Consider the following 142,082-nt stretch of genomic DNA (forward strand, 5'->3'; position numbering starts at 1 on the left):
TTAAAACAAAACTCCAAATCCTCTCATGTGCTCAGTGGTGTCTCTGTTCCCTGAGCTGACACCTGTGCTGTTTTAGAGTCTCTGTGTCCCAGAGCACTGGAGAAAGAGTCAGGAGACTCTTCTGTTGTTCCCAGAGTTGTTTATTTTATCTCATTTAAAGTTCTTTCCCTGCCCAGCCCAGGTCTGTTCAGCAGCTCAGCCCCAGGCACTGCCCACCCTGGGCTGGGATTATCTTTTTATACTATAAACTACATCAACATTATTTACAGTTATCTTCCAATGCCTATCACTGATATTGTACAGTCTGGTTCTGCTCTGAACCAATCCAAAAGTGCCAACATCACCCAGAAGATGGATGCAGGAAGGAGAAAGAAGGACAGAACACGCCCAGGTTCCTCCATCCTGACCCCAGACCCTCATTATAAACAATCTTAAAATCCTACTTTTTCACCTTATAATAATCTAACTTGCACTCTACTTATTTTTTGTGACTTGTAACTCTTCATGTAAGGCTGGTAATTTTTCCCAAGGGGTTGAAATCCAAGGCACAGGGGTTCTGGGATCTGTGCCAAGGCTCCTGAGCCCCTGCCAGGGTCTGGAACCATCCAGAGGGATCTGCTGGTTCCCACATTTCACTCCCAGTTCTGGGGCAGCAGAAGCAGGGTGGGCTCAGCAGCAGCAGCAGCCCCAGAGCAGAGCAGGCTCCCTCCACTCCCTCCACTCCCTCCTGGCCATTCCTGCCCCTCTGCAGCCCCCAGGGCTGGGCAGGGTTTGGGAACCCACAGGGATCAGTGATCCAAGCACACACACCCCAGCAATCCCCCAGCCAGACCCTTCCCCATCCTCTGGACACTCCCCAGGAGCTTTAGACCTGTTCCATGTGGAGGTGCCCAAAGCTCCAGGCAGTTCTGGGCACCAAACCCAGCTGGGATCTCTCTGGGGTGTCACAGCCCAAGCAAATCCAGAGTGGAAATTCTGTGTGATGCCCACCCAGCAAAGCCCCAGCTCCCCTCCCCTCCCCTCTCCCAGTGCCCCCATTCTTTTTCCCCAGACGAGCTGGTGGAGAGGAGAAAAAAAAAAAAAAATATTTTGGGCTAACAGTGCTGAGTCATTAACCATGTGATGGAAACAATTCTGCAGTTCTCTCCTCGCAGGAGCTGGGGGCTGCTGCAGTGCTGCTCCTCCTCCTCCTGCCAGCCCTTTGTGTTCCCAGAGCTCTGTCCAGGGGCAGGAATGGGAATGTGCTCCATGACTCATCCCCTGGGCACTGCAGCCACTCTGATAACGCTCAGACCTTTCACATCCAACTGGAATGAGGGTTTGGGGCAGGGGACAGAGATTAGCTCCCAATGGCTCCTCTTGAATACATTTCAATCTTTATATTAAAAATATAAAATACATATTGAAATGAGGAGCTGGAAAGTAACTTTGAAAGGGACCTCAGCTTGGCCTCCACAATTGCAAATCTGAATTTTTCCATCTCTGCCTGGCCTTGCACCATCCTGGGTGGAGGTGTGGACATCCTGCAGAGGTGCTTTGCATAGGGAAAAGCTGTTTGTGCACTTCAGGAGGTGCAGGAAGAGCTTTTGTGCATGCAAACCACCAGCTCCATTTGGCAAATGTGTCATTAAGTGGTGGTTTGTCACAGCTTTTCTGCCTTCCTCCCTTCCAAAAGCCTGTGTACACAGGATTGAAATGCTCTCTGAGCTGCTGGGTGGAACAGGATTTTCAGATTCTTCACTAATTTATATTTACTTCCATCCAACAATGAAAATTGCTTACACTGCACAACTTCCAGCCTACTATGGATTAAAATGCGTTTTGGAAATCTCCCCAGATTCCTGGCACATTTATTACAACAGCTCCAAAGTACAGAGCGTTTGGGATCTTTAATCTTCCCATTCCTGTGATAAGAAAAGTTGAATAATCCATCTCTGAAGGACAAATCCTTATGAAAATACTGTGAGTGTATCCTGAGAGCAGGATTTCTCCCTTTGAAACCTCTCATCCATATCCAGCCAGGAAAATCCTCTCATTTTCTCCCATTATCACATTTTCTGTTGGTTGAAAAACCCTCCTGGAACTCAGCAGCCTCTTCCAGTTCCATTTTCCCCTTCCACAGCTCCTTGTCCTTCCAGCAGCTGCTCTGGGGTGGGCAAAGATGTGGAGCCCACTGGGATGAGGAGCTGTGGCTGCCCCTGGATCCCTGGAATGTTCAGTTCCAGGTTGGACATTGGGACAGTGGGAGGTGTCCCTGCCATGGCTGGGGTGGGATGAAATCAACTTGTAGCTCTGGGATTCCATGATTCTATGGAAATGCCATGGAACTTTGGAAGTCTGGGATGGAAATGGCCCCTCTGGGCTCTGCCAGAGAAAGGTTCCTCCTTCCAGGACCACAGTAAGTTCAGCAAACAGGGAAGGGGAGGGAGCTCCATTCTCCAACCCTGCCTTTCCACCTTGGCCACCCCTGGGATTCAGCTCTCTGCCCTCTGCCCTGGCACAGCACAGAGCCCCAGAATGGTTTGGAAATGACCTCAAATCCCACCCAGAGCCACCCCTGCCATGGGGACACCTCCCACTGTCCCAATGTCCAACCTGGAACTGAACATTCCAGGGGTCCATGGACAGGATCTGCTCTGGCAATTCCATCCCAGGGAACAATTCCTAACTCCCAACATCCCATCAAACCCCGCTTTGGAGCCATTCCCTGTGTGCTGTCCCTCCCTCCCTTGTCCCCAGTCCCTCTCAGCTCTCCTGGAGCCCCTTCAGGCCCTGGCAGGGCTCTGAGCTCTCCCTGGAGCTTCTCCTGCCCAGGTGTCACCCCCAGGTGTCCCAGCTGGCTCCAGAGGGGCTCCAGCAGCTCCAGGCTCCCCTGGGCTCTCCCAGAAGCTCCCTGGATTCTCCCAGGTGAGATCTCCCAAAGCAAAATCCCCTCCTTGCCCTGACCCAGCCCAGGATCCCTTTGCCCTCCAGGGCTGTCAGATTTTTGGTGCCTCTTTTCCAGCTCATCCCCAAGAACCTGATCTCTGTAGATCCCACAAATAAAAGGAGGAAAATCCCACAGAACAAAGGGGGTTTGCTTTCCCTCCTTCCCAAACACCACTGTCAGAGGAGCTGCTGCCAAATTTCACAATTCTAGATATTGATCCTCCTTCTCCCATTCCTGGGTCCTGCACCAGAGGGATCTGTGGTGTGGAAGGGCAGCTGGAGAGCAAGAATCCCATGGATCATTCTCCAGGGAGGAGAACAGCTGGAGCTGGGCTGGGCACAAAGAGAAAACAGCATTTTCTGGGCAGGTGAGTTGTTCCAGGATCATCTGTGGAGGGATCTTTGGATAAAAAAAATAAACATAAAACATAAAAATGTCCAATTTGGATTCTCCCAAGTTTCAGCCATCACTAAATTTGAGAAATCAAAGCAGCTTCCCCTGGGTGAGGTGACATTATGGAAAGAAAAAAAAAAAAAAAAAAAAAAACACCAACTGGTATTGTTCCTCTCAGGACTTCAAAACTTGGAGTGCTCTTTGCTGTGTGATATTTGTGCTTATAATTTTATCTCGAGATAGAGTCAGAGCTGTTTCTTTCCCTGCCAAAGGAAACTATAGATATAAACCATCCACCAAAAAGTGAGGCCTGGGGCTGTTGTTTATGTGATATGAAACAATTTCATTATTGTTAATTATTTATTTTGGTAGGGCTACAAAGTGGTAAAAGCCTTTTTAAATTTTTTTTTTTTTTTTTAAGAGTGCCAGGAAAGAAAGCAAACTTCAAGCATTCCAGTTTCTTTGGCATTTTCACACTGGTCAGTGTTCAGATTTCATGTGACAAGGCCAGAAATGGAAATTAAAAAAGGCAAATTTTGCCTTCCCCCCCTGCTAAAGGGCATTTATTGCTTCCTGGGGATTTCTAAGGGCAATTCTCCTGCTGTTTGCAGTGTGACTGTCAGAACCCACCACCAAACAGGGCAGAGCTGCTGCTGCTCACAGGAAATGAAATTCTGATTTGCTTTTTGTTGCTGTTGTGTCGTGTGCTCATCCCCAGCCCACACTCACCTGCAGCTCCAGCCCACACCTTGCAGAAGGTGGAACATGGCCCCACCTCAGCTAAAGCCTCCAAAAAACAAAATCCCAGTGCTAGAGCTGCTGCACCTCAGTTAAAGCCTCCAAAAAACAAAATCCCAGTGGTGCTGCAGTCCCTCAGGTGATGCTGATGTTGCCCCCAGAGCTGTGCTGGCTCCTGGTCTGTGCTGCTCCTTCCATCTCTGCTTGCACTGATTGGTCCTGAAAATGAAATAAGGCCCAGAACTCCTCCATGAACACAGAATGATGGAATATCCTGAGCTGGAATAAACTCCCAGGGATCACCCAGACCCCCCAAAATCCCAGCCTGGGCATCCCTGGCAGCTCCTGGAGCTCTGTGCCCATTCCCTGGGGGAAGAACCTTGCCCTAAACCCACCCTAAATCCCTCCTGGCCCAGCTCCAGCCTCTCCCTGGGCCCAGCCCTGCTGTCCCAAGGAGATTGAGGACTTTGCTTTTTCCTCTTCCCCTCATTCCCACACCCTGCCTTGGGCAGTTTTTCAGACCAGGTGGGATGGCAGGAGCAGCACCTTCCTCCAGTTCCTGAGGGGTTTTTGGGGGAAACATCTCAAGCTCATTCACACACACAGAGATTCCTTCCTGCAAGGCTCTGCCTCGGAGCTCAGTGGAGATGGGGAAATAAATATTAATAAATAAATCAATAAACAAAGCAAAGAGGTGGAATTATCCCAAATCCCATCTCAGATGTGAACACAGCTTCAATCTTCACTGTGCTGGAGCCTGATGAGCATCCAGCAGTGCTGACCTTGGTGGGACTGAACCATGGAATGTCCTGAGCTGGAATAAACCCCCAGGGATCACCCAGTGCCAGCCCCCCCAAAATCCCAGCCTGGGCATCCCTGGCAGCTCCTGGAGCTCTGTGCCCATTCCCTGGGGGAAGAACCTTGCCCTAAAATCCATCTCAAATTCCCTCCAGCCTCTCCCTGGTGCTGTCCCTGTCAGAGCCACCCTTGGGATGAGCTGCAGCCCCATGGGTGTCCCCCAGCCCCCTGTGCCCCAGCTGGACAATCCAGGCTCCCTCAGCTCCTCCTGCCCTGCCTCTCCCAGGCCCTTCCCCATCCCTGTGATCTCCCAGAGCTCACACGTGTGCCCACACCTGCCTGGCAGTGACAGCACACATCCCTGCAGTGCTGCAGCCCCAGGTCACCCATCCACAGACTGTCTGGGCTTTGTCCCTTGCCCGTTCCCTGCTGCTGGCACGCACAGAGCTGCAGACAGACGCGGGCATTGCCATGGAAATGCTGCAGCCAGCCCCAGCATGGCTGGCACTGCATCTCCCGGCTCTCCTGCATCCTGTGCCAGGACCAAGGGGTGTGGGGATGTGTCACCAACACACGTGTGACAGTGGGCCTCGGCAGGGTGAGGGGATGGGGCTGCAAAGGTGGCAAATCCTGAGCAGGGACTGGCACTGCAGGGATGTCACCCTGTGCTGTCACTGTCCCCAGCCCAGGATGGGTTTGGTGTGGCTGCTCCTAAATCAGTGAGGAAATGCACAGTGTGGGATCTCTGTGCTGATTTTACCACCTGAGGGGTTGGGGCAGCAAAGGTGGCAAATCCTGAGCAGGGATTGTGCCAGCGGTGGCACTGAAGGGACATCACCCCATGCCTGTCACTGTCCCCAGCCCAGGATGGGTTTGGTGTGGCTGCTGCTGCTCCTAAATCAGTGAGGAAATGCACAGTGTGGGATCTCTGTGTTGATTTTATACCTGAGGGGCTGGAGCTGCAAAGGTGGCAAATCCTGAGCAGGGATTGTGCCAGTGGTGGCACTGCAGGGACATCACCCAGTGCCATTGCTGTCCCCAGCCCAGGATGGGTTTGGTGCTGCTCCTAAATGAGTGAGGAAATGCACAGTGTGGGATCTCTGTGCTGATTCACACCTGAGGGGCTGGGGCAGCAAAGACAATCCCTGAGGGAGTTTGTGCCAGCGGTGGCACTGCAGGGACATCACCCAGTGCCTGTCACTGTCCCCAGCCCAGGATGGGTTTGGTGTGGCTGCTCCTAAATGAGTGAGGAAAAGCCCAGTGTGGGATCTCTGTGCTTAATTTACTCCTGAGGGGCTGGGGCAGCAAAGGTGGCAAATCCTGAGCAGGGACTGTGCCAGTGGTGGCACTGAAGGGACATCACCCAGTGCCATTGCTGTCCCCAGCCTGGGATGGGTTTGGTGCTGCTGCTCCTAAATCAGTGAGGAAATGCACAGTGTGGGATCTCTGTGCTGATTTTACACCTGAGGGGCTGGAGCTGCAAAGGTGGCAAATCCTCAGCAGGGACTGTGCCAGTGGTGGCACTGCAGGGACATCACCCAGTGCTGTCACTGTCCCCAGCCCAGGATGGGTTTGGTGTGGCTGCTCCTAAATGAGTGAGGAAATGCACAGTGTGGGATCTCTGTTGCCCCAACCCCTCAGGTGTAAATCAGCACAAGGAAAATCCCTGAGCAGGGATTGTGCCAGTGGTGGCACTGCAGGGACATCACCCTGTGCCATTGCTGTCCCCAGGTTGGCATGGGCTTGGTGCTGCTGCTGCTCCTAAATCAGTGAGGAAATGCACAGTGTGGGATCTCTGCGCTGATTTTATACCTGAGGGGCTGGGGCAGCAAAGACAATCCCTGAGCAGGGATTGTGCCAGTGGTGGCACTGCAGGGACATCACCCTGTGCTTGTCACTGTCCCCAGGCTGGGATGGGTTTGGTGCTGCTGCTGCTCCTAAATCAGTGAGAAAATGCACAGTGTGGGATCTCTGTGCTGATTTTATACCTGAGGGGTTGGGGCAGCAAAGACAATCCCTGAGGGGGTTTGTGCCAGTGGTGGCACTGCAGGGACATCACCCAGTGCTGTCACTGTCCCCAGCCCAAGATGCATTTGGTGCTGCTGCTCCTAAATCAGTGAGGAAATGCACAGTGTGGGACCTCTGTGTTGATTTTATACCTGAGGGGTTGGGGCAGTAAAGATGGCAAATTCTCAGCAGAGATTGTGCCAGCACTGGCACTGCAGGGACATCACCCTGTGCCATTGCTGTCCCCAGCCCAGGATGGGTTTGGTGCTGCTCCTAAATCAGTGAGGAAAGGCCCAGTGTGGGATCTCTGCTGCCCCAACCCCTCAGGTGTAAATCAGCACAAAAACAATCCCTGAGCAGGGACTGTGCCAGTGGTGGCACTGCAGGGACATCACCCCATGCCTGTCACTGTCCCCAGCCCAGGATGGGTTTGGTGCTGCAGCTGCTCCTAAATCAGTGAGGAAATGTACAGTGTGGGATCTCTGCTGCCCCAACTCCTCAGGTGTAAATCAGCACAAGGAAAATCCCTGAGCAGGGATTGTGCCAGTGGTGGCACTGCAGGGACATCACCCTGTGCTTGTCACTGTCCCCAGGCTGGGATGGGTTTGGTGCTGCTGCTACTCCTAAATCAGTGAGGAAATGCACAGTGTGGGATCTCTGTGCTGATTTTGTACCTGAGGGGCTGGGGCAGCAAAGATGGCAAATTCTCAGCAGGGACTGTGCCAGTGGTGGCACTGCAGGGACATCACCCAGTGCCTGTCACTGTCCCCAGGCTGGGATGGGTTTGGTGCTGCTGCTGCTCCTAAATGAGTGAGGAAAAGCCCAGAGTGGGATCTCTGTGCTTAATTTACTCCTGAGGGGTTGGGGCAGCAAAGATGGCAAATTCTCAGCAGGGATTGTGCCAGCACTGGCACTGCAGGGACATCACCCTGTGCTGTCACTGTCCCCAGCCCAGGATGGGTTTGGTGCTGCTGCTGCTCCTAAATGAGTGAGAAAATGCACAGTGTGGGATCTCTGTGCTGATTTACACCTGAGGGGTTGGTGGTGCCAAGGGAAAGGTGCCAGCACTCTCAGCTGCTGGAGGGAAAGCTCAGGGGTAAATTCTGTGTTTTGCTGCCCCAAGAACGGGGTGGAGGCATTGGAGACCTTCTGTTTTATCTGGGATTGCCATGGGAGCTTGAGAATAGGGAGGCAGCAGCAAAAGAAGTGATCCCAGGAGTTGCTGACTGTGTGGGATCCTCCAGTTTGGACAAGGAGGGAACTGTGCAGACTCCACTGCCCCAAACCCTGTGAAGGAGTTGCTGTTACTCCCTGAGTTCTTCTGCTGAGAGAAGCACGAGTTGTTCTGCCTGGCAGCCTTGGAACTTCTCATTACACAACACAGGGGTTCCACATCCCATAAAGCAACGCCACAGGTCATTGTTTCACTTTTTGTATCTCATTTCAACGTGGGAATTACTAAAATAATCTCTTTTTTTTGGTGTATCAGCACTCACAACATCTCTGCAAGGGGCTCCTTGACTTCCTCCTTCCCTGCAACTGCTGCTGTGTTTTCCACAGGTTGTTTTGCATTGCTGCAGGAATCGTTCTGTGTTTTACCTAATCTAAAATTTGGGAGATAAATCCCCACATTTTGCTGATACAACACACAAAGCCCTGTTCTGCTTCACCTCACTTTTGGTATCATGGAGACCACGATTGCCCTGCACTCATTGCAAGTGCCAGTGTCAGGTGGATCAGCTTCCACTGAAAAAAGGTTTGGATGTTTTCCAGACATTGGAGCTGCTGAAACAAGCCAGGAAAAATCTGTATTTTGACAGGATGCAGTGCTGAGGATCACTGCGGTACCTCAGAAAGGGAATTACAGGAGCAAGGATATCCTGGATCCCCACAGGACCATCCTGCCATGCACCCAAAAATTCCAAACTGTGCCTGCTGAGGGACAGTCCCCTTCCATTGTCCCCTGAGTGGGAGTGCTGGGACACAGGGACAGCCTGGCAGAGCTGGGCTTTGCTCGGTAACTCAGGCTCAGCACCCCCTGCTCCTGCTGGGCTGGTAAATTGGGTGTTAAATGGCACAGCAGAGGCTGCAAATGGAGAGGGAATCCTCATTTTCTTGGGAGTTAAGAAGTGAGAGTTGGTGGCAATAAGAAATGATGCTGGCAATTGTTTTCATCTGTTGGAATTGTCCAACTGTGGAATGGTTTGGGTTGGAAATGACCTCAAATCCCACCCAGAGCCACCCCTGCCATGGCAGGGACACCTCCCACTGTCCCCAGTGTCCAACCTGGAACTGAACATTCCAGGGATCCTGTGCCAGCCCTGCCCACCCTGCCAGGGAACAATTCCTGCCCAAAATCCCACAAACCCCACTTTGGAGCCATTCCCTGTGTGCTGTCCCTCCCTCCCTTGTCCCCAGTCCCTCTCAGCTCTCCTGGAGCCCCTTCAGGCCCTGGCAGGGCTCTGAGCTCTCCCATATTAAACACAGAATTTTGGGAGGGTTTTTTCTTTTTTGAGGTTGAGATCCTGAAAGAGGTTTCTAAGTTTTTATTTGAAGTGTGGCAAAAAGAGCTGAAACTCTGGCCCTGGCACAGGGTGCCCAGAGCAGCTGTGGCTGCCCCTGGATCCCTGGAATGTTCAGTTCCAGGTTGGACACTGGGGCTGGAGCAGCCTGGGACAGTGGGAGGTGTCCCTGCCATGGATGGGTGGGATCTGAGATCCTCCCAACCCAAATTGTTCTGTCATTCCATGTTCTTGATTTTTATCCATTCAGATTTTCCTGCCTGCAGAATTTTCCTCCAAGGCCTTTCCTTTGTTACTTCCCATGGAATAAAAACTCCACACTGAGCTGGATCTCTCTCCCTCTTCCAAATGAGCCAGAGCTGTTTCCTGCAGTGCTCTGAGGAATCTTCTTGGAAAATCTCAGGTGCCATCAGGGCTCTGTTCCTGCTCCCAGAGATTGGTGATGCCCCTCTGGAGGAGCTCTGAGAACCTCAAACCCCCAAATCTTTCCCATCTGGGGGAGTTCAGCAAATTCTCCTCGGTTTGAAACCCTGGGTGGGTGTGGGGGTTGAAGCCCTCTCAAAAAGATTTTACTGCTGAATTCCCATCCAGGCATGAACACAAATTACCAGAAATTTCAGAATAGTTTGAGAAAAACTGTGATTGAATTCTTCAAGCCTCACAAATTCCCAGGTGATTTAATCCCCCAGGTGGATGATATCAGTGACATCCAACACCTGATCTGTGTAAAGCAGAGTAACTTTGCACAAATGCTAATTGGAGGAATTAACACCTGCATTAACCATCAGCACAAACTGAGTTTGAGGCTTATGATTGTGTTTTATAGTGAGTAAAAAAATAAAATTAATTAAAAAATTAACCAAAAGATTTGAAATTATTCACATGGCACCAAACAGTTTCCTTAATCTATTGTTGCAAGGATTAAATTCCTTTGGAGTGTGACTCCAGTGGCCTCTGACCACTGATTTGGGGAAAAACAGGGGATGCTGTTTGTCACTTTAAATGTTAAATTTTGAATTGTCAGCATGCAATCAAGAAGCCAAGACTAAGAGCAAGGACTTTTGTTGGCCCCAGGATGATTTTTTATCTCTGCCTGGCAGCAGCAAAGAAGGTGAATCCACTCTGTGCCATTCCAAGAGAGAATTCCTGAATCTTGTGGGATCTGTAACTCTTCTCCAGGTGGGCGGACTGGATGATCCTGAAGGTCTCTTCCAATTTTGTGTTTCCAGGATTTCTCATTTATGGAGAATTTCCAACATCTCTACAGTGACCTACAGAGATTTTTTTGGTTTTTTTCCTGGGGATTTCTTGGACAAAACCACTTGGGCATGTTCTGGCCCATGGAATTTTAAATGGAATTGATCTTCAAATGGAAATCCAAACATTTCCTGTTCCATCAGAAGTTCTGCACAGAGGATGAATTCTTGGCTTGCTGTGTCTGGGGCACAGAGGGACCTGCAGGTGGGCAAAGTCACAATTCCAGGTGGATTTTCTGAGACCTGAAAATGCTGAAGAAATGCCTGAAATCTGCATTTTCTGCCCAGACACACTTTTTGAATGGGAAAAGGATTTTTGAATGGAAAAAGAATGAATGTCCAGGAAAACCTGGAGCAGAAATTGTAAAAAAATAAGAGACAGAGCCTGGCTGAACATTCTCCACTTTATTAAAGTGGAATTTGGGAAGAGCCACCATGATCAGGGAAGCAGAAGACAGGTGGGCTCCACTGGAACATGGGAGAAATAATTTTCTTGATTCTTTTTTTTTGCTTTTCTCATGTATCTCCCAGATTCTGAGCATTCCTGCTGGATACCAGCACTATGAACAGCAACACAATTTCTGAGGGTGAAGGATCAAACCTCCTCACCCATCACTTGGTCCATGATATTCTATTTGCACAACACAATTTATCAGCAGCAAATTCCTGCCCAGAGGAGAGGACAAACAGCTGGAAAAGCAAAAGGAGGTTTTGTGGGGGAAGCATCCTTTTAATTGCAGGGAATTGCATTCTCACTCCCCCAGGATTGCTCAGCACAAGCTCAGACCCTCTGCAAGGAGCTCAAGTGGCAACTCAGCCAATTCCCCAGAATCTGAGAATCCCAAAATCCCTGAGCTTGGAAAAGATTTCCCAGCTGTGCCCATGGCCACCTTGTCACCCTGAGTGCCACCTCCAGGTGCCACCTGCAGGGATGGGCACTGCAAACCTCCCTGGGCCCCTTCCCCAGCTCCAGCCCTGCCCTTTCCTGCCCTGTCCCTGCTTTTATGGAAGCTCAAAATGATCCCCAGATCTTTCACCACTCATCTAAAGTGTCCACCTTGAATCTCACAAGCTTGGTTTTTCCTGCAAAAGCATCCAAAGACTGCAGGAAATGTAATATTTAATATTTAAAAGCATGAGATTAAAAAGGATGGTCTGAACAACAAGTGGTGGCCATGCCCTGAATAGTCAGTAAGGAAATAAAAACTCCTCTAACAGAGATTTTATTTACTTTATTGAAGTAAGAAGTGTCATGCAAAATGTCCCCTCAGGTTGGACACCAGGAGCAATTTCCTCATGGAAAAGGTGGGCAGGCCTTGGACTCCCTGATCTGGGAGGGTTTTTCCAACCTCAATAATTCTGGGATTCCATGAAAAAATGTCCTGCAGTATCTCAGAGGCTCCTGAAAAAGAAACTGGTTAAGGGAGGAAAATGAAAGACAAAAAAATGCATTTTCCCAGCTCCCTCAGCCCCTTCCCAGCTCTTTGTCTCTCTGCTGCTTCTCATTTTCTTGCCTTGGCTCTGGGGCTGTTGCCTCCTAAATGTTTGCAGAGGGATCCATCCCTCAGGTTCCTGACCAAACCTCTCATTGCCCTGGCAGAGCAGCAGTGCCAGGCCCTGCTTGTCTCCCAGGTGATGGGATTGCAGGCTCCTCTTGCCAGAAATGCACAGGATTCAGCCTGCAGTTGTTTATTTATTTATTTATTTCTCCATTTTTATTTATTTATTTTGCATAAGACACCAACAAAGCTTAACATCCCTTTTCTCACCTGTGGCAGGAAACCACTGAAGCCATTCTGGCACCATCTGTGTCTGTTTACAATCACTGAAGGCATAAAAAATGATCTGGGGCTCAGAAACCTTTCAATGTTTGCATCTCAGAGCTGATTTTTCTCTTTTTTTTCCTGCTTTGAGGTTGCTGGAAGGAATTTCCTGGGAGCTGAGATGCTTCACCCATGGACAGCACCCTCAGGATGTCCCCAGCTCCAGATGTCACCTGAGCCTCTCAAATCTATTTCTGCAGCTTTTTAGCTACATTTGCCTCAAAGCTTCTTCCCTCAGGGCTTTCCCAAATCACCAATAATCATTTCATGTCCTCAGTGCCCTCCAAGGCTTCCTTGATTCCCTAATGGGGAAGTTTTTCCTTAAATCCAGCACAAACTGCAATTCTGGATGTTGTTTAAGCTGGGGAAGTTTTTCCTTAAATCCAGCACAAACAGCAATTCTGGATGTTGTTTAAGCTGGGGAAGTTTTTCCTTAAATCCAGCAGAAACAACAATTCTGGATATTGTTTAAGCTGGGAAAGTTTTTCCTTAAATCCAGCACAAACAGCAATTCTGGATGTTGTTTAAGCTGGGGAAGTTTTTCCTTAAATCCAGCACAAACTGCAATTCTGGATGTTGTTTAAGCTCCCTGCTGCCCTCCAAGCATTGAGAGTTTCCTGCTGCCTTCTACCTGTTACATATTTGAAGACTCTTCTCATGTTTCTTCTCTGTCCTATTTTCTCTAGACTAAAACAACCAAACCCAGTTCTTGGGAGATTTTCCTCCAGGGTCAGCTTTTTTTTCAAGACTTTCAGCCCCTTTTTGAGCTCTCAGGACTTCCCCTAATTGGGCTGGTGAGGAAGTTGTGAGACCACGCTGGGGTTTCCTGAGTTCAGTGACCAAAGGGAATTGTTCATTTTTCACTTTCACACCTCCCCAGGGCTGAGTGGGAGTGCAGGAATTATTCCACACATCCCAGGCACAAAGCCTGGGCAAGGCATCTGCAAAAACACTTTCTAGAATTTTTCCACAACAACAACAAAGCCTCCTGGAGGGTTTTTGATGTTTCAAACAGCTGAGTCCACCTTACAATGGTTTCATTTTAGTTGCTCAGCGGAGGCTGTGCTGAAAGCCTCGCTCCAGTCAAGATATGCAATATCTATTGTCCATAAGAGCTGCTACTTGTCAGGGGAGGAAATGAGCCTGGCTGGCCAGGATTTGTTCCTGGCAAATCATTCTTGGCCTCCACTTATCTCTTCATTATTTCCCATGCACAAAAGAAAACTTTGTTTCGTGATTCGTTTCCAGAAATTTCCATGAATTCAAGTTGGGCTGTTTTCTCCTCTGATATTGTCCAAGCTGGTTTTTGACTCAGGTGACTGCAGCACCTGTCCCTGCTCTTCCCTCTTCCAGGGGTGGGAAGGGATTCCTTGTGGATTCCTCTAGGACTCAGCCTGTCCTCCACATCCTCTCAGCTGGTTTCTGCCAGGTCTGGCTGACTGGAAAAACCCCAACTCACTGAAATATTCTGCTCTGCTCTCTCTGTTCTTCGTGGTTACTCAATGGACCATTGTTCATTCTCCTTGCTGAGGAGTGAGGAGAAAAAGCCATCAATCATTTTGGCATTCCCTGTGTCACCTCTTCCATCCTGGAGGAAGAGCACATCAGTTTTTCACTATTTTCTTGCTCTAACTCCTAAAGGACAGCCACACCTTCCTGGAATTTTCTCTTTCCTTTGCTAATTACATTGATTTTATTTGTTTTCATTCTTACAGACTTCTGCTTTTATTGCTGTTCCCAGTTTGCTGGAGTGTGTGCTCACTCTGGAGGGTTAATGAGTCACTGATTGGGGTTTAATTGAGTTGAGGTCTGAAGATGGGACACAGGAACCAGAGGTGAGCCTGTGGTGGCTCTGCAGCTCCTGCCAGAGCCTCCCTCGTGCATTTAGAGCTGTTCCCTCATCAGGGAACAATGGAATGGTTTGGGTTGGAGGGAGCTTAAAGCTCATCCAGCCCAACCCCTGCAGGGACAGGGAACCTTCCATAAGATTCTCCAACCTGGCCTTGGGCACTGCCAGAGAACAATTCCTGCCCAAAATCCCATCTAATCTCATTTTGTATCTCTGATCTTACCTTGAATTCCACATAAAATAAAATCTGTTACAATTAGTTTTGGACTCTGCCACTAGCCTGCCTCTCTCCTTTTTCCCAGTTTAAAGCCTTTCTTAGTTCAGCCATTTCCACCACCACCCAGCTGTATTTCTCAGAATCCCAAATCCTGGGGCTGGAAAATCCCTCCCAGGTCATCCATTCCCAGCTGTCCCCATGGCCACCTTGTCACCCTGAGTGCCACCTCCAGGTGCCACCTGCAGGGATGGGCACTGCAAACCTCCCTGGGCAGTGCCAATCCCTGAGCTCCCTTTCCATGGGGAAATTGCTGCTGCTGTCCCCCCTGAGCCTGCCCTGGCCCAGCCTGAGGCCGTTCCCTCTCCTCCTGTCCCTGTTCCTGGAGCAGAGCCCTTCCCCTTGTCTGTGTCCTCCTGGCAGGAATTTTGGAGACTCCTGGCAGAGCCATTAACACTCAGGAGAAGGTTGAGAGGGCAGGGAAGTCACAACAACTTTCCTGACCATGCTGGGTTTGGATTATTTTGGGCAGGACACTTCTGGGCTATCAGGATAAACAGCAGGAAGATGCCCCTTGCACCCCTTTCCATGCAAACCATCAGCCATAACCAGTTTTTGTTTCCTCCTGGGTGTGCTGGGTTTGGGATGGGCTGGAATTACCTGCAAGTGAAAGTTCTTTAGATTCTGGTTCCTCAGTTTGAGACAGTGAGTATCTCAAGAAGTTGCTGCATTCCTCATTCAGAGCACTTCACATGTGTAGCACCAATTGAATTTATTCCATCTGGGATCATTCAGCACTTCTGCAAATGAGACCACAAAATGTCAATTCAGACACTCAGAAACTGGGAGGGTGAAATTCATGGCCACCTGCAAGAAGTGTGGTTTAACTGACTGGTGCAGCCTCACCCAAGCAGGGAAGGAGGGATTCAATCCCTTCCTAAGGCACATCCCAGCTGCTTCAAACCCAAGCTCATCCTTTTCCATGTGACCCCTGCAAATTCACTGCTCATCTTCAGTCTGCTGAAACAAATGTGGAAAAAACTTCTGGAGACAGCAGCCTCCTCCTCTATGTCATCCTGACACAGCTCCAGAGTGGCTCCACCCTGAAAAATAAATGTGGCACAGAGCCCATGGAAAAGAAAAGTAGGCAATTATCTGCTTTGCATATGCAGATGCAAAGGAGAGGAAGAAGAAATAACGCTCCTCATTATGTGGTATTGATTTTGCAACCTAGTCCTCATTTAAAGCAGATTGGATGTGTGCAATTATGCAGCTTTTTAAAAGTAAACAGAGAAAAGAATCCCAACTCCTTCCAAGCAGCACATTGTGGCAGATGGACACAGAGCTGCACAGAGCCCAGAGCAGTCCCAGCATGGGCAGAGGGATGGAGCAGCTCTGGCACAGCTGGGATTGCTCAGCCTGGGCAGGAGAAGCTTTGGGGTGAGCTCAGGGAAATGCCTGAAGGGAGGTGACAAGAAAGATCCCAAATCCATGGAATGGTTTGGGTTGGAGATGACCTCAAATCCCACCCAGTGCTACCCCAGCCATGGCAGGGACACCTCCCACTGTCCCAGTGTCCAACCTGGAACTGAACATTCCAGGGATCCAGGGGCAGCCACAGCTGCTCTGGCAATTCCATCCCAGCCCCTCCCAGGGAACAATTCCTGATTCCCAAGATCCCATCCAACCCCACAGTGAAGCCATTCCCTGTGTGCTGTCCCTGCAGCCCTTGGGAATTGTCTCTCTCCAGGTTTCCTGCAGCTCCTTCAGGCCCTGCAAGGCCACCCTGAGCTCAGCCCAAAGCTTCTCCTGTGCAGGCTGAACAATCCCAGCTGTGCCAGCCTTTCCTCCATCCCTCTGCCCATCCTGCTGCCTCCTCTGGACACACAAATCCTGATTCTTCCTGTTATTTTTCAGCTCATTCATCTTCCCACTACCCCACCTGTCTCTGTCCTAATCTCCCTCAAATCCAGCCTTTCTTCATCCCAGTCTTTTCCCATCTATTCTCCTCCCTTTCCTTCTTCCCTCTCTATTTCATCCTCTCATTAGCTCTTAATCCTAAATCCTAAACCCAGCTGAAATGTGTGGTGTTTATGGACAAACCTGCTGTGGAAGTGAGGAAATAGCAGGGAGAACAGGCCTGCACCTGTCCCACACCCCTGCCCACAGCCAGGCAAACAAAACCTCACTGCAGGGCAATTCCTCTTTCCACAGGCAACCCCTGCTTTCCACCAGCACCTCCAAATATTTCTGCTGATCTGGGGCTGGAGGTAACCAACATCCCAGTCCTAAACGTGAGATAAATTCTGATTTTATTTTGATATTGAGCAACACATCATGGAAATTAAAGTTTTTAATAAGAGGAGAGAATTGGCTTTCTGTGGTGCACAGAGGACCTGTGCAAAACGAGGTTTAGTCCAGCCTAATCAAGAGACTGCTAAAACCCAAAATAGCTGTGGTTAGAGAGGCTCTGACTGGTTATTTTGAGCTTCTAAAAGTGCCTCTTTTTTTGTCTTTCATTTTCCCCCCTCAACCCTGCCACACCCAGCCAGTTTCTTTTTCAGGAGCCTCTGAGATACTGCAGGACATTTTTTCATGGAATCCCAGAATTATTGAGGTTGGAAAAACCCTCCCAGATCAGGGAGTCCAAGGCCTGCCCACCTTTTCCATGAGGAAATTGCTCCTGGTGTCCAACCTGAGGGGACATTTTGCATGACACTTCTTACTTCAATAAAGTAAATAAAATCTCTGTTAGAGGAGTTTTTATTTCCTTACTGACTATTCAGGGCATGGCCACCACTTGTTGTTCAGACCATCCTTTTTAATCTCATGCTTTTAAATATTAAATATTACATTTCCTGCAGTCTTTGGATGCTTTTGCAGGAAAAACCAAACTTGTGAGATTCAAGGGAGCTCAGACCTGGTGGACACCTTGGATGAGTGGTGAAAGATCTGGGAATCATCCTGAGCTTCCATAAAAGCAGGGACAGGGCAGGAAAGGGCAGGGCTGGAGCTGGGGAAGGGGCCCAGGGAGCTGGGAAAGCTCAGCCTGGAGAAAAGGAGGCTCAGGGGGGACCTTGTGGCTCTGCACAAGTCCCTGCCAGGAGGGAACAGCAGGGAAAGGAGGAGAGGAAATGGCCTCAAATGGCACCAGGGCAGGCTCAGGGTGGAGATTGGGAAAGAAAATTTCCCTGTCAGAGTGGTGAGGGTTGGGATGAGCTGCCCAGGGAGGTTTGCAGTCACTGTCTGTGGCAGTGCTCAGGAGCAGGCTGGATGTGGCCCTTGGGGACAGGGGTTGGGGGATGCTGGAGGGCTCTTCCCACATTCCTGGTGACTCTGGGATGCTCCATGAGATGCCCACACACGTGTGACAGACAGGTGCAGTCACTACCTGCATTGCTGATGTGCACTAGAGACTCTCAGGCAGCCAGATCTCATTCCAGGGATATCAAACATCCACCTGGGAATGGTTTATGAGGTCTCAGGATCAAATGTTTCTGCTGGGAGCAAATCCCATCACGGACAAAAATGGACTCAGCCTCGAGCTGATGTTTGAGACAGCTTTAAATGCAGCTAGGGGGGATATTCTAAAAAAAGGGGGGAGTTGGCCACATGCAGATGTGTATTTAGATGTGTATTCCATGTGGAATGGAGTCAGAAGTGAGAATGAGCAGTGACTGTAAGTTTATACCCTGCTGGGAATCTGATATTGGCATTTGAAAGCAGCACTGGGAAGACAGGGACAGGGATTGAACGTTTCCTTTTCTCCTGCCAGAGGAGTGTTTGATGGAGATAGAGCATTGAAGAACTGGGAATCAGAGCTGTCCCCACTCCTTTCTGCCCCTGGCCAAAATGTGACAGCTCCAAATGTGACCAAGAGAACACCATGGGTCACAAGGAGCACCTGGAGGGTGGGAATGGCTGATGTGGGAATGGCAGGGACACCTGGGCATTCCCACCTCACCTGGATTTACTCCAGGCCCATGTTCAGAATGAGGAGGAAGCTCAGGCCAGACAAGACTGCATTAAAAACAAACAGGGAAACAAAGTAAAGGGAAGCAAAGCCAGGGAGGGTTTGCATTGTGAGCACCAACAGGCAGTAAATTCTCCCTGTCAGCTGCCTGGCAATTACTGCCTGAGCACAGAGGGGGTGGGAGCTTGGGAATACCTGTAAACACTTCTGCACAGGCAATTTGTCTTGTAGCAGTACCCAAAACAGCTCCCAGGACTCCCACAGCCCTGGTGCCTGCAGGGCACAGGATGTGTTGGGAACCAGGGGCAGCTCACACCTGCCTGAGACGAGGAGGGCCCACAGCAGTTCTGGGGCTGGCTGAGCTGCAAGTGCTGCTGAGAAGTGCTGGGAGAAGTTTTCCATTTCCATTCCTGCCCTGGCTACAGCAAGGGCATGGCTGGGGCTCCCAGGAAAGGTGTTGGGGCCTCTCTGTGATGGGATTCCAGTGAGATTTCATTGAAGTTTTTAAATCTTGAGATCTGCTGCTTTCTCTGCTTCCCCTTGGGCATGGTGGGGCTGCTTTTTCATCCCTGTTTCCTGAGGACAGGAGCAATGAGGGCTTCAACAGCTTGGGCAGAAACTTGTCCCTCCCCAAAGCCAGATGTGAGGGAAGGGAGGGACAAGTCTCAGCTGTGATGAGACAAAGATTGTTCAAACAAACCTCCCAAACACCTTCTGCAGTGGGAGCAAGCGGCTCAGCTTCCAGCAGAGCCTGGCTGGACGCTGGTGTCGGATGTGCTGCAGCTGCAGGGATCTGTGTCACTGACCTTGGTGGCTGCACGTGAGCACCAGGCCAGGGGCGTGTGCCAGCTGGGAAATGCTGTCCAGAACCTCCAACGCTGGGAGGATCTGGGCACCAAGGCCAGACGTGCGGCTTGACCTCCATCCTGCTGCCCCTCCATCCTGCTGCTCCTCACCCAGCACATCCACCCAGAGCTGTGACTGTGGGTGTCTGAGGATGGAGCAGTTGTGGTGATGCCCTGAGGATGGGGAAGGTGCAGGGTAGCACTGGGGTGCCCTGAGGATGAATTTTGGAGGTGCACTGAAGGACTCTGCAGATGGAGAAGGTCCTGGCTGTGCACAGAGGAGCTCTGAGGGGCACTGAGGTGTCCTGAGGATGAGGAAGGTTCTGGAAGGCACCAGGTTAGCTGGGGCTTCAATCAGCCGGGCCCAGTGGAAGGTGTCCATACCCACAGCAAGGGTGTTCCTGCCACATGAGTGAGGTGTCCCTCACGGGCAGAGTGTCCCACACCAGCAGGGTGTGTGTCCTAAACGAGCAGGGTGTCTGTCCCACACCAGCATGGTCTCTGTCCCTCAGTCCCGGGCTGTATGTCCCTCACCCCCTGGGTCTCTGTCCCTCACCCCCTGGGTCTCTGTCCCTCACCCCCTGGCTCTCTGTCCCTCACCAGCAGGGTGTCTATCCCTCACTCCCGAGCTCTCTGTCCCTCACCAGCATGGTCTCTGTCCCTCACCCCCTGGGTGTCTGTCTGTCCCTCACCCCATCTCTCCCCGCCACACGCCCGGCCTGCCCCAGCCGCCCCCGCCACGCGCGGGCCACACGCGGCCGCGAGCCCGTCCCCCCCCCGCCCGGCGCTCCGTGCGCGGCCCCGGCCGGGAGTGAGCGCGGCCGGGCGGGGGGAGCGAGGGGGCGGCGCAGTGGAAATTTCCACTCCCTGCAGCAGCCGGCAGCGGCGGCGGCTCGGGCGGCTCGGCGGGGCCGGGGGCGGCGCCGGCCGCGGGGGCAGCGCGGGGAGGGCCCGGCCGTGCCCGCGCGGGGGTCCCGGCCCTCAGGCCGCGCTGCGGGGCAGCCCCGGCCCGGCGGGGGCGGCGCTTGGCGCGGGCAGGGCCGGGCCCGGTCGAGCGTGCGCAGCTCCTGCGCCCTTTAAGCCGCGCCGCCCCTGCCCGTACGGGCGTCTGAGCCGCGGGAGCCGCGCGGGAAGGAGCCGCCACAGCGCCGGGACGCGCCTTCCTCATCTTCCTCCTCCTCCTCCTGTCCCCCCCTGCTCCTCCTCTCCGGCCTCGCCGCAGCCCCCTCCTCCCCTCCCCGCGCCCCGCTCCTCCCGCCACTGGCAGCTCTAAGATGCCCCGCTATGAACTGGCTTTGATCCTGAAAGCCATGCAGAGGGTGAGTGCGGGAGAGGAGACGGGAGGAAGGGAGGGAGGTGGGACTGGCACATTGCCCCCTCCGACCCGCGGTGTCCCCTCGGTGTCCCCTCGCTGTCCCCGCGCTGTCCCCGCCGCACCGCGTGGCCCGGCCGGCCCTGTCCGCCCGCAGTGCCGCAGCGTGTCCCGGGCTCCGCGGGGCTCCCTCCGCTCCTCGCCCGCCGCCCCTTCCCTTCCCTACCCTCGGACACTCGGCTGAGCCGCTGCCCCCGAGCCGCAGTCCCCTCTCCCCCTCCCCTGCGCTCCGCAGGTAAGCAGATCCCACGCTTGCCGAGATGCGGTTTTTCCCTCGCCCATCCCCTCCCTCCGTGCCTGGAGCAGGTGAAGCCGGCCCTTCCCCTTCCCATGCCCGTACCAGCGCATCCCCCTCCGGCTCTGCAGCACCAGCGCTTTCCATCCCCCTCCCCGCACCTGCGCTGGCATCACCGGGCACCTCCTCGGCTCCGAGGGAAAAGGGCGAGAAGCAAGAATTGGTCCCCCGTGTGCCAGGGCAGTGCCAGGGCAGTGCCAGGATGGGGTTTTGGCCGCAGCAGTTGAGCTGGGCCCTATCGCCCCCGGCAAGGGGCGCTGGGGGTGGCACAGCCGTTGCCGCTGTTTTTTGGCAGCGCGGTGATAACAGAGCTCGGTTAGATGATGCTCTTCCCATTCGGCAGGAGCTGAGTCAATACGTGGGGGAAGGGGAGGGGGGGGAGCGGGGATGTGTGTGCGTAAAAATAATAATAATAATAAAATAGGGCTCTCTCCGTGTGGATGGGAGGTTTATTTGGTAAATAACAGCTGGTGCTGGCTCTTCTCTAGTACCTTCTATAGCCTTTGTTTATCTGCTGCTTTCCAGCCTCGTATGCGGTGCTGGTGTTGGAATGTAGCAGCACTTGCACTGGATAGTCCGGGATTTCCCCTTCATTGCCCCCAGCACCGCTCCCCACCGAGCAGCAGCAGCTCAGCAGCGTGGTTTTGGATTTTTGGGAATTCCGGGAGCACGGCTGCTGTGCCGCATGCACTAGTACATTTCCATTCATTTTACATGGACCATCCACATGTCGGGGCTGGCTTTTTCTTTCTTTTTTTTTTTTTTTTTTATAATGTATTTTTCCCCGTGGTTTAGCTGCAGAAGCTGTAGTAGAGACATCTCACCTGGGTCCTCTAGTGGAGAAACACAGCAGCAGGGAGAAAGCCGGGTGACATTGCTGCATGGCTCATCCAGGCAAAAATACACTGCTTTTCCACTCAATATATAATCTTTGTCCGATTTTTTTTGTTCCTTTCCACGCCCCTCCCCGTGGGTCCAAGAGGCAGAGGTGCTTTTTGTAGCCGTACTGTTGATGTGGGAGATGCTTTAAGCTGGGCAGGACAGCAAGCATAGCAAATCTGCCATAATACTGAGGCAGGAATAAACTGACTTCTCTGAAAGGATGCCATGGAGTGCTCTCTGCTGGAAAGGCTCTCTGGTTTCTAGGATCTGACCACGGAGATGCAGGGATAAGCTTTTAGCTGTGAGATGCTTCTAAAGAGCATCAGTGCACTCAGGATTTAACATCTGCAACCTTTGCCTCTTTGAAGTTGGGCTCTCCAGCATGTTCTTTCCACATGGATGTATCTTTAAGGGTTTTTTTTTTTTTTTAACTCTGTGATGATGTCCAAACATTTTAGTTTGTGCTGGTGTTTTTAACCCACCCTTGTTGTAAGTCTAAAATTTGGAGTCTGTGTGTAGATGCTGCTATTTTTGTGCTATTTTCAGCGCACCAGATCTGGGTGCTTTTTTGTTCAGCAATATTTGGCTGCTCCTGCCTTTCTTGTGCCATGGGAACACTTGGAAGTGTTTCCTCGAGTGGTTTTATGCTCCGTGGTGCTGCTGGGGGGTTGCTCTAATGACCCCTGTAAGCTGTGCATAATCCTGCCTGTAATACTGAATTAAATGAGGCAAAATACGAGGCTAATAAGCCAGTCTGAAACAGTGGAATGATTCCATAACTCCCTCCTGTAGGAGAATAAATGACACTGCTTTCCCACACTGGTGCCAGCACCTGGGAAGGTGTTCCCTGTCAGTCCCTCTGTGGTGGGTGTGTGTCCTGGTGCTGACTCTTTTGGTGTCTGTGATGTCCCTCCTCACCTGTGGCAGCTCCCCTGTCCTCCAAAAAAAACCACCAAACCCTTGTCACTTGGCTTTGCTGTGCTTTAGGGCTTGTCCTGAACTTCTGGGAGCTCTCTGGCAGCTTGGTGCAAACCCCAGCCTGAAGACTTTGCTGCCTCTCTTCAGGAGCAAACTTGGTGTTTCTGTGGGGTCCTCCCCACCCACAACTTTCTTTTAATAGTTCCCTTGGCATTCTCAGGGATCCAGGCTGAACAAGTCTCTCCAGTTGGTTTTTGTTACTTTAAACCCTGTTGCTGCCTTGCCCTGGTGTCCAAACCAGGGATCCTTTCCTGTTCTTTTCCTGCTTGTGGCTCCTGTTTGGAGTTTGTTGGGAGGACCCCATCCATCCTGCCTGATGCTCTCCTCAGGCTTGGCAAGCTCCAGAGCCTCTCCAGCTCTCTTTTTGTGCCTTAAAAACACAACACCCAAGAGCTTTGAGGATGGTGGGGGCACGAGAGAAAACTTTCACTTGGCACTGGTTTCAATTTGTCACTGGTTGTCTGTGTGTACTTCCCACAGAAAGTCAGGATTTCATTCTGAAGTCAAAGCTGAGCAGCTCTTCTCTGTCCTGATTTGTGAGAGGTGATGGATTTGGATTAAAACCACTGTGTTTCTAAATACTACAACACAGGATATTTTATATACTCTGGATATATAGAGGGCTTTTCATCAGCAGAGCCCCCAGTTGGTGACTCTTAGGAAAACAATAATAAAAACCCTAAAAGCCACCCCAAATAAATAAATAAATACATAAATCTCCCTGCTCTGGTGTGTTTGGAGGGCGAGGGGTTTGTGTTGCTGTGTGTGAGTTGATGGATTTGGGCAGAGAAAGGTGTGGGCACTGGAGTGAAATGATTCATTTTGCCCATTTTGCTGCTTCCCACACTGCAGCATGGAAAGAAGAAATACTGAGGGGAGCTTGGTGGCAGATTTGTTCTCAGCATTGTCCAGGTGTTTGCAAACCAAGCCTGCCCACAGCAGCCCTGCAGCTGTGCTGGAGGGAAAGGGGCAGAATGAACACACAGCTGTCCATGGCCTGAATTCCCTGCTCATAACAAAAGTTTCTGAGGATTTCTGATTTTTCTCCCATCTTTGGGAGGATTGTGGGAGAGCAGCACCTTCTGAATCCCCAGGAGGGAACCTGCAGGAATTCTCACTGGTTGGGAGAGCAGGGAGCTCTGAAATTCCCTGGAAGGAAGAGCTGGAAATGGTTTGTGCAGTGACTGTGGGGTGGCAGTGCCAGCCCTCTGAGGGGACTGGGACACAGAGTGGGAATCCCACAGTCCCTGAGCTTGCAAAAGACCAGTTTATAATCTGTTATAATCTAAAACCTAACCACTTTTTTTTTTCAGCAAATACCTGTGCTAGGAGACCCATCCACCCATTTCTGGAATCCCAGAGCGGTTTGGGTTGGAAGGGGTCTCAAAAATCACCTTATTCCACATGGCAGGGACACCTCCCACTATCCCAGGTTGCTCCAAGCCCTGTCCAACCTCCAAATAACAATAATAATAATAATTCTGCAGTAAATGTGGGCTCTCATTCCTCCAGCCATATTCTCCCAACACAACTTGTCTTCAGCAGCTGTTTGTTGCTTTTGGAGTGGGTTGCCGTGTTTCCAAAATTCCCTACCTGCCCTGTGGAGATTGTTGGCTATTTTGGGAAAGCCAAAGTAAATGGGCAGTAGTGTTGCTTGACATCTTGACTATTCCATTTAATTGCTGTGTAGGCAGCTGCAGCAATTGGGCTTTTGATGTCTCAGTTGCCAGGAAGGAGGGGGAGAAAATGAAGCAGGAAGATACTGGGTTTGTTTTATTTTATTTTATTTCCTTTCCAGTGAGCCACCTGCTCTTCCAGTGCAGTTGTGCATCTTCCCCACCCCTCTTCCCAACTGAGCAGGTTAAAATTTCACAGAAGTTTTTTTTTCCTCTGTTCTCACTGGCATTTTTAGTAGGCTGGAGCAGGCTCTAGAGCCTGGCAGGGAGGGATCCTGGAGTCGGGGGTGGTGCTGGAAAAGAGACCAAAGCCTTGGAACTAAAAGACAGGATCAGAAAACAGCAAGATCCAGCACTGGCTCTGCTGGAGGAGTCACCTTTGTGTTTTCTGCCTTGAACATTCCATGAGAACTGGATTTTGGAGAGTGTGGTGCAGACAACATTTGGGAATGATACCCTCTTGCCTGATATTTGACATTTTCAGTCTTGGAAGAACTGGAGTTTTTCCAAGTGTGGGATACGTGCCTGGGTCTGAGGGGACACTGAGGATTATTCTGCAGAATAGTTGAAACCTAATTTCAGTTTCTTGCAGGTCCCTGGTGGGATTTCAGAGGGGTTAACCTTTGAGTTCAGACTTCTTTGGGCTGCCCCTGGTTCCTCCTCAGCAATGAGCTCTTTGCTGCTGCTTGGATTTTGTTCCTGCTGTGTTCTGGCTGTGAACAGGGAGGTGTTGGTAACTTCAGCATGGAGCAGATTCTGTCCCTAAACTCTTGGGAGAGAAGGCAGGAGCACCCTTTGTGCACTCTGGGGAATTCTCTGCATTGTTGGAAAGCCCTGGAACGTGACAGGCTCCTGGGAAAGTTGTCCGTTGTAACTCTGAGGAGGGGCTGCTCCTCCAGCTCATGTGTTTGTGTTTTCTGTCTCCTAATCTTCATCAATTCCATACTTTGGAATGATGGAAGCTCTGGTTTTCTCTGTGTGTTTTTTTCAGGAGCTGATTTCTCCAGTTCCCTTGTCCCACAACCATAACTGCCACACAAAAGATTGCTTTGGAAGTTAAGTTTTTGATCAAGTAATTTGTCTTCCCTTTTGTTTGTTTTTTTTTTTCTTTGCCCAGAGAAGCTGTGGCTGCCCCTGGATCCCTGGAAGTGTCCAAGGCCAGGTTGAAGCACCCTGGGACAGTGGGAGCTGTCCCTGCCATGGCAGGGGTGGCACTGGATGGGCTTTAGGGTCTTTCCAACCCAAACCATTCCATAATTCTGTGATTTGTCAGGCTCCATCCATGGCAGGCTGATAATTCCTGGGGCCACAGCCACCCACACCTCCCTGGCTGTAAATCTGGGATGAAGGAAGAGCTGCTCATGTGGAAGCAGTTGTTTGGTAGAGCTCTGTGTCCCACCCTCTGTGTCCCTTACCTGAGGGCACCAGGTTATTCCCTGGAAAAATTCCTGCCCTGTGGAGCAGCAGGAATATCCCCAAGTGTGCATTGAGGAGCTGATCAAAAGGTGAAAGCAGGGAAAAATCCCAAAAAGAGATGCAAAATATAACTAGTTATGGAGAAGTGGAACAGGAAAAATTGAAAGTAAGGCAAGATGTAAAGGACCAGTCCTGTGGAGCACTGCTGCAAATATTGGTGCTGAAAATGAAATTCTACACAAAGTTCATCAGCCCTGGTGAGGAGAAGGGCAGGAAGGAAGTGGATGGTGTAAAGGGAGGGTCATGAACCCAAGAAATAGGATTGAGGAACTGCAGCTCTGCTGGTTTTTAATCCTGGTTTGTCCACTTGCAAGCCAGTCCTTGTGTTCAGTCCTGCAAATATCTAAGGAATAATGAAAAGCCAGGTCCATGCAGAGGATGGATACAGGGAGGGAATGTGTTCAGTGGACTTGGTGTTTTAGAAAAAGAAATCAATGTCTGGTAGCTTTTAATACAGATACACTGCATCAGGCTTTGTAATTAGCATTAATTGTTTTATAACCAACAGAATTTTATTGAAATTTTAGTGTCTTGAATTCTCCAAGAAGGATGAGAAGTCTTGAAACAGCATCCAGCTGACTGGGAAGCTTGGAGAACCTCAAATTGTTGGATTATGTAGGATCCTGAACTCCTGTCTCACCTATCAATAATCCTGGGGATGCTTTACATTCTTACAAAGGTTGTGGGCAGCCAGAAATGTGATGGGAATTTGGGGAAGTCCTAAAGAAGCTTAATGAGTCTGGTTTGGTTTTTTTTTTTGTTCTTCCTAGAAATTTGAAGAAGAATTTCCTCCTGGTATCTTGCCCAGTTGCATGGGGACTGCCACTTCTTCTTTCTCATTTCTCAATTAATTTCTGCACTCTCCCAGCCAAAATCCTCCTCAGATGGGATGAACCAGCACATTTTTTAGGCTGGGACTATCCAGTCCCTGCTGGGTGGTGATCACCACCAGCTGCATCACATCTTTGAAGGAAAGGAACATCTTCAGCAGAGGCAGAAATTTTGCAGCATTTTTGCTATTTGCTTTTAAAAAGGTGATAACCTTGTCCAGAGAACTGAAGTGGTCAAATTAAATTCTTGCAGAAATCAAATTCTTGGCTCTTGAGGTTTGTTTGACCCATTCTGGTGCCCAAGTGTTTCATCTCCTGCCATGGCAGTGAAATGTTGGTGCTGCTGGATTTGGGGTTGCAAAAGGAGAGATTTGAGCTTCAGGACTCAGAGTCCTTCTGCAGGGAAATCTTGCCTGGTGCTGTGACATGCCAGAACCTTCCAGTTTTTGCCAGCCCCTTCCCACTTCCTTGAAAATGTTTGGCTTTTTGCCCTCTGCTGCCCTTGGTTTTGCTGTTGGCCACGTGGCTTCTGGGTTGTCTCTGCCCCTTTTGCTTTCAGTTCCTGTGGAAAAGAACTGTGTCCTGTGGAGGGGTGGATGTCACCTCTCTGTGGTTTCCTTGCTCTGAGGGTTGGGGTTTCTGCTGACAGGCTGAGCTCAGGAGGACTCTGCTGGAGCTGCAGCCCAGGCAGGAAAGGTTCTGCTGATCTCCTCCAGTTTCTGCTCCCTTCTCAGAATTCCAGAGCTTGGAAAAACCCTCCCAGCCCCATCCCCACCTTGTCCCCAGCCCAGAGCACTGAGTGCCACCTCCAGCCCTTCCTTGGGCACTCCAAACCTCCCTGGGCAGCCCCTTCCAGTTCTTTTCCATGAAGAAATTTCTCCAGATAACATTTGTCACCCCTGGAAACATAAATCAATTCTTTGGGCTGACAAGGGGAAAAGGAAGGTATTAACTCCTTATTTTCTTTAAATTGATAATTGATGGATTAATCTCCTGGGTGTGATGCTACATCATGTCTAGGTAAGCCTGGAGAAGACAGAAATTCTTTCTGGTATCTCTGTGTTTTAACAGATAAAAAGAGATTTTCTGTCTCCTTCCCTCTGTCCCCAGCTTACCCCCCTTGCCCTGTAGGTGTTTGGAGTTTTGGGAGGAACAGTGGATGCAAATCAGTTCCTTATTCCTGCTGGAGTGCTGGGGACTGGCTCTTGGCAAAGAGAACCAGCCAAGTGTGAATGTCACAGGCAGTGGCATGAAGTGGCTCGGGGAGGGTGAAGCAGATTCTGAAAAAATCCATTTTTTCTTGCTTTGCAAGGCTGGAGCTCCTCTTGTGTCACTGATTTCTGCTGTGTCCTTCTGTGCCTGCTCCCTCTGCTTCATTTGTGACTTGGTGGGACACTGGAGTAGGTGCATTTGCTTGGGATGAGGGAGGAAAATGGTTTAAAACCCCCAAAAATGACAACTAAAGTGATGTCCTGCTCTGGCAGTGCCCTTGAGCTCCAGTTGGCCTCACATCTCTCCAGCTTCTACTCTGTAATTGTCCCCTGTACATCCCATTTCTGGCTGGCAAACCCAGTGAGTTCTCTCTGTCTCTTGCTCTGGGGTTACTTATTTCTCTCATGTCTCCCTCAGCAGTTGTGTAGAAAAGAATCCAGAAGAATTTATGCTGGAACAAACTGCTTTTTTTGTGCTGCTGCAGTAAAACAAAGAGCAGAGCTGGAGTGATTCCTGACCAAAACAAAAGTTCCTTACGTGTTCATAACAACTCCTTTGAGTGAGTGACTTGATCCTTGCACCTCAAATTGGATTTTTTTGGTGGTGGTGGTTTATAGAGCTGGCTCCTGAGTTCTGCAATCCAGCAGGAGGTTGATGTGGTGATCCTTTCCTTGAGTTCAGCAGCCCAAGTTATTTATTGGATGCTCCAGGCCAACTCCTGTCTGTCCCAGGGGGGTTCCTGGCACATTGCTCTGCCCCAGCTCCTGGTTTTCAGGGAAAAGCCTGGAACTGCTGCCCTGGATGCTGAGGGCTCTGTTGAGCAGCTGCCAAGGATAGCCCCTGCTTCCTCAAGGGCATGTGCTACATAATTTATGTATCACTTACTCCATGAAGAGCCTCAGTGCTCCTTTTTTGTGTTCTGGAGTGCTGCAGTAAATGGAACAAAGCTTTTCTTCTTTTTTTTTTTTTTTTTTTTTTTTTCCTGAGGCTGCCTTGTGTTCAGTGTGGAGCAGTGGACAGGTAGGAGCTCACTGTGAGGAGTCTGAAAAACAAACTCATGGTACAGACCCCACTCAAGGCACCAGACCTCTGTTATTTATTAATTTTTCTGTGGCACAGTTAATATTTTCCATGATCCTGGCAATCCAGGCACATTTCTTGCACACAACAGAGCTGTTCAGTAGGTGAAGTGCTGCAGGGCTGAGTTCAAATACTCCTGCTTGAAGGTGGAGAGGGAAAATGTTGTTTCCAAGAAATAAACTGAAAACTATTTGGAAACACTTAATTTGCTAACAGTGGACACTCCTGTGGACATCTCCATCCCCAAATTAACCCTTAAAACATCAGGATTGGTGAGGAAAAAAGGAAAGTCAGCTCAGAAACTCCAATCTGCCCAAAAGCCGACGGAGCTGAGAAGGAATCGCGGCTTCAGAGCTGGAGCAGTTGGACTCTGGCATGTTTTAAACACCCATTTTATTAGAAAAGCACTCTGGAGAAAGTTTTCCTTTAGAGCAATCCTACAAATTTCTCCTCAAAATCCCACCCTGGGTCTGCTTCACATTATGAAATCTCTCTTCAGGGACTTGCTTGGGATTTTTTTTTCCCTTAAGGAACAGGCTGGGTGTTGGAGAGACATATGCATTGTTTCACCAGAGCTGCAGCCTCTATTTCCAGACAAGAGGGAAGCACATTGTTCTGTGTCTTTGATATGATCCAGCCAGAAAACAGCCTCAGGGAAGAAAATTCCCAGTCCTTGGCAGCAGCACTGTCTTTCTGCCTTTTTTATTTTTTTATTTTTTCCCCCTCCCTCTGTCAGTGCCACAATGTTCACTGTTCTAATAACTCAGGATTAAACTCACATGGGGCATCTCAAAAGTCCTTTGTAAGACTTGAGGTCAGAACTTGCTGAAAGTTCAGAGGGACGAGTCTCATTTTCCTAATGAAGAAAAGTTCCAGGGTTATTTTGGAATTAGGTCTAAGAAACTGGTACAAGAAGCTACTTCAGTGCTGTAATTTAGTGACAGTGCAGCAAATTTGTGGTGGCTGCTGAAAACTTTCCACCTCCCAGCTGAGGCAAACAGCCCTGCAAAAAAACCCTCAGGTGTTGGTGACAAAAGGGCAGGGTTCAGCTCTCTGAATTTTGATTATTTCAGGTGCATGGGCTGGCTGTATGTTCCTGTGGAAAACGCTCCAGGAACTTCACATTTTGTTTATTTGGGTTGGAATGAGCCCCTTGGAGCTGAAGTGACTTAATTGAGGAATGTCACAATTTATTTGAGGGCAGCTGCATCTAATACTGACACACTTGTCAGAGAGTCTGGATCCTGGAATTACACAAGGTTTGGATTCCCAGGGACCTTAAAGCCCATCCAGTGCCACCCCCAGGGCAGGGACAACTTCCATTATCCCAACCAGCCTGGCCTTGGACACTCCCAGGGATCCAGGGGCAGCTTCCTGTTAATATCCTGGTTATAGAAACACTCTGAGTACTTCTGGTGTCAAATGAAATTCATTTTAACAGATACTTCTGTGATTTTTCCATATTGCTCTATAGGGTATTTGTGACAAGTGACTGATGAACCTGCAGGGAAGATGGTGGGGGGTGAACTCAAGTTAAAATCAAGCATTTTTTAATAATGAGAAGGACAACAGAACATTAAAAATATTAATTATTACCATTTCCTTATCTGGTGTTCTGTATAGCAGATTTTCTTTTTGTCATATCTCAGTAAAATCTCTTCTTCCCTTTCCCTTCAAATATTTATAATTTTGGTATAAACATAATGCAGTTGAAAAATTAGCTGAATATAGCAAAAGACACAACACTATTAAAGTGTTGCTCCAAAGTGCTTCAAACTAAGAATAGTCCATTAAACTTGGCTCTGGTTGCGTCATCTGATGTGAAGTGTTTATAATTTTGGGTTGGATTAAGCTATTAGACCATTTAACTACTCCTGTATTTGCGGGTGGGGAGAAATGTGAATTCTTCTGTGGAAGAATTGAAAATACATCTGTGGTTTGAGGCTTCTGAGGAATGATAAATTTAGCCCAGTGCTGTAATCAGTCAGTTTTGTGCCATGGCTCCTTAGTCTCTCATTATTGGCTGTAATTCCAGCAGAAGGAATATCTCTATTCTCAAGTGGGTTTGTGGTGCTGGGGGGGGAACCCTTTTTATTTTTTTTCTTATTATTTTTCTTCTGAAAACCAGCTGGACCATACAAATGATACAATGGTGGATTTCTCCTTAAGGCTGAACTTGTGGCTTGCTGGGAGCTATTTTTAAAATCCATGAGGAGTTGCACGTTTTTACCTCAGCACCGTTGCTGCCTTCAACGCAACGTGTGCATTTTCAACCTTAACTCTCTTGGAATTTGAAATGATTTTATTGACCCTTTAAACAAACCCAATATATGGCAGGGGTGCTAAACAAGAAACCAACCAAATATTAGGATATGCTATCAGGCTGTTTGTATTAATCATTAATTAATGGGGAAATGGGAGCTTCAGCCTCGTGCCAGAGACTGAACTGGAAGGGGATGCCTGGAGCTGATGCTTGTAGGACTTGTGAGAGTTTATGGCCAGAAAAAAGAGCCAGTGTTGGTTTTCTTGTGCCTTTACCAGTGGGTGGGAAGGAGGAGTGGAACAGGAGACCCTGTTCTCACCTTCTGTAATAATCTCATTATTGCTACTGAAGGTTTGTGTTCTGATCTTTGGAGTAAACCTGTTCTTGGCTTTGCTCTTCCGTAGGACATGGAAGAATCCCATGCCCAGCTCTCTCTAATCCCATGAGGAGCCTTTGGGTTGGTAGAGGGTGGGCAGGGCTGGCACAGGGTGCCCAGAGCAGCTGTGGCTGCCCCTGGATCCCTGGAATGTTCAGTTCCAGGTTGGACACTGGGGCTGGAGCAGCCTGGGACAGTGGGAGGTGTCCCTGCCATGGCTGGGCTTTAAGGTCCCTTCCAGCCCAAACCATTCCATGGTTCTGTGGTACCTCCCAAGGCATCAACAGGAGATGGGAGCTCATCCCAAATCCAGGAGGGAGCCACCATGCAGCTCCTCAGTGCCCCTTCCTCTGCCACCAAGGCTCCTCCACTCCCAGAGCTTCAGTCCTGCTTGCCCAAGTGAGTTTTGTTTCCTGACGTGTTTGGGAGCTGTCAGGTTGGGATTGGGAATTTGGGAAGAGTGTGACAGGGAAAGCTTTGCCTCCATACCTTCCACCTGTCCATGCTGGGATGGGAAGGGAATTTCCTGGCATCCTTCAGCTGTGAGTGCTGCCAGAACCCACCCAGTGTTGTTCCTGAACCTCTGGTGCTCCCACCAAACCCCAGGTGTGGGTATCCTTTGGGTATCCATGGGATGGCAGGTGGAGTTTTGCTTCTGCCACTTCCTGGAATGGAATGTTTTCTCCCCTTGGATCTCATGGATATGTATGGAGAGTGGAAAGTAACCCTGTACCCCAGACAGGAGCAAGCTCACCTCAAAACCTGCAGAGTAACCTTGATTCTCCAGCTGATTTGAAATGGATGTTGATTTTTGTCAGCGCTGTGACCTCACTTTGATTTTTCTAGCAGCCAGCTGTTGTCTCAAGTGCATTCCTGTGGTGCCAGGATCTCCCAGGATTTGGGGGAATGCAGTGCAGGAAATGCTGAGCCAGGTTTGGGCTCCATAGCCATTGGGATTTAACTTTATTTTCCTAAGATTGCTTGAAAGAGGAAGATGTGGTTAGTGGCTTGAGAAGGAGACTTGTGAGACACTGGAGTAAAGAAAAAGAAAATGTATTTCTGTTGCTTGCCATGTTCTGGGGAATTTGGGGCACTCAATCCTCCCGAATCGCTGCGTCTCTGAAGGTACCTGTAACCACTGAAGTCGACTTGTAAAAGGCTTTTACCACTTAGCCCTACCAATACTGAATGATGTCTTTTATGGATTGCAGGAAATATAAAAGGGGGAAAAATCTGTGGTGTTCAGTGATTTGTTTGACTACACTTCAAATTTTTTCTCATTACTTCGTGAAATTCCTCTCTAATTCAATCTTTGTCTTTTGTCTTTGCTGCCTTGCAGGGTTGGTACAGTAGGCCTCACTAAACTTAGCTGCAACTAAGAATTTCTCCTACATCAACTGAGTTAAGGCTGATGCTCTTGTGGAATGTGGATTAAAAGTGCGTGCTAAGTTCCCAAATTTGAGAAGCGGAGAAAAGTAAATGTACCACTGCCACCAGCATCAGGACAGCAAACCAAGGGACAAAGAATTTGACCCGCTGTGTTGATTTTGGTTAAAACTGGTTAAGAGACGTTGGCTGGGGGGCGAGAAGTGGACGTCAGCGAAGGCTTTTTGGTTACAAAATGAGGGCTGCTTTGGAGCCAGCAGACATTGCCATTGTGGCGCTGTACTTCGTGCTTGTAATGTGCATAGGTTTCTTTGCCATGTGGAAAAGCAATCGGAGCACCGTGAGTGGCTACTTTTTGGCAGGGCGTTCTATGACCTGGGTAGCTATCGGGGCCTCGTTGTTTGTGAGCAATATTGGAAGTGAACATTTCATTGGGCTCGCAGGATCTGGAGCGGCGAGCGGATTCGCCGTAGGCGCGTGGGAGTTCAACGCCTTAATGCTTTTGCAGCTTTTGGGATGGGTCTTCGTGCCAGTCTACATCCGGTCGGGAGTGTACACCATGCCCGAATACTTGTCCAAGCGGTTCGGAGGGCATAGGATTCAAATCTATTTTGCAGCGTTGTCTCTAATCCTTTATATCTTCACCAAACTCTCAGTTGACTTGTATTCAGGGGCGCTTTTTATCCAAGAGTCGCTAGGGTGGAACCTGTACCTGTCGGTGATCCTGCTGATCGGAATGACGGCGCTGCTGACGGTGACCGGAGGGCTGGTGGCCGTCATCTACACGGACACCCTGCAGGCGCTGCTTATGATCGTCGGCGCCCTCACGCTCATGATCATAAGCCTCATGAAGGTCGGCGGGTTCGAAGAGGTGAAAAGGAGGTACATGCTGGCCTCACCCAACATCACCTCCATCCTCCTGACCTACAACATCTCCAACACCAACTCCTGCAACGTCAGTCCAAAGCCCGACTCGCTGAAAATGCTGCGCGAGCCGACGGACGAGGACATTCCCTGGCCCGGCTTCCTGCTGGGACAGACCCCGGCCTCGGTGTGGTACTGGTGCGCCGACCAAGTCATAGTGCAGAGAGTTCTGGCCGCCAAAAACATCGCTCACGCCAAGGGCTCCACCCTCATGGCCGGCTTCCTGAAGCTGCTGCCCATGTTCATCATCGTGGTGCCGGGGATGATCTCCCGCATCCTGTTTGTGGACGACATCGCCTGCATCAACCCCGAGCACTGCTTCCAGGTGTGCGGGAGCAGGGCCGGCTGCTCCAACATCGCCTACCCGCGCCTGGTGATGAACCTGGTGCCCGTGGGGCTGCGCGGGCTCATGATGGCCGTCATGATCGCCGCCCTCATGAGCGACCTGGACTCCATCTTCAACAGCGCCAGCACCATCTTCACGCTCGACGTCTACAAACTGCTGCGCAAGAGCGCGACCTCCCGCGAGCTGATGATCGTGGGCAGGGTGTTCGTGGCCTTCATGGTGGCCATCAGCATCGCCTGGGTGCCCATCATCGTGGAGATGCAGGGCGGGCAGATGTACCTGTACATCCAGGAGGTGGCCGATTACCTGACCCCGCCCGTGGCCGCCCTGTTCCTCATGGCCATCTTCTGGAAGCGCTGCAACGAGCAGGGCGCTTTCTACGGCGGCATGGCCGGCTTCGTGCTGGGCGCCATCCGCCTGGTGCTGGCCTTCCTGTACCGCGCCCCGGAGTGCGACCAGCCGGACACCAGGCCCGGCTTCATCAAGAACATCCATTACATGTACGTGGCCACGGCGCTGTTCTGGATCACGGGCGCGGTGACGGTGGTGGTGAGCCTGCTGACGCCGCCGCCCACCAAGGAGCAGGTGAGGACCACCACGTTCTGGGCGCTGCGGAAGCGCGGCGCGCCGGAGAGCGCCGGCAAGGCCGAGCTGTACCAGGCGCGCGAGAAGAGCGTCCTCAAGTGCAACGAGAACGCCAACCACATCATCCCCAACGGGAAGTCGGAGGAGAACATTAAAAACGTCAAGCCCGAGGACATCAACCTGCTGGTGACGTGCAGGGAGGACAGCAACCCGGTGATCTCGGTGAGCCACTCCGAGGTGGAGACGCCCGTGGATTGTTATTCCAACGGACAGGCCGCCCTGATGGGGGAGAAAAAGCACGAGGAGGAGGAGGAGGGGACTGACGACAAGGCGAGACATTTGAAATTCATAGATTGGTTCTGTGGCTTTAAAAGTAAAAACATAAACAAGAGAGTGGTTCGGGAGGTCGAGGAAGAGACTGTTTGTTTACAAATGCTGGAAGAGACTCCAAAAGTTAAACTATTACTAAATACTGGACTGGTCTGTGTCTGTTCAATTGGAATCTTCATGTTTGTCTACTTCTCTTTGTGAGTGAATAGTGAACTTTTAAGGGTATGGCTTAAACATACAGAAGTTGATACAGGTCTCTGGAGATTTTTGGTTTTTCTTTTCTTTTCAAACAACATAACCACAACCCAGGCATTGTTTACGCTATAATTGTGAGATCAACTCAGCTTTAGCCTATTTCGAGACCATTTGAGATGTGTTGTCCTCCCTCTGCTGAAAGCAGAACCTGTCCTGTGGTGGCTTTTTCTTTTTTCCCCTTTTGTGTTTGTTTTATTTTATTGTTTTTTTCCATTTGCAGCACTAACCTTTTGTTTTTCTGTGTATAAATATACCAAAGGCAGGCAGGTGGCTGTGTTTGAAGTCAGGCAGTTACAGCTCAGTCAGCGTTAAGTGAAGATAACAGGTAATCAGTTACCAGAGTGTAAAATCTGAGTGATTAAAGCTCTATCAAAAGATTTCTAAATGCAGAGCTGTGATGCACATTTATAAAATAACTGTATTACCTTGGCCAACTTAGCACTTTTTAATTGCACTCACTGCTGTTTTTTTCTTCTCTCTTTTTTTCAGTTTCTCATTTTTCTTCTGGCAACAACAGGAAGCTGTTTTGTCTCATTTTATAGCACTTAAAACATGATAGCTCTTAGCAGCTTTCTGCCTTTTTTCTTTTTATACTGTGTAAGGAAATTTTTGTCTTTTGATTTTTATCCACTGTAAATTCCATTACAGAGAAGTTTCTGTATTAAAAAAAGAGAAAAAACTAAAACACAAATAAGCCTGGAGATGACAAACTGTCAATGGAGGAGGAGGAAAAAGAAATATTCTTTCTGTGGGGTTTGTAGCATATTGAAATTGAAGAACCCCAGAATTTTTAGGGTGGGTTTGGGATGTCCCTGGGCAGCTCTTCCAGGGCTCTGCCACCTCTGTGAAAAGAAATTTTTCCTCAGGTTTAGGTGGAGTTTGTTGAGTTTCAGTAAATGGCCAAAAAGACCCATTCAGCCTCTGAACCTTCAGGACATTGTAAGGATTAGCTTCTTTTTGGGGAAAAATCTGTTTGTAGGTTCTTCAGCATGGGGAAGTAGAAACATGAGGCTTTGCACGTCCTGATAAACTGTTTTTTCACCCTGCAGAAGGGTTTTCCTCTGCTGTGTCTGGGAGGAGTCCCTGGTGCTGCAGGGGAGAACAGCTGGGAAGGCAAGGAAGAGGAGATGGGAGAGGGAGGTGAAAGTGCTCCTTGTTTTCCAGAGTCCTTTTGCCCCACGGCTTCTCCCACTTCCCCTTCCACCCTGTCAAACTTCCTTTGGGGTTTTTTTGTGTTTTCTGAGGAATCCCAGAATCCCTGAGCTTGGAGAAGCCCTCCCTGGTTATGAATTCCAGCTGTGCCACATTCCTTGGACATCCCTTCCCATGAGTGACCTTTGTGTGGAGAAATTCCCTCCTTCCCTCCCTCCCTCCCTCCCTCCTCAGAGGATCCAGAGGGATTTGCTGTCAGGAGATGTTCAGCCACGATCTGTGTCGCCAATTGAGGTCTGTCCTGTCCTCAGGATTTTTCCAAAAACCTCAATTCCTCCCTGGCACTCAGTGTTTGTAGGTCTGCAGATGCTGAGGATGTTTCCTGCTGCAGGATGGGTGTCCATGCAGGGATGGGCAGTTCCCAGGTTGGTGTTCTCATCCTTCCCTCTCCAGCACACAGTGGTCATATCCAGGCTTTGCATGGAAAGAATTCCTCCAGCTGTCTTTGCTCCTGAGCTCATTCAGGAGAGAATGAACCAAAGTGGGGCTGAGGGACCATTCAGTTCAGGGTCCAGCTATGTTTCCTTGGCACACAGACAAGAACCTGTGGGGGAAACCCATTGTGCAGAGATGAAATTTGGGTCAATCCTGCCTTTGACTGCTGGAGAAAGTTTGCTTTTCCAGCCGTGCCATCCACGTGGCTTTTAGCAGATCATTTACAGCACATTATCAGATAAAAGGATTCACTTCTATTTTTAGGGTGTTTTTGTTTGTTTTGGTGGTGTTTTTATATCCATTAAATCTCATTCATTCCAAAACTTTGACCAGAGGCTGAGCTGCCCCGCTTTTCTCCACTTGGTTTAGTTGTTGCTGCTGGGAAGTAGAACTACTCCAAAGTGGAAAACTCGGGAGTGTCGTTGCAATATTTGTAGAGAGGAATCACCATACCTAGTGCTGATGTGGCTACCAATGGGACAAGACACATTTTGTTGTGATTTAAAATCCTATTTAAGGGTGTGTGAAATTATCTCAAGTTGCTTCATGAATGGGCTGAGCTGTGATGTAAAAACGTAGAGAATTGTTTCCGCGAAGGCTAAAATAGTTCAGGGCAACGTTGTGAGATGAACAACAACTTGTAGAGGGTAAAGCTAATTCTCAGCCCACCACTCTCCTCTTGCAGAGGCAGCAGTGGGCTGGCCAGGCTGCTCCTGCTGCCCCTGGACGTGCAGCTTTGCCACCGCCTGGCGAGCCAGGTGAGCTCAGGGACCCTTTGGCTCCATCGCCGTCGCTGTTCCCCTGTGCCTTACGCGGGGCAGCCGAGCTGGAGGAGGCGCTGCCAGCGCTTCCCCCTGCTCCTTCCAGCCCTCCCTGACCCTCTGCTCCTCACAGGGGACACTGGGAGCCGGTGTCCCATCCGTGGGGACAGCTCCTTGGCCGTGGAAGGGACTGCGGTCCCCCAGCAATGCACTGCGGAGCCCCAGGCGCTCCAGCTCCCATCCATTCCCCCTCCCTTTGCTGAGCTAACGAGCTGCCACGTTAATCACACTGCTAATTGGCAGGCAGGAGCATCATGGATTATTAATCTGCCTCTTATTAATCTGCCTCCCCCTCCCCTCACCCCATCTTTGCACCTGTTGTGAAGCTTTGAAGCGAATTCTTCCTCCAGTGCTTTTTCTCTCCAGGTGTTGGGTGTGCTGCTCTCCAGCCTCGCTGTGCCATAGAGCTCCTGGAAGTTGCTGATGTTCTTTGCTGCATAAAACCACTCAATAAAAGGCCTTTCTTAATCAATAAAGAGATTTCTGAGGTTCCAAGCAAGCTACCTTGTGTAGGAGAAGGGATTTTTTTTTTTATAGCGTAAACAAGGCTTTGCTGGGGGGGGGGAAGTTGATGAATTTGGGGTGAAAAACCCATTTTTTGGTCCAGCAGAACCACAGAGTGTTTCCCACCATGGATTTTGTTGCCTGGCCTCCTCCCCCTGGGTGGGGCTGGTTGTGCTTCTGTCTTGCAGCAATGGGTTTTTTATTTATTATTGCCTTGAGCTTAGGATGACAAGTCTTGGAAAACTGAGTTTGGAATGACAGCTTTTTTTTTTTTCTTCTTGTTACTTCCCTTAACTTATTTTTTTTCTGGTAAGATATTTGAATTTTGCTCCTGGAAGTGGTAGAAGCCTTTTATTTAAAAAAGAGAATAAAATAAAATAAAAAAGAAGAGGCTTCTTGAGAGTTTCATAGTACATTTTGGGAGACTGTTTTTATTTAAGTTTTTTTAAATGGCTGATTTGATGCTATTCTCTGCCAAAGTTTAGAGGCTTTTTTGTTGTTTAATTATTTTTTTTTTAAAATATTTTTTCCTATTTAGCTTTTAGGGAAAGGAAACAGTGCAAGATTGTAAGAAATAAAGATGGCCTTCAGTATATTCCTTATATTGTGTATTTTTTACTTCTCCACTTGTGTGTTCCCTGATCCCAGAAGGGCCAAGATGAGACTTCTGATGAGAGTCATGAGCCCTGTAACCGAGCAGAGAAAAGGATTTATTTCCACAAGGTTACAGTGGAGGGGCCAGAGCCACCCAGGGAGCTCTGCCAGCACTTAAAAGATGCTTACAACTTTAAAACAGCTTTATTTTTTTTATATATCTATTTTTTTAAATCCTGAGATAGAGGAGGTGTTGGGAATTGCTCCCTTTGGGAGAACAGGAGACATGGAAGAAGCTGGAGTTGCCAAGCTCCAGCTTTCTCAAGGAAATCTTTGGATTTAGCATGTACAGAGAAGCAAAATTACTCATCTGTTAATTTGGTATTCTGTATGTTCTGTGCCCTTAAATGTAATTGTTTTGAAAATAAAACTAACCTTGTTATGTGATGTTAAAAGCAGACTTCTGTGCAATGTTTTAATTTTTTTTTTTGTTTTTTTTTAAAGAAAATGTTTGTATATAATTAAATGGTTTAATGTGCTTTAATTGGCCTAAGGTAAAGAGTAGTCCTAGAATGTAAAACATACATAATTAGAATTTCTGATTTCACTGTGAGATCTCTGAACTCTTGGGGTTTTTTTTGGGTTTTTTTTTTGCAAAGCGGTTTTGTTTTGTTTACAAAACACTTTCTCTTTGATTTCTTTCCTGGTGTTGGTTTCAAGGCATTTGCTTCACTTCTGTTCCAATCTTGAACTCATGGTATAGTGACATCTGGTGACACTTGGCATTCTCAGTTCCACTGTGTAAAGTCAGAACACTTTGAGCAAAACCGGCGGTGAAATGACAATTCTGTGTCTAGGAGTACACGCTTTTCAAATGAGGTGGTTATAAAAATAGTTGCTGTGCAAAATGTTAGTAGTCTTCTTCAAGAAGAAAGCAAAATTTTCTAATCTCACTCGAGCAGTCTCTTCATTCATCATCTTCTTTTTTAAAGCACAGTGTCAAAGTGATGCTGCTTTACCTTGTATCTCTGAGAAAAAATGTTTTTTTAGATATCTGTGAAGTATTTTTTGGGTTTTGTTGCTGTTGTATTTTTCTGCAGATTTTATATAAAATACCAGTTAATGAACTGCCTTTTTTCTGTTGGTTTTTTTTTTTAAACTCTCTAAAATACATTTCAGACCAAAACCAAATGATATCATATAGCATTTGAAACCTGCCTTTTTCCTTGTCCCTTGGTTGTTTTTTTGGAAAAAAGCCAAATGGGCATGTAGATAAGATCTCTATAATGGATCCAGGTCTCTTTTGGTAAAGTGTTATTTAAAGGTCTGTTAAGATCTTATAAGACAATATACTGAAAAAAAAAAAAAAACCTTTACTGTAGTAGGAATATAGATTTAGAAGTGTTAATGAGATTAATACAGCTTAATTATATTGTAAGTTGCTACTGTCCTTAATGACAAGCTTTTTGTCATAGAAACGATGTATGATAAATTAATTTTGGTCTAGTGTATAGAATTATCATATTGCTATCAATCTTTGAAGTAAATCTGATGCAAAATTTTCATAGTTAGCATTGCTGGCCCTGTGTATACTGTTCTTTGTATACTGTATGCATATTATTTTGCCTCCTGCATTAGTCTTCAAACTAAAAACTCTTATTAGAGAGTATTTGGATACTTTCAGACTGTGTTTCTTGCAGTTTACATTCCTTTACCATGGCATTTTGTCCTGTCTCAAAGTATTGTATGGAAATGTTTCAAACTTCTGTACAAAGTTTCAATAAAAATAGAGAAAAACAAAACAAAAAAAAAAACCAAACACCAAACCGACCAACCCAGCAGAACAGAGATTTGTGGAGCTGTTTTGGAGTATTTTACTTTGAGTATTCCCTGCGTCCCTCTAGGGAAAAATGATTCCAGAGGCAAAGCCAAACTGGGTTCTTTAAATTGCAAGTTCAGGATCTCAAATCCTGAGTTTGGTTTTGGGAGATGGGACTGGGGTGGGCTCAGGGCACAAAACTGGAATGAACCCCCCTTTAGCCAAGGAATCCGCTCGGATATTGTGCAAAATTCCATTTATTTCTTTTTATTTTATCTTCAAATATCCTGTTCAGCTGCTGCTGAAGCAGTTCTTGAGTGGGACCAGCACCCTCTTATTGATTCTGGAGTTCAAACATCAGCACATTGTGTGAGCAGAGCCCTGAATCTCCCACTGCCTTCTCCTCATCCCTGTCCCCCCCTTACTCAGGAATCGAGGTGGGAATTGTGGATTCCTTGTCCAGTGTTGGTGGCTCAGCAAGGACAGGGCCAGGCCTGGTGTTAAATTTGGGGTTCACATTCCTTTGGAGATGGAGTGTTAGCAAAACCTGTGGCAAGGCTGCAGAGAAAATGAATTAACCCCAATTTTTCATTTCTTCTCTTCTTTTGCTGCTGTGCTGTAAAGGAAAAATGGAAGTTTTGCTGTTGTTTGTTTCAAGGGGAGGGTAAGAAACTTTTTTAAAGAGGAAACTTTGGATTTGGGATGAAAAAAATCAGCATTTTCCTGCCTTACAAACTTGGTGTGGATTTGTGATTTCCAGGAGGGAGCGTTTCCATGAGTTAACTATTAATTAACTGGTTCTGTAATTAGTTTATGAGGTGTTTGCTCAGTGAGCTGCTTTCCAGGTCAGTGATTCCCAAAGAGGTTCAAGCAGCCTCTTTGTCACCAGCTGGTTCTGTTTGTGTTGGCCAAGCCTCACTGCCCAGTTTCCTGCTTTTTTGGGATTTCTGGGGCTTGGCCCAGGTGGGTTCTGGGCAGGATTGGTGTGGAAAATCCCACGGAGGTGCTGCCAGTGAGGATTTTATCCTGCAGGGAATTCATTCCCCTCCTGGGATGGGGCTGCCCCAGTTTCCCTGGGATGTTCTGGTGCTGGGAAAGGGAACAGGAGGTTTCACCTCTGGGCATTCTCTCTCCACTTTAATCAGGTTGTACTCAGGGATTTGCTTTTGGGTGTTTTGGGTTTTGTTTTTGAGGTGTTGGTGGAGTGGTAGAAGATAATTCAGGTTATGATGTTTGTAACCCTCTGTCAGCAGTGATTTTTAATATTTACCTGGCCCCCGTTGGTGAGGCAGCTTTTTGTATCCCAAGATTGATCTGACAGAATTTGAGCAAGGAATTGGTGAGATCCCCTCTTCACTTGGTGAAAACTTTGTGATTTCCACCCTAAACCTTCTGCTGCAGAGCCAAGGATGCTCTGCAAAAGTGAGACCACAGCTGTGCTCCTCAAAATGTGCTGGGGAAGGTTTTTTATTGACTGAGGGAGCTGGGAAGGGGCTCAGCCTGGAGAAAAGGAGGCTCAGGGGGGACAGCAGCAGCAATTTCCCCATGGAAAGGGAGCTCAGGGATTGGCACTGCCCAGGGAGGTTTGCAGTGCCCATCCCTGCAGGTGGCACCTGGAGGTGGCACTCAGGGTGACAAGGTGGGGACAGCTGGGAATGGATGACCTGGGGGGGATTTTCCAGCCCCAGGGATTCCAGAATTCTCTAATTCTGGGAAATTGGACCCCAAGTGACCATGGGGACATCCCAGCCCCAGTCTATTAAACAGGAATAAGGGGGGATGCTCCCTCCATGTCTTTTTTTTGTTTCAATTTCATTATTTTTCCTTTCCACTCTTAATGAACAAAGTAAACTTGATGCAATATTTTCACATCATGGCAGGAACACAGCTTGGAGTTCTGGGGGAGCTCTTTTGGAGCAAGTTTCTGATAAGGAGAATTTTGCAGTGTTACATTGAAGCCCTGATTAGAATGTATTGTGGTCAGAAGATTTGGAGTTTCTGGAGTTTTAAGGAAGGTGTTTAATTAATTCTGAGTTTTAAGTGATTCTGAGTTGGTTCTGCCTGGAAGGTTGAGGACTCCCCTTCCCTGACAGTGCCCAAGGTTGGACATTGGGGCTGGGACACCCTGGGACAGTGGGAGGTGTCCCTGCCATGGCAGGGGTGGGATGGGTGATCCCTAAAATCCCTCCCAACCCAAACCCCTCTGTGATGTTGTGGCCAATTGTCTCTTTAACAGTTTCTAGTAATAAACCATTGAAATGACCCTGAATTATGGAGGATTTGGTTGCTGTTTATTTCAGATTTAAAAGGCACCTTTATAGGCTTCTTTGTAGAAATTCTCAAGACTTTCAGCTCTGTAAAATGAATTAATATCAGTGTTGGAATTGATGTTTTAATTTAGCTGTGAGTTGGTATTTATAGAGTACTTATATTCCTTAGATTTTAGTTTAATTTCTTCTATAATTTCCTTTGATCTTAAAAGTTGAGTTTAAATTTAAAAAGATCCATCATAGACTTTAGATTCTTTGAAGAAGAAAGGTGGATTTGGGAACAGAAGAGTTCAAGCATCACTTTGAGTTTTAAAAGTTTCTTCTGCTTCAGGGTCTGTGGGCTTCATATTCACTTCTGGTTCTTTGCTTACACACCATTCAAATGCTAATTAAATTCTGTTTTGAGGAAGGAGTGTTAATTTTAATTCAGCAGTAATTTTGATCACTTCCCCCCCAGGAGCCTGCTGTAACTTTCTGTTTGCCATTTCTGGAGTAGCCTCTCCTGCTTTTGTGTTCACTCAGTGTGGGATGGGAACATGGAAAGGTTGTCATGGCCAGGAGCACCTGAGACAGAAACCTCTGTCCCTGCACCCAGCTGGCCCTGGATTGATCCAAGTCTGGGACTCTAGGACAAGAAAGGTGTGGAAATGTTGGAATGAGTCCAGAGGAGGCCATGGAGCTGCTCCTCTGCTCTGGAGCCAGGCTGGGACACCTGGGGGTGACACCTGGGCAGGAGAAGCTCCAGGGAGAGCTCAGAGCCCTGCCAGGGCCTGAAGGGGCTCCAGGAGAGCTGAGAGGGACTGGGGACAAGGGAGGGAGGGACAGCACACAGGGAATGGCTTCTGTAGGGTTTGATGGGATATTGGGAATTAGGAATTGTTCCCTGGGATGGAATTGCCAGAGCAGCTGTGGCTGCCCCTGGATCCCTGGAATGTTCAGTTCCAGGTTGGACACTGGGACAGTGGGAGGTGTCCCTGCCATGGTGGGGTGGCTCTGGGTGGGATTTGAGGTCCCTCCCCAGCCCTGAACTTCCAGGCAGCTTTTGGGAGTCCTCCCATTTCATGGCTCAGTTCCCAGCACAGCCCATTTTCCCCAGGGGTTCAGCACAGCTCCCACATCTTCTGTTTCCCTGGAACGCTGCATTTACCTGGATTTTGACCTTTCCTGAGTGCCCTGAGTGGTTGGACCTGACCTGGGGCTGCTGCTCTGGGTTGTTGATGCTTTTACAGTAGTTGCAGAGTTCTTTATAATTTTCACTAATAATTTCTGATGTTATAGTAAATGACAGCAAGGAGATGGTTTTTCCCCTTAGTTTTGCTGCTTGGAATTGCAGTTTCCTTCTAAAGGTGGATTTTTCCTTCTTTGATTTCCACCTCAGTGAATAATCCCAGACCAACCTTTTGTAACTGCTGAGCAACCAAAAACAGACATAATTTTATCCTGCTGTTACTGCACTGAAGGGATAATTGGGATGGAATTATTCCTGCTCATAATTTGGGATGTGCCCACTGACTTTAAATGTTTCCTGTTGGACTGAGCAAGTGGCCAGAAGAATTTGAGAACTGTCCTAGCCCTAAAAGTACTGAGGATTTGGTGTTTGCTTCCTTTTCTCTCTCCAAAAGACTCTTCTTGGAGGAGCTTTTGGTGGTTGGCAAAGCTTTTTTATTGTCAATGCTGGATTTTCTGTCCCTTGGACTTTTCTTAGGAGAATGAGATGGAAAAAGGAGCAGTGGAGCTGAGTCCTTTCACCCAGCTCTGCTTCCAGGTGGGTGGCTCCTCATTTTTTAGGAGGCACCAACATTCCAAAGGCTTTGTTTCCACCTTTGCTGTGTCTCTTGGAGCTTCATGGCTAATGAATTCCCATTTTTTTTTGCAGTTCCCCTTTCTTTAGACCCTTGCTGGTTGCCAGATGGGTCCTGTGGGACAGACAGAACCCATGGGAGCACTTTTATTCCCTCTGGCACACAACATCCCCTCAGGACAAGGTGCTTGGTGCTGCTTTGGTGTTTCTTTTGGGATATTTGTGGCTTTAATCCTGGGGGGAAGGGATGGGGCAGCCCAGCTCTGCATGGAACAGCTCCTGGGTGGGGTTGTGCTGAAGCTGACACACCCCTGAGGAGAGAGGAGAGGCCAGAAATCACAGAATTGCTGAGCTTGGAGATGACATTTAGGATGATCCAGTCCAGCCATGGACCAGCCCCAGTGCTGTGCTCACCTTGAAACCACATCCCCAGAGCCACATTTCTGGGACACATGCAGGGATGGGCACTGCAAACCTCCCTGGGCACTTCCAATCCCTGAGCTCCCTTTCCATGGGGAAATTGCTGCTGCTGTCCCCCCTGAGCCTCCTTTTCTCCAGGCTGAGCCCCTTCCCAGCTCCCTCAGCCCCTCCTGGGGCTCCAGCCCCTTCCCCAGCTCCGTTCCCTGCCCTGGACACGCTCCAGCCCCTCCAGGGCTCTCCTGCAGGAGCCAGGACTGGACAAAGTGCTCAGGGTGTCCCCTCAGCTGTGGCAGGTGTGACACCAGGGGCTGTGTTTGGCTTGGTGGCAACTCTGGAGTTCACAGATTCCTTCTGGGCAGGTCTGAGATAGGTGGAGGAGTGGGGAATTTGGATCTGTAGACAAAAATCCTTTGGTTCCTTCTTCCAGGGCCTTCAGTCCCTGTCTGTCCCTGTCTGTCCCTGCTGTCCCTGTCTGTGTGTCCCTGTGTGTGTCCCTGTGTGCAGGGAGGGCAGAGCAGGGCCCAGGCTCTGCTCCATCCCACTGTCCCATTGTCCAGGGGCTGAGCCCAGCAATTCCCCTGCACAGGAGGCACAAACTCCTGCCCTGGGCAGGGACCAGAGAGGGGCTGGAGTCTCCTCCCTGGATATTCCAGAATATCCACAGAGCTGTGCCTGTGCCCTGGGGTGATCCCAGCTGAGCCCTGGGATCCAGCCTGAGCCCTCCCAGGGTTCTGCACCTTCCCAGCACAAGGGGACAGCCTGTGACACTGCTGTGGCCAGGTCACTGCCCCAGCTCCAGGGGCAGAGCTGGAATGGCTCTGGTTTGCACTGGGGGCAGGAGGGGTGTCCAGAGCTGCAATTCCAACCCATCCAGCTCCTGGAGCTCTGCCCTGTCCCCTCTGCAGCAGCAGCAGCTCCATTGGCTCCTCTTCCCTCCCCAGGGCTCTGGGACTGGAATTGGAGCTGGGATCTGGGACTGGAATTAGAGCTGGGATCTGGGACTGGAATTAGAGCTGGGATCTGGGTCTGGAATTAGAGCTGGGATCTGGGACTGGAATTAGAGCTGGAATATGGGACTGGAATTAGAGCTGGGATCTGGGACTGGAATTAGAGCTGGAATATGGGACTGGAATCAGAACTGGGCTCTGGGACTGGAATTAGAGCTGGAATATGGGACTGGAATTAGAGCTGGGATCTGGGACTGGAATTAGTGCTGGGCTCTGGGATCTGGAATTAGAGCTGGGATCTGGGACTGGAATTAGAGCTGGGCTCTGGAATTAGAGCTGGGATCTGGGACTGGAATTAGAGCTGGGATCTGGGACTGGAGTTAGTGCTGGGCTCTGGAATTAGAGCTGGGATCTGGGACTAGAATTAATGCTGGCTGTTCAGGAAAAAATGTTGTGGCTCCTGAGCTGGGAGCCAGGCAGGCCCATTTCCTCTGTCCCAAGTGGGCTGGCTCTGAGGCAAACCAAGGAACCTGTGTCTGTGGATCTCTTGGTTAGCAGAGTTCAGCTTATTTTTAGTTTGGGCGATGGCTTTAGGCAAGCCAGGATAAACCATGGCAATTTTGGGAGAGGGAGAATGAGAGGGATTATAGTGACAAGCTCTCCAACCCAACAATTAGTTGATGTTTTCAGAGTATGGCCACAAGTGGGGATGGTTGCACATTTTACAATCCTGAATGTAGAAATCTGTGGCTTTCTTTTCTTGTTCCTTCTCTCTGGTTTTGTTTTTAAATACATGGGGCTCCAAGCTTTGGCTTCCTTGTGTTTAGAAATTGCACCTCAGCTTGGCCTTGCAGCCACTCAGGGAATGTGCTGATCCCTGGGCATGTGGAAAAGAGACAAAAAGCTTCTGTGTCATTTGGGGGGTGAGGGATGGAGGGCAGGCAGTTTACCCAACAGTATTTTATTTAATTTAATTTGGATCTGCATGGAGGTTGGGAAGGGTCTGTCAGGGGGGACCTCAGTGCTCTCCACAGCTCCCTGAAATGGGGACAGAGCTCCAGCAGCTTTGGACAGTGCTGCAGGGACACACAGGGGTTGTTGGGGTGTGGAGCTGGGTCAGTGATCCCTGTGGGTCCCTTCCAGCCCTGCACATCCCATGGTTCCCTTAAGAGTCACACACTGCAGTGTAAATAACAACAGAAATAATTCTGTGCTAATGGTTGTCTCCATATCAAGCCATGGATTTGTGTTTTCCCCACACTGTTCACTTTAAATATTAATGAACAACAACAGTGCAAGGACCCCAAAACTGCTCCAAATCCATCATTTCCCTTTGCTAGGAATACTGACTGTGCCAGGCTCAGACCAAGTGATTCCAGGTGAGTCAAACCCATGAACTCATTTCCTTTAGATTTGGAAATGGCAGGAAAACAAAACTTCTCTCCCTAATGCTTCCACTTTGTCTCCTTGGCTTGCAGCACCACGTGCAAGCACAGCTGTCCTTTCTCCCACATAACAGCAGCAGAATTTCTATCCATTTCTCACTTTTCTTCCCTTTTTTCCCCAGCCTGAGACAGCTGCCGTGCTCAGACGCACCGTTGAGGCTCTGCTGGAGAGAGGAGCCATTGTCAGGAGCCTGGAGAACCTGGGGGAGAGAGCTCTGCCTTACAAAATCTCCAAGCACAAGGAGCGCCACAAGAGAGGGGGGTACGTGGTGCTGCCTTTTCCTTCCTCCCTGCTGCTGAAAATGCACAGCAGCAACAAGCCCTGGGTGTTCCTGGGGTTTTTTGGGGTTCAGGGGGGATCTGGGAGCTGTTGGGGGGGGGGTGTGTGTCCTGCTTGGAGTGTTCTGTGTGTTTTATTCTGAGTGGTGTCACTTTTGTGTTGCTTTTCAATCGTATTTTTTGTAGTCCCAGGCCTGCAGAACTTTCCCCAACATAAACAATGTTATTATTTTTTTTTAAATAACTATTTTTAGGCAGTTTGCTGATAAAAGCTGAACTTTGTCTGCTGGTTGGCAGGATGGGTTCCTTTCCTCCAATGTTCATTATCAATTATCAAGTTTAGGTGCCCTGTAAGACTTGGTTGTGTTTCTGACACGGTTTTTGGGTTTGATAAAATCCAGAATCATGGAGTGGTTTGGGCTGGGAGGGATTTTAAAGCTCATCTTCCACCCCATCCATGGCAGGGACACCTCCCACTGTCCCAATGTCCAACCTGGAACTGAACATCCCAGGGATCCAGGGACAGCCACAGCTGCTCTGGCAATTCCATCCCAGGGAACAATTCCTGATTCCCAATATCCCATCAAACCCTACAGAAGCCATTCCCTGTGTGCTGTCCCTCCCTCCCTTGTCCCCAGTCCCTCTCAGCTCTCCTGGATCCCTTCAGGCCCTGGCAGGGCTCTGAGCTCTCCCTGGAGCTTCTCCTGCCCAGGTGTCACCCCCAGGTGTCCCAGCCCCTCACTTCAGGATGTTTAAGGGACTCCTGAGTTTTATGGAAACATGAGAAATGGGACTGAACCCTGGGCTGCTGTGAAATCCTTCTGGGATCAGCCCTCCAGGGGTGATTCCTGCTCTCATTCCCTCTTCTGAGCACCTTGTGGTGCTCCTGCCAGCTGGGCATGCTGAGAGCTGCCAGGGGAAGGGAATGCCCAGCACACTCCTGTTCCATCAGCTGGGCAGGAGGAACTTGAGGGACACATCAGAGCCCTTGCAGAACCTTCAGGGACACCAGAAAAACAAGGAAAGGGGACTTTTCTCCAAAAAAATATAGTGACAGACAGGGGGATGGGTTCCCACTGCCAGAGTGGGTGCTGAGGAGGAATTCCTCCCTGGAGAAATGGCTTCTCTTCATCTCTTCTCCAAAGTCCTGGAGATGCTGGTTCCTGTCTTCTGTTGAAGAACCAAAAGCCAAAATCTGTCATCTAACCTCTTCACTAGAGCACCCAAAATGAGTGGAATTTCATCCCTCTGCCTCAAATCCCCACTGGCACAAGGAGAGAAGCACCAGCTCCTTGCTCTGCCCTTGCAAAAGGCTTTAATGTTTGTAAAATGCATCTGCTCTGACAGCAGGATGAGGTAATCACTAATTCTGTCTTGAGACAAGAATTTCTCAGCTCCCATGGGCATGCAACAGGATTTCATCCTACATTGCAAAATTGGCAGGGTCAAGGCATGGTTGTAGAAAAATATAATCCATATGGAGCAGGAGAGCAAAACAGGCAGAGGGGCAGTGCCTGAAGTGGGGTCAGGGATTGGGTTGGGTTGGGAGGGACCTCAAATCCCACCCAGAGCCACCCCAGCATGGCAGGGACACCTCCCACTGTCCCAGCCCCAGTGTCCAACCTGGAACTGAACATTCCAGGGATCCAGGGGCAGCCACAGCTGCCAAATCTTCTCCTGGAAGAATCCTCACCATCCCCTGCAGCTGCTGATCCTCCAGGGGAAGTGGCAGAAGGAGAACAAAAATGTGGGGACAGTCCCTGCAGGAACTGGTCACCAACCCTGCACCTTGGGGACACCTTGGCAAAGCCCAGGGAGAATCCCAAACCAATGGAGCCCTTGGGAAAACACTCCTGGCTCAGCATCCAGGAGTTCTGGGCTGGGCACCTGTAAAACCCAGTTTGGTGGGGATGGGGCTCTTTTCTCATGGAGGAGCCTCTTGCCAGATGTTTCTGGGATGTTTCTGTGGGGATTTTCTTTTCACTAATTCATGTAAGAATCAGAAATACTGGGGTGCAAAACCCTCAACCAATGGTGCCTGACACACCCTGAGCCCAGCTTTGTTAAGACACACTCAGAGCTGAATTAGAACTGAATTTAAGGGTGGCAGAGCAGGTCAGGATTGCTCAAGTCAGTTCCAAATCATGCTCCATCCTCTTTCCAGATCTCCCAGACAGAAATGTCCCATCTGCTCTGGTGCTCTCTGCTCAGGGAATGTTGTGGTGCCAAGGTCGTTCCCATGGAATGACAAACCCTGATTGTCCTTGGGAATTTGGGGACTGAAAGGATCTGATGAGTGAGGGTCAGTTGTACCTCAGGGCACCCTCTAACCCTGGCTCAGGGCTGGTTCTGCCTTCCTGTACCATGGAATTACACAATGGTTGGGGTTGGGAGGGATTTTAGGGATCATCAGAGCCACCCCTGCCATGGGGACACCTCCCACTGTCCCAGTCCCAGTGTCCAACCTGGAACTGAACATCCCAGGGCATTGCAGCCTGCAGGCAGGAAAGCATCAGATCAAATCCTCCTCCTCTCCTCCTCCACCTCCCAGGTCAGATATTCCCAAATATTTCTGGGGTTCCTGCCCTGCCCTGGGATCTGTCCCTGGCTGTGACACCTCATAGATTCCCTGGTTTGTTGAGAGGAGAAAGGATTCAGAGGTGCTGCAGGAAATGTTTCTGTGCCTTTCTTTGGGATCTCAGATTCCACAGCAGTGGCAGCATCTGGGAATTCCAGGGGTTGGATTCCAGGAGATTTTCCTGTGGAATTTGCAGCTCCATGGACAGGCAGTGTGGATTGCATGCAGTATTTTATATGAGAAAATAAAAGATTCAGGAAATCAAACATTATCCATCAATAGTCAGCTTTTGAGCCACCTTATAAAATCAGCCAGTTTACAGCAGCTGTAAAAAATCTTTTTTTTTTCTTTTTTTTTTTTTTAATAGGACAAAGTTAAAAAGAAAATAAACAACTTTTCCATACAGCTCCCTAAGCTCCTGGAATGAAATCCTGGAATCTTTTCTCCCTCCCAGCCAATTTCTGATTTTCCTGTGTCCCTTTTGGAGCAGGAGTGGGACACTGGGTAATCCAGAATATTTCACTTCTCCTTAGTCTTGGCTTATTCTGAATTAATTCAAAAGGCTCCTGTGAGAATTCAGATGAGTGTCTGGGGAAGCATCTTGAATCTTCCAAAGCTTTGACTTTTTTTGCTTGTTGGAGGTTTTAATATTTTTAAATTTATTTCTTTTTTAAATTGTTCTGACTCTTAGAGCTTTAACTGATTTATTTTCCTGTAGCATGTAGTTAGTTGGAGATTTGGGATGGACACTCAATCCATTATTTCCTTGGACTTTCTGGCTGGTGAATTATATGAAAATTAATCAAATATAATTATATAAAAATGAATGGAATGGGGGCTTGGACTAAGCTGGGCTGGTGGAATGATCTGGAACTTCCCTCCCAACCCAAACCATTCCATGATTTTCAGGGCAAAGCTTGTGCAGGTCTTGGTGGTGATTTTAGAGATAGGGAAAAAGTCAAAGTAGAAAATACAAATTCATAAATCAGCAGGAGGGATGGTTTGTCCTTAAAAAAGGGATTTATTTTTTTTTCCTGAGTTCTGGAGTGCTCCAGCATCATCTGGGATATTGTGGATATAAAGTGGATATAAAGTGCATTACAGGGATGTTACAAACTGAACAATATCCAAGAGACTTCACAGAGAAAAGGGATTTTCTGGCACTTGTGTGTAAAACAGGTTTCCCCCAGCTGTCACTGGCAGGAGCAGTTTTATTCTCCTCAACACCTCAGATCCCACCAACAATGAATTATTCCCTCTCAGGAAGTTCTGCTCATTGAGGAGCTGTTAAAATTTATTTTTTTTTTCCTCTTGAATGCATCACTCTGGGCATCCTCCTCCTTTTGTTTTATTTTTTTGGAACACCTAATATTGACAATTTTTGCCTGTAGGTCATTATGAAAATTCAGTTTTGGGAATTATGTGGATTCATCTAAAGAATCAAACTTTTCAATCCCTGATTTACTGATCTTTAAACTGAAGCAGCCACTCATTCACATCTATTTTATTCACAGTGGAACAGGAATATTTTGGGGTTTAAGTATTTCAGAGAATGCTTTGAAATTGTAACAATTAATCCTGTGGGTGAATAAAATGTGACAAGGACCAGGTTCCAGGTATAGAAATTTAGGGCTGTGAAAAACCAGGGGAAGAAATGTATTTAAATAAACATTCCCAACCTTTCTCTCCTGCTGGGCACCAGATTTGTGCCAAGCATTTCTTGTGCTCGCCACCACTTGTTATTAATGAGCTGCCCTGAAATTGCTTTGAAGGTGCTTGGTGATTTTTTTGGTCCCAGGGGATGTTTGTGCCTGGCACAAACAAAACCAAACTGATTTAAATGAGGTGTGTGCCAGCTTTTGAATTGAAGGAATGTTCAACTCTGCCCCTGTTTGAGGTGCTCCAGAAGCACAAATCCTCTCCAGGCTGGGGCTGCCTGAGGACAGCAGAGCAGCTTTGCTCAGGGCTAAAAAAAAAAAAAAAAAAAAAAGAAAAAAAAATTAGGATTCACACATTGCAGATCAGGAATTTGAAATCTCAGGAGCTGGGATGGGGGTTGGAGGTGAAACTTGGAATACTGGGGGTTGGAATTTGAGTTTTTAGTGCTTTTTAGCCCCCATCCAATGTTGTTTCCATTCTTATTTTATTTTTTTCTGGACCAAAGCCTGCTCAGGGTTTGGGAACTGATGGAGCACCTTGCCCTTGGTTTGGGATCTGTGGGATTCCCTCTGTTCAACCTGCCTGGAACAGGGGAGTGTTTTACACCTCCCTCCCCACATTTCTATCATTTCATTCACTTTTATTTACTGAGCTGCACATTTGGGAGTGTCCCAGGCCAGGTTGGATGGGTTTGGACAGTGGGAGGGATGAGTTTCAATTCCCTTCCAACCCAAACCATTCCATGATTTATGAGTTCTCCAACAAAACTCTGATTCTTCATCACAATTTCCATGTTCCATTTGCCAGTTTTCCACTGCCTTGCTGGTCTTTTTCTTGCTTTCAGATTTGATTTTGAAAAGATGGCAATTTTCTTTTGCTGTTTGCTTGCTTTGCCTCTTCATCTTTTTGTTTTCTCTTCACTCTCAGTTGTCTCCTCAGCCCCCGTGTTCTCTGAAATAGCAAACCCAGGGCTTGCTTTTGTTCTTGTGGAATTGCATTTTGGGAATTTATCAGGAGCTACCACCAGGAATTGCATTTGGGGAGTTCATCAGGAATTAATTATCATCCAGTCTGGGGAGTTGATCAGGAATTGTCATCCAAAAATTGCATTTTGGGGAATTCATCAGGAATTATCATCCAGGAATTGCATTTGGGGAATTTATCAAGAATTATCATCCAAATTGGGGAGTTTACCAGGAATTATGATCCAGGAATTGCTTTTGGGGAATTTATCAAGAATTATCATCCAAACTGGGGAGTTTACCAGGAATTATCATCCAGGAATTGCATTTGGGGAGTTCATCAGGAATTAATTATCATCCAATCTGGGGAGTTTACCAGGAATTATCATCCAGTTTTGGGGCATTTATCAGGAATGGTCATCCAGTCTGGGGATTTCATCATGAATTATCATCCAGGAATTGCATTTGGGGAGTTTACCAGGAATTATAATCCAGAAACTGTATTTGGGAAATTTATCAGGAATTATCATCCAAAAATTGCATTTGGGGAATTTATCAGGAATTACCATCCAGTTAGGGGAGTTTATCAGGAATTGCCATCCAATCTAGGGAATTCATCAAGAATTGTCATCCAGGAATTGCATTTTGGCAGTTCATCAGGAATTATCATCCAGTTTGGGGAGTTTATCAGGAATTGTCATCCAGGAATTGCATTTGGGAAGTTTACCAGGAATTATAATCCAGAAACTTTATTTGGGAAGTTGATCAGGAATTATCATCCAAAAATTGCATTTGGGGGGTTCATCAGGAATTACCATCCAATCTGGGGAATTTATCAGGAATTACCATTCAATTTGGGGAATTCATCAAGAATTATCACCCAGGAATTGCATTTTGGCAGTTTATCAGGAATTACCATCCAGTGTGGGGAGTTAATCAAGAATTATCATCCAGGAATTTCATTTTGGGGAATTTATCAGGAATTACCATCCAGTCTGGGGAGTTAATCAGGAATGATCACCCAGGAATTTAATTTTGGGCAGTTTATCTTCACACATGCCCGGGGGATTTTCTGCAGGAGGTGAATTCCAGGATCCCTGAGGATCAGGGGATACCAAGGAGCATCCAGGGGGGTCAGAAATTCCAGGAAAGGCTCTTGATTCCAGGAGCTGAACCAGCAGGAAGGGATGGTTACTGAGAGGAAGAATTGAAGAATTGCCCATCCTGGAATGGGTTGGAAGGATCTTGAAGATCCCTGTCCCATGTTGCTCCAACCTGGACATTTCCAGACATGCACAACCTCTCTGGACACCTTTTATTGACATTTCCATGGAAATTCTGCTCCATGTTCAGTCTTTATCTCTCCCCACAGAGCAGCTGAGCTCAGGGAGTTGCACAATTCCTCCCCCAGCTCGTGGCAGGATGAAATTTTCCACGTGGATGGGAGAGGTCGAGGTGCCCTCTGATCATCCCCAAATTGCCTGGATGCAGCTGGATTGCCTTGGTGTGCAAGGCTGCAATCATGGGTAGGGTCAGGGCTGTTCTCTGGAGCGTGGAACAATCCTCTCCCCACCCTTTATCCACCCCAAATTATGCAGACTTAAAGGATTTTATTCTCCAAACCTGCTTGGCCTTGCTCAAGTGGAGCCTCTTGATGCTTTTCACGGCTCTTGAAGACCAAAGAGGGCAAAACAAAACCCAGATGAAAGGAGCTGCAATCTTTCCTTACTTAATCCCCCTCAAAATAAATTAAATTAATGCCCAACCCAACTTCTTGTTGCTGTTTGGATTTTAGAGCACCCTGAGCTGTTTGGGTCCTGGCTCTCAGTGCACTTGGGTGAGGACAAAAGCAGCTGGAAAATTTTGTGGATTTATGCACATCTGAATTATTTTCTGCTCAATTGATTGTCTTCTTCCACTAGATGGGGCTTTCTTCATTGATGACTTCAACCATTACTCAGCCTCCAAATTCTTCACATTGGGAGTGTGGATGTGCCCCAAGGATCAAAGCCCTGACATGGTTGGGATGGTTTGTTGTTTGGGTTTTTTTTTCCCTTTCCACCTCACCTGTGGAAGTGCACTTTGGAATTTTGGTGCTTTTTTAGAGGGCAAAGTTGGCATCACAATTCCCCAAATCCTTGTGCAAGCTCCTTGCCTGAGTGTGGTGCCCACTGGGCTTGGTGATCCATTTGGATGGGGGGGAGAGGGATTAAATTAAAATCTTATTTTTAATCTTTTTATTTTCTTAACTGTCTTTAAATATTTAATTTCATTGGGTTTTAGCACCATGTAGGGTGGGCTTGAGGCACATCAATGGCCTTGAAGGTCTTTTCCAACATTAATGATTCCATGATTTAATTAGCTGAGCAGCAGCTAATGGGATGAAATGGATGGAATTTGGGAAATGCCATTCTGGGGTCTCTGGGGATCATCCCCATCATTGCTGTGCCACAGTTTGGTCATTCAATTCCAACTTTTTCTTCTAGTCCTTCCCAGATTCTCAAGGAATTTGCACTGCAATATTTTTAAAAGCCAAAAGCTGCACTCATCCTTCTGGCAATCCTGATCATGGACTTGCCCTGCTGAGGAGGGGCCAAGCAAATTCCCCCATTTCCATGGTCCTAAAAATAAAAAATAAAAAAATATATATATTTTTGTGAAGTTACCTTGGTGAGGAGAACGTGGAGCTCCTCCTGCACCTGCTGTGGTTCCCTCTTGGTGTTTTCTGCTCCTTTCACCTCACAACATTTCCTTTTCCTCAGATCCTCCACACAGGGTGACATTTTTGGGGCCAAAACCTTGGCACCCCACAGCTTCTTCCAGCCCCCAAATCTCCACATCTGCATTCCAGGAGGATCTCAAAGGGAATTTTCATCCATTTCATTGAAATCCTGCCCTGGCCACCTGAAAGCAACAGATTGGAGCATCCTTAGGAGTCAAGGTTCAAACACTTTGTGGCTTGAAGATGGTAAATTTGAGAAATAAAACCTGGCTCCTTTTTTTTCATTCTTTTTTTTTTGTTTCCCTCATATGCAAGGCACATCCTCCTTCATTTGAGACCATCTTATATTTTAATTTTTTTCGGAGTTAATGTATTGTTTTAATGTGTTCCAGTCTGCTCCCCTGCATTTAAATCATCCTTGTGTTTGCAGTCAAGCAGGAGGACAAAAATAACTGTGGGCTCATGGTGAATCAGTGGAATTTTCCTGCATTTCTCCCCTGGTGACTCCTAGAGAGCACAAATGCTTTTTGCATTTCTGTGTGCAGGAACGAGGTGCTTTCCCTGCTGCATTCCTGTATTTTTCCCTGGCTGGATTTGGGGTTGTTTACTGCACAAACAGCACTTGTGGGGTCAGAGATCACTGCCTGCAATCGAGGTTGGAGGGTTTCAAAACCTGACCCCCAAAATTTGGGGATTTGAGGGGAAGGGGTTCACATCTCCCATCTCCTCAGGGATTTCATTGTCCTTTGTGCTGCTCATTGTTTTTCCAGCCCTTCTTCTTTCCTGAAGAAATCCAATTTATTTATTTCTTTTTTTTTTTAACGCCGCTTCTTTCTCCCTTCTCTCTCTTTTCTTTTTTTTTTTTTTGTTGTTGTGGCAGAGGGAAGCAAACCCCGCTCACGTTGGAGAGAGCTGGTTGTTTTTGAAACAGCACCTTGCTCCCAGTGCCTGCAGTTTTGATAAAATACCTTTCCTGAGAGGAGTCAGATCTGCTGGAACAGCTCATCCTCCCTTCCCCCCCTCCTTGGCTTATCAACAGTGCGTCAGTGGAAATTTCCACCCTTTGCTAATGGCAGAGAAAGCACAAAGTTGCAGAGCAGCCTTTGGAGGGAAGGAGGGAAAAAAAAATAAAAAAAACAAAACCAGCAAACAACCCTCTTGCCGTTTTAGGAGCTCTGTGAGAAGCAGCAGATGAGAGCTGGGCAGAAATGGGATTAAATCCTGCACGGGATTGGGGATGGTGATGGATCAGCGAGGGAAGGGGGCAGGAAGCAGCAGCTGGGATTCCTGAATTCCTGCCCCATCCTCCTGCCTGCTGGCTGACAGGATCTGGAAGCTGCTTCCCAAGGAGGAGAGGTCAAGTGGCATCTGCTAAATTCACCTGAGAATCCCCTGGGTTTGAGGGGGTGCATCCTTGGATCCTGCTGGGATCCAGGAAACTGGACAATGGTTCCTGTCCCCAAACTCCAACCCTGATGGCAACTCTGTGCTCTGGAGCCCAGTGAGCAAAAAAAATTTGGCCCAAAAGCCAAATTTTGTTGCTGTGGGGCAGAGTTCCTCCAAATTCCAGCTGTTCCTCAAAATCCCTGACTGCTGAGGCTGAGCTGGCACTGCCCTGAGCGTGTCCCTGTCCTGGCTCAGGGACATTCAGGGACATTCAGGGACATTCAGGCACTGTCCCTTCCAGCTGGGCACCTCTCCTGGAGCACCCTGCCTCAGCATCAGGGCTCTGCTCGAGGGTTTTTCACCATCCCACCCCTCCCATCAGGAATTCTGCACTTTGTGGAGAGGATTTGGGGAGGATGCTGGGGTGACATCAGGGTGCTGGCTGAGCACAAGTGCTGTTGCCACGTTTGGCAGGGCTGGATTCTGCAATCCAGCAGCGCTGCCTGACTCATTGCTGGCCCCACGGGGCTCTTGGGGTGCAATATTTGGGATGTGATGCAAAACCACAACCCAGAGCAGCCTGAAGGACACGAGCAGGGCTTGTTCACAGCTCCACCTCCTGATCTGCACATTCCCAGATCCCTTCTGCTCCTGGGGACTTGCCCTCCAGCATCACCTTTGTGAACAGGGGGTGCTCCTGCTGTAGTTGGCTTTGGAAGGATCCAGAATTCCTGCAGGGGCAGTTTTGGGGTGACACTGGGCTGTCTGATCCTGCTGTCACTTCTGAGTGCTGTGGTGCTCCTTGGGGAACTGGGCTTGGAGAACTGTGGGATTCTGGAATGGTTTGGGCTGGAAGGGACCTTAAAACCCATCCAGGGAATGGTTTGGGTCCCCAGGGACACCTCCCACTGTGCCAGTGTCCAACCTGGAACATTCCAGAGATCCAGGGACAGCCACAGCTGCTCTGGCAATTCCATCCCAGCCCCTCCCAGGAACAATTCCTAATTCCCAAAATCCCATCAAATCCTTGTTATGAATGTTGTCAATGACCCAGCACTGCCAATAAAGCTGGAACCAGAACTTTTAAATCACTTTCTCAGGTTTGGAGGGACAATTCCCAAGGGATGGAGGGACAAGACCCAGGGAATGGCTTCACAGTGGGGTTTGATGGGATCTTGGCAATTAGGAATTGTTCCCTGGCAGGGTGGGCAGGGCTGGGTGGGATCTTGGGCAGGAATTGATGTTGTGTCCCCTAGCTGGAAGAGGGCAGGGAAGGGCAGGACACCCCTTTGCTCCCTCAGCTGTGCTGGAGCTGGAGCTGGAAAAACCTCCTGGAAAACTCCAGCTGAGCTCCTGAATGAGGTGCAGATCTTCAGGGGTGGGAATTATGGCAGAAATAACTTTGCATATTGAGGTATCAGTGGGGAGGCACATTCAGCATCCTACAGGGAGTGTGGGGACACCAAAGAGTTCCCTGGGGATCTGAGACCTGGGAGAGGCTGGAGCTGGGCCAGGAGGGATTTAGGGTGGGTTTAGGGCAAGGTTCTTCCCCCAGATGCTCCCCAGGGAATGGGCACAGAGCTCCAGGAGCTGCCAGGGATGCCCAGGCTGGGATTTTGGGGGGGCTGGCACTGGGTGATCCCTGGGGGTTTATTCCAGCTCAGGACATTCCATGGTTCAGTCCCACCAAGGTCAGCACTGCTGGATGCTCATCAGGCTCCAGCACAGTGAAGATTGAAGCTGTGTTCACATCTGAGATGGGATTTGGGATAATTCCACCTCTTTGCTGTGTTTATTGATTTATTTATTAATATTTATTTTCCCATCTGCACTGAGCTCCAGGCAGAGCCTTGCAGGAAGGAATCTGTGTGTGTGTGAATGAGCTTGAGATGTTTCCCCCAAAAACCCCTCAGGAACTGGAGGAAGGTGCTGCTCCTGCCATCCCACCTGGTCTGAAAAACTGCCCAAGGCAGGATGTGGGAATGAGGGGAAGAGGAAAAAGCAAAGTCCTCAATCTCCTTGGGTCAGCAGGGCTGGACAGAGCTCCAGGAGTGTTGGGAGAACAAACTGGGATTGCTGGGATTGCTCTGGGTGATCCCTGGGGGTTTTTTCCAGCTCAGATTCCAACAGAGTTCTGAACTTTTCATCATTTAAATCAAGCCAGCATTGAGCTTTCATTTCAAACAATCCAGGTACCAAAATGCAAGAAAAAACTTAGAAATTCTCATTTCAATAAATCTCACAGAGCAGGAAAAAACTTAGGAATTCTCATTTAAGAAACCCCCAGAAAAACTCCTTGAATTGCAACTCAGCTATTTTGGTTTTTTGGTTTCTTTTGTTCCAGCCCAGGTATTTTGGGGGTTTTTTTTTGTTTCAACCCAGGTATTTTGGTTTATTTTTTGGTTTATTTTTTTTCCAGCCAGGTATTTTAGTTTCTTTTGTTCCAGCCCAGTTTTTTGTTTTGTTTTGTTTTGTTTTTCCAGCTCAGATATTTTGGTTTATTTTTTTGGTGTTTTTTTGTTGTTGTTTTTGTTTTGTTTTGTTTTGTTTTGTTTTTTCCAGCCCAGGTATTTTGGCTTCTTTTGTTCCAGCCCAGGTATTTTGGTTTCTTTTGTTCTAGCCCAGGTGTTCCAGGTATTTTGGGTTTTTTTTGGTTTTTTGGGTTTTTTTTGGTTTTAGGTTTTTTTTGTTTGGTTGGTTGGTTGGGTTTTGTCCAGCCCAGGTATTTTGGTTTATTTTTTGGTTTATTTTTTTTCCAGCCCAGGTATTTTGGTGGGTTTATTTGGTTTATTTTTTGGTTTATTTTTTGGTTTATTTTTTTCCAGCCCAGGTATTTTGGTTTCTTTTGTTCTAGCCCAGATATTTTGGTTTATTTTGTTCCAGCCCAGGTATTTTGGTTTATTTTTTGGTTTATTTTTTTTCCAGTCTAGGTATTTTGCTTTATTTTTTTCCAGCCCAGATATTTTGGTTTCTTTTTTCCCAGCCCAGGTATTTTGATTTTTTTTTTTGTTCCAGCTCAGGTATTTTGGGGGGGTTTTTTGTGGTTTTTTTGTTTTTGGTTTTGTTTGGTTTTGTTTGGTTTTGTTTTTTCCAGCCCAGGTATTTTGGCTTCTTTTGTTCTAGCCCAGGTGTTCCAGGTATTTTGGGTGGGGTTTTTTTTGGATTTTTTTTGTTTTTTGTTTTTTTGGGTTTGTTTGGTTGGTTTTGTTTTTTTTTTTTCCAGCCCAGGTATTTTGATTTCTTTTGTTCCAGCCCAGGTATTTTGGTTTCTTTTGTTCCAGCCCAGGTATTTTGGTTTATTTTTTGGTTTATTTTTTGGTTTATTTTTTGGTTTATTTTATTTTTTTCCAGCCCAGATATTTTGGTTTCTTTTGTTCCGGCCCAGGTATTTTAGTTTATTTTTTGGTTTCTTTTTTTTCCAGCCCAGATATTTTGGTTTACTTTGTTCCAGCCCAGGTATTTTCTTTTCTTTTTTTTCCCCAGCCCAGATATTTTGGTTTATTTTTTGGTTTATTTTTTGGTTTCTTTTGTTCCAGCCCAGGTATTTTGGTTTATTTTTTGGGGTTTTTTTTCCCCAGCCCAGGTATTTTGATTTCTTTTGTTCCAGCCCATATATCTTGGTTGATTTGCTGTGTTTCTCATTGCAGGTATTTCCTGATAGACTTAGAGGCCCCTCCTTCCATCGTGTCCCCCATGATGGAACATTTGGGGAGGGACATTGATGTCATCAGGAGAGCTTTTGTCAAACACCCCGTGGCCAAGGCAGAAGAGTGCAGTGGCATCATCCCAGTCAGCCCTGAAGAGAAACTCTCTGCCAAGAAAAACTGAAAATCCCAAATGTTTGAAACCTTTTTTAACCCATTTTTTATTGCTGCTGTGGAAAAAAAAATGGGATAACTCCTGCCCATCAAAAAAAAAATAATTTCTGGTCACAGGATGTGTGTGGTCTTCATTATTGTAACAAATGAGGTTTCTTTTTGTTTGAAATAATTGGAATTGTTTTAATCTGGGTGCTTATCTTGCTGTTTGACAACTCTGCAAATTGATTTGCTTTTCTCTCCGAGCATTACATTGATAATGAAGATTTCTGCAGCAGCAGGGTGCTATAAATAGCATTTTTTTTCCAGAGATTACACCAGAATATGGATATTTACATAAGAGATTAAGAAGTCTGCAGTGTAAATATAGAAATCTAGGATGTGATTTGGTGTGGGTTTGTTTTTTTGGGGGAAAAAAGGCAATAAAAGTGTGGTTAAAAATAAAACCTGACCCTTTTTTTTTTGTAAAAGTATTAAAAAATCCCCAAACTTTCACTGCCAAAAGCCACCTCAAGGTAAATAATGTTCAAAGCACAGGTTAAAAATCCTTTCTGGGTAAGGCCAGAAAATTCCAGGTGGGAATTGGAGACTCCTCAGGCTTTTATGGGAGCAGGAGAACAAAAACTGCTTTGTTTTCCATCAAGTGGGCATTTCAAACTGGGGAAAACATCAGGATAAAGTGTCCACCTGTCTTTTTTTTGTCTTTCTTTTGTTGAGAACAGGAGGAAAATCAGTGCTGTTATCAGTGATATTGTTGTTATGTATCAAGACCTGCTGCTCTCTGATGTAAACCCAGTGGTTTGATCATCCCCAGGGGGGTTTGCTCTCTTTGTTTTTTTTCTTTGGATGTGGAATTTTGGGGAGGAAAATAAACTAGTTCTCCTGAATATCTTCTTTTTTAAAAAAAAAATGCACCAGAAAAAAAAATAATAACTTTTTTTTTCTCTCCATCTTACTTGAAAAGTTATGAATGGATTTATGGGGTTGGTTTGTTTGGGGGTCCTTTTTAATTTAAATTTTAAATTTTTTTTGTTTTTTTTTTTTACCTGGAAAAATCATTGGAAGATCAGAAGGAATGCACTACACACTCCCTGAAGCTGGATTTATATTTTTGTATTAGATGTGTTTTTATTGTTGTAATCTCAGCTTCCCTTATCCCTGATTTTTCCTTGTGGGACACAAGGAATGAGCTCAGCCAGGAGGAGCCTTGAGTTTGGGAATCTGTGCCCCAGCTTTGGCTCCCTGAGCTGCCCTCACTGCTGAAAATTCTCATTTTTCTGTAGGAAGTGCCAGCTGCAGGATGTGTCTCACTCAGGGGTTTCTCCAAAGGTTTTCTGAAACACAAAATGGACAAAATTCCTGGGCTTAAATGGGATTTTGCCTCTGAATTTGGCTTGAGCAGGAAGGGGAATAACCAAGATTTCAACTCCACTACACGAAGCTCAGCAGAGGCTGGAGATGTAAAAATGTTGGTGATTTCTCCTTTTTCCATTTCCTTGGTGTAGCTTGAAATTTTGCATTGAATTTGTCCCAATTTCAGGGATGATCCCAAAATCCCTCCCAGCCCAGGCACTCCCAGCTGTGCCATCCTTTGGTGGGAATCAGAATTGTTCATGTCCCTCTTTTCTATTTCTTTTCCTACTTTATGTCCCTCTTTCCTATTTCTTTTCCTATTTTATGTCCCTCTTTCCTATTTCTTTTCCTGTTTTATGTCCCTCTTTCCTATTTCTTTTCCTATTTTATGTCCCTCTTTTGTATTTCTTTTCCTGTTTTATGTCCTCCTTTTCTATTTCTTTTCCTACTTTATGTCCCCCTTTTCTATTTCTTTTCCTATTTTATGTCCCTCTTTCCTATTTCTTTTCCTACTTTATGTCCCTCTTTTCTATTTCTTTTCCTATTTTATGTCCCTCTTTTCTATTTATTTTCCTGTTTTATCCCAGGTTTGGGGTGGCAGGAGCTGCTGCTGTCCCAGCACCTGGATTTATTCAGAAACCTCTCCAGCTGCAGGTACTATTTTCCTCATAATTTATAGTTTCTAATAGGGACTTTTAAACATTTTTGCTGTTTTAATATGAGGTAGAGTGGGGGTTGCAATTTGTTGAGCTCCCAGCCCAAGATTTGGATATTTTGGGAAGCTAATAACAACAAAACTGGAGTGGAGCTGAGGGGAGCAAAGTGGAGCAGTGCTGGAGCTGAGCAAAGAGTTGTGCCAGGGGGAAAAAAAAGGGATATTTGTGCCCTGAGGGATCATAAATCCCTGTGGAGGAAGGAAACTTTGGGATGTGTTCCAGCTTTTTTATTGTCCATAGCCCAGTTTGTCCCCTGGGCTCTGAGAGACTCTGGATCTCCAAAATTTCAGGACACTGGAGAGGCAGAGGAAACCATGGAGCCAAACCAAATTTCCCATTCCATGGCCATTCCCAAAGGCCTGAGCAGTTGGAATGCCAGGAATTGTATTTTGTTCCCCAAAGAATCCAATAGTGAAGCTCCTCAGGGTAGAAAATGAGGAGTTTTCTGCTCCTAAATCCTCTGGGTTTCTTGTTTGTGGATTTTGGGGATGGGATTTTTTGGGGAAAGGGTTCAAATAACAACTGGCAGCTCTGGCTTGGAAAGGTTTGCTCAGCCAGCAAATGGAAAACATCTTGGGAATGTCCTCAATCCCTCCCTTTTCCTGATCTTTTCTCTTAATGTTGCACTCTGGAGGTTTCTCCAGCAGACCAAGGGCACTGCACCATCACAGAATTCCACACCCTGATCCTGGGAAGTCTGAGCACATGAGGATTTTCTCCCTGAATCCAGAGGAAAAAAAAATCCCCTTTGTACCAAAATCCCCTTTGTTGGGAGTGTGAGCATAAAGAATTTTGGGATGTTCTGTTCCAGTGTCACTCTGGAGATGCTCTGCAGGAGGAGCCTGGCACCAGCAGCCAGGGATTGCTGCTTGGATCCAGGGAAAGTTTGGAATGGCAAAAGTCAGCCTGGCTCAAGGTTCCTGCAGCTGCATCTGGGGTTTGATCCCTGAGCTCATCCCTGGGGTTGGTGGGATCAGCTCTGTTACCTGAGCTTGCTCAGCAAGATTTTGGGATATAAACCAGGGATGATGGAATCAGGAATTTCCCTCAGGATGTGACCAGGTTATTTCTGCCCAAAGAGTCTCCCAGGACGTGTCCAGCACTGCCAGGATCTCCCATGGAATCCCAAACTGGTTTGGGTGGGGAGAGATTTTAGGGATCATCCCATCCCATCCCATCCATGGCAGGGACAGCTCCCACTGTCCCAGGTGCTCCAGCCCCAGTGTCCAACCTGGAACTGAACATTCCAGGGATCCACAGGATAGAGAATTCCTTCCCAATATCCCATCTAAATCTCCTCCCTGTCAGTTTGAATCCATAGAATCCATTCCACTCCTTTCATGTTCTGGAAAGCTGCAATTCTAAGGCAAACCCCACCCAGCTATTTTCAACTTACAGCCTGGAAACACGAGCTGAAAATCATCAGCATTGTTTAAAATATGAGGGGTTTCAATTGGCCTTTGAGATTTTACGATTCACTTCTCTCCAACTTGGGTGCTGGCAGGATTTTCCTGGAAAAACACAAACTCCAGCAAATGAGATGCTTGATAAGGAGGCACCAGTGGGAGAGGGGGAGCTTGGCACTGACAGGTTCCACTCCTGGAGTGTTCCAGGCTGCTTTCCTAAGGGATGTTTTCCATGGGAGGGTTTAATCCCTGCTGGGCTTGGGTTTGTGCTTGGGCTGCCAAGTCAGGCGTGTGTGGAGGCACAATGCACCTGCTCCCAAGAGGAATCCCTCAGCCACCTCAGCAGGGTTTCAGAGCTGGGAATCCTGCTGGATGTCTTGGATGTGATAAAATCTATCTATTCTATCACCATCTGTTGAGGGTGGGGCAGTGATCCTGATCTCCCTGGGAGATATTCTGCTAATGGGCATCCATTGAAACCAGGCAGGGCATTGTTCTTTATCTTTTCACAGCCCATCCTTCCTCCAGCCAGTCATTTTCTGCTCATGGCCATTGAGTCCCACTGTGGCACTGATAAAATTACTGCATCCCATTGGGAGTTGCTCCAGCCAGGGGGAAGAGCCCAACATTTCTTACCAAGATAAAAACAGAGGTTTGGGACACTAAGGGAGCCCCTTTCTCCACTGGACTCCAGAGGAAAACCGGATTTCTCCACATCCCCACTGGAGCTCCGGAGGGAAACTGCACCTTGTACAGGAGCACTGCTCCAGCTGAGCCACATCTGTCACTGCAGGAGGATGCAGCCACCATGGGATGGGACTGCTGCCAACACCCTGCCTGACGGGTGTCAGGCTGTACTCTGACTGTGTCAGGGTTTGGGGTTTGTTCTTTGTAGTGCTGTATTTCTATTTTAATTTCCCTAGTAAAGAACTGTTATTCCTAATTCCCATATCTTTGCCTGAGAGCCCCTTGATTTCAAAATTATAATAATTTGGAGGGAGGGGTTTACATTCTCCATTTCAAAGAGAAGCTCCTGCCTTTCTCAGCAGACACCTGTCCTCCAAACCAGGACACTGGAGCAGGTGGAGACGTGTCCCAGCTCCTGCAGGGCTCTCCAGAGCTGAGCTGAGCTCATTTTGTGCTGAGGGCTGCTGTGAAGGTCAGGTAGGGAGGAGAAGGTTTTCAGTTGGATTTTCCCTCCCCAGCTCCCCTTGGAGGCTCGTGACACACTCGGTGTCCTGGCTGCTCCCCACTTGGGGTGACAAGCACGATCCAATGGGGTCACTCCATCTGTGGGCACTGGGACCTTCTGCTCAGGGAATGTCAGGAATTAAATATTAAATATCAAGGATGAGGAGACTTTAGGAGTGCTCCTGGCATGGGCAGGAAGGATCCTCACTCTGAGGGTGACATCCCCAGCTGTCCCAGCCCCTGGAAAGAGCAGAGAGTTTGTTTGATAATCCCTGGAATCCCCCACAAATAATTCCCTGCCCTCCACTGAGAAAAAGCAATTCCAGAAGAGCTGCACCCAGCCCAAAAGGGAAGAGAAACGAAACCAAAACTGCCCTGGAGCACCTGGTGCTGCTCAGATTGCTGTTTGGGATTGCTGCCAGGAAGGCAAAGCTGCAAATCTTGGGCTGGAAAAGGAGTTTTCCAAGAAACTCCGGAGCCAAAGGCTTTGTTTGTTGTGCAGGAGCTGGGCAGAGCTGGGTGGGAGCTGGGAGTGTTGGGTCAGGCTCAGCTCCTCATCCCTGCAGTGTCCAGGCTGGACACTGGGGCTGGAGCAGCCTGGAGCTGTCCCTGCCATGGCTGGGGTGGAACAAGATGAGTTCAAGGTTCCTCCCAGCCCAAACCATCCCATCATTCCATGGCTTTCCCTTCCTTTAGTGTCCTACTAACCTGCCTTCACCTCAGACCACAAATTTTCCCTTTTTCCCAATTTTCTCCATCCCCTGAGAGGGAGGGAGTGTCCCTGGGTCTGGGTGGGCTTTGGCTGCCAGGTTAAACCACGAGGTAAAAACCTTTTTGGTGCCCAAGGTGGAGCTCCAAGGGCTGAGACCCCAGAATCCCAGAATCCCAGAATCCCAGAATGATCAGGTTTGGATGGGACCTGTGGAGATCACCCTGAGCAGGGGACACAGGGACACATCCAGCTGGGTTTGGGATGGCTCCAGAGAGGAGAATCCATCACCTCCCTGAACAGGGGACACAGGGACACATCCAGCTGGGTTTGGGATGCTCCAGAGAGGAGAATCCATCACCTCCCTGCTCCAGGGCTCCATGGAAAGAGGTTCTTCCTCTGTTTAGGTGGAATTTGTTGTTTTCTGTCACTGCCACCACTGCAAATACAACAAAATCCTGATAAGAATGTGATAAATCAGAATTATTGAGAACACTTTTTGCATCAGTTTCACAGCCTCTGTTCACAACGGTGATTAATTTGCTCTCAGAGCTGTGATGTTAACTGGCTGTTGTTTATTTGGTGTATTTGCTCTCAGAGCTGTGGTGTTCCCAGACCTGCTCCAGGTGACACTGCCCTGGCTGTGGCTGTCCCTGTGTGTCCCCTCTGAGGGCTGGGTGAAGGAACTGAACATCCCAGGGATCCAGGGGCAGCCACAGCTGCTCTGGCAATTCCATCCCAGGGAACAATTCCTAATTCCCAATATCCCATCAAACCCCACTGTGGAGCCATTCCCTGTGTGCTGTCCCTCCCTCCCTTGTCCCAAATCCACCTCCAGCTCTCCTGGATCCCTTTGAGTGCAGATTTCCCTGATTTCTCTGTGCTGGGAGCCTGAATCCCTGCTGAGAAATCCAGCATTTCTCCCTGTGGAGGATTTTCCTGCTCCTCAGCCTCGGCTGACTCTGAGCAATCCCAGTGACTGGGAGAGGTTGGAAATCCCAATCCCCGCTGCCCAGGACATTCCTGCCGACCTCAGGGAGCTCTAAAAACAGCTGTGGTCTAAAACCCCTCCTAAATTGCACTGTGAGGAGCACGAGCCCCCTCCCAGGGTTATTCTGGTGGGAATTGCTCAGTCCCTAAGTGCTGGCTTTTAGGGGAGGACAATAGTGGTGTTCCTCATGTGAGAACCCACAGAAATGCGATGGCTCCTTCCAGTGGGAGCTGTGGTTTGGCCACAGGGCAGGGGGGGACCAGAACTGTTTGCTGAGGGGTTTTTTGGGAGGATGAAATCAAGTCCAGGGGTTCACCAAGGTGCCTCTGTGCTGCAGGCACGTGCAGTGCTTTGGTTTTCACAGAACCCCAGAAACTCCAAATCTCCTTCTGACCACAATGCATTCTAATCAGGGCTTCAGTGTAACACTGCAAAATTCTCCTTATCAGAAACTTGCTGAGAAAAACCTCCCCCAGAACTCCAAGTTGTGCTCCTGCCATGGTGTGAATATATTGCATCAAGTTTACTTTGTTCATTAAGAGTGGAAAGGAAAAATAATGAAATTGAAACAAAAAAAAAAGACATAGAAGGAGCATCCCCCCTTCTTCTAATTTCCCAGAATTAGAGAATTCTGCAATCCCTGATGCTGGAAAATCCCTCCCAGGTCATCCATCCCCAGCTGTGCCCATGGCCACCTTGTCACCCTGAGTGCCACCTCCAGGTGCCACCTGCAGGGATGGGCACTGCAAACCTCCCTGGGCAGTGCCAATCCCTGAGCTCCCTTTCCATGGGGAAATTGCTGCTGCTGTCCCCCCTGAGCCTGCCCTGGCCCAGCCTGAGGCTGTTCCCTCTCCTCCAGCCCCTCCAGGGCTCTCCTGCAGGAGCCAGGGCTGGACCCTCCTGTCAGGGAGTTGAAATTTTATTTCCATGTCATCGATTTTCCCTTGGATCAGGAGATGAGCCTGTGTTCACTTTGCTTTCCCTGTTGATTTCACTCCCAACTCAACAACTCACTCGATTCCATCCAGCTCCAAAAATCAGAGTTTTCTGCAGATTCCTAGCAAACATTCCTTGGAAAATAAAGAAAAAGCAACTCTTGGCAGAGAGGAGCCTTTCCAGGTGGCCAATTAGCTTTAACGAGCTTTCTCCTCTCTGTCCCTTATTTGAAAATACCTGGTGGGGTTGTTTGGGAGCCTTGTGGATTTTCAGTGATTTAGGGAAGCTCAGGGAGGGATGAAGACTTTCTCTGAGTTCAGATAAACAGATGCCATTTGTTTGTGACACCTCTCAGAGAGCTGGCCCTGCCTGGGAGCTCCCACAGGACTGACATGGAAATGCCTGGATCCTCTTTTGGCCCTTGGCCAGTTCCTTGCAGGTTTTTCTCTTGTGCTAGTATTATTATTATTATTGTTGTTGTTGTTGTTGTTGTTATTATTATTATTACAAAGAATTTCAATTTCAGTTTTTAATTTGAGCCTCACTGTCAGGAACCAAACCAATCCTGTTCCCAGTGCAGGAAACTGCACTTTTGGAGGGATTTGCACTTTGCTTTCTAGCTGTATCCAGTGTCTCCTATAATTAAATTAATTTCTACCTATTCCTCTTCTCTTCCTCTTCTCTTCCTCTTCTCTTCTCTTCTCCTTCTCTTCTCCTTCTCTTCTCCTTCTCTTCTCCTTCTCTTCTCCTTCTCTTCTCCTTCTCTTCTCCTTCTCTTCTCCTTCTCTTCTCCTTCTCTTCTCCTTCTCTTCTCCTTCTCTTCTCTTCTCTTCCCTTCCCTTCCCTTCCCTTCCCTTCCCTTCTCTTCTCTTCTCTTCTCCCTTTTCCAGGTGGGAGCCATGGAACACTCTGGGCTGGAATGAACCCAAATCCCATCCCACTCCAACCCTTCCACTATCCCAGACTGATTTATTTTCAATTTTACCTCTTTTATTCTCTTTTAATCACTGAGGACATCAGTTTGGAACATCCTGGGAATGTGATGGTGGCCCCACATCCCTTTGAGTGCCTGGAAAGCTGCACCTTTATTTTATTCTGTCATTGTTAAAAGAGCTCCAGGGTGGGATTTTGGGACTGGGTGATCCCTTCAGGACATTTGGGATTCCAGGAAAATCTTTCCCTACAAATGAAGAGTCCTGGAGAGGCTGCATATTGATTTATTGATCCCAGTTCTGGAATTTCCAAAGATCCCAGAGTGCCCCAGGTCACCTGAAGGGAAACCCTGGGTAGGGGCTGGTTGTTCATGAGGAATTACAGAAGTGCTGCAAAAATTAGAATTTGGAATATTTTTGGATTTTTTTATCACTTCCTTCCCTTTCAGGGACACAATTCCTGAGCCAATTCCTTTTTTATTGCTGCTCTCCCACAAGTGGCTGCTCCAGCTTCAAAGGGAGAAGCTTTTACCACCCAGATGGAGCCAGATTTGGGATCAAAAAATCAGAATCAATCAAATTGTGGCTCTTTTCCTCCTGCTGCACCTTTTGTGTGAGAAACAACCTGATTTTCCAGAATTGTCATGGAGTTTTTTATTTGAAAATCATTTTTATTCTGGTTTATTTTGTATTTTTCAGAGGTTTCAGCTATTTCTGGGAATGGTTGGGAAAATAACCTTATTCATATAATTGCAGTGGGGGTATTGATTTAAAAATATTTTTTATCATGTTTTATTTTGTATTTTTCACAGTTTTCAGCTATTTCTGGGACCTGTTGGGGAAATAACCTTATTCATATAATTGTAGTGGGGGTATTAATTTAAAAATATTTTTATTTTGTATTTATTGTGTTTTATTTTGTATTTTTCACAGTTTTCAGTTATTTCTGAGTATTGTGTGTGGTGTTGTACACACAGAGTGACACCCAGTTCAAACATTTTTTTATTTGATTCTCAAATAGTTTGGAGTAACTTCTGCTGAGAGCTGACTGAAATATTTCATCTTCCTTTCTCTTCTGTGTCAAAGCACCAAACTATCCTAGGAGGGGGAAAAAAAAGATGTTTTGATCAGTGCCAGCCAGCAACTGCCCTTAATGCTGTTAAAAATAGAATTTTTGGGTAAAAGAGAAGGAGATTTCAATGGTGCTGTGTCATGTTATGACATCCTGGTATTAGTCAGTGCATAATTCCATTGATTAGTCATGAAATAATGGGAAAATAGGAACTCAGAGGATTTCTATAAGGTAGGATATAGCTTAAAATGAAGATTGAAAGGTTGATAATGGACTCTGGGAACCAGGTTTAATTGAAGCAATTTAATTCTTGTTTTCTTCCGGATTGGGCATTTCTTGGGAAATTGCTGAAAAACTTCCATGGACTCATGGAAAACCTGAGCTGGAATAAACCCCCAGGGATCACCCAGTGCCAGCCCCACCAAAATCCCAGCCTGGGCATCCCTGGCAGCTCCTGGAGCTCTGTGCCCATTCCCTGGGGGAAGAACCTTGCCCTAAACCCACCCTAAATCCCTCCTGGCCCAGCTCCAGCCTCTCCCTCTGCTTTAATACTGGGATTAAAAATGTCAGAACTCTGACGAGACAAGAAGTTGGGAGATTTGGTCAGAAACCTCCCACTGTCCCAATGTCCAACCTGGAACTGAACATTGCAGGGATCCAGGGGCAGCCACAGCTGCTCTGGCAATTCCATCCCAGCCCTTCCCACCCTCACAGGAAAGGATTTTTACAGGATTCCATTTGAGTGGAGTTCTGGGAAGATCTTGTTCTCTTTTTCAAACTGGTTTATCTATGAGTTCTGGAGATATTTTACTGGGTTCACCTTCCAGAGTTGTGCAGCCTCCCAGGCCTTGACACAGGGTCTGGGTTTAATGGATTTATTCATTTCTGTAACGACCTGATGTGATTTCAGCCAGGCTCAGCAAGGTAAACCTGCAAATTGGTTTAAACTCAGTGCTGGCACAGAATCCCAGGATGGCTGAGGGTGGGAGGGACCACAGTGCTCACCTGGTGTCACCTCTGGGTCACAGCTCTGTGGATATTCTGGAATATCCAGGGAGGAGACTCCAGCCCCTCTCTGGTCCCTGCCCAGGGCAGGAGTTTGTGCCTCCTGTGCAGGGGAATTGCTGGGCTCAGCCCCTGGACAATGGGACAGTGGGATGGAGCAGAGCCTGGGCCCTGCTCTGCCCTCCCTGCACACAGGGACACTCAGGGACAGGCAGGGACACACAGGGACACACAGGGACACACAGGGACACACAGAGAGACAGACAGACAGGGTCAGGCAGGGACGTTCAGGGCCAGACAGTGACAGACAGACAGGGAGACACAGGGACACACAGGGACATCCAGGGACAGACAGACAGGGACAGACAGGGACAGACAGGACAGACAGACAGGGACACTCAGGGACAGACAGACAGAGACACTCAGGGACAGACAGGGACAGACAGGAACACACAGGACAGACAGACAGGGACACTCAGGGACATCCATGGACACACAGACAGGGACATACAGGGACACTCAGGGACAGTCAGGGACAGACAGACAGGGACGGACAGACAGGGACGGACAGACAGGGACACTCAGGAACAGACAGGGACAGTGAGGGACAGTCAGGGACAGACAGACAGGGACACTCAGGGACAACCAGGGACAGTCAGGGACAGACAGGCAGGGACACACAGGGACAGACAGGAACAGACAGGGACAGACAGACAGGGACACTCAGGGACAGCCAGGGACACGTGGGACACTCAGGAACAGACAGGGACAGACAGACAGGGACAGACAGACAGGGACAGACAGGAACACACAGGACAGACAGACAGGGACACCCAGAGACAGCCAGGGACACTCAGGGACAGCCAGGGACACGTGGGACACTCAGGAACAGGGACACCTCTGCTGGGCTGGATCTGGGCAGGATTTCCGTGGCTGCTCCCAGGCAGGGGCAGAGCACCCCAAGGGAAGGTGAAGGGCTTTGCTCCCAACCCTCCTCCTGACCTGAGCCGAGGCACAAATGGACACAAACCCTGCACAGACCTCCAGCTGACTCCTTTCAATACTTTGGGGTTGCTTTTTTTTTTTTTTTCCAAGCTCCAGTTTGGCTCTTCTCATCTCCCTCTTGTCTCCTGCTCCCAGTCATTTATCATTCCCTTCATTAGGAGGAGTTTTCCACACATGCCACTGCCTGCCAGGGCAGCCTGAATCCCCTCCTGGAGCTCCCCACGGAGCCTCTGCCCCTTCCTCGGGCCCTTTATGAACGAGCTGCCCTTGGTGATGATTGGGGTGGCCCCAGGTGCTGTTTCTGCCCCCTCATGTCCCTGATTTGTGAGTCTGGACACAGAGTCCCTGAGCACTCCCCTCCCTGCCCCTGGAACAATTGGGGATGTCTTTGTCAGAGCTGATTATTTCAGCCTAGTTCCACAAGTGTCATTTCTCCTCTATTGTTCCCTGCTCCTCCTCCTCGGCTTGGGAGCAGAGCAGGACAATCCCTGAGCTGGATCAGGGGCTGGAAGGGGCTCCTGGAGTGTTCCAGGGACACTTCCCCTGCCTGGAGAACTGCTGGGAAGGACCAGGATGTGACAGGAAGGTCTCACAGATGTATAACAGAAAGATCTTTGAATGGAGAATCTGAAGAAGGAATAGAAATGAGAGCAAATTTTGATATATATGTATAACAGAAAGATCTTGGAATGGAGAATCTGAAGAAGGAATAGAAATGAGAGCAAGTTTTTATACAGAAGAAAAGAATTGCTGAGCCAGTCTCACTGGGTAACTCAGAAGGCAAAAAACAAGAGAGTTAGAAGAGGCTTTTATGACTGAGCAAAGGATAAATCCACCTCAAACAAAAGATGTTTACACCAAGCAAAAAGATTTTCACAGGCAAACGAAAATGCCATGCTGCAAGTAGAAAAAAAATCTCAAAATTTTCCTCAAAAAAAAGCCTAAAAAAGAAGTTCTAATTTAAATTGTAGCATAATAATCTTTAATGATTGGAAAATAGTAACATGAATATGGTAATGTGGGTAATTGTGATAAGCTATAGGGAATAGCAAAGGTATTGATTGGTATTGATCTACAATAAAGAGTTTATCATGTATTGTGAGCAGAACTGGAGGGAGCTCTCAGGTGAACCCACAGCTGTGGCCTTGGAAATGAGAACTTCTCCACCTGCCTGTATTTCAGCCTAAAGCTGTAAAAGAATTTGGGGTTTGCCCTCCTTGCCCCCCTCAGCTCAGACCTTTCCAAGTCCCCTTCCCACAGGGCACAGATTCCTTTGGAGCTGGATTTGCACATCCCAGCCTGGCATTTTGCACTGCACAGTCCCAGGATGCTGAGCTGGGAACTGAGGCCTGGGAAGGGCTGGATTCCTTCCTGGAAAATCCTTCTTGGAAAATTCCTTCCTGGAAAAATCTTCCTTCTCACCCTTTGCAGCCTCATACCCACAATGGGATAAAGGCAGCCTGAATTTGGAATCCTAAATTTTAACATCAAATGAAAATTGCTTGGTTTTCCCCACAGGAAAATATGTGGAGCTCTTGGAGCAAGCCCAGAGGAGGCAGAGCTGGGAGAGCTGGGGGTGACACCTGGAGAAGGATCCAGGGAGAGCTCAGAGCCCTGCCAGGGCCTGAAGGGGCTCCAGGAAACCTGGAGAGAGACAATTCCCAAGGGCTGCAGGGACAGCACACAGGGAATGGCTTCACTGTGGGGTTTGATGGGATTTGGGAATCAGGAATTGTTCCCTGGGAGGGGCTGGGATGGAATTGCCAGAGCAGCTGTGGCTGCCCCTGGATCCCTGGAATGTTCAGTTCCAGGTTGGACACTGGGGCTGGAGCAGTGGGAGGTGTCCCTGCCATGGATCTGGATGAGTTTTAACCATTCCATGATTTTATAATTTTTTGCTCCAACAGCAGCTTCACTAAAGCCCTGGTTGTGCTCATGGGAGCACCTGGGGGCTGGAAGGCACCAAAACCACATTTCATGGAATTCTGACATTTTTTTTTTACTTCTGTAAATATTCTGTAAAAATCTCAGACAATTTTTACTTCTGTAAAAGAAAAAACACTTTGGTTGGGAACAAAAATGTCCTGGTGAGTTTTCCTGGGGTGGGGCTTCAGCAAAGACAATTCCTCAGGTGTTCCCCTGGATTTCAGGGTGAAGGATTTGGGCAGCTCTGAGTGGAGCCAGGGTGGGGATTTTTGGCTCTGTGTGTTTGATCCAATCCTGGGAATGCTGTCTGAGCCAATCCATCCCAAATTTCTCGAGGCTGGGCAGGCAGAGGTGGAGCACACAGGCTGGGATTGATTGTTCCTCACCCAGCTGGGTGTTCCAAAGGGAATTGCTGCTGCTCCAGGGATCCCAGGCATCCCAAATCTCCCATCCTGGCTGCATTTTTCCTGTTGTTCAAACTGCACCAAGCTCGGGTTTCCCTTCCAGCTGAGCTTTTAGTGAGGCAAAATTGAATTCTTGTGTTCATTGCTCCTTTATGGGCTGATAAAGAGCTGTCACAGTGCATGGAGCCGGCCTTGCCCTGCTGGATTTTTCCCCTTTTTATTATTATTTTTATTTCCTGAGGAATCTCAAGCCTCACACCCCCTCTTGGGGTTTTTTTTTCCCTAAATGAATGAGGTACCAGTTGAGGTTGAAACCTGAACTGCTGCTCCCCTCCCTCAGCCCCGAGGAGATCCAGCTCATCCCCTGCCCTCCAAACCTCAGTGCCTTGGATATTGAATGGCATTCCAGCCTGGACCACACCAGGAGCTCTGTGCTGCCCATCCCAGCTCCAGAGCTGCCCACTTCCCCCTGCAGCTCCTCCTGCTCTGCTCCAGGGCAATGCCTGACCCAAAAAAACCAAGGAATTCTTTTCACATGTCCCCCAAGAGTGGCACTTCCAGCCCTGGCAAAGTGGTGGCATCTCGAAACAATTGATGGGAAGGATGGTGGCAGCTTGCCCAGGGGAGCTTCCCTGGATGGATTTCAGCCCCCTGAGCCCAGGAAATGAGCTGGGAGGAGGACTCAGAGCTTCCATAATTTGGGTTTTAAAACTTTTCTGAGCTCTCCTCACCGTGTGCTCCACCAGCCAGGGGTTCTCCTTATCCAAATGCCTTTAATTTCCATTTTAAGGTGGTGGGAGATATTTGGAACTTGCCCTCCTTGGCTGCCCAGCTGCTCAGGACTCTCCAAGTTCCCTTTTCAGAGTGATTTGGAGGTGGATTTGAACATTCCAGCCTGCACAATTTGACAGCTGATTATCTGGGAACAGTAGTTATTATTATTATTATTATTATTATTATTATTATTATTATTATTATTATTATTATTATTATTATCATCATTATTATCATTATTATTATTATTATTATCATCATCATTATCATTATTATTAATAATAATTTTTATTTTTATTTTTATTTTTTTTATTATTGTTGTTGTTACTCTATCTTTATCCTTGTTATTGTTATCATGATTATTTTGAGTTATCATCGGGTTACTATTGAAATAATAATAATTATTATGATATTTAGACTTATTATGTCATTTAGACTTCACCAAGCAGAGCCCAGTGCTGGATTTCTGGAGCTGCCTCTTCTCATGGAAGGCCCCAACAGGACTGGAAAAAAATGTTCTTTCCTCCTTATCTCCAGGAATATCCAGAAGATGATCCTGGATTTCACAAAACAGGGTTGTGCTCTTTGCCCCAGTGAGTTTCTGTGGCAGAAAATTCTCCAGGCTGGTTCTGGAACTCTTTGGGAATTATTTCCTTTCTCTAGTCCCAAATGGATGGAGCTGGAATCTCCTCCAGGGTGTTCCTGTGGCTCCTCAGGGGCTGCAGGACCCTGTGGGTATTAATTTATGTGGCTGTTATCATCTCCTGAGCAGCAAATGTGGGGAGGAGTGAGTGATTTTCCCCAACAGAATGGAGTTTTTCAATCTTGCTGTAATCCTGCTCTTAAATCTCATCAGCCAGGATGAGTTCTTAATATCATTTGTGTCCAGAAAACTAAAATCTAGAAAACAGCAGGGTTTTTTCCAGGGTTATGAGTTAAAATGCCATTAGTCTGCAACCTGAATTGTGGCCCTTTCATCCCACACCCTTGTGCACAGTCATGCTGCAGCTGGAAAACCAAATATCAGCATGGGAGGCCTTGATTAAACCACTCATGAGGTTTAAACTTGGGATTAAATCCATTTCTGGGCAATGTGTGACAATGTGACACCGTGGGGACCTCGTGGGCTGCACTTCAAGTGCAAATCTCAATTTTTGCTGCATTTGGCCACAGAGTTTGGTGCAGTTCAGGGCTCACTGCAGGGTCAGCTGGGTGGCACAGGGATCCTGTTCTTTCCCTTTGTGCTCCACAATTGTTGGCTCAGGTGGGAAGAGCTGTGTTGGCATCCAGGTGAGCTGGGCACAGATTCCCTGCTGGCCCTGGCAAATCCCAGGGGAATTTCAGTGGTGGGGAAATGTCAGCTTGGGAGAATCACAGACGGGTTTGGGATGGAAGGGTCTGGAAAGGGCACCCAATCCAACCCTGCCATGGCTGGGGATGCCCCTCAGGATCCCAGACTGTCCTGGGCACTGCCAGGGATCCAGGGGCAGCCACAGCTGCTCTGGCAATTCCATCCCAGCCCCTCCCAGGGAACAATTCCTAATTGCCAAGATCCCATCCAAGCCCACAGTGAAGCCATTCCCTGTGTGCTGTCCCTGCAGCCCTTGGGAATTGTCTCTCTCCAGGTTTCCTGCAGCTCCTTCAGGCCCTGCAAGGCCACCCTGAGCTCAGCCCAAAGCTTCTCCTGTGCAGGCTGAACAATCCCAGCTGTGCCAGCCTTTCCTCCCAGCAGAGCTGCTCCATCCCTCTGCTCATCCTGGGGCTCCTCTGGGCTCTCTGAGCAGCTCCAGCTCCTCCCTGGGCTGGGGCAGGGCTGGGGCAGCTCTGCAGGTGGGGTCACACCTGAGGGCTCAGGGACACAACCCCAATCCCAACCCTAATCCCAATTCCATTCCCAATCCCAATTCCACTCCCAGTCCCAATCCCAATCCAAATCCCAATTCCAGTCCCAATTCCATTCCCAATCCCAGTCCAAATCCCAGTCCCAATCCCAATCCAAATCTCAGTCCCAGTCCCAATTCCATTTCCAATCCTATTCCCATTCCCAATCCCATTCCAATTCCGAATCCAATTCCCAGTCTCAATCCCAACTCCAATCCCAATCCCAATTCCATTCCCGATTCCAATCCCAGTCCCAATCCCAATCCCATTCCCAGTTCCATTCCCAATTCCAATCCCAATCCCATTCCCAATCCCAACCCCAATCCCATTCCCATTCCCAATCCCATTCCCAACCCCAATCCCAATCCCATTCCTGACCCCACACTGGGCACGGGGGCCTCTGGGCTAGGGCAGCTCCAGCTCTCCCAGGGCTGCTCCCTCTGCTCATCCCTGGATTGATCCCAGGGTTGTCCCAGCCCAGGTTCAGCACCAACTCTTGGTTTTCCCAAAGGATTTGAGGCTCCCCTGGGACACAGCAGGAGCTGCAGCTCCATGCAGAGCAATCCCTGCCCCTCTCCCTGGGCAGCTCTGCCCAGACACTTTCATCGCCCCAATTTCCTAATGAGGGAACATTGTCTGCCCTGCCCTGAGGGGAGCGTTGTGAAAATAAAGGAATGGCAGCTGGGAAAATAAAGGGATTGGAGCTGTGAAAATGAAGGGATTGGAGTTGTGCAAGGCCAGAGAAGCAGCTTTTCAGAGGTGTTTATTCAAATACAGATGGATATGTGGGGCAATAGAGCAAACACTCCCAGCAGTGCTGAGCCTCTATTCCAAACTCCATTTAAACCTCTGGCTGCACTTCTGGGCTCCTGAAGGAATTAAGGAGTCTTCAGGCCTTGGAAAAGCCTTGGAATGGCACCCAAAGAGAAATCAATAAGGAAGTGAACAAGTGTATATTTAAGGGCATGAGGAAGTTTACTGAGGGAGATAAGGAATTTCTTTGGAGGCAATGGGAACTGTGTGCTGTAAATAATGTTTGGATGGTTGTGGAGGGAAAAAAAAACATGGAAAAGTTGGGAGAGTGTGGCTGGTGTGGAGAGAGCATGGGCTGGAGGAAAAACCTCACAATAAAAACTCTTATCTGAGGGTGTTGATAGGAGAGAGGGAAATGAGGATCTGCAGCCCTGCTGTGGGTGTGAAGGGAGCAGATTCCTGGGGAAAAAAATAATAAAAGGGATTGTGTGGCAAGGTGGGGAAAAAATAATAAAGGGATTGTGTGGTAAGGTGGGGATGGGGCTCTGCTCCAGGAACAGGGACAGGAGGAGAGGGAACGGCCTCAGGCTGGGCCAGGGCAGGCTCAGGGGGGACAGCAGCAGCAATTTCCCCATGGAAAGGGAGCTCAGGGATTGGCACTGCCCAGGGAGGTTTGCAGTGCCCATCCCTGCAGGTGGCACCTGGAGGTGGCACTCAGGGTGACAAGGTGACCTCAGGGATTCCAGAATTCCATCAACATTTCACTGCTGGAATGGAGGAAGTCTCTCCTAAGGATGTGTGTTTTCCTAAGATTTATAAAGAAATTCACTTTGATGGCAGGAGATAAAACCATGGCACAGATAAACTAAATTTCAGGCTTCAGCTGGATTTTAAGATCCTGGGAATATCAAAACTCTCCAGAGGGAAATTCCTTCCAGTGATATGATAATTCATCAACTCCACTCTCCTCCTGGGAAGCAGCACAAGGAAATCAGCTGAAACTTTCAGAATAAACAGGAGACAGAATTTTACCTGAGTTCAGTGCCTGTCACACCAAATTTCATCCCAAATTGCTGTGGTGACAGATCCAGAAAATCTCACTGTGCTGTGTCACTCCTTGGCAGCTCCTCCCCATCCCAGTTGGACTCGGTGGATGTTGGTTTCTGTTCCAGCTTCCCCCTCTGCAGAGCCCTTGGGATTTGAGATGCATTTCAGAGTTTGGCATTCCAGACTCAGGGCACCGAGTGGGCCTGGCTGCCTCCCAGGCCGTGTGTGTGAGAATTGATTTTTTATCCCTCCCTGGAATGGGGTCAAGTTATAAGATCTCCCCACACCCTTTCTCTGCAGGAGTCTCTTCGTTTCTTTGTGAGCTTTGCTATTAACTGTGCATAATTTGGGGTTTTTACTGTTCTCCCCCTGCTTTTGAGGCTTTGTGAGTTTTGAAAAGATGTTAATTTTCCTTTTGTTGTTTTCTGTTGACCACTTAATCCTTTCCCATTCCAATTGTTTTTCTTATTGCTCTCCTCCAACTTTTCTGTTGTTTGAAATGTCTGTCATCCCAAACTTCGCCTTTGTTCTCCCAACAATGATTTTGGGAGCCTCCCTGCTGAGGAACATTCCAAATGTGTGTGTGGCTGTGGATGGGGGATTTTGGCCTTCCCTGCTCTTCCAGCCTCTCTTCCCTTCATCTGGACCATCAGATCCAGTTCTTCCTTTGGAATCTGATTGCCAGGCAGAACCACAGGGAGCTGATGCCCTCAGACCCCACCAGGATGGATTTGTTTTATCAGTTTTGGGCTGACCATGATTCCACCAGGATGGATTTGTTTTATCAGCTTTGGGCTGATCACAACCCCACCAGGATGGATTTGTTTTATCAGCTTTGGGCTGACCATAACTCCACCAGGATGGATTTGTTTTATCAGTTTTTGGGCTGATCACAACCCCACCAGGATGAATTTGTTTTATCAGCTTTGGGCTCACCACAACCCCACCAGGATGGATTTGTTTTATCAGTTTGGGGTTGATCACAACTCCACCAGGATGGATTTGTTTTATCAGTTTTGGGCTGATCACAACTCCACCAGGATGGATTTGTTTTATCAGTTTTGGGCTGACCATGATTCCACCACGATGGATTTATCAGCTTTGGGCTGACCATGACCCCACCAGGATGGATTTGTTTTATCAGCTTTGGGCTGACCATGACCCCACCAGGATGGATTTGTTTTATCAGCTTTGGGCTGATCACAACTCCACCAGGATGGATTTTTTTATCAGCTTTGGGCTGACCATGACCCCACCAGGATGGATTTGTTTTATCAGCTTTGGGCTGATCACAACTCCACCAGGATGGATTTGTTTTATCACTTTTGGGCTGACCATGATTCCACCAGCATGTATTTGTTTTATCAGTTTTGGGCTCACCATTTCCCCACCTTAGCTCAGAAAATCACCTCAAGTCTCCCAAACCTCCCAGCAGCTCTGCAAACATCCAGGAGCTGCATCCTTATCCTTCCTACAGAGTGGAAGCAATCCAAACTCGTGACTCACTCCCTCAAAAAATAATGGAGAATGGGCTGAAATCCCTGGGGGTATTTTCTGATCCGAGGGGAAGTCCAGATATTTATCAGGTACTAAAGTATTCTCCTTTCAGTTCAAAGAATTTCACCTCAAAAGACCTTGGTCTCTCTTTTCCATCTCCAAAGGTGTGGGAATCACAGCTGGGGGGAATTCTGAGAATTTTGGGGTGGCAAGGGCTGGATCTTAAAGATATTTGGGTGCCCAGGCTTAGATAACAGCAATATTCTCTCCCTGAGCCCAAACTGGAGATCCTTAACTCAATTCCAACACCAGGCCCTGCAGGAATTCAATAACTGAATGGGATGGGGATGTTCCATCGCTGTCTCCAGCTGGATGAGTGGGATTGCCCAGTTTAGGATTTAGAAATGTGGCCTCTGCAGGCACAGAGAAACCTCTGGAAAGAGACAGGATTTTTTTTTTTTTTTTTTTTTTTTTTTTGAGGAACCTGCTTGGAAGGCCTTGGAATTATCCTGAGTGGATGTCCTTAGGAATGGGAATCACTAAAAAAAAGGAGAATTCATCACCCACGTTTGCCATTCCCCACCCAAAATGGTTTCATTCCTGTAAAAGCAGATTTGGGATGGACCACAAGGCTTTTAGATGTGTGACCTTCCACCACACCATCCTGGACAAGAATTCCTGGGGGAATGCTGCAGAACAGCGACCATCCCATCCAGGATCTGTCTGTGGGGATTGGGACTGGATTACAGGGGGCACATCCTCACCATCACCACGGAAAACTGGGAGAAAACTGGAAATCCTGGGAGAAATCCAGTTTTTTCCATTTAAGTCAACAGATGGGCTTGGAGCAGCTGAAACAAGCTGTGGGTCTGCTGGTGGATAAAAGAAACAATGGGATGGGTTCCACTGATTGATGAATGGATAAAGACATTTGCCTTTACAAATAAACTGTATGATAAATTAAACTGATATTGAAAGATGAAAGAAGCAATGGGGTAAAACATGAATTCCATAAGAATTAAAAATGAAAAGGGAGGGTTGTACATTAGAGGGAATCTCAGGTGTCAGTGTTTGGGAAGTCTGTGCCTCTCAAGTACCTCAGCAATGGGGACAGAGAGAGGGAAATGCAGATGGGAAATTGGGATAAAAAGGGAGGTGAGGCCTCCAAAAATCTGAGAGAGCCCAGGGGATGCCCCATGGCCTCTCCTGTATTGGAATAAAGCAAAAAGGATTCCCTGTGTCCTTTTGGACAGGAACCTCTGGTGCTTGTGGATTAATTTTCCTGACATGCTTCACCACCCAACCCCTCTGCACAACCAGACACCTCCCACCTGCAGGGAAAGGGTTTTTTTTGCCAATTCCTCAAGGAACATCCCAGCCCTGGTGTGGACAACTCTGAGCTCCAGGTGAGGAGCAAAACTTTGCCTGGGAAAATTTTAATGAAAGCTCAAACTGAGCTTTCAGAACCGAGCAGCAATTTCTTCAGGATTCTGGCTCCATGGGAGGGGATTTTTCCAGGACACACGGTTGGGAATCACACCCTGCTGCAGCTCAGGAGCTGTCCCGTGGCAGATACCATCTTCCCTCAGTAAATTCATTTAGTGCACAAACACAAAGACTCCCTTTGGACAATTAGGACCACGAGGGAGGGGTTGGGAAGATGATTGCTCCCTCCTGGGAAGAGATGAAAGCCTCCAGTGGGAGAGAGAAGAGATTTTTCCTGATAGAGCTTCAGATTAAACCCGAGGGGCTGCTTGAGCTGGAAGCCTGCCTTCTGTTTTCTATCAATAACTGGATTTCAAATGCTTGGCTCCCACCCCTGTTTGTAGGTAATGGTTCTCTGTCGAGCTCCCTCTGCTTTCTTGGAGGTGGATTAGGACATAATTAAATATGGGGAACTCTAACGAAAGCCATGGATCTATCAAAGCAAATTAATTGCTGGGTCTGGTTTGGAACTTGGGAGAATCACTGCAAACAATGGATTTGTTCCATCTTCCCTGAGTGCTTCACTTCTATTTGCAGCAGGATCCTTGGGATTTGCTGCAAGCAAACAGAAAATCATCATTTTCTTGTGCAAACAAAGGAGAGGGAGCTCCTCATGTTTATTCATGCCTCTGTGGCAACTACTTGGTGTAAAGTCTACTTAAGCCCCTCTTTCACTACTAGGGATGGGAAAAGGAGCTTGGTTGGAAATGAAAACCAGGGAATTTCTCCTCTGCTGCAGCTGCAATCAGAGTTTGTTAAATGGCAAAGAATTCGTGCCTGGCTAATGGGGCATCATAAAGATTCACTGAGTTTGTGCAGAAATTCAGGAGGAATCAGAGCCTGAGGTTTGGTTTGGGCCATGGCTCCATGGGCAAGCCCAGCTGCTGGAACCTGGCACTGCCAGGAATGCTCTGTGGAGGAGTTTCTGCCACAGACAAATGTTCAAATGTAAAAAAAAACTAAAAACAGAGTGATGCTGGGAAAGGTCTCTGTGTTGTGAGATGAGTTTGGAGGGGAATGAGTCTCCCTCTGTCCCATCTTTCCCTGGCCTCAGCCCCTCCTTTTGTCATTGCTCCACCTGGGGAGGCTGAGGAGCAGCAGGAACAGAGGAAAATGAGGGTTTGGCTGCCCCAAATCCAGTTCTCAGTTCCTGTGGTGGCTGGAATTTGGCTGAAGGAGGTGTGTGTGTTGATGAAGGGCTCTGGAGCTGCTTTCCTCCCCTTTTGGGTCGATTTTTTATTGGAAAGGAGAGGGAAATGTTTGCTCCCAACACAGAGCAGATCCCTGGGAAGGAGGAGGAGGAGGAGCAGGGGAGCATCCACCTGGATTTCCCAAATATCCCAGCCCAAATATCCACACTGGGCTGGGATCTGAGATCTCCCATCCTTGGGGTGGGACAGTGGGACAATCAGCACTGGAACTTTTCACCACACAGCTGGACATCCTCTGGGAATTCCCTGGCCTTTCCATGTGAAAACAAAAATCCACTCCAGTCCTGAATGTGGTTTTCCTCTCCTCAGTTTGTTTGCTGATTCCCCTTACCTGGCACAATATTGTGAGCAGAATTATGAGCAGGAACCTCCCTGAGCTCTCCAGGTTTCCTCTCACTTTTTACAAACAGGGATGGATTTGCCATGGAGTTTTGTGGGAGAATCAGCCTTGAACACTGAATTATCAGCTCTTTATAGGGACCAATTCCATTGATCATTTCCCTCGTGGTTTGTGCTAAAAGCACTCCCAGCCCTTCATAACCATCCCAGGGAATTCCTAATTCCCAAAATCCCATCAAATCCTATTTAGGAGCCATTCCCTGTGTGCTGTCCCTCCCTCCCTTGTCCCCAGTCCCTCTCAGCTCTCCTGGAGCCCCTTCAGGTCCTGGCAGGGCTCTGAGCTCTCCCTGGAGCTTCTCCTGCCCAGGCTGAGCAGAACAAGAATAATCCAACAATATAAAAGTTCATTTTTATGGGAGGCTCCTCATTCCTGGAATTTGAAAGTCAAAGTGGATTTTTTCAGTGAAGTCCTTGAATTTCCTTGGTAAAAATATCAGGCTTTAATTCCACTTTCTTGTCTTCCACAGGGAAATCAGAGCGACAAAGTCTTGACTCTGCCTGGCATCCTGAATTTACACAAACTGCTTGTTGTGAAGCTCGTTGTCATCTGCTTGTCTGAATTTTTAATTTTTATCATGGAAAACTGGAAAAGAATTCATGGCAAGGACTGAAAAATTCAGTGGAAGACTGAAAATTAATTAAATTGAAATGAATTAAAATATGTGTGCAAATTTTGCAAATGTGGCTTTTTTAACATCGAGCAAACTTGGAACTCCAAGTGTGTCCTGAAAATAATCCCTGGCTTAGTTTCTACTGGAACACATTAGTTCAGACTAATTTTAGGCTGGCTCCTGGGCTGGCTCTGGGATCCAGAGTGAAAACCTGCTGCCCAGCACGATCCTGGACACAGGAATCAGGCTCCTGCTCCCAACTTCCTTTTGGAAGAATTTCTCCCTGCCCCTTTCCCATCTGGTGTGAAAACTTGGATGCTTTGAGACATCCTGTGTTGGTTTGACTCCCTGAGAAAAAATGGGATTGGGTGAGGAATAGAATTAAGATATTTTCTGGGATTTGCTGCAGGGATTTGTTAATTGAAGTAGGTTGGATAAAATTGTTCCCTGTGTTTTTCTCTGTGTGACAGAAACAAAGGGAAAGGTGGTGTGAAAAGTTAATATTTCCCAAAATATCCCTGCCCAGGATTCTGTGTCTGTTCCCAGGGTGTCTTTTCCTGGAATTCTCCATCATTTCTGGCATTTTTGTGCCTCACAGCATCATCATCCCTCCCTTACATTGAGTGCTGGGGAGAAATTCCTCCCTGGGAAGGTGCTGAGGGGCTGGGATGGAATTCCCAGAGCAGCTGTGGCTGCCCCTGGATCCCTGGAATGTTCAGTTCCAGGTTGGACACTGGGACAGTGGGAGGTGTCCCCATGGCTGGGGATGATCCTAAAAATCCCTCCCACCCCAAATTATTCCATGATTCCATGACCAAACAACACCTTGTGCCAGCGTGTCCCTGGACCCACCACATCTGTTCCCATTTTTAATCCTGGAATTCCAATAATTTGGCCCAGTTTGTTCTTGCCAAGCCAAATAAAATTGCTCAGGATCATCTTCCAGGAAGTGGGAAAATGGGAATTTTATTTAATAGGAATTTCTGCTTCTGTAATTCCCCATCATTTTTCCAGGGAAGTGCTGTGCTTTCTATTTCCCATCCATTCAAGGCTCTCAGATTCCTGGTGCTGGCTCCTTCTCATGCCAGGGAATTCCTCACATCCTGATGGTTTGGAAATCTTTAATCTGCCAGAAATCCTTAATTTGTTAGAAATCAATAATCTGTCAGAAATCCACAATTTGTTAGAAGTCCCTAATTTTTCAGAAATCCATAATTTGTCAGAAATCTTCTTAACCTGTTTTAATATTTTAATATTTTAATTCCACCTTGGGAATATTAAATCTGAGTTGCCTCTCTCTCTGTGAACACACCAAATACATTCCCACAGATCTGATTTCCCACATTCCTGCTTGGGAAAGCACCACTTTTACTCCTCTAATTTATAAATAATAATAAATAATTTATTTATTTTTTTATCCCCTTTATCCCTGGTCACTCAACATTCCCTTGGGTTCCTGGGCTTTCCCTGCTCCACTCATCCTTAGTTCTGTTTTTCTCTGTTTGATGTTCTGGGCTCTGAGGGCTCCACTTTACATCCAGAGGTTTCATCCAGATCTTTCTTTGGAATCCTGTGGCTTTTAATGGATTTAAATGGATTTTTAATGGATTCTCCATCACTATTCCCAATTATCCTCCTAGAAACTCCCCCAGCCACCTCCAGCTGCTGGACTCTGATCTCCTGAGATCCATTTTTTTTTTGTTTCTGCTTTTCTCACAGTTCCTGTGGAATACTGAACTCTGTCCCTTCATCCCAGTTATCTCCCAGTTTGTCTCTTGTCCCTCACTTGGAATTGGGCAAAAGGCCCATCCAAGACACCCCAAACTTCTCCAAATCCCATCCCAAGGGATGCATCAGCTGCTCCAGGCACTTTTCCAATGAATTCCTTGTCCAGATATTCTTGGGAAAACTCCTTTGTCCCTCTCTCCTTTTCTAAGTGGTTTTTAGGAGTGAGATTTTTAAAGAGAGATTTTTAAAGTGAGATTTTCCCAGCTCTGTTTTTAACCTGAAGTCCAACAATCTCTTCCCTTTGTTTTTGGAATCATGGATCTCTCTCCTGGATGAACCTCCACGATTATTCCTGCCTTTTTTTCGTGTGGTGCTGCTCTAAATTTGTCCTCCCAGTGATTTTTGACCATGATCTCCCCACTGGATAATCCAAATCCTGCTCTCCCTGAGCTCCCCAAAGCCACAGAAACCCAGCAAAAAAAAAAATGATGTTTGGAGAAATTAATCCCTAAAACTTCTCTTCCTCTTCTTTCCTTGGGTTTGTTTTGGTTTTGTTGTTGTTTGCTTTGTAACCACCAACAACACAGAAAGAGCCCTGGATCATCCCACCAGAATTCCTGCAATAAAAGCTCCCTAATCCAATCCCAGCCTTTGCTCCTTCTCAATTAGCAGATTCCCAGTTTGGGGGCAAACAGCTCCTTTTTGGATGCTTAAATACAAAATCTGATTCCAAACTGGAATGGTTTCTGCCCACTGTGGATTTTCCAGCTGGATTTTGCAGAGCTGCACAAGGGGAACATCCCCAAAATCCTTCATTTGAGGATAATAATCCTGCAAATGAGGATCCCAGCCCTCAGGAAAGGCAAAAGGAGCTCAGTTTCACCAGGAATTTCCTCTTGCTGAAGGTTAGGGTTTTGGCCAAGTCAAATTTCTATTTACAGATTAAGAAATTAGTGATTTTTCCAGATTTTTCTCTGTTAAACAGAACTAGAACAAAATGTCCCCTCAGAGCATGTCTGGGTGTCCCTTTGTCACCTCTCTCTTCTTCTGGGATTATTTTTGATCAGTTTCTGTTCTTACACTGCTCACAATATTTTACAATATTTTAATATAAGTTTATTGTGGATTCCTTCACTTCTTTTTTCACCCTCTTTATTTGTTTTCCCCTTCCATATTCCAGGAATTAGGCTGAGAGGATAAGGAATCACAGAATGGTTTGGGTTGGAAGGGGTGTTAAAAATCATCCCAAATACAATCACCTGCTCAGAATTGGGGCTGAATTTAATCACAATCACCTCCAAAACTCTTCAAGCAAAGTGGGATTGCACTTGGACCTCAATCCTACAGAAATATGAAATAGCTCAAGGAATTTTAAGGATAGGGTCTGTAGGACACAGGGTGAGGGGTTTAAATTAAAAGTGAATTCAGATCAGATATAAAGAAGAATATTTTACTATGAGGCTGGGAAAGATTGTCCAGAGGGGTTGTGGATGCCTCACCCACATGGATGGAGTTTTAGCATCTTGGAGGTGTTTCTGTTTATTACAGAGGGAAGGCTGGACTAGAAAATCCCTTCCAAACCATTCCATGATTTAATGGAAAAACCTTAGACCTCCATGATTTTCTCCTGGTGAGGGATGATGTCCTGGGTTATGATGTAAAGATGTGCCCAAAATTTTATATTCTATCTCCAGCTGTTCAAAACATCTGGGGCAGTGATCCTGATCTCTGTGGGATATCTCCTGTTAATGGGCTATGTATAAAACCAGCTGGGGCAAGGATCTTTATCTTTTCACACCCATCCTCCCTCCAGGAGATCTCTCCTGTTCGTGGCCACTGAGTCCCAGGGCATGGCTGATAAAATTCCATCATCCCATTTGAGATGCTCCACCCAGGGGAGGAGCCAAGCTTTTCCTACCCTGATAAAATCTGAGATTTGGAACATCAGAGCAGCCTTTCCCACTGGATCCCAGAGGGCAAGAGCTACCAGAACTTTCTACAGGATCACAACTTCAACAAAAACACTTCATCTAAAATGCTACCACCAGCAGGGTTTCAGGTTGTATTCTGACTCTGGCAGTGCTTTTTCTTTTGTATTATTGCATGTATTTCATTTTTCCCTTTTTTCCTTTTAAATTGTATTTCTGACTTGGAGTCTCTCCCTGGTTTTGCTTTCAAACCAGTACAGATGGGAAGAGAGCCTTCCCAGGTGTGTGGAATCAGGAATGTGGGCGGATCCACCTGGGAAAAGGAGAGGAGTGTGGGGAAACAGCAGCTCCTGAGGCTTTGTCCATCTGCCTGAGGGATGGGGAGGTGTGGAAAGGGATCCCTGTGGGAATTAGGATGGAGGGAAAAATGGGAATGGGAAGGACAGAGTGAGAGTAAGAGCTCAGCTCAGTGCCCTGCTTGGGAACTTCTGATTTCATCCTAATCATTCTTGTTTCTCACAGGTGTGAAAAATGAAAATCACTTTCCTGGTGAGTTTAAAAGGTTTAATTAAAAAAGGAAAACTAGGAAACAAAGACAATAAAGCAAAGGGTTAATAAGGCCAGGTGCTGGGCATTCAGCCAAGAGCACACACAACTCAGAAAACACTTTGTTAAATTTATCAACATGTTGCATATTCACAGATCTTCATGCATTACTCAAAATTACCCCCTCCAACCTGTAAATGAATTTTTAAATTTTTTTTTCTCTTTTCCTTGTGGCTCCATCCTGTTGCACACTCCTTAATCAATAAATTGCTTCCCTGGGGATCTGGTGTCCGATAATCCAAAAATGTGGAGAATTTCCTGATTATCTTTTTACCATTCTCTGAGTTAGTTACATGAATGAAAGCTTTTTACATCACCACATTATAGTCCAAGAAAAAAAAATAAATATTTATCACACTACTATTTCTAAGTTTTATTAATAGCACAACTAAAAAACTATATTCATAGAGAAAAATTTCCCAACATTATACATGTAGCACTGATTTTAATATTTGCAAAAAGACAATAATATAAAAAAAATAAAATTATGTATATTATATATTATATAACATATATTATAGTATGTAATATAATATGTACTTTTAACACAGGGAGTGCCTGATGTGTCCTCAGTGGGAATTTCCAGTCCCAGCATGGGAACACAGAGGAATTACCCAGCTGGGACTCCTGGAATGGGGATGGGATGATGCTTATGGGGCCTGTGAGGTGTGCAGGGATGCCAGGAGCTGGACCAACCCCTCTGGAATGTGTCCCTGGATGAAGGAGCACAGCGTGAGTGATGCTGGGAGTGTCCCAGCCCAGGCTGGTGGCTGTGGTGGGGACAGGGATGTTCTCTGTGCTCCAGGAATTGGGATGTTCCTGCTCTGCCAGTCTTGGGATAGCACCAGGAGAAAAACCAAAAATGGGAATTTCTGCCTCCCCACTGTCCTGGGAAAGCTTCGAGCTGGATCAGAGAATCACAGAATCCTGGAATGTCCTGAGCTGGAATAAACCCCCAGGGATCACCCAGTGCCAGCCCCCCCAAAATCCCAGCCTGGGCATCCCTGGCAGCTCCTGGAGCTCTGTGCCCATTCCCTGGGGGAAGAACCTTGCCCTAAACCCACCCTAAATCCCTCCTGGCCCAGCTCCAGCCTCTCCCTGGGTCCTGTCAGGTCACAGGAGCTGTTCCATGATTGATCAGCCTTGGGGAATTCACCTTCCCAAGGAACTGAGGTGGAATTCCTTGCTTATCCTGTGGTCTCCCTGTGTGCTCAGACATCCCAAACTCTGGGAATGTGTTTGGGATTTTTTTCAAAAGTTTTGGTGGATGTTAAAATGTTATTTTTCCACCCACTTTGCTGACAACCAGAAGGTTCCTTTCCCTGGAGGAGAGGGGATCACAGGAACGATTCTGCCATGAGCTACAAAACATCAGAGTCAATCTTTTCCCTGCTTTTCTCTTGGAAACTGAAATGGAGTCCCTGGATGCAGAGCTGCCTTCAGGGCAGCACAAGCTCATTATAACAGACCAGAACAAAATAAATATTATTGGATTGGAAAATCCATTTACTTTTCCCAGCTTAATGTAAAAATGGAACAAATTAAGGGTCAACTCCCAATGTTCTAAGAACCACTTGTTTCAAAGAACAAACCCCTCCAGCCTGCTCACCTTTAATCCTCTTTGGATCAGCCCCTGCCTGCTCTGGAATTCAGACTCCAAATTCAGCAATTTTCCTTTGCTTTCAGTGGACTGGGAGCTGGGATTTCCTTTGACCTGCTCAGAGAGCCCAGAGGAGCCCCAGGATGAGCAGTGGGGTTTGATGGGATCTTGGCAATTAGGAATTGTTCCCTGGGAGGGGCTGGGATGGAATTGCCAGAGCAGCTGTGGCTGCCCCTGGATCCCTGGGATGTTCAGTTCCAGGTTGGAGCAGCCTGGGACAGTGGGAGGCGTCCCTGCCATGGCTGGGGTGGAACAAAATGATTTTTAAAATCCCTCCCAACCCCAACCATTGTGTAATTCCATGGTACAGGAAGGCAGAACCAGCCCTGAGCCAGGGTTAGAGGGTGCCCTGAGGTACAAGTGACCCTCACTCATCAGATCCTTTCAGTCCCCAAATTCCCAAGGACAATCAGGGTTTGTCATTCCATGGGAACGACCTCGGCACCACAACATTCCCTGAGCAGGGAGCACCAGAGCAGGTGGGACATTTCTGTGTGGGAGATCTGGAAAGAGGATGGAGCATGATTTGGAACTGACTTGAGCAATCCTGACCTGCTCTGCCACCCTTAAATTCAGTTCTAATTCAGCTCTGAGTGTGTCTTAACAAAGCTGGGCTCAGGGTGTGCCAGGCACCATTGGTTGAGGGTTTTGCACCCCAGTATTTCTGATTCTTACATGAATTAGTGAAAAGAAAATCCCACAAAAACATCCCAGAAACATCTGGCAAGAGGCTCCTCCACGAGAAAAGAGCCCCATCCCCACCAAACTGGGTTTTACAGGTGCCCAGCCCAGAACTCCTGGATGCTGAGCCAGGAGTGTTTTCCAAAGGGCTCCATTGGTTTGGGATTCTCCCTGGGCTTTGCCAAGGTGTCCCCAAGGTGCAGGGTTGGTGGCCACCTCCTGCAGGGATTGTCCCCACATTTTTGTTCTCCTGCTGCCACTTCCCCTGGAGGATCAGCAGCTGCAGGGGATGGTGAGGATTCTTCCAGGAGAAGATTTGGGGTGGAATTTCACACGGGGCTGCTGTCCTGGCAAACTCCCCAGCAGGGATGGCTCGGTGGAGCTCCTCCCTCTGTGCCTGTGAACATCTTCCAGATGTTGAGCCCTGGACAAATTTAGCCCTGCACAGGGGTTGTGGCATCCCAGCACGTAGGCAGGGTTTTCCTGGAGGGAATGGGGAGGCTGGGATGGCCCTGGGCAGAGCAGGATCCACTCGGTGCTGGGCTGTGAGAACCATTCCTCTGGGACCTCTGCAGAGCTGGGGAGGGCCAGGCAGGAGCAAACAGCAGCTAAATTTGGCAGGGGCCTTACAAACATTTCCCATTTAGCTGGACAGATGTCCCTGAGATGGGAAAATTTTTCCCTGCCTATTTGGAAACAGCCCATGGAAATCCTTCCCCAGCACTGAAGCTGGGTGGTTTTTCCAGCAGTTTCTCCCAAGCAGCACATCCATATCTTCACCATCCTGTTTTATTTTTAATTTGTGTATCCTCAGGATCTCATCTGGAGGTCCTATCACAACAGCCAGCCCTGGTGGTTGCTTTGAAGTTGCACCTGGCACTTGTGAGTCATCCCAGTAGGCAAGGCTGGAGTTGGGAAAGGGCTGGAATGTGCAGCTCATTAATTTAACACCGAAGTTTTCAGGTTGGTGGAATCAGCAGGGAAATGTCTGAAGTGCAGGAGGTTCCTGCCAGGGGGCAGATTTTGCTTTTTCCATCTCACTGGAGGCATCCAGAAGTGTCCTTTTCCTGCTCCTTTGGCTTTCCATGGAGGCAGGATCTGCCTGGCAAAACCTGTGAGGGGTTTGAGGCTTTTCTGTGTCCTGATTCTGCCCCTCTGAGACCCCACCTGGAACAGTGGGAATGAAAGGATGTGGAGGCTGGAGAAATTCTGAGGATACAAAGACCTGAGGGGACTGGAGCATCTCCCTGTGGAAAGGCTGGGAGAGCTGGGAATGGTCAGCCTGGGGAAAAGGAGGCTGTGTGGAGACCTCACAGCAAATTCCAGGCTCTGAAGGGGTTCCAGGAGAGCTGGAAAGGGACAATTCATCAGGAACTGCAGGGACAGCACACAGGGAATGGCTCCCAGCAGGATTTGATGGGATTTTGGGCAGGAATTGTTCCCTGGGAGGGGCTGGGATGGAATTGCCAGAGCAGATCCTGTCCATGGATCCCTGGAATGTTCAGTTCCAGGTTGGACATTGGGACAGTGGGAGGTGTCCCTGCCATGGCTGGGGTGGCACTGGATGAGATTTAAGGTCCATTCCCACCCAAACCATTCCATGTTTCTGTGATCCTGGCTTTGTGTCCATCCACACCTTTGGGGTTTGCCAGGGCAGCAGCAGTGGGAGCAGCAGGAAAGTCCAGGGGCTGTTCCTGGCAGGGGGATGGTGCCAGTGATCCTGTCAGTCCCTGACATCCTGGGGTTCTCCAAACCCATTCTGTCCCCTCCATCCCAACAGGAACAGCTCCCACTCCTCTCCACTCACCTGCTCTGAATATCAGAGACAATCTGCTCCAGCAGAGCAGGAATGTGGGAATTCTGCTGAAAACACTTCTTTTCCCACTCATACCCGTGGAGATTCCCAGGGGTTCTGCCCTGCCCTGTGTGATGCTCCTGCTGTCCCTAAACCCTCGGCATTCCCAGGTTCCTGCAGGATGAAAGGGGCTCCACGTGGGTGAGTTATCATCATTTGTTATTATCCTCTCCCTGATCCACTTGGGAAGACAGATGTGCATTCCTTCCCCCCCTCCCTTCCCTGATGAGAACTGATGAAACATGAAAATCACTTAAAAAAAATAAAAAAAACCAAAAAACCAACCACAAAGTCACCACAATTCATCGGGAGCTCGTTGGTTCCTAATCTCTGAAAATGAGCCAGGTCAAACAGCCACGGCTCCTCTGATAAATTGTTATTCTTAGGGATTTCATCCTTCCATGGAAAAGTACTGGGCTGGCTCTGGGAGCTCCTCTCACCCTGGCAGCAGCATCCAGCAGTGGAAAATCGCAGAGATCCAGCTGCAGGGAGAGGGTTCAGGGCAGGATTTTTACAGGCTCAGGCTCTTCCTGACTCCACACTCACCTCCCTGAGGAAAACAAGGCTGGGACTGCCTGTGCTGCTCCTCAGAAATGAGGTGCTGGATGGAAGGAAGAGGAGGGAAAGAGGGCTCTGAGTGTGTGGAGTGCACAGCTGGAGAGATGAGGGAATGCCTGGGAATTCTCCCTCCAGCAGATTTGGGGCAGAACTGCAGTTGGATTCCCTCTTCCTTCGAGGGGTTCATTCCTTTATTCCCTTTCCATTTGAGAGGTTCATTCCTTTATTCCCTCTCACTTTGATGGGTTCATTCCTTTATTCCTTCTCACTTTAAGGGGTTCATTCCTTTATTCCCTCTTCCTTCAAGAGGTTCATTCCTTTATTCCTTCTCACTTCGAGGGTTCATTTCTTTATTCCCTCTCAATTTGAGGGGTTAATTCCTTTATTCCTTCTCACTTTGAAGGATTCATTTCTTCATTCCCTCTCCATTTAAGGGGTTCATTTCTTTATTCTCTCTCCCTTTAAGGGGTTCATTCCTTTATTCCTTCTCACTTTGAGGGTTCATTCCTTTATTCCTTCTCCCTTTGAGGGGTTCATTCCTTTATTCCCACTCCATTTGAGGGGTTCATTCCTTCATTCCCTCTCACTTTGAGGGGTTCATTCCTTTATTCCCTTTCCATTTGAGGGGTTCATTCCTTCATTCCCTCCTTTGAGGGGTTCATTCCTTTATTCCCACTCACTTTGAGGGGTTCATTCCTTCTCCTTTTGAGGGGTTCATTCCTTCATTCCTTCTCCATTTGAGGGGTTCATTCCTTTATTCCTTCTCCATTTGAGGAGTTCATTCCTTTATTCCCTCCCCCTTTGAGGGGTTCATTTTTTTATTCCCTCCCCCTTTGAGGGGTTCATTCCTTCATTCCTTTTCCCTTTGAGGGGTTCATTCCTTCATTCCCTCTCCATTTAAGGGGTTCATTCCTTTATTCCCACTCCCAGTGGGGATTTTTAACAATCCTAGAGCCAGGGCTGGGAAGGGAGGAATTCCCAGCTGGAATTTCTGGGAGCTGTGACAGCACCAAAATGCACCAGGACTCTGTGGACTCTTCCACTGCTCCAGGGAATCTCCAGAGGGGGAAAAGGGAAAAGCTCTGGGAGTGGGAGAATCCACAAATCCCAGATTTTGACTGGGAGGATCTCAAATCCCACCCATCCCACCCCACCATGGGGACACCTCCCACTGTCCCAGTGTCCAACCTGGAACTGAACATCCCAGGGATCCACAGCCTGGATGAGGTCAATCATTCCTGAGAATAAAAATGATGTTGATTTCTCTGCGCTGCATTAAAAACCAAATTATTCCAGAGGTTCAGCTGAGCAGCTCTGGTGTTTGCAGGCTTGGATTTCACAGTGGGATGCCATGGGGTCAGGACCATGCCTTCTGCTGCTTTTCCAGGATAAATTGCCCCTGTTTGTCTCAGTCTGACAGATGTGTGGAGCCAGTGGAGAGTAGAAAACTCCCTGAGGAATGCTCAGCCCATGACTTGAGGAGCTCAGGAGAGGTTTGGAGGTGCTTTGGGAATGCTGTCGTGTTTGGCACAAAATAGAAATTAAACTCTAAATTTCTCCAGAAATTAAAATTGAAAGGGTTTTTTTTTTTTTTTTATTAAGATAGAGGGTGGTAGAAGAATAATGAAGATTTGTCCAGCCCCTTTTTTTTCCCCTCAGCGGGACCAAACCAAGCCTGTCCCTAATTTTGAGTTTGAAGAGGACAAAATCCCCTGTGAATCTCTGGAGGAAAGATTCAAAAAGCTTTTTTTTTTTAAATTTTATTTCTTTAGCCGTTGTGCCCGTGTCCTGTTATCCCAGATAACAATGTTTTGACTGACTGGGCAGGCAGTGGAGCTCTGCATCTCAAAACAGGGCTCAGCAATTCCAGTGTGGAGCAAAACAGCTGAGCAGACAGGTTTGGGTTTTGATCTTACTGTGGCCAATGGGATTCATCCTGAGCAATGTTTTCCCTGCTTTATCTCCACCATAAATGTTGGAAGCTGCTCTTGCTGATAGGATACCTGGGAGCTGTTTTGTTGTTGGAGAGCTCCAGATCCTTCTTTGTATTATTTGTGAAAACATCAGGGAGCTGTGCACTCCTCAAGGTTATTCCCATTTGTTTCATTCCTTGTTTTTCCCACCCTGGGGAGTGACAGCTCTCCCCTTGCTGGTTCTTTTCTGCTCCTTCATCCCACCTTTGGTGTCCTCAGGGCAGCCAGAGGAATCTTTATTGTGTTGTGCCATTATTTACACACCCAGTGTCTGCTCAGTGTTCTCAAGGTTTGATTTACACCTCCAATCAATGCAAATTTGCCTCCAATTAATGCAAATTTACCCCTAATTTTAATCTCACCCACCTGGCTGCATAGTCCCAGAGCAGATTTCCTGCTGGCTGATCCCAAAACTCTCCCTGTTCAACACCTCTGCTAAGTGCTGAACTACTCCAGAGCAGGATTTGGGAATTAATTTTGTCTATAATTCCTGGTTTTTGCATATGAGCTGTCCCATGAAGTGTCTGCTAATCAGCAAAGGTAAAAACATGATTTATCCTGCTTTAAGGAACATGGAAAAAGCAGGGAGCTGTGTCTTCACAGGTGATAAAATAATTTGGGAGCTGCTTCTAAACCCTGTTTCATCCCATTTCCCAGCTGGGAAAAACAGGCAATAAAAAACTTTTTATTGGGAATTACCCCTGCAGGTCCCCAGAGTTGGGAACGTGCCCAGCACAGGCTGGAGAAGCTCTGGGCACTCCTGGGAATTGCTTCACGTGTGTTTGGAAAGAACTTGGATGTTTCTCAGGCAGAGGAACGAGGGGTGAGCTGGGTTATTCCAAAAAGATGGAAAAGTTCTGCTCCTGCATCCTGCCTGTGCTGGGCCTTCTGAATCCCTTCAGGCAGGGATGGCAGGCTCAGAAGGCTTAAAAACCAGTCAGGTCTAAAAACCAGTCAGGTTTAAAAACTCAGTCAAGTCCTAAAACTCAGTCAGGTTTAAAACCAGTCAGGTTCTAAAAACCAGTCAGGTTTAAAAACCAGTCAGGTTCTAAAAAACTGTCTGGTTCTAAAAACCAGTCAGGGTCTATAAAACTGTCACATTTAAAAACCAGTCAGGTCCTAAAAAGCAGTCAGGTGCTAAAAAACTGTCAGGTTCTAAAAATCAGTCAGGTTTAAAAACCATTCAGGTTCTACAAAACTGTCTGGTTAAAAATCAGTCATGTTTAAAAACCAGTCAGGTTTTAAAAAACAGTGAGGTTTAAAAACCAGTCAGGTTCTATAAAACTGTCAGGTTTTAAAAACCAGTCAGGGTCTAAAAACCAGTCAGGTTTAAAAACTCAGTCAAGTCCTAAAAATCAGTCAGGTTTAAAACCAGTCAGGTTCTAAAAACCAGTCAGGTTTAAAAACCAGTCAGGTTCTAAAAAACTGTCACGTTTAAAAACCAATCAGGTTCTAAAAAAACCCAGTCAGGTTCTAAAAAACAGTCAGGTTTTTAAAAACTGTCAGGCTTAAAAGCCAGTCAGGGTCTATAAACCTGTCACGTTTAAAAATCAGTCAGGTCCTAAAAATCAGTCAGGTTTTAAAAACCAGTCAGGTTCTAAAAAACTGTCTGGTCCTAAAAACCAGTCAGGTTTAAAAACCAGTCAGATTTAAAAAACAGTCAAGTTCTATAAAACTGTCAGGTTCTAAAAAACTGTCAGGTTTAAAAACCAGTCAGGTTCTAAAAAACAGTCAGGTTTAAAGTCAGGTTTTTTAAAAAACAGGTTTAAAAAACAGTCAGGTTCTAAAAAACTGTCACGTTTAAAAACCAGTCAGGTTCTAAAAAAAGCCAGTCAGGTTCTAAAAACCAGTCAGGTTCTAAAAAACTGTCAGGATCTATAAAACTGTCAGGTTTAAAAACCAGTCAGGTTCTAAAAACCAGTCAGGTTCTAAAAAACCAGTCAGGTTCTAAAAAACCAGTCAGGTACTAAAAAAAGTCAGGTTTTAAAACAAGTCAGGTTTTTAAAAAAACAGTCAGGTTTAAAAACCAGTCAAATTCTAAAAACCTGTCAGGTTCTAAAAACCAGTCAGATTTTAAAAACCAGTCAGGTCCTAAAAAAAGTCGGGTTCTAAAAAACTGTCAGGTTCTATAAAACTGTCATGTTTAAAAACCAGTCAGGTTCTAAAAAAAGTCAGGTTTTAAAAACAAGTCAGGTTTTTAAAAAATACAGTCAGGTTTAAAAACCAGTCAGGTCCTAAAAATCAGTCAGGTTCTACAAAACAGGTATTAAAATACTGTCAGGTTTCAAAAAACTGTCAGGTTCTATAAAACCAGTCAGTTCTAAAAACCAGTCAGGTTTAAAAACGAGTCAAGTTTAAAAACCAGTCAGGTCCTAAAAACCAGTCAGGTTCTAAAAAACTGTCAGATTTAAAAACCAGTCAGATGTAAAAACCAGTCAGGTTTCCAAACTGCCCACCCTTCCCCATTCCAAGGAATTTACTTCCAGTTTATCTAAATTTCCATCCCAGATTTTGCCCACTCTCATTCCAGGCTCGGATCCCTGTGCCCTGCCTGAGGACCCCTCTGATCTGGGGTTTGTGCTGCCTGGGAGGGAATCCAGGGATTTTTCCCTTCCTCCCCTCCTTGCCATTCCTTGGGAAATGTTGTCCCATCCTTAGCAAAGTGCAGGGGAGGAGTTTTAATTTGATTTTATTTGGCCAGGTTTTAAACCAAGTGTCCTGCTCAATTTTTTCTTTGTGGAAGCCAAACAGGAAGATCTAAACAAGAATCTGAACTGGGCAAACTGGTACTTGGTACCCTCATATTAAGCTAAAACTAAACATAACATTTTAAAAAATGAACAGTAGCATTAAAAAAAATAAAAGTAACATTAAAAAATAAAATAATTCACAGCCAAGCAACTTCTATGATACTGAACTGCTGATTTTTGCTAAATGCAATGGGACAGGTTTATTTAAAAAAAAATAAATATGGTCCACAGCATAAAGAAAAAAGGATGTGCTGGATTCCAAGCTCATTGTTGGTGGTTTCCTGTTGGGGTTTATTCTCTTCTAGGAGTTGGTTTTTCAGGATTTTTGTGTGCTGGAGGATGAGATTTCATTTGGAACCTCATTAGGAGCAAAGGGCTGCTTCAGCTCTGGCCCAAATAAACTCCTCATTATTTATATGAGGAGCATATTATATTGATATTATATATCAATATATCAATATAATGTTATCATAATATTATAATATAATAATGTAATGTAATATATAGCAACATATAGTAGATATAAGATTATAATTGGATTAATGATATATTTATATTTATATTTATATTTATATTTATATTTATATTTATATTTATATTTATATTTATATTTATATTTATATTTATATTTATATTTATATTTATATTTATATTTATATTTCTGTTTAGGAACAGATCACCAGGACCCCACAGAAAATGCCCCTGGAGAGAGGAATCTCCTCTGCACAGGGTGTGTCCTGTCCCCAGGATGGGGATCCTGGGCAGGGATGTGGAAGCTGAACATCAATTAAATTGCCTCGTTAATGAGAAGCTAAAATTTCAGAGCTAGGACAGATTTAAGCACTTAGAGAAATTAAAAAATCAGAGAACACACCCCCGAAGGGAGGCAGACTCAGATAAATGTGCCAGGAGTGGTTTAGTCCCAGGGTTGTTTTATCCTGGCAGGAATCAGGGAGTGAAACCTTTCCCTGCTCCTGAGCTCCCATCCCCTCTGCAGTGCTGTGGGATCCACTGAACAGCCCCATTCCCACTGGGATCAGGGATCCACTGAACAGCCCCATTCCCACTGGGATCAGGGATCCACTGAACAGCCCCATTCCCACTGGGATCAGGGATCATTCCCTGTGGGATCAGGGGTGATTCCCAGTGGGATCAGGGATCCACTGAACAGCCCCATTCCCTGTGGGATCAGGGATCATTCCCTGTGGGATCAGGGATCCACTGAACAGCGTCATTCCCAATGGGATCAGGGATCCACTGAACAGCCCCATTCCCACTGGGATCAGGGGTCATTCCCAATGGGATCCACTGAACAGCCCCATTCCCTGTGGGATCAGGGATCATTTCCTGTGGGATCCACTGAACAGCCCCATTCCCACTGGGATCAGGGATCATTCCCAATGGGATCCACTGAACAGCCCCATTCCCACTGGGATCAGGGATCCACTGGACAGCCCCATTCCCACTGGGATCAGGGATCCACTGGACAGCCCCATTCCCAATGGGATCAGGGGTCATTCCCTGTGGGATCAGGGATCCACTGAACAGTCCCATTCCCTGTGGGATCAGGGATCCACTGAACAGCCCCATTCCCAATGGGATCAGGGATCATTCCCACTGGGATCCACTGAACGGCCCCATTCCCACTGGGATCAAGGATCCACTGAACAGCCCCATTCCCTGTGGGATCAGAGGTCATTCCCTGTGGGATCAGGGATCATTCCCAATGGGATCCACTGAACGGCCCCATTCCCTGTGGGATCAGGGATCATTCCCAATGGGATCCACTGAAACAGCCCCATTCCCACTGGGATTAGGGGTCATTCCCTGTGGGATCAGGGATCATTCCCAATGGGATCAAGGATCATTCCCAGGGGTATCATTCCCAGTGGGATCAGGGGTGATTCCCAATGGGATGAGGTGCCATTCCCAGTAGGATCAGGGGCCATTCCCAATGGGATGAGGTTCCATTCCCAGTAGGATCAGGTTCCATTTCCAATGGGATATGGGATCATTCCCAGTGGGATCAGGTTCCATTCCCAATGGGGTCAGATTCCATTCCCAGTGGGATGAGGTGCCATTCCCAGTGGGATCAGGTTCCATTCCCAGTGGGATCAGATGCCATTCCCAGTAGGATCAGGGGCCATTCCCGCACACAAAACAGGTCCCAGATTTCCCCTGATCCCACAGGTCCTGCCATGGAGGGATCTCTTTCCTTGCAGCAGCCACAGGAAGCTGCTCTGGCTGGGGACATTCCCAATGATCCCACGTGGAATTCTGGAGGATTTCTCAACTTCTGCCTAGCAGGGAGAGCAAGACTCCAACATTCCATGTTCCTCTGGTAGCCTGGAGTGATTTCTGATGCATTCCTTTGGAATCATGGAATATCCTGAGCTGGAAGGATCCACAAGGATCACCCCACCAATCCCATCCTGTCCCAGCTTTTTTTGCCTTTTTTTTTCCCCTGGTCACTTTACTCAGAGCAGAGGTGAATTTTGCTTCCCAGACAAATGCAGTTCTTCAAATGAAACCCCAAAAATGTCATCTTGTGCTAGCTAAAGATTGCTGAGGGATACTTTTATGTTCAACAACAATGAACTAAGAAGAGGTTGGGAAATGAACATTTTCTCTGCTTTGTCATTCTTTTGGATGAAGCCAATTGAAAAAAAAAAAATTTGGGTAATGAATGGTAAATTATTCATGACTTTTTGGAAGAAGAAATAACAATGTGCCTTCTGTGAATATGAAGACCGAGTAACCTTAGGGGGATGGGTTGGGCAGCGTGAGTCACACACAGGTTTTGAATTATTGATGTTCTCCAGCTGCCAGAGCTTTGCCCTGAGTGTCCCAGGCCCTCCCAGGCAGGTGGAATGAGCTCCTGCACATCCAAAGGAGGGATTTGGGGCCCTGCTGGGTTTTGAACAACCTCTCTTGCCAAAAGCCTTTGTGGGCCTGCTTTTCCCAGGAGCTGTGTGCTCAGCATTGCTGTGGGGATGGAAATATCCCCATGTGTCCCATCTGGAATGTCCCCTGATTGCTCCAGGCTGGGCTTGCCCTGGGTGTTGCTCAGAGCTGGCCTTGGGAAAGGTGGGGATGAGCCTGTAGGGCACCTGTGGAGAGGGAAATGGGGAATACTGGGATGGAAAAGGGAATTAATGGTTGTGTGCTGTCCATCCCACTGTGGGGTCCCTGTTTTCTGTGACAGGTGCCCTGGTGCCCATGCACTGGGCAGCTCTGCATTGCTCCCAGGTCATTCCCTGATGGATTTGTCCCACTTTGCTTTAATTTCTGGAGCAGGGAAGTGCTGGGATAAACCCCAACCTTCTGGGAAAGCTCCTGCTCTGGGCCAGGCTCTTCAAAGGAAATTCCAGTGGTCAGCAGCCCTTGGAATACAGGGGAGCTTCATCCTTGTGTTCAGCCACAAACACCACAGGTTCCTGTCCAAAAACACACAGAGAATCCTTGTTGCTTTATTCCAATAAAGGGAGAGGCCATGGGGCATCCCCTGGGCTCTCTCAGATTTTTGGAGGCCTCACCTCCCTTTTTATCCCAATTTCCCATCTGCATTTCCCTCTCTCTGTCCCCATTGCTGAGGTACTTGAGAGGCACAGACTTCCCAAACACTGACACCTGAGATTGCCCTCTAATGTACAACCCTCCCTTTGCATTTTTAATTCTTATGGAATTCATGGTTTTACCCCATTGCTTCTTTCATCTTCCAATACCCAATTTCATTTCTCAGCAAACCTACAGTTTGTTTGTAAAGGCAAATTTTTTTTTTTTTTTCCATTCATCAATCAGTGGAACCCATCCCACTGTTTCTTTTCTCTCAGTGCTGGTTTTATCCACCAGCAGACCCACAGCTTGTTTGTAAAGACAAATCCCTCATTCCTCTCAGGAATCTCAGGTGTCAGTGTTTGGGAAGTCTGTGCCTCTCAAGTACCTCAGCAATGGGGACAGAGAGAGGGAAATGCAGATGGGAAATTGGGATAAAAAGGGAGGTGAGGCCTCCAAAAATCTGAGAGAGCCCAGGGGATGCCCCATGGCCTCTCCCTTTATTGGAATAAAGCAACAAGGATTCCCTGTGTCCTTTTGGACATGAACCTCTGGTGTTTGTGGATTCATTTTCCTGACAATTGGGAAACCAGAGCAGGGTTTTTCCAAGGAAAGCTCCACTCCAAGATTGGCCTGGGCTCAGCATTCCCTGGCTTCTCCCAAGAGTCTGGAGGCTCAAACCTGGAAATTCTCCTTCCAACAGGGACTTGGAGCCAATCCTGCAGCCTCTTGACTCTGCTGGAGCAAATCTCTCCCTGCAAATAAACACAGAAGCTTTCAGGATGAAGCTTTTCAAGCACTAAATGCCAGAAATATCAAGTGAGCAATGCACAATTTTATTTTTGCAGCTCCATTCCCTCAGCCCTGCCTTCCTTCACTGCTCCCTTTTGTTCCCACCCAGAGCTTTTATGGGCTGAGATCTCCCTGCTCTGTGTTTACAGAACCCTGGTGATGTCTTGGGAGTTGTTTGAACAATAATAGCGAGTAAATAGCAGTAATTTGGGCTAAAATGCTGCAAATTATTTACTTCAGAGTCCTCCATGGAGAATTATTTGATTTGGGAGTGCAGCTTTGTGTGAGGAGGTGACAAAGGTCTGGGTGAGCTCTTGGACTGGAATTGGGGCAGGTGAGGAGGTTTCCACCCTTATTAACCCCTGAAAGGTCATTCCCCCCCAGATCTCTGATGGAAACATGAAATTTGCAGGAAAAAAAAGAAATAAAAGTCCAGTTGAAAGATTCTCTTTTTTTTTTTTTTTTTTTTTTTTTTTTCTTTTTTTTTTTTTTCTCCTGGGGGTTGTGGGTGAACTGAATCAGCTGAAAAGTTTCTGGAAATGGGAACTTCCAAAGGCTGGGGGGAAATATGGAAATGTCTCTTCCAGCAGAGGCAGCTTGGCCAAATTTCAGTAAAATCTTTAAATAAATTAAATTTCAACTTTCTTGCCTGAATTGAAATGCAATTTTTCAATACGTTAAATTTCAACTTTCTTGCTCAATTCAAAATACAATTTTGAAATAAATTAAATCTAAACTCTGATTGCCCATGTTTTCAATACACCCTTTAAAATAAATTAGATTCCAACTTTCTTGCCTTAATTGAAATACAATTTTTAAATAAATGAAACTTCAGTTTTCTTTGATTTAAATGCCATTTTTAAATAACTTAAATTTCACCTTTCTTGCCCAAATTTAAACACCTGTTGGAGGCTGGGATGAATATTGAGGGATATTTTTGAAGGCAGAAATTTCTGCAGAGAATCCCAGGATGGGGGAGATTGGAAGAGCCCCAGCAGCACCTTGAGGTTTTTTTTTTTTCTTTTTATTCCAGTTTTTCTGGAGTTGGTGTTCCAGAAATCACCACGGGAAGAACTCTCCAAGGCAAAAGTGATTTTCCAGGCTTGGATTTTGGAGCAGCAGAAAAGCTGGCAGAATGTTTGGGGTCAGAGGCAGGTACAGGATTTAACCCACTCAGAAATCAGGGGGCACACAGGAGGACTCTAAAAAAAGGTCAACAAAACTTTATTCCCAAATCCAAACCCAAAAAAAAGATTTTTTTTGTGGCTCATCCCCAGGCTGTGCCCATCCAGAGCCTGGATCATGGATAATTATAATGATCAGGTTATTTTGTGTAGCCCCAGGAATTCTTGAGGGACTAAAACTGAGTTTAGGGATGGAAGAGCTGCAGGAATATCCCACAGAATATTGAGTTGTTCGTGTCACTGCTTGTCCTGAAGCAAAAGCTTTGCTCTGGAGGAAAAAAAAAAAAAATAAGTGGACTGACTTCACTCCTCCAAAACAAGAGAAAAAGCAAGAACCCCCAGAAATATTTAAATGTGTCCTGAAAAAATCGACAGGACTGACAGGAGGGGGAGACTCAGGAACCGTGAGCAGGAAAATGTTTGGGTTTTTGTTTTTTCCTGGGAAACAGGACTTGGTGGGCACACTTTGTAAATAGGATCTCACCAAAGCATCTCTCTGAAGCTGTCACTGATTTTTTTTTTTTTCCTCCTTTTGTAAACAAGCCCAAGAGCAACTGATTCTAAGAGTGAGAGAGAATTTGGTCCTCAGGAAAAAAACCTCAGGAGGTGCTTGAAGGAAACAAGCCTCAAAAATATGATTTGTGGCCTGATTTTTATTTACATAAGAAATCTCTATATTTGGCTTCAATTCTTGATGGGAGAAGTGAAAAAAAAAAATTAAAAAATAAAGGGGGGGGTGGGGCATCAGAAGTGAGGAGCTGAGAAAATTGAGGTTCCAGGCACATCCACAGGAGCCTTTCCAAGATAAATTTGAGCAATCTGGGGAGGTTGAGCTGGGCTTTATTGCCAGCCCAGATGTGGAAGGAGGCTGAGAACACTCCACACAGCTGTGGAATTTGCCAGGGAGACTGAACCTCCCTTTGGAGCAGCTCCCCTGGAAGGGAAGCAGACAAAAAAAAAAACGGTGGAATTAAATTGCTGGGAGCTCTGTTGGTCCAGGCTTGCTCCTGGGAGGCATCAAAGGCAAAAAAGCAACTGGAGCTTGGTCTGGGAGATGTTTTCTCCTGGAAACTTGATTAAATTTGCCTCAGCAAACAAGAGGATAATGCAGGAATCCAGGGAGGCTGTCCAGCTAATTGCTGGGGTGGGAATGAGGAAAAATTGGCCAGGAGAGGCTCGTTAGAAGTTCCAGGCTGGCCAAGAGAGGGAACCACAGTTCCTGAGTGAAAATTCCCTGGAATCCAAGCTCCTGGAGTGCAGTTTGGGTGTCCAGAGCTGGGAGCTCTTCTTTGAGTCCACAGGAGCTGAGCTTGGGGCCTCCAAGAAGAGGAAGGAGAAGGAGAAGGAGAAGGAGAAGGAGAAGGAGAAGGAGAAGGAGAAGGAGAAGGAGAAGGAGAAGGAGAAGGAGAAGGAGAAGGAGAAGAGAGGGAAGGGTGGCTCAAATTCCCTAAGAAAATTTCAGGTTTGAAGAGCTTAGAGAATCATGGGATGGTTTGGATTGGGAGGGATTTTAAAGGTTATTTCATTCCATGGGCTGGGACACCTCCCACCACCCCAGGATGCTCCAAGCCCCATCCAGCCAAGGCTGGGAATGTTCCCTGCTCCTCACTGTGCCTTCTTTTGGGGGACAAGGAGCAACATCCTAAACACCTGAGATGTGAGTGTGCTCAGTGGTGTCTCTGTTCCCTGAGCTGACACCTGTGCTGTTTTAGAGTCTCTGTGTTCCAGAGCACTGGAGAAAGAGTCAGGAGACTCTTCTGTTGTTCCCAGAGTTGTTTATTTTATCCCATTTAAAGTTCTTTCCCTGCCCAGCCCAGGTCTGTTCAGCAGCTCAGCCCCAGGCACTGCCCACCCTGGGCTGGGATTATCTTTTTATACTATAAACTACATCAACATTATTTACAGTTATCTTCCAATGCCTATCACTGATATTGTACAGTCTGGTTCTGCTCTGAACCAATCCAAAAGTGCCAACATCACCCAGAAGATGGATGCAGGAAGGAGAAAGAAGGACAGAACACGCCCAGGTTCCTCCATCCTGACCCCAGACCCTCATTATAAACAATCTTAAAATCCTACTTTTTCACCTTGTGATAATCTAACTTACACTCTACTTATTTTTTGTGACTTGTAACTCTTCATGTAAGGCTGGTAATTTTTCCCAGGGGTTGAAATCCAAGGCACAGGGGTTTGGGCTCTGTGCCAAGGCTCCTGAGCCCCTGCCAGGGTCTGGAACCATCCAGAGGGATCTGCTGGTTCCCACAGTGGAGGATGGAGAAGTCCTGCCAGCTCTGTTTTTTCCAGGATTCTCAGTTTATTCCCCAGAGCTGGGAATTCCCTGACATCTGCCAGCCCCTTGCAGAGCCACAATGAGGGAAATTCCAGCGAGGAATTCCAGTGGACACCTGTGAGGTTAGAGACCTCCAGGGCTCTTGACCTGTTGGGTTATTTTCTCATAAAACAAAGCAGCTAAAGGCTGCTAAAAGGCTGCTTTTTACACAGTGCATCAGTCTCAAAGGCACAGCCACAGATGTGAAAGTCCATGCTGGGTTTTGTTACACCAGAGTCCCAAACAGAAGCAGAAGCTGCTCCTTGCTGGGAAGCTGATGTTGCTGTGGCAGCTCCTGTCCTCTTCTTGGGTGTTGCTGGCAAGCAAAGCAATAGCAAAGCAAAATAGAAAAGCAGTGGCAAAAGCAAATGGCAAAAAGCAATGGCAAAATTCACTCTCCCCAGTATATAATCTTATATAGGATTTTTCCAACAAGCTAACATGTAAATTCAAACCACTTCCTCTTAACCTGTTAGAATTCTGATTTCTTAACACACTGGAATATTTGTAAACAACGTACACAATCTGTTCTGTTCTATCTGAAAAATGTCAGCAATATTGTCACTGGAGCTCTATTTTGTCTAAGTAGTGTCTAAGAAAGAGCTCCTGGAGCCTGCACTGAAAACATCAGTGTGTTTGATAACCTTCACTAGAACTTGTTCTTCTACTCTGGTGTCTGCACCTTTTACTCACTAAAACACTGCAGCTCTCACAAAAAATCACTGACTCACTTAGGCTAGAACTCAAATTTACACCTCTACCTTATGTGTGAATACCTTAACATGCTTCAATCCATCCAAAGACTTTAATTCAATCCCTGATTTCTCTCTGAAAAATTCCAAAACTCCAGCAGTGACCAGAACCAGGACTGGAGCTGGGAATGCTCCATGGAACCAACCCCAGCACTGGGGGATGAATTCAGGGAGAGCTGCTCAGAACCTCAGCTCACCCAGGAGCAGCTGCAGCTGTTCTCTCACATCCATAAATCCAGATGTTCTGCAGGAAGTGGGGGGGCCACACAACCCTGAAGGATTTCAGGCTCTCCTATCTGGGGAGCCCCTGAGGGAGGGACTGGTGCAAGAATTTGTTTGGAGAATTCCCAAAATAAAGGGACCTGAGAGTGTTGAGGGAGTAGAAATGAGAGCAGCACGAATCCTCCCCTTCCTCACAGGATGGATGTGGGACACACCAGGCTGGGATTTCACCCAAGAAACACTTGGAAAACTTTTTTAAGCCGTGTGGATGCAGCCTTTGGACACGGGAAGAGGATTTTGTGACAGGGGAGGAGGAAAGGGATGGCAGGAGAGAGGTCTCCATTGAGGATGGGAATCTGAAATCCCAAAAATCCACCCTGGGAGCTGGGTGTTGATATCCAAACCTGCTCCTTGCCTGCTGCTCTCTTTTCCAGGAGCTCTCCTTTCCCGAGGATGCTGGCAGCATTCCCTGGTGGAGATGCTGCATTTTTGGGATGCAGGAGGTGGGAGGGCTTTGGAGAAGAGTCCAGGGTGCTCCCAGCTCAGCGTGGTGCCTTTGGGAAGGGAATCCAGCTGGATCTTCTTGGGCTCAACCAGAGGAGAAGCCTGGGAGAGCTTTCAGTGCCTTTTGCTCCTCAGTGCTCAGGGCTGGGTGGTTTCCATCCCCTTTGTGGCTCAGGTTCCTCTGGGAGCTGCATCCTGGAGAATCTCACTGCTGAGGGAGCTGCTGATCCCACAGAGGGGACAGCAGGGACAGCTCTCAAAGCAATCCATGACCCAGGGAGTTCATGGAATCATGGAATGGAATGGGATGGGGTGGGAGGGACCTTACAGCTCATCCACTGGGTGCAGGGACACCTCCCACTGTCCCAGGCTGCTCCGGCCCCAGTGTCCAACCAATCCTTTAATATCCAGATACCTTTTGGAATATCCAATTTTTTTGGAATGTCCAAATTTTTTTTTGAATGTCCAAATCCTTTGGAATATCCAAATTCCTTTTGGAATATCCAATTTCTTTTGGAATGTCCAGATTCCTTTTGGAATATCCAAATTCCTTTGGAATATCCAGATTCCTTTTGGAATGTCCAAATTCCTTTGGAATATCCAAATTCCTTTGGAATACCCAAATTCCTTTTGGAATATCCAAATTCATTTGGAATAACCTAGTTCCTTTTGGAATGTCCAAGATCTTTTGGAATATCCAAGTTCTTTTGGAATATCCAAATTTCTTTTGGAATATCTGATTTCTTTTGGAATGTCCAAATTCCTTTCGGAATGCCCAAATTTCTTTTGGAATGCCCAAATTATTTTGGAATATCCAAATTAATTTGGAATATCCTAATTTCTTTTGTAATGTCCAATTTCTTTTTGAATGTCCAAATTCCTTTTGGAATGTCCAAATTCCTTTGGAATGTCCAGATTACTTTTGGAATATCCAGTTTCTTTTGGAATATCCAAATTTCTTTTGGAATATCCAAATTCCTTTTGGAATGTCCAATTTCTTTTGGAATATCCAAATTCTTTTGGAATGTCCAAATTGTTTTGGAATATCCAATTTCTTTTGGAATATCCAAATTCCTTTTGGAATATCCAAGTTCTTTTGGAATATCCAAATTATTTTGGAATGTCCAAATTCTTTCGGAATATCCAAATTCCTTTTAGAATATCCAAATTTCTTTTGGAATATCCAAATTCCTTTTGGAATATCCAAATTCCTTTGGAATATCCAAATTCCTTTTGGAATGTCCAAATTCTTTTGGAATATCCAATTTCTTTTGGAATATCCAAATTCCTTTTGGAATGTCCAATTTCTTTTGGAATATCCACATTCCTTTTGGAATATCCCATTTCTTTTGGAATATCCAATTCCTTTTGGAATATCCAAATTTCTTTTGGGATGTCCAAGTTCTTTTGGAATATCCAAATTCCTTTTGGAATACTCAAATTCCTTTTGGAATGTCCAAATTATTTTGGAATATCCAAATTCCTTTGGAATATCCCATTTCTTTTGAAACATCCAAATTCCTTTTGGAATATCCAGTTTCTTTTGGAACATCCAAATTCCTTTTGGAATATCCAGTTTATTTTGGAATATCCCATTTCTTTTGGAATATCCAAATTCCTTTTGGAATGTCCAAATTCCTTTTGGAATATCCAAATTCCTTTTGGAGTATCCAGGTTCTGGTCTCTCCTGGTCTCCCAGCTCCCATGGCTGTGTGAACACCTTGTCCCAGACCCCCAGTGTCATTTTTTGGGTTCACCTCAGGTGTTGGGAAGGTGAGGGATCCCTTCAGCTGCTGTTCCCAAATTCCTGTGGGTTTATCCTGCACTTTGTTCAGCTCTGATTCCACAAAAAACTGGATTTGATCCCCACACTCAAGAGTTGCTCTCAATGATCCCCCGGGTCCCTTCCAGCTCAGAATATTTTGTGTTCTCCTTCTTTTTTTTCTGTTTTCCCCTGATTGTTCTCTCCCTGAATTGGGTAATTAATGACTTTCTAAAACATTCAGAACGTGAGGCAGCACCAGAGCCACTCTGGCAGCCCAAACAAGTGAAAACCCCTGGAAGATTTAATGCCCTTGTTCCTTCTCCTGCGGTAAAATGTCAGGATTTGAGGAGAGAAAACGTTTTCAGCTGTGCACAGAAGGGGTTTGATTTAAGTGACCACAATTCCAGACTCTCAATTGTGCTCTCATTCCCCCTCTCTTTTTCTTTACCAACAGCCTGGTATCATTTATTTCAAATTCTCCCTGTTTTCGTTGGAATGCAGTTAATTGGCTTGGAAGGAGGGTAATCTCTTGAAGAAAAACATGCTTAGCATGGAAAGAACTCCTTTAAAGTTGGCCAAAAAAGCAGATTCTGGCCAAATTCTTCGAATGCTCCGTTGGGCCAAACCCTGTTGGAATTGGTCGGGTCTCGCCATCAAAGGGTGATGTTCTTATGATTATTTATGTTGATTGTTAATTAATGTGTAGCTGTGAGAGTTTAATTAGCCCTGCTCTTGTACAGGCAGAAAACAGTCACAGCAACAGCACCAACCACACACAATTGGCTGTGTTGGAGTTGGAGCAGGGAAGGAAAAATTCCTGGGTTTCAGGCAAAACCCTTTGGCCCAAGAACCTTTCATCAAATCTGCAGGAATAACTTGTTTGGTTTGGGTTCCCCCCTCCCAAAAATCCCACAAATCCCCCCCTGGAGAGGCTGAAATGAGGGTTGGGGTTTGTTCTGCAGCCTGGGTCAGGGGCTGGAAGTCAGGGACGGGATGGATGGAATATCCTGGGTGGAATCAGGATGGATTTCCATGGATGGGCACAGCAAAGTGTGCCACTCCTGAATCCCAGAATCCCATTGAGGTTGGAATCATGGAATGGTTTGGGTTGGAATGGACCCCAAATCCCACCCAGAGCCACCCCAGCCATGGCAGGGACACCTCCCAGTGTCCCAGGTGCTCCAGGGGAAAGGGGAAAAAAAGGGAAAGAGGAAGAGGGAAAAGGGAAGAAGAGAAGAGAAGAGAAGAGAAGAGAAGAGAAGAGAAGAGAAGAGAAGAGAAGAGAAGAGAAGAGAAGAGAAGAGAAGAGAAGAGAAGAGAAGAGAAGAGAAGAGAAGAGAAGAGAAGAGAAGAGAAGAGAAGAGAAGAGAAGAGAAGAGAAGAGAAGAGAAGAGAAGAGAAGAGAAGAGAAGAGAAGAGAAGAGAAGAGAAGAGAAGAGAAGAGAAGAGAAGAGAAGAGAAGAGAAGGAATTTAGGGCTTCCTTATGGGAAGATAAAAAGTACAGGAAATTTAGGGGTTTATTATGGGAAGGACAGGGATTTAAGGGTTTGTTTTGGGATGAGAAGAGGGACAGGGATTTAGGGGTTTGTTTCAGAGCACTGGCAGCCAGGCTGTGCAGGAGGGCAGGGAGGGCTGAGCTCGCCAGGTTCTTGCAGGGCCCACGAGGTTGCTGTGGAGGGAGAGCTCCTGGGACCTGGCCTGGAGCTCAGGATTATTTATTAGGAGCATTCCAGGCTGGGATCAGGACTCCACTGCTGCCTTTCCCTTCCAGAGCTCACAAATCACTGCTGCTGCCTCTGTCCCTTCCAGAGCCTCCAGAGTCTGAGTGAATCATCCCTAAGGAAACCAAGATTTTCTTATTAAGCCTTTGGAAGCAACAAACTGAAAATAAAGCCCAGCAACATCTTGATTTAGCTTTTTTTTTTTTAAATGAACTACTGGGAATGTGAATAACATTTGCTGTCCAGATCCAAAAGGAGCTGGGAATGTGCACTGCCTGAATTGCTGAATCATTCCTGGCCTTGGGATGCTGGTTCTGGGAGCAAGGGGGATGGTGCAGAAGGGAATTCCAGCAGGGAATGAAGCGTCCAGGTGGGGAGGGATGTTCAGATGGGCTCAGCTCCATCCCTGCAGCTCTGATAAAGCAGTTTTGGGGTTTCTTTGCCACTGGGATGTGAAGGAACCTTCCTAGCTGTGGTTTGGAGCTCCCTGCACATTCCAGAGCTTTCCACCTGCTCCTGCCTTTCCTTGGCAGTCACCTGTGTCCTGCTACCCAAAAAGGAGGGGAAGAGATGACCTGGAGCAGGCCAGGGAGGAGCAAATCCAGGATTTATCCATGTCCAAGGTATCCATGCCCCAATTTATCCATGTCCAAGGTAACAGAGCAGATCTGGGCTGCTAAAATCCCTCCCTTCTCTTGGTCATATTCCCAAATGTGGTATTTGTGGAAGTTCCCAAATGTGTGTAAAGATTTTTGAAATTTTTACTGATAATCCTATCTCACAGCAAAAAAAAAAATTTTGAATTAATAAAGCCAAACCAATACACAAAATTGATATTTCCACCCAGTTAAGCCAAAACCACGACACCAACCTCTCACGTTCCCTTTTTGTGGCAATCCCAGGGAGACTCTGGATTTTGGGATGGTTTGTCCCAAGTTCAAGGAGTAGTTTGGTTTGGGAAAGACCTTCAAAGATCCTTTTATTCCAGCCCTGCCATGCCTCTGGACCATCTAATCTAAGAGTGGTTTGGCTTCCCTCAAAAAAAAAAAAAATCCCCAAATGATGATTTATAACCAATGACATTTATTTCAATTCTTCTTGAAATCCGTGGCAAATCCAAGGAGGGTCGTAGTGAAAACCAAACATTTTCCCAAAAAAAATCACAAGGACATCGTTAGGATAATTGCAACATAATTTGCTCCATCAATCCCAGAGTGGTGTGGGTTTTATCCTTATTTTTTCCCTTAAAAAATAAAGAGGGATAAATGGGTAGAAAGCAGCGCAAAACCAACACAAAACAAACAAACAACAGCTAAAAAAGCAACGTGATTTTTTAGCCAAATGTTTGGCTGTTGTTAATTAGGGGAATCTGGATTTTCTGGCTGACTTCTGGCTGAATTCCCACAGGGAATAAGGAGCCATATGCCCTAAGCTAGGACTAACCTGCCAAAGCCTGGCCTTTGTTGCTCGAGGCAATCTGGGAGGGTTTAACACAAAAAAAAAGGGAAAAATTGAGAGAAAAAACACAAAACCCCCCAATTTCACTCCTGTTTTTTAATTGGAGAAGCCCAGGGAAGCAGCACAATGGTTAAAAACTGGGATGAAGGGATGGGAGCCTGCTAAGGATATTTTTGTTAGGTAAATGGGCTAATTGTGAGACTTCAAATGAAATAAAATACTCTGAAATTTCTTTTTATCATTTTTCCTAGCCTGATTTTGTGTCTGGACAAAATTCCTACAAAATCCAATATTTTAATGTACAAATGAACATAATTTATGGGCAAAACTCATGAATTTTATCTCACATTTTGTTATTTTACCAGTCCAACTGCCTTGACTTTTCCTCTGGAACACAGTTCCTGCATGGAATTATCCCACTAGGAAATAATTATTTGGTGCATTTGTCCAAGTGGGAAAATTGCAACAGCACTTCAAAAAAATTAATAAAAATCCCTGTTAACCTTATTTCATTAAACTGCTGCTGAGCATCCTCAGTTCCTGACACTCCAAGGAAAAGAGGCCTGGAAGCTAAAAAAGGAAGGAAGGAAGGAAGGAAGGAAGGAAGGAAGGAAGGAAGGAAGGAAGGAAGGAAGGAAGGAAGGAAGGAAGGAAGGAAGGAAGGAAGGAAGGAAGGAAGGAAGGAAGGAAGGAAGGAAGGAAGGAAGGAAGGAAGGAAGGAATTTTGGAAGGAAGGAAGGAAGGAAGGAAGGAAGGAAGGAAGGAAGGAAGGAAGGAATTTTGGAAGGAATTTTGGAAGGAATTTTGGAAGGAATTTTGGAAGGAATTTTGGAAGGAAGGAATTTTGGAAGGAAGGAATTTTGGAAGGAAGGAATTTTGGAAGGAAGGAATTTTGGAAGGAAGGAAGGAAGGAAGGAAGGAAGGAAGGAAGGAAGGAAGGAAGGAAGGAAGGAAGGAAGGAAGGAAGGAAGGAAGGAAGGAAGGAAGGCAGGCATTCTGGGATTCTGTGCTGTCAGGAACAACATCCCAATATTAAACAGACCCCTCATGAAACATAACAAGGAGCCTCTTGTTCTAAGAGTTCCTAATTCCCAGAAATTCCAAGTGGCCACTGGAATAACTCAAAGGAGCTCCAGGTTGTGCTGAGGGAACATTAAAAGTTGGATTTGTTGTTCCAAAGCAGCTGCCAACCCTCTCCTGGGTTCATCCAAACTTTCCTCTCTGTTCTGAAGAACTTCCCACACTTAGAAACTCCCACTGGGGGAATCCTGGAGAATTCTCCCTGGAGGAGATTCCCAAATATTTCTGGAGGAGATTCCCAAATGTCCCTGGAGGAGATTCCCAAACATTCCTGGAGGAGATTCCCATTGTTGGGATAAGCACAGCCTCAGTTCCAGGTGCCTCAACTCAGGCTTAATTAAGGACTTTTTACCTCTGAGGATATTGGTATTATGCCTGGTCTATTTATTTTTATATTTTATTTTTATATTTTATTTTTATATTTTATTTTTATATTTATTTTATTTTATTTTATTTATTTCTATTTTTTCCATGCCCTAATCCAAGCTGGACACTCTGCTCTGCCCAGGAGGCCTCAGCAATCCCAAGAAAAGGAGCAGAAGGGAAGAGAATCCAAGGAGTCTCTTGTGACATTCCAGAATTTATTTACTTTCCCTGGGAATAACTGAATTTCCTTCCCACTCCAAGAGAAAAAAAAAAAAAAAAAAAAAAAAAAAAAAAAAGAGAATGATGGAGAGACACAAAGAAATGGTTTTTATCCTGAAAACAGAGAAGGAATTGTTTTCCATGATCCATCTCTTTTTTTCTTTTTTGGGGATGGTTTCTCTGCTGCCCAATAATCCCTTGGAGGAATTGGCTTTAATCCAAGAGTCTCCTTCCCTGCCAGCCATGGAATTCTGAGGGAATTGAACATCTTGGAAATTCCTGTCCAGTTTTTCTTTCAAAAGGTTGCAGTGAGAATGCAAAGTTAGTGAATGCACAAGTGTGGCTTCCTTAAAAAAAATGGGATAAAAACTTCATTAAAAATTAATTTATGCAGCCATTTAAGTAATTAACCCAGTGGTTTATGATTTATATCTTGGATATCTGCAATGATTTTAGGAAAATTAAGTTATATTTTATAAATTAGGGTGACAGGAGGCTTTGGAAATTTAAAAGATATCTTGAATTTTCTTCCCTAAGAAAAAAATCAAGTGTATTCCAAAAAATCAGCAGAATTCAGAAAATTCAGGAAATGAAAAAGTCTTTGCCAAACTCACTTTTTTGTGTACTATTATTTATAGTCTATTTTTTAAAGCAATGCTTTGCATAAAATAATTACATTTTAAATCATTTTTGGTTGTGGGAGAAGAGCAGGGTGAAAAATGGGATTTTTAAAATTGATTTATTTTAATTAATCCTCATCAGAGATAAGAACTAACAGTTTTATTTGGCATTGGAGGCAGCAAACAATTCTCCTAAACAGCAGCTCAGCAGGACACAAAACATCTCCAAACATGGGACAATTCCCTGAAAAATCTGCTCTTTTTATTTCATTTTTTTTTTTTTAAACAGGATTTTACAAATTACAAAACCTCCACAGTTAAACCCCATAAAAGTGATGGAATATTCCTCATGGAGAAAAGGATTTTGGTAATTAACAGAGCAATTAAGCCACGAGGGGTTTGGGCCAAGCTGGTTTTTCTCTTTTTGGAGGTTGTGCAGAGTTTAAAATGTGGAGTTCTGGAGTTCTCCAGGATGGAGATGGGAGAATGTGGGAACCAGCAGATCCCTCTGGATGGTTCCAGACCCTGGCAGGGGCTCAGGAGCCTTGGCACAGAGCCCAAACCCCTGTGCCTTGGATTTCAACCCCTGGGAAAAATTACCACCCTTACATGAAGAGTTACAAGTCACAAAAATAAGTAGAGTGTAAGTTAGATTATTACAAGGTGAAAAAGTAGGTTTTTATGATTGTTTATAATGAGGGTCTGGGGTCAGGATGGAGGAACCTGGGTGTGTTCTGTCCTTCTTTCTCCTTCCTGCATCCATCTTCTGGGTGATGTTGGCACTTTTGGATTGGTTCAGAGCAGAACCAGACTGTACAATATCAGTGATAGGTACTGGAAGATAACTGTAAATAATGTTGATGTAGTTTATAGTATAAAAAGATAATCCCAGCCCAGGGTGGGCAGTGCCTGGGGCTGAGCAGGGAAAGAACTTTAAATGAGATAAAATAAACAACTCTGGGAACAACAGAAGAGTCTCCTGACTCTTTCTCTAAAACAGCACAGGTGTCAGCTCAGGGGACAGAGACACCACTGAGCACAGGACCTCTGTTCTCAGAGGGATTCTGGATGCTCATCCGGACAGGAGAAGCTGCAGGGAGAGCTCAGAGCCCTGCCAGGGCCTGAAGGAGCTGCAGGAAACCTGGAGAGAGACAATTCCCAAGGGCTGCAGGGACAGCACACAGGGAATGGCTTCACACTGGGGTTGGATGGGATCTTGGCAATCAGGAATTGTTCCCTGGGAGGGGCTGGGATGGAATTGCCAGAGCAGCTGTGGCTGCCCCTGGATCCCTGGAATGTTCAGTTCCAGGTTGTTCCAGCCTGGGACAGTGGGTGGTGTCCCTAAAATCCTTGAAATCCCTTCCATCCCAACCCATTCCATGATTCCATGCAAATCTGGTTTGTATAATCTCTTCCAGAGTGTCAGGAAAGTCCTTGGAAGAGGAGGAAGGGTTTGGAGGAAAAAGCAGGATCCTTCATTTTCCCACAAAAAAAAACCCAGACTCAGTTTAACCCCTTGTTCTAATTGTGCCTTGAACCTGCAGTGCAAACAAAACCTCGTTAACACCCGGACTAATTAAGGCTCTGAAGTATTCCAGCTGCACTTGGAAAGACACAGATCCTGCTCCTCAGTGATTTGTGTCCCACAGCTCCAGGACAAACCCTCTGCAGGGATCCCTGCACATCCAAGCTCAGGCATTGCTGGGAATCTTTTGCCCAGATTTTTTTTTTTTTTTTAAATCCCATTTATCCCATCAACACTTCTGGCAAAGAAGTGAAATCCCCAGCACCTGGAGCTGAGAGCTCTTGAAGAGATTGATTATAATTTGTCAAGTGAGGGAGCTGAGGCCTCCTGGAAGGAAAGCTTTAAAAAATAGGTGGAAAGCAAAAGTGGATCTGTTTAAATCAGGTTTTGGGAGAACTAAAGGGTGTCCCAGAGCAGCTGTGGCTGCCCCTGGATCCCTGGAATATCCCAGGCCAGGTTGGACACTGGGGACAGTGAGAGGTGTCCCTGCCATGGATGGGGTGGGATTATCCTTAACATCCCTCCCATTCAGTGATTCCATGGCTCCACTGATGATTAAATCCCAAAATATGGTGTGTATGTGTGTCTGTGTGTTTGGGTGGTTTTTTTAACCACAGACAATAAAAAAAATCTCCCAGCCTGAGGAAAATCCTCAAAAGGAACAAAGAATTTCCACCCTCTGGAATATCTGGGATGAGGGGTTACTCGACAAAGACACAAAGGGGCAGAATTCAAAGTGAAAATTAAAAGTTCCTTTGTGTGACAAGATGTTTCTCCAGCTGCAGAGTCCCAGGAGCTGTTCCTTGTCCTGCCAAGTCCAGGACATAAACCTGGATGCAGGGAAGGGCTGGTTCTGTGCCTGCTTTGGATCCCTGGAGCACTGGGGACACCAGGATTGACAACAGCAGAACTCCTGGGGGTGGGATTTGTTCACAGCTTCCAACAAAATTCCTGGCTGGTTCTGGAAAGCAGAGTCAGGCTCACAGGACAGCAACAAACAAATCCTGAGGAGATAAAAAAGTGTTCTTGTGCTTTTTTGGCTTCTTCCCCTCCCTTTTTCTGCCTCTTTTCCCAGTTCTCGGATGTGTCTGGGCATTGGCCAGCAATTCATTGCTCACATCTGTTCATGCTTCATCCAGGTTCCTTTTCCTCCTTTCCTTTTTTATATCTTGCTCCATTTCCCCCCTCAGTTCCTGATTCTGCTTCCAGCTGATTCCCTTTTTTCCTCTGTACTGATCATTTTTCCCCAGGGTTGTTCTCCCCATGATTTCCTTGTGTGATAGCTGAAGGCAGAGATTTGATATCAGTTTCCATGGAGTTCCTTCCTCTTCTGGAGTTCTTTGCTCCCTCTTGCCCAGAAGTCAGCTTTTCAAATTCCTCAGGAACACCAAGGAATTCTCTTTCCCTGAGATGTGTCCAGCCACAGAGGAAAATGTTGTCTGCTGCTTCCCACCCTGGATTGCAAGGAAAGAAAATCCAGCAGGGAGCAGTTTGTATTTTATTCCACGTGGGATCAGCAGGATGAACCCTGACAAGTTCAGGGTTTTCCTTGCTCATTTAGCTTTGGAAGTTCCCAGTATTTTTCCAGGATCACAGAATGATTTGGGCTCATGGATCATCCATTCCCAGCTCCTTCCATGGGCAGGGACACTCCACAAAATCCATCCCTGCAATCCCAGCCTTCCCTCCTTGCTCTCACCCCTTCTCCTTCCACCAGGATTCATCCCTGGGGCTTTTCCCAGATGTTCTCCAAGCTCTTCCTCCCTGGGCTCCTCTTTAAAGGGGAGAAGTTGGAGAGGTGGGGTTTACAGTGAGGGGTTTATAGAGCTGGGATTTGCAGGGCTGGGATTTGCAGAGCTGGGGTTTACAGAGTTGGGATTTGCAGGGCTGAGATTTGCAGAGTTGGGATTTGCAGAGTTGGAATTTATAGAGCTGGGATTTGCAGAGCTGGGGTTTGCAGAGCTGGGATTTACAGAGCTGAGATTTGCAGAGTTGGAATTTAGTGTGAAGATTTTTGGGATTAATAGTTGGGATTTACAGAGTTGGGATTTACAGTGTGGGGATTTACAGAGCTGGGGTTTGCAGAGTTGGGATTTGCAGAGCTGGAATTTAGTGTGGGGATTTTTGGGATTTGCAGAGCTGGGATTTGCAGAGCTGGGATTTACAGAGCTGGGATTTGCAGAGTTGAGATTTGCAGTTTTGGGATTTGCAGAGTGGGGATTTGCAGGGTTGGGATTTGCAAAATTGGGATTTACAGACTTGGAATTTAGTGTGGAGATTTGGGGATTTACAGAGTTGGGATTTACAGAGTTGGGATTTACAGAGTTGGGATTTACAGAGTTGGGATTTACAGTGTGGGGATTTACAGTGTTGAGATTTACAGAGCTGGTGTTTGCAGAGTTGGGATTTGCAGAGTTGGAATTTAGTGTGGGGATTATTGGGATTTGCAGAGCTGGGATTTACAGGGTTAGGATTTGCAGAGCTGGGATTTGCAGAATTGGGATTTGCAGAGTTGGGATTTGCAGAGCTGGGATTTGCAGAGCTGGGATTTGCAGAGTTGGGATTTGCAGAGCTGGGATTTACAGAGTTGGGCTTTGCAAAATTGGGATTTGCAGAGCTGGAATTTATAGAGCTGGGATTTGCAGATCTGAGATTTATAGAGTTGGGATTTGCAGAGTTGGGATTTAGGGTGGAGATTTTTGAGATTTATAGAGTCAGGATTTACACAGTTGGGATTTGCAGGTTTGGGATTTGCAGAGCTGGGATTTATAGAGTTGGGATTTGCAGGGTTGGGATTTTGGGATTTACAGTGGGAACCTCCATCCTCTCCGTGCTCCTCCCCACACTTTATCCATGATCCACAACCCCAGCCCAGGCTCAGCTGCCTCCCAAGCCTAACCCAACTCTTGGGATCATTCCTGGGCCAGGAGTTGGACTGGATAATTCCTGTGGGGTCCCAGCTGATTCTGGGATTCTGTGGAATACCTGGCATTGCCTGGGGGGAAGAAAAAAACAATTACTGGGGGAAATTCAGGGACCAAAATCCTTGGAAAATGAAATTATTGGGGTTTTTTGTTTTGGTTTTGGTTTTGTTTTGGGGTTTTTTGTTGGGGTTTTTGGGGGTTTTTTTTGTTGGGAGAAGGAAAGTTAATTTATTCCATCACTGAGGGAAGGAGGTGATTCAGGATCCTGCTCACCCAGTCAGGGATGAGATTTTGGGAATGATTCTGTGCTGGAAACTGGGAGATAAATTAAAAATAAAAATTAAATCTATTCCCAAACCTGGGAAGTCTGGGTTATTTCCTATTTCCTATCCATCTTCCCTGTCATTCCAAGAATTATTTGCCAGCCCCTGGATCATTCTCAGGCCCTTTTTCCCTTCTCTTCTCCTTCCCACAGCCTTCATGAAGTGTCATGTCAAACTCACCCCATCAGCCAAAAACACAAACAAACCCCAAATAGGATTTAAAAAAGGGGGGGAAACAGGAATATTTTGTCTGCCCTGAAGTGAAACATCCCCATTTTTGCAATTCCCAGGAACAAACAGCTCTGGGTGAGCCTGGATTTAATTTCAAATAAAATGGAGTTGTTTCCTTTTGGGTTAAATCCAACATCTCCCTTGGCCTCTGGGGTTTTCCAGCCCCAGTGTTTGGGTTTGCTGCAAATAAATAAAGGAAAAAGTTCCTTTTTCAGCTGGGTTGGAAGTGATAAGGGGATGTGATAACTGCTGGAGAGCTGGAGTGTCAGGAATGTGCTCCCACTCCTGCTGCTTGTCCCAGGGGGTGCAGAGTCCTGAAAAATGAAGGGAAAATGAAGGGAAAATGAAGGAAAAATGAAGGGGGAAATGAAGGGGGAAATGAAGGAAAAAGTGAAGGAAAATGAAGGGGAAAATGAAGAAAAATGAAGGAAAAAGTAAGGAAAAAATGGAGGGAAAATGAAAGAAAAATGAAGGGAAAATGGAGAGAAAATGGAGGAAAAATGAAGGAAAAATGGAGGGAAAATGAAAGAAAAATGAAGGGAAAATGGAGAGAAAATGAAGGAAAAATTAAGGAAAAAATGGAGGGAAAATGAAAGAAAAATGAAGCAAAAATGAAGGAAAAACAAAAGAAAAATGGAGAAAAAATGGAGGGAAAATGGAGGAAAAATGAAGGGGAAATGTGAAGGAAAAATGGAGGGAAAAATGAAGGAAAAATGGAGGGAAAAATGAAGGAAAAATTGAAGGAAAAATGAAGGAAGAATGAAGGGAAAATTAAGGAAAAATTATGGAAAAAATGAAGAAAAATGAAGGAAAATGAAGGAGAAATGAAGGGGGAAAATAGGGGAAAAGTGAAGGAAAAATGAAGGGGAAAATTAAGGAAAAAGTGAAGGAAAAATGAAAGGAAAAATGAAAAAAAATGAAGAAGAATGAAGGAAAAAAAATAAGGAAAAGTGAAGGAAAAAATAAGGAAAAATTAAGGAAGAATGAAGGGAAAATGAAGGGAAAATGAAGGAAAACTTAAGGAAAAATTAAGGAAAACTGAAGGAAAAAATGAAGGGAAAATCCCCTTTATTCCAGCCTAATATTCCCGCCTAATATTCCCAACCATCTTTAAACTCACAGGGAATGTATTTTATTTTCCATGTCATTATCAAATGATGGTTTTCCATCCTTTTATCCATCTTAATGTGGTAAAAAGTAAAGAGCCATCCTGGCTGAGAACTATTTAGTAATAATTAGCAATATTTTATAATTATTTAGTAATAACTCCACACTCTAAAAACTAATTAAAGGAAAGCTTTCAAATTTCCATGTGATTTTAAAAGCCACTCACATGTTTGGGTACTTCCTTTATTTTTAGAAATAGCCATAAATCAAATTATTGATACATAGAAGGAAGACAGACACAGTTTTTATAATAATAATAGTAATAATAGTAATTATTATTATTATTATTATTATTATTATTCACAGAAAGTTTCCCTCCAGAAATCCATGTTTTAAGGGATGTTCTGCCCTGCCCATTCCAGGTCATTCTTTATTTCCTAATGATTCCCAAGGGCTTGTTTTCCCTATTTTTAAGTTCTTTATCAGTGAGAATAACAATTTTTAAACTTTACAAATATCATGAAATCAGATTTCCCTTCCTCTTTCAGGTGTTTTTTGCATCCTTGAGAAGAGGAAAAACTTCCCAGGAGATATTGGAACATAATAACATAAAATTATATATAATTAATAAAAAATATATTTTTATTTATTTTATACTAATACTAATTCTAATATTAATAATCTATTTAAAAGCCTCCAAGAGTTGCTTCAGTTCCTTCATTCCTTAATTCCAAAGTCTTTCTGGACTCTGGATGGATTTGTGGCAATAATTTGAGGAGAGCAATGGCAGTGGGAAGGAAGCACAGTAATTTCACGATTATAAACCACATGTCCAGGTGTCAGCAACTGTCTTGGGTTACAATACAGGGTGTGATAAAAGGTATCTGTTCTATCACCATCTATTCAGGGTGGGGCAGTGATCCTGATCTCCCTGGGAGATATTCTGCTAATGGGCCATCCATTGAAACCAGGCAGGGCATTGTTCTTTATCTTTTCACAGCCCATCCTTCCTCCAGCCAGTCATTTTCTGCTCATGGCCATTGAGTCCCACTGTGGCACTGATAAAATTACTGCATCCCATTGGGAGTTGCTCCAGCCAGGGGGAAGAGCCCAACATTTCTTACCAAGATAAAAACAGAGGGTTTGGGACACTAAGGGAGCCCCTTTCTCCACTGGACTCCAGAGGAAAACCGGATTTCTCCACATCCCCACTGGAGCTCCGGAGGGAAACTGCACCTTGTACAGGAGCACTGCTCCAGCTGAGCCACATCTGTCACTGCAGGAGGATGCAGCCACCATGGAATGGGACTGCTGCCAACACCCTGCCTGACGGGTGTCAGGCTGTACTCTGACTGTGTCAGGGTTTGGGGTTTGTTCTTTGTAGTGCTGTATTTCTATTTTAATTTCCCTAGAAAAGAACTGTTATTCCTAATTCCCATATCTTTGCCTGAGAGCCCCTTGATTTCAAAATGATAATAATTTGGAGGGAGGGGGTTTACATTCTCCATTTCAAAGAGAAGCTCCTGCCTTTCTCAGCAGACACCTGTCCTCCAAACCAGGACAGAAGCCTGAGAGCAAAGCTCCACTGAGAAAAATCCTGCCTGGATTTTCCTAAGCCTCAGACAGCTGCTCACAATTTTCTTAACTGGGAACATTTAAAAAATAATAAAAGGTAGTTCAGGTATGCATGAGCATCAACCTGAGGATGGCATGAAATGCAGTGTGACTTTACCTTAAAGAGACACTCTATGGGTTTGGGTTTTTAATAAGGCAAATGTGATAGATATGATCTGTGAGGACTTCAAGACATTTGATGTATTGCCTCAAAGGAAATGATCACCAAAAAACCAATTAAATGAAGAGTTGGCTGAAGAAAGCTGTCATTTGTGCTGTAAGTTTGAAGTGAGATTATTGATGCATTGTTTTTAGGATTAATGACACCCTTGGATATTATTATTCTTCAGCCTAAACTGTCCCTCCTGTGTAGTTCATAACTGGGTATTGCTAATATTTGTTGTTCCTTCATGTTCCCAAAATTCTTCTGTGTGGTTTCCCCTTGTTATGAGTGTGCTAGGTCACTTCTATGCTTTTTTTAAAATTTTTTCAGAAGAAATATAATATTTTATCTGCTAGGCTGAGCATTCCCTGCTCCCCTGCCCCAGGTGATCCCAAGGTTTCCATCCCCTTGGAGCACTGGCTGCAGTCCCAGGGGTCGTTTTGTGGGGACTTTCAGGAGACAGGAGCAGCCCAGTGGGATTTTCCAGAGGGGCTGTGCATTCCCCATCCCTGGAAGTGTCAGAGAAAGGTGCAGAAAACCAGAAAATAAATTGATTTATCCATGGAACAATCTCTCTGTGGGCAGGTTGGGATGGTTTCTGTGGAATGTTCTGGATTTCCTGGCCCAGCTGGATCCTGGGCAGCCCCAGCCCATCCTGAGCCCCTCTGGTCTCAGAGGGACTTTGAAGCTGTTCCAGCTTTTCCTGATTTGCTTCTCCTTTCCATTGCAGCCTGCTTGGATTTTACACTCACTGGGAGAAGCTGGAGCATCCCAACAGCTCCCCAGGTGTTTGGGAGAAGTTTGATTTAATCCTCATGGATAGGAGGGATCTGCCAGGGGTTTTTGGGGGGATATCAGGCAAGGACTGAGGGAAGCAGGAATGGGGTGACAAGAGCAGGAGGAAAGGGATGACAGAGAAAACCTGGAGCAGGAACCTCAGAGGGAAGTTTTCTCATGAGGGAGAGGGAATATTTGGGTTGGTGGCTCATCTGCTGCTTTTCCAGACATTTCATGGATGTTTCTCCTGGTGAGAAGAGGAAGGGAAGGCACCTTGGGAATCCAAGGAAATCCAGGACAGCCTGTGCTGTTCATGTGGATGCAGATCCCTGCTGGCCAAGCCAGCCCTAGGGATGTCTGAGATTATCCAGGGGTTCTGGAACCTTCTCCTGCTGGTATTTCAGGATTGGAGTGCCAGTGGGAATTCCTGGGATAACCCTTTATGTGCCAGGACATTCTGTTGGTTAATGAACCTTTCAGCAACGAGGATTGTGCACAGCCTTGGGAGAGCAACAAAGCCTGGAGATAAATCCCATCATGTCCAGCCTCCAGGATTCCCATCCCAATTTCCCAAACTGGGAACTCCAGGAGAGGAAGAATTGAAATAAAAGAAGGTCAGGTTGTCTTGAAAAGTGAATCTCCCTCCCCAGAAAATCCTGAAGCTCCAAGGACTTCACCTCCAGAGAGGGACTGGTTGATGTCCTGCATTCCCAGGGCTGTAGGTGGGATTGGGATGCAGCTGGATGCTCTGGAAATAATCAGGAAATAACTGAGCAGTGACAAAACCTCCCCTGAAGCAGCAGGAATTTGTCCCTCTCTCCCACTCTGCCATAGCACAGAGGGTGACAAACACTAAAGCCTCTCCTAAAGCTCATCCCTAGGGAATGATCCTGCTAAAAAACCTCTCCCAGGAAGGAAAGGTCTGCTCTTGGCTTTGTTCTGGAACAGGAATAACCTGAGCTCTTTATTCCCCTGCTGAAATTCCTGTGCTTATTTTAGACCTTTGTTAATGAGATCCATCCTGAGAATTGCAGGGGTGTTAAAATGCTCAGCTGCCACCAGCCAGACCCAAATTTGGGACTCTCCTCCTTTCAAAGTTCATCAAAGGCATAAAAAAGGGGATGGATGGTGGGGAATACAGGAAAACTGGCTGAGTTCTGCTCTCAGGAGAATTAGGGAATTATTTGGGCTTGGGAATTTGGTGCAGAGATGAGCTGGGTGACTTTCCTAATCCCTCATTTCCAAGACTGGATGCACTGGAGGTGACAAATTTGTGAGTCACTCTGAATAATTCCTGGGCCAGAAGGACAAAGGGATTTAGGATAGAGCCTTGTAAAACCCCCCAGTGTGGAATTTCTGTTCCTTCTGTGCAGGATCTGCTGGAAAACTCAGGCATGGAAACCATCCATGCACCTCTGGGAGAAGGAATTTCTGCCAGTTCCAAAGGTTGTGCCTTTCCAGGTGTTCCAATGCCATTGGAATGATCCCAGTGTTTATTCAACATTTTCAATCTATTGAATTAGCTTTTATATTACTGGAATTCCAGGAGTTGGGGACTTAAAAAACAAAGCCAAAAGCTTTGGTTCCAACTGAACACTCCAAATCATCCCAATGGAAATGCAACATGTTGTAAGACAAGAAAATTCCATAATACTTCCCCATCAGTCAGGAGGGGACAGGGAAAAGCACCTGAGTGACACAAGTGATGAAGAAACAGCTCTTAAAAATAAAAACTCTTTTTTTTTTTTCCATGGCTTTCCCAAAATCCACCAGCTCAGCTCATTTATGACCACGTAAAACCTTTTTTTTTTTTTCCCAGAATTTCTGGCTCAGCTCAATAAAGTTCTAACTCAGTCCCTGAGGTTCTGATTCCTTCTCCTCCAGAAATGTGGATATTCTAGAATTCAAACTTTGGTTTTAATTCCTCTCCCAAACAAAGGATTGAGTAAAAGAACCAAAGGATCCCTCAGGAAAGAAGACCCAGCTCAGGAGCCTGCTGTCCATTTTCCCTCTCCCAGGTTTTTCCAAGGACACAGGACACTGGGAATATCTGGGATGCTTTCACCTGGAGGCTTTTTTTCCCTTCACAGGGAATTTTCTTGCAACTGAAATAACAAAAACCAGTGAAATCCTCCCAGTGCCCCCATAGCAAAGGGGTGGAAGAGCTGGGTGAAAATCCAGTGGATGATTGGAAGCTGTTCTGGATGCTCCCTGCTTTCCTGAGGGGAGAGGGACCTCAAATAATTTGATCTATTTTTCCCCCCTTTGGTTGTCTTTAATAAGATTTATCAGCTCTTTCTGCCCAGAAATTATCCTAACACCAATTCCCAGCCAGTTCTGTTCGGAGGACAAGCTGGGAATTGCCAGCAGGTGAGATACAAAAAAACATTTTGAAACTCTCAGGTTTGGGTTATTTTCCAAAACTCCTGCTTTTCCCAACAAAAACCATGGGGTTTTCCCTGTGTCAGGGATATCAGCACACACCTGGATTCCTGTTCTCAGCAGTTTCTCCCTCAAAAGCCTGGGACCAACTCCTGGTTTCCTATTTCTGATGTGGCTGGAGCTCCACCAGAATCCAAGGTGTGACCCTGATGGTTCTGTGGGGAATTCCAAATGCTTTGAAACAGAACTCAAATGTCAGGGAATTCCAGAATGGTTTGGGTTGCTTAAAGATCACCCAGAGCCATCCCAGCCATGGCAGGGACACCTCCCACTGTCCCAGTGTCCAACCTGGAACTGAACATCCCAGGGATCCAGGGGCAGGATCTGCTCTGGCAATTCCATCCCAGCCCCTCCCAGGGAACAATTCCTGATTCCCAAGATCCCATCCAACCCCACAGTGAAGCCATTCCCTGTGTGCTGTCCCTGCAGCCCTTGGGAATTGTCTCTCTCCAGGTTTCCTGCAGCTCCTTCAGGCCCTGCAAGGCCACCCTGAGCTCAGCCCAAAGCTTCTCCTGTGCAGGCTGAACAATCCCAGCTGTGCCAGCCTTTCCTCCCAGCAGAGCTGCTCCATCCCTCTGCTCATCCTGGGGCTCCTCTGGGCTCTCTGAGCAGCTCCAGCTCCTCCCTGGGCTGGGGCAGGGCTGGGGCAGCTCTGCAGGTGGGGTCACACCTGAGGGCTCAGGGATTCAATCCCAATCCCATTCCTGATCCCACACTGGGGCTCAGCCCAGAACAATCCCAATCTTCTGTTCCATTCCAAGAATCCAAGGCTCTGACCTTCTCCCCTCCCTGACTCATGTGCCAGGAAGGTGCAGGTTGGAGGATTAATGAGTTGCCTCATTGTCTGCAGCCCCCAAAGCCTCTGCAGCCAGCTCAGCTGAAGCCCTTGGAGCCATTCCCAACACTTGATCCTAATCACAGCTCTGCACCTGGCCCAGCTTTCTCCTCAGGACAATATGTGACCAAAGTGATTGTGGCAGTTTTGTTTTCTGTGTTTCCATCCAGCTCTCCTTCCCCTGGGAGTTCAATGGATCTTTCTAGGCTGAGCCCCAAACAGCATCAATGGAAGGGATTGTGCAGGAGAGCTGTGGGCAGCAGTGTCCAGCTGGATCCTGCTTTGATGTCCTGGCTGGAGAGGATGTGTGACTCAGACCACCCACAGCCAGCCCTGGCTCCTTCCTGGGAGAGGGATCATGAATCCAGCACGGAGAAGCTGTAGGTGGGAATTCTGTGTCCTTCTTCCTGCACAGGGACAGCACCAGGGAGAGGCTGGAGCTGGGCCAGGAGGGATTTAGGGTGGGTTTTAGGGCAAGGTTCTTCCCCCAGGGAATGGGCACAGAGCTCCAGGAGCTGCCAGGGATGCCCAGGCTGGGATTTTGGGGGGGCTGGCACTGGGTGATCCCTGGGGGTTTATTCCAGCTCAGGACATTCCATGGTTCAGTCCCACCAAGGTCAGCACTGCTGGATGCTCATCAGGCTCCAGCACAGTGAAGATTGAAGCTGTGTTCACATCTGAGATGGGATTTGGGATAATTCCACCTCTTGGCTTTGTGTATTGATTTATTTATTAATATTTATTTTCCCATCTCCACTGAGCTCCGAGGCAGAGCCTTGCAGGAAGGAATCTGTGTGTGTGTGAATGAGCTTGAGATGTTTCCCCCAAAAACCCCTCAGGAACTGGAGGAAGGTGCTGCTCCTGCCATCCCACCTGGTCTGAAAAACTGCCCAAGGCAGGATGTGGGAATGAGTGGGAGAGGAAAAAGCAAAGTCCCAGGACCCAGGGAGAGGCTGGAGCTGGGCCAGGAGGGATTTAGGGTGGGTTTAGGGCAAGGTTCTTCCCCCAGGGAATGGGCACAGAGCTCCAGGAGCTGCCAGGGATGCCCAGGCTGGGATTTTGGGGCTCTGTTGCTGTGGATGATCCCTACGAGTTTATTCCAGCTCAGGATATTCCATGGTTCCATTACTTGGCAGCCCTGGAGAGGCATCTCTGGAGGTGAACCCAGGCAGGATTTCCACTCTCTGCTTGCTCTGTTGGGGTTTTCCACACTGAGCTTTTGACTCCCCTTGGTTTTGTGGTTTTATTTTTCAGTCTTGCTTTCCTTTCCAAGTGGGAAAAGCATCAGGAGTCACAAGGATGCTCAGAGAGCACTTGGAGGGTGATGCTCATCCTTTATCCTTCACTCTTTCAGTGACAGGGACTTCAATTTCCACATTTAACCTCCCTTTAATACCAACAGAGCTGAATGACAGAAAAAAATGCTCAAAAAAACCTGTGGGCACCAAGAAAACCCCGAGTTCAAGGCAGCTTATCAGGCCCAGCTGCTGCTTATCACCAATGCTCCATCTGCTCCATCTGCTTAGAATAAATAATTCCTTGGGTTTTTTTTATTGGTGTCCTATGGTCCATCCAAACAATGAGCAAAAAGAGAAACTGTAAATAAATTTTACAGTGTCACTAAGAGCATTCACATTAAGGGGAACTATTTTGAAGCCATGCCAGTTGTTAATAAATTGCTTTTATTCGGGTGTTTTTACAAGGAGAAAAGAAGAAAAAAGCAGGAACAATGGAAGAATGGAAACTGCTCCATCACTCCTTTTAATAATAAATATTCCCAGGCTGTTCTCCTCACAAAGGAGGGGCCAAGGGTTTTTATTTTTGCTTTTTTTTGGTGTCCATCTGAAAGGCAGGGGGATAAAAAGCCCCTGAGGCAGCTGGCTGAGCTCCCTTCCTGCAGTTTTCCCTGGATTGCTGGGCCATGGTGCCAGCCCTGGGCTCACCTGGGGGATTCCAGGTCCAAAGCTCAGCCTTTGGAAGCTTTCATTCTTTGGGTGTGGGATCCCACAGCCCATGGCACCAGGAATTCCACCCATCCATCCCAATGCTCCCCTGGAGCTCCAGCCCATCCTCCTGGGTGCTCCTGGTTGAACTCTCCAGGACAATGTGGATTTTGCAAGGAAATTTCTGAATAACAATGAGATTTCATGGAAAAACCTTAAATTTGGGCAGCACAGATTCCTGCCACTGAATATGGGAGTAGGGGGTTCACATTCCAGGGGGAAAGCCAAGTTCCTTTATTTTCCTCTATTTCCCATTATTAATTTATGTTTTAGGGATGGGATACTTGATCTGTGTGTATTTTCCAGCCCTCACGTGTTAAATTCCATCCTGTCTCTGTCTGAGGAGTTTGGGATTTGTGTAGGAAGGGGGGACAGCACCCAGGGAGAGGCTGGAGCTGGGCCAGGAGGGATTTAGGGTGGGTTTTAGGGCAAGGTTCTTCCCCCAGGGAATGGGCACAGAGCTCCAGGAGCTGCCAGAGATGCCCAGGCTGGGATTTTGGGGTGGCTGGGCAGGGACAGGAGCTGGATCAATGATCCCTGGGGGTTTATTCCCTCAGGATATTCCATAATTCCACAATGTCCCACTGCCTGACCCCCACAGTCCCTGGGCCTGAACGAGCTCTTTGCCTTCTGCACATCCCAAAAGGGCTTTTTAAAATGAAATAAGGGCCCAGTGATCCAAAGGGAATGAGAGCCCTTGGATGTGCTCCACGTTTCTTGGTGGGGCAATTTTAACGAGTAATTGATTGCTAATTACATGTGCTGAAACATCCTGGTCCTTCCCTATGCACCAAGAACTGAGAGTTTCTCTTGGGCTTGGTTTTTATCCAAAGCTTGGGCCTGTGATCTGGATGGGGCATTTTGTGCCTGATTAATTGGCTGCATTGTTTGGGGTGAGTGTTGATTAATTGCTGGATTCCAGATCGATTTTAGTGGAGCTCCCAGTGCTGCTTTAGGGCCCCGTTATTCCTTTGGCTCAGGGTTTTGTTGGACCTCCTCAGGAAAACTGGCACAGCTTCCCACTTCCCTACAAGTGGAAGAGACAACAGCAGAGCTTGAGCAGACAACAAACTTTATTAAACTCACATAAAAAAAGAGAAATATTGGAGCAAGCTGCTCGCACTCCTGAGCCAAGAGCAACAAAAATCCTGTTCATGAGGAACTCCCAATCCAGGTGCACTTAGGGAAAAAGGGAACTGCAGCTGCTGCCAGGCAGTAAAATAAAATAAAAGGGAGAATAAACTGCAGGTCTTGAGGAGAAACAGCCCAGAAACCAACCCTGGGCTGCAGCAGGGCCATGAGGGTGCTCAGGTGTGACCCCACCTGGATCTGCATCCAGAACTGGAATTCCCAGCCCAGGGAGGAGCTGGAGCTGCTCAGAGAGCCCAGAGGAGCCCCAGGATGAGCAGAGGGATGGAGCAGCTCTGCTGGGAGGAAAGGCTGGCACAGCTGGGATTGTTCAGCCTGCACAGGAGAAGCTTTGGGCTGAGCTCAGGGTGGCCTTGCAGGGCCTGAAGGAGCTGCAGGAAACCTGGAGAGAGACAATTCCCAAGGGCTGCAGGGACAGCACACAGGGAATGGCTTCACTGTGGGGTTGGATAGTGAGAGGAATGTTGGATTTGTCTTTACAAGCTCTGGGTCTGCTGGTGGATAAAACCAGCACTGAGGTAAAAGAAACAATTGGGGTTGATTGCACTGATTGATGAATGGATAAAGATCTTTGCCTTTACAAACAAACTGTAGAAATGAAACTGGGTACTGAAAGATGAAAGAAGCAATGGGGTAAAACCATGAATTCCATAAGAATTAAAAATGCAAAGGGAGGGCTGTACATTAGAGGGGAATCTCAGGTGTCAGTGTTTGGGAAGTCTGTGCCTCTCAAGTACCTCAGCAATGGGGACAGAGAGAGGGAAATGCAGATGGGAAATTGGGATAAAAAGGGAGGTGAGGCCTCCAAAAATCTGAGAGAGCCCAGGGGATGCCCCATGGCCTCTCCCTTTACTGGAATAAAGCAACAAGGATTCTCTGTGTCCTTTTGGACAGGAACCTCTGGTGTTTGTGGATTAATTTTCCTGACAATGGGATATTGGGAGTTAGGAATTGTTCCCTGAGAGGGGCTGTGCTGGGAGCACACCAAGGGCAATATTTGCTCCCAATTCCCAACAGGAAGCTCCAAGCAGCTCCAGCTTGCAGGGAGTGTGGGATGTTGAACAGGGAGATGCTGGAATGGTGCTGCAGGACTTTTCCACCCTGCAGGGAGGAGGTGCTGCCCCTGGAGAGCTCCAGAACTGCTCCTGGGAAATGGGATTTGGCTTTTCCAGGGAAGGGAGGGAGGTGGGTGGTGCTGGCAGGAGCAGCACCCTCAGCCCAACATCTCAGCCTGCTTTAATTGGATTTTGTGATCCAAACAATCCCAACTGCTCCACGTCCTGTGGACACACTGATGATGTTATTTCAGCAGGGAGAAAAAGACATTTTGCTTTCCTTCTACAGCAAAACCCCAACTGGCACTTCCAGGGTCGCCAGCCCCACAGAATTTTCTGAAGGATCAGCTCCAGAGGGTGAGGTTTCTCTTCCAGAGGGATTATTGAGGAAGAGGAAAAGGGAAAAAGGAAAAGGAAAAAGGGAAAAGGGGAAAAGGAAAAGGGGAAAAGGAAAAGGGGAAAAGGAAAAGGGGAAAAGGAAAAGGGGAAAAGGAAAAGGGGAAAAGGAAAAGGGAAAAAGGAAAAGGGAAAAAGGAAAAGGGAAAAAGGAAAAGGGAAAAAGGAAAAGGGAAAAAGGAAAAGGAAAAGGGAAAAGGAAAATTAAAAGGAAGAGGAAGAGAAAAAGGGAAAGGAAAAGGAAAAAGGGAAAAGGAAAAGGGAAAAGGAAGAGAAAAAGGGAAAGGAAAAGGAAAAAGGGAAAAGGAAAATTAAAAGGAAGAGGAAGAAAAAAAGGAAAAGGAAAAAGGGAAAAGGAAAAAGGAAAAAGGAAAAGGAAAAAGGAAAAGGAAAAAGGAAAAGGAAAAAGGAAAAGGAAAAAGGAAAAGGAAAAAGGAAAAGGAAAAAGGAAAAGGAAAAAGGAAAAGGAAAAAGGAAAAGGAAAAAGGAAAAGGAAAAAGGAAAAGGAAAAAGGAAAAGGAAAAAGGAAAAGGAAAAAGGAAAAGGAAAAAGGAAAAGGAAAAAGGAAAAGGAAAAAGGAAAAGGAAAAAGGAAAAGGAAAAAGGAAAAGGAAAAAGGAAAAGGAAAAAGGAAAAGGGAAAAGGAAAAGGGAAAAGGAAAATTAAAAGGAAGAGGAAGAGAAAAAGGAAAAGGGAAAGGAAAAGGAAAAGGGGAAAAGGAAGAGGAAAAGGAAAAGGAAGGTTTTTCCTCTCCCAAGCAGCCTCCAAGCCAAGGGTTCCTTCCTGCCCCAGGGGAACACAGCCAGGTCCTGCTGTGGGTGAACATCCCAAACAAAACTCCCCATCCCAGGGCTTCAAACCCATCCAGAAAATGGGAATCCAAGCAGGATTCACAATCCACAACCAGCATCTCAATGATACTCTTGGGAGGAGCACTTTTTAAAATTACCATTTAAAAAATCATAACCTGGAGGGATGTGAAAGGAATTGGAGCCATTCCTGAAGCAGCAGCTTTGGCTCCTTTTAAATGTGGAAGTTTCTTGATCAAATTTGCAGGACAAGGAGAGAAATTCCATCTTTCCAAAGTCAGTTTGTGCTGCCACCAGTGCCACAAAAACCCAGCTGGCTCCAAGCCTGGAGATGCAGCAGCAGCAGCAATGCTGCAGAGGATGCAGTAACAAAATAATCTGGTTATTTCATGGCCTCAGGTCATGCTGAATAAACAGAATATAAATATATCTTTAAATACAGGCTAATTTGCCTATTGGATATTTACAAATGATTGGATAAATCCATAGGCTATTTTTTTTAAGTGCATTTTAAGTGTTTAGTAATGATGTGCTGCTCTGAGCATCCTGTGCCAGCCCTGCCCACCCTGCCAGGGAACAATTCCTGCCCAAAATCCCATCCAGCCCTGCCCTCTGGCACATTCCTGTGTCCTGTCCCTCCATGCCTTGTCCAAACCCCTCTCCAGCTCTCCTGGAGCCTCTGGAGCAGCTGAAGTTCCCCCCCAGGAGTCTCAGTTTCCCTGCTCTGAAGGGCTGCCACACATCTGTTATTTGGGTTATTTATCTGTCACTCCTTTTCCCCCCGGGAATGGCCCCTTTCCCACCTGGAAATGGTGCCTTGGCAGCTCCCAGGTTTTCCTGAGAGCTTCCAGCTGCCTGGATGTCAGCCTGGACAGAAGGAGCTGCTTCATTCTGGTCAGGGAACAGAGCAGCACAAAGGAGATCCTGGCTGTGTTTGGCTTTTCCAGGGAAGCTGTGCCCTGATCTCCCTCGTGTTCGGGTGCAAAGGATGGATTTAGTGCTCATGTGGTGGGGACAAGTGATAAATTCAGCGTTCCCAGCTCTCAGGAAGGATCAGGAGGCATCTCCAGAGGGATTTTGGGAGCTCAGTGCTGCTCGGGGGCTCTGGGAGCAGTTCCAAGCCCAAAGGACAAAGCCCAGGTGGGAGCACATCCCACAGTCCCAGCCCAGCTGTTTGCAGGGACAAATCCCAAAGGTCCCAGAGTCCCCCTGCAGGTGAGGTGGGACCCTAAAACTGCCAGGGCCACTCTGGGCTGGCTGTGACCAGAGATTTGCCATGAGCCACAACATCCCCAGGGCTGGGGCAGGCACATTTCCCCATTTTGGTTTTTCCCCACAATCCCCAGGTTGGAGCAGGGACATTTCCCCATTTTGGTTTTGGGTTTTCCCCCTTTCCCCACAATCCCAGGTTGCAGCAGAGACATTTCCCCATTTTAGATTTCCCTTTTCCTCACACTCCCCCAGGGACATTTCCCTGTTTTGGTTTTGGTTTTTTCCCCTTTCCTCACAATCCCAGGTTGGAGCAGGAACATTTCCCCATTTTGTTTTTCCCCACAATCCCAGGTTGCAGCAGGGACATTTCCCCATTTGGTTTTTCCCCACAATCCCCAGGATTGGACATTTCCCCATTTTGGTTTCCCCTTTCCCCACCCATCAGTGCCCACTTCTCTTGGATTCTGCATCTCCAGAGGGTTCCCACCAGGGAGTTTAGTGGTCAAAGCCATTCCAAGAGTCACTTTGGCCGGTTCTGCTGAATTCTGAGGTTATTCCTCTTCCCTCTGGCTGGGCAGGATAAATCCATTTATCTGGCCCCAGATAAATCCAGAGAAGGGAAAAATCTGCTTTAACAACAGCCCACGATGGACTTGTCCCTCTTCCTCTTTCAGTCCTCCTCACCCTCCCATCCACAATCTGGAATTTTCCTTCTGATCCCACTTCAGGAGCACAAAAAGCCTGGAGGAACCCAAGTGGGACCTTCCAGGACCTGAAGCCAACCAGGAGATGGAGAGAAAATCAAAGGCATGGAGCAGGCAGGGTGGATTTGTGCTGCATGGATCTCCTGCCTGTTCCTTGTTATGGAAAACCCATCAGAAAGAGGGGGAATAAACAAAGGGATTTGGGGCCCCAGCAGTGCAAATAAAAGCATTGTTAGCTGGGATGGGTGTTTGGGTTTCTCCCTTCCTCTGGGAGCTGCTGGAGAGGAAGCAGATTAGGGATTGCCAGCTCTGGCAAAACCGACCTGTGCCATCATAATGACCTCATTACGGGCTGTAAATGAGCTCACAGCCTAATTATGTGTTCAGGGAAAAAACACCTCAGGTGTGGGGTTAACCCTTCCCGTGCTGGGATCCAGCTGCAGCCAAACCTCGGAGCTGTGGGAGCTGGGAAAGGCTCGGATCCAGCTGTGGAGCTGAGAGCAGCTGGATTTCCTTCTGTCCCTCTGCAGTGCGAACAGAAATGCTGCTGGATTGTTTGCCTGGCTGGGAGTCACAGAATCCCAAAATCCCTGGGGCTGGATCATCCATTCCCAGCTGTCCCCATGGCCACCTTGTCACCCTGAGTGCCACCTCCAGGTGCCACCTGCAGGGATGGGCACTGCAAACCTCCCTGGGCACTGCCAATCCCTGAGCTCCCTTTCCATGGGGAAATTCCTGCTGCTGTCCCCACTGAGCCTCCTTTTCTCCAGGCTGAGCCCCTTCCCAGCTCCCTCAGCCCCTCCTGGGACTCCAGCCCCTTCCCCAGCTCCGTTCCCTGCCCTGGACACGCTCCAGCCCCTCCAGGGCTCTCCTGCAGGAGCCAGGACTGGACAAAGCCCTGGAGGGACAATCCCTGCCCTGCTCCTGCTGCTGCCAGGGGAAAATTCCAGTGGATCCAAACCCCCCCTGGAATAAAAGGCTTTCCAAGGCTCCTTGGCTGAGACCCCTTCTTTGGTTTTCCCTTGTTCCTTTACATAAAACACATTCCCTGATAGAAATGGAGATTCCAAAGGAGCCCAAATCATTCTGCCCAAACCAACTCCCTGCCCACCTTGCCCATGGCTCCTCCATGGACCTGGACTCTTCCCATCCTCCTCACAATTCCTGTTCCCTCATCCCTGCCTCCATCACTTTTTGCCTTTCCTTTTCTGTTCCTTGACTCTCAATATCACTTTTCACATTTGGATTATGGAAAAATCTTTCCACAATGTCCCTGTTAGCCATGGAAATCTCCTCCATGCCTTCTCCAGTTTTCTGGGCATGACAATGTGGATACTTGGAATGAGACCAGGGGAGCACGGGACACACAGGACATTGTGCAAAGCCAACATTCCCCAAACACTTTCATTATGTGGGAAGAGCAGGAATGAAGCACTTGTTGAGGCACCTCTGCTCTGACTCAGAACTCTGAGCTCCTGGACAGTGCAGGATCCTGCTCAGGCACAGTTTTATGGAAGTGTTGATACAGTGGGAACCTCTGGGATGGACAAAAGCATGGCCAGGTCTCCCTGTATCTACCACAAATCCAGAAATCCCAACAAACTCAGCAAGTCCTGAAAATACCCTAAATATCCCAAAAATATCCTAAACCCAGGCAGAAGAAGAGGTTGTGTTGCAGAAAATCCGAGAACATGGGAACAAAGTCACCTTTAACACACAGACATTGCTGTTCCACGGATAACTGAGATTATGGATCCTCCTTTCCCAGGGATTTGTATCTGGAGGCTGATTTTGGAGTGCCAGCACACAGGGAATGGCAGGGCTGGGTGGGATTTTGGGAATTAGGAATTGTTCCCTGGGAGGGGCTGGGATGGAATTGCCAGAGCAGCTGTGGCTGCCCCTGGATCCCTGGAATGTTCAGTTCGAGGTTGGACATTGTGGGAGTGGGACAGGGTAGGACTGGAAGGGCTTTAAGCCCCTCTCAGCCCAAACCAGGCTGGAATTATTTACTTCCAGACTCTCCTCTCCTTGTTTTCCCCCACAGCAGCTCTGCCTGCTGCCAGCTCTGCTCTGCAGGATTTTCTCCTGAAATCCTGAAATGCTGCCATCCCTGTTCTGCATCCATCTCTTGTCTCCCATCACTGTCCATAAAATCCCTGGAGCAGAGCTGAGTTTTTTGCTGTTCCCTCCACGATGAGACACAAAACCTGCAGAGTTTCTGAGGCAGCAGGGTTTGACAGGAAGTAATGACATCCCATGGGTGACAGAAATAACAAATCCAGGCATTTCCCAGCGGGGAATGATGGATTCTAATTATCCTGCAAGGTCAAGAAAACCAGGAGATCGTGGATTCACTGCAGGAACTGGGTTGGAAGGACCTTAAATCCCACCCAGTGTCACCCCAGCCATGGCAGGGACACCTCCCACTGTCCCAGGTGCTCCAAGCTCTGTCTGGGACACTTCCAGGGATGGAACAACCTGGGACAGTGGAAGGTGATCTTTAATCCAAACCCAGACCAGGCTGGGATTGCTGGATCCGCTCTGCCCTGTTTTGCTGTTCCTCTGGTTCACCCTGTGGTGATGGACACGCAGAACAGACTCATTCCAAGGCTGTTGCCAGGCTGGAACAGCTCCTGGGAGAGCTGCACTGCAGAGCCTGCTTGGAAAACAGACTGAACCTAAATATCTGCAGCACTGCTTCAATCCCTGACCTGTCAGAGCCGTGACAAATGTCCCTCTGCAGTGACAAACTCCAGGAGAGGCTGGAGAGGGATGGATGCTGATTTATCACACCCCACACTGCCCCTGCCAGCAGCAGATGGAGAGGGGAGAAAAGGCTGGGATGGCTCCTGAGCTGTATCCAAGGAGGAAAGGAGCCACTGTGTGCTGTCAGAGTGGGCAGTGGCCTCTGGCAAGGCCCTGAGTGGCTTGGCTGCTCTGGAAAACAGGGAGAGGAGCTTTGGGATTGAGGGGAAATGTAAGGGATGGGTGGTTGTTATCCACAGCTACTCCTCAGAGCCTGCAGTGAAGTAACCAGGGGTGATAAGGCTGTGGAGCTGGCAGGGGGTGCTTGAGATGGGGTTCTGCTCAAACCTCACTCCCTTCAAGCTGTTTGCTTGCTCTAAAGCTGGTTTTAATGTGTGGTTTTAGCAGTTATTTGGGACAGGCACAGAACTCTGCACTCAGGAACACCAAGGTCACCTTAGAAGGGCTGTGGATTTTCCCTGGAGACACACTGAGGTTCTTTTGTAGGAATTCTGTTCATTCAAACAGAAAATGTGTCTAAGAATCGTGGAATGGTTTGGTTTGGAAGGGATCTCAAAGCCCAGCCATGGCAGGGACAGCTCCCACTGTCCCAGGCTGCTCCAGCCTGGAACTGAACATTCCAGGGATCCAGGGGCAGAGAACATTGCAGGGATCCAGGGGCAGAGAACATTCCAGGGATCCAGGGGCAGAGAACATTCCAGGGATCCAGGGGCAGAGAACATTCCAGGGATCCAGGGGCAGAGAACATTCCACGGATCCAGCAGCCACAGCTGCTCTGGGCAGAGAAATTCTCAGAGGCCACTGAAGTTATCCAGGATTTTCAGATCCATTCAAGCACTGATGGAAAAAAAATCCAGGCACAAAATCACCTGGAAAACAGTGACCTGTGTCCAGTTACTCACTAAAATGATCTGGAGCATGTCTGGACTTTGGAATTCCATGACCAGACCCCCAGTGGTCTGTACTGGTTCTACTGGAGCAGCTCAGATTCACACTGGGTGGAGATGTGCCTATCAAGATCCTATGATTTTTTTTTTTATTTTTCCCATTTAGGGACAAGATTCCAAGGAGCTGGTGCTCATCCCCTTCTCTCAGTTCATGACTAAAACCTGGCTCTGCTGCAGCCTTAACTGTTTTCCTTCTTTTCTGATCTTCTCAGGAACCCAGAGGGGAAAAATCCAGCACACAAAGCAAAGCAGGAGATTTGCAGTGCCATGAATGTTTTATGGAGACGAGCCAGCTTTGTTCCCTGAGCACTCCTGGAGGGACAGGGAACATTTCACCTGAGGAGCAGCTGCCTTGAGCCCCTCAGGGCCAGCACTGAGGTGTGGCATCCCTGAAATCCTTCATTCATGGCAGCAAGGAGCTGAAATCCCAGGGCCCAACTTGCCTGTTACCAGCACAGGGAAGGAATCCAGGAGTGAAAGTTTGGGAGAAAAACAATGGGAGGAACGGAACATTTTCCAAAAAACAATGAGTGGGATTTAAGGCAGGGGTATTGGAGGGTGAAAATTCCTGTTAATGAGCAGCTCTCCCCAGGAGGATCCAACACCCAGCAGAAATATGCAGGGGGAAGTGGGAACAAGACTGTTCATGCAGGGAAAACAGAAAGATCCTGTCCCAGGCTGTGATAACATCCCAGGAACTTTGGAGGTGATGCAGGAATTTCCACTGGATGAGGTTTGGATGGGATCTCCAGCAAATGAACATTACAGGGAATCCAGATCCCAGCAGTGGGATCAGCACTTTGTTCAGTAAAGGGGCTGGGAAATGTTTTTTTTTGGGAAGGCTCTCCTTGGAAAAGATTCCATCCTGAGAACCATGATTGCTACAGACACTCAAGACCATCCAGAGACCTGGATTAAAAATGGGATGGGCTGAGGGGAAGGTGAGAGGAGACCTAGAGGAGTGAAAAGGGAAGATGCTGAGCCAGGGAACTGAAGATCCCAGGGGAAAAAATACCAGAGGATTGAGGAGCTGGAGAGGGACACTTGGAAATTGTTTTGAAGGGAAATAGAAACTGAAACATTGGAGAATGTGGGACAGCTTCCTATGATTCTCCTCTGAAAAAGGCAGAGCACTGGAGGCTTTCTGTGCTTGACTTTTAGAGGAGACTCTGAATTTATTTCTCAGCACAGAATCCAGAATTTTCCCCCTTGCCAGCTGTGGAAACCATTCCATGGAATTCCTCCTGGTGTTGCCCTTGCTCTGGAATGAGGATCCCCAACTGGGGTAGCAGAATTCACTCATTTGGGATCACATTCCCACCTTGTTGAGGCTCTACCAGCTCCCCGCACTGGGATTCCTTTTCCTGAACCCCACAGGATATGGATCAGGTCCTTAAAGGAGGAAAAAAAGACGTGCAGGAATTTTTGGGAGGGGTTTTTGTCTGGCTTTGCTGCTGGTTTTGCATTTCCCCTCGAAGGCTTCAGGTCTGAGCCTGCCCAGGGGGAGAGACTTGAGATGAAACCTCATCCAAAACGTGCCTTTTCCAGCTCTATTAAAGAAAAAAGAATAACATGGGGGAATTTTCTAGATTCCACCCAATCCATAATAAATTTGAAAAGTTAATTTGCTGCAGCTGCTTTCCAACTCCTCCTAAGGCCACAGCTCCACATGATTACACAACCACAGCAACGTTTATGGCTGAGTGCAAACACTACCCTGGTTTTGTTGTTCTACAAAAACCAATATTTGGTTTAAAGATTCCCTTGGATTTTTAATCCACTTTGCTTGAGAATCTCACTCACCACCAGGGTTTTTAGAGCCCCTGCTTGCTTTTGGGCCTCCTGTTTGCCACATCTCTGAGGGATTTGCTGCACATTGGGGTCAAATTGGGTGTGCAGCAGGAGCAGGGCAGGGATTGTCCCTGCAGGGCTGTGTCCAGTCCTGGCTCCTGCAGGAGAGCCCTGGAGGGGCTGAGGGAGCTGGGAAGGGGCTCAGCCTGGAGAAAAGGAGGCTCAGGGGGGACCTTGTGGCTCTGCACAACACAATTAAATTACAGTAAGTTTGCTTTATATGGAATTGCTTCATCAGGAGGCAGAGTTCCTCTAATCATATTTAAATATAGGCACTGGAAGCCAAACATTGACCAGGGGTTAAAGGAATATTATGGGGGATTTAATGGAAAGCCATTTATAGAATCTGAAATCACGTTGGGGTAAATTCAGCTGATCCCAAACGCAGCAATGAACTCGCACAGGCACTGCTGTGCCTGGAAATGAGATTGTTTAAAATCAGTGTTGGGCTGGCTGTGGAAGTGTAAAAAACTGGTGAGAAAGGAGAGGGAAAATGGTGAACTTTGGCTCCAGGGCAGCTGAGATTTCCACAAGGTAAATCCAAAGTGTGTTTGTGGCTGCCAGGATTTTCTCTGGGTTTGCTCAGCACCAGCACGGCTGGAACTCTGTGCTGGGAGAAGAGAGCAGGGAAGGGGCTGGAGAATTCCTGAGGGAGCTGGGAAGGGGCTGGAGAATTCCTGAGGGAGCTGGGAAGGGGCTGGAGAATTCCTGAGGGAGCTGGGAAGGGGCTCAGCCTGGAGAAAAGGAGGCTCAGGGGGGACAGCAGCAGGAATTTCCCCATGGAAAGGGAGCTCAGGGATTGGCACTGCCCAGGGAGGTTTGCAGTGCCCATCCCTGCAGGTGGCACCTGGAGGTGGCACTCAGGGTGACAAGGTGGCCATGGGGACAGCTGGGGATGACCTGGGAGGGATTTTCCAGCCTCAAGGATTTGCAGATTTTAGAAAAAAAAAACCAAATTCCATCTGCTGGGGTGGAAACACCTCCCTGCTGTCTCCAGTTGGGATCCCTCACACAGAGCCTGACCCAGACCCCCATTCCTGCCCTGCTGTCCCCTCCTGTCCCAGGCTTGGACACAAACCCAGCCAGCCCTGGCTGTGCTAAGAAAAGTTCTGCCTCTGCACAGAGCCAGCTTTGCCTCAGGACTCTGTCAGCCAAAATCACAAGGATATTTCTATTTAAATCCCATCCAGTGTGTGCACTTTGGGAATATTTTTACCCTGGTAGCACACACGCCACGACCAATAAGGGGGGATTGTTGTTACAAGCTGGCTGTTAAAATCCAGCCTGGACTAAAAATTGTTGTAGAAGGTCTCAGCCTAGGAGGTATTTGTTTGTTTGGACAGGTTATTTAAGACAAGGAATGAAAATAATGAGTGGGTGTGGGCTCCTACCTTGCATTTTTCTGTTTAAAAAGGTCTTGCATGGTATTTTCTGGTGATTGGGTCCTGACAGAATTGGAGAGGGAATTAAAAACTTAGCAGGTAAATTCTGGGATTCTTTTTTGAGGGGAAAAAAGATCTTCAGGGTGAGAAAAACTGCCCAGCAATTCTGAGAATGCAACAGGAAAATTCAAGGTCTATCCACAGAGGTGGGATAAACTGGAGTAGAAACGCTCAGTTTTGCATCTCTCTGGATTAAAGCCTTTCACCCTTAATGTGCTGAGCCTCTGGAAAGCCTGAAGAGGTGGAATTGTGCTCCTGGATCTTCTCCATCCATAGGTGGGAGTGATTGGCTCAGAGAAATGAGTGCCCATGATGAGCTTGGTAGAATAAACACCTAAATTCACTGATCAACAACTGACACTCAGTGCTCTCCAGGAATTCCACAGAGCTGTGGCACTGAGACACGGGGACCCAAAAGAAAAAAAAACCCTGGAGGCCAAAAGGCTCCTAAATCCATGCTTGGCCAAGCAAGCAAACAAACAAACAAACAGCAACACCTGATTTGGAGCAGCAGTGGCTTGGCCCCAGCTCGCAGGGTTTGGCTGACGTGACTTGTCCAAAGCCACACAGGAAATGTGCTGCAATTCCAGGAATAGAGCACAGACCCCAGCCTCTAACCACAGGCTGCCTCTGTTTTTTTGGTCAGCCCTGCTGCCCACAGGGAGGCTGAAGCCAGGAGCTGCTGTGGCCACAGGCAGAGGTGTCCCCTGAGAGCGGAGCTAAAGATGTTCCTTGTTCTTGGAGTTTGGGAATTGAGAGCCTGGGGCTCCTCAGGACACCAGGATTGCACAGCAGAGCTCAAGGAAATCGGGAAAAAAGAGGGGGAAAGGGTGGATTGGCAGGGCTGCTGTAGGCACAGAGAGGTGGGAGAATGTGGGAACCCAGGACATCCTTCTGGCTGCTCTGGATGGT

At 47.0% G+C, this 142,082-nt stretch overlaps 2 protein-coding genes and 1 long non-coding RNA gene across 3 annotated transcripts; 2 read left to right on the forward strand and 1 right to left on the reverse strand.

Annotated features, from left to right (window-relative positions):
- Positions 1-11,858: 11,858 nt before the first annotated feature.
- Positions 11,859-21,315, reverse strand: LOC116992133. The gene is made up of 3 exons (XR_004417010.1): positions 21,116-21,315; positions 15,190-15,329; positions 11,859-12,045 (listed from the first exon to the last, which is right to left on the reverse strand). It is a non-coding gene; the product is annotated as an uncharacterized LOC116992133 (long non-coding RNA).
- SLC5A3 (solute carrier family 5 member 3) lies at positions 20,579-40,998 on the forward strand. The gene is made up of 2 exons (XM_033051395.1): positions 20,579-20,666; positions 33,127-40,998. The coding sequence occupies exon 2, from the start codon at positions 33,409-33,411 to the stop codon at positions 35,557-35,559; it is 2,151 nt and encodes a 716-aa protein (XP_032907286.1). The 5' UTR covers positions 20,579-20,666; positions 33,127-33,408; the 3' UTR covers positions 35,560-40,998.
- MRPS6 (mitochondrial ribosomal protein S6) lies at positions 20,592-61,731 on the forward strand. Its single transcript, XM_033051397.2, has 3 exons — positions 20,592-20,666; positions 48,004-48,143; positions 61,115-61,731. Exons 1-3 carry the CDS (start codon positions 20,622-20,624, stop codon positions 61,293-61,295), a joined length of 366 nt encoding a protein of 121 aa, XP_032907288.1. The 5' UTR covers positions 20,592-20,621; the 3' UTR covers positions 61,296-61,731.
- Positions 61,732-142,082: the final 80,351 nt, after the last annotated feature.

The sequence above is a fragment of the Catharus ustulatus genome, chromosome 2 (genome assembly GCF_009819885.2).
Source record: "Catharus ustulatus isolate bCatUst1 chromosome 2, bCatUst1.pri.v2, whole genome shotgun sequence".
Taxonomy (NCBI): Eukaryota; Metazoa; Chordata; class Aves; order Passeriformes; family Turdidae; genus Catharus; species Catharus ustulatus.

Excerpts from the sequence above, each read along its gene's own strand:
- MRPS6 (XM_033051397.2), top strand. The coding sequence starts at position 20,622 with ATGCCCCGCTATGAACTGGCTTTGATCCTGAAAGCCATGCAGAGG. Across the intron at positions 20,667-48,003 it reads TCCTGAAAGCCATGCAGAGG|CCTGAGACAGCTGCCGTGCT; the intron begins GTGAGTGCGGGA and ends TTTTTTCCCCAG. Across the intron at positions 48,144-61,114 it reads GAGCGCCACAAGAGAGGGGG|GTATTTCCTGATAGACTTAG; the intron begins GTACGTGGTGCT and ends TTCTCATTGCAG.
- SLC5A3 (XM_033051395.1), top strand. The coding sequence starts at position 33,409 with ATGAGGGCTGCTTTGGAGCCAGCAGACATTGCCATTGTGGCGCTGTAC.